Source organism: Acipenser ruthenus, chromosome 10 (assembly GCF_902713425.1).
Source record: "Acipenser ruthenus chromosome 10, fAciRut3.2 maternal haplotype, whole genome shotgun sequence".
NCBI classification, from domain to species: Eukaryota; Metazoa; Chordata; class Actinopteri; order Acipenseriformes; family Acipenseridae; genus Acipenser; species Acipenser ruthenus.
In genome coordinates this window covers 21,583,386-21,705,281 of record NC_081198.1, presented here as the reverse complement: position 1 = coordinate 21,705,281, position 121,896 = coordinate 21,583,386, and the positions used below count along the sequence as shown (strand labels likewise).

Below are 121,896 nucleotides of genomic sequence, written 5' to 3'. Positions count from 1 at the left end.
GGACTAGCCCAAGTAGAAACATGCCCCTATGCAAAGTGCCGCAAGAGAGAAACACCAGCCCATATCTTCTGGGAGTGTGATGTGGCTGGCAGTGTCTGGCTCTCTGTCTCTGTCTTCCTAAACAGGTTTGCTGACACGGCCAAGATGACCGCTGAGACTGTGCTCTATGGGCCTGCGGGAGGAATCGATACCAGCACAGCTAAGTGCGTTTGGCGTGTCATCAATGTTGTCAAGCAGATCCTGTGGGAAGGCCGTAACGTCTGTGTCTATCACAAGCAGGAGCTAGACACTATCACCACGACCAGAAGGGCACAAACTCTTATCAAGGACTTTGTAATTCTGGACATCCGGACCCTCGGGAAGGACAAGGCCTGCGCGGAGTGGAGGATCGCCGGACTTCAGGACGTGAAGATGGAATAAAGGAAAAAACTGGAACCGCTAGCTCCTAGGAGCGGGACTACGGGGCACCGCTAAGCCTTTTATTTATTTTGTCATGCCAGCATTCCGCCCTTTTTAGCTGGCATGACCGTTTTTGAACGGTGCCCTGGTTTTATGTAGTCTTTTTGTTTCAGTTTTATGGACTTTTATTTGATTTATGTTGAATGTTTTATTTGATTTTGTTTTGTTTTGTTTTATGTATCTTTAAGATTTTTAATGTAAACTATTAAAAGTTACATTTTAAGTGTTTTAAAATTTTAGAATTTTAACTCACTGTTCCACACACTGTCCCTTTTCCCCTGTCCCTGTTTTAGTAATATAGTTTTATGTTCACTTTTGAGCTTTTAGAGAGCACTCCCCGGCCCTCACAAGCACTGGTTTTTTATAGATGGTTCTTTTTTTCCAGTCACTTTTAAAACAGCACAGGTTTTTTTCATGTTGATTTTAATCTGTGTCTGTTTTAACCATGTACAAAGCACAATTGTCTTGGTGTTTTTAAATGTGTTTTAAATGCTTTTAAAACAAAATGTATGTCTGTATGCATGAATGTCATCTTTAAAAGAAATGTAAAATGAATGAAAAAACGAATGGGTGTAAATGTAAAAAAATGTAAAATCTCAATAAAAGAGTATTAATATCTGATACGTCCCCTATCATTGGACCATATATTAAATTGATTTTTGGAATCGGGAGATGGAACAGGGGCTTGCTCCGTCCACTCCACGCATCGGCCCGGTATTGCAGTACCTCTGGGAACGGTGCACACATTTCTCTAACGTTGGTCAAAGTCAGATCTGGATCTCTCCTGTGAGCATTTTGTCTACCCCTGCTGGAGGGAGAGTGCCAGTGTTGATGCAAGTTTTCCCAACGTTTTACTTCTTTTTTTTTTCTTTCTCTCTTTCTTTCTTTCTCTTTCTTTCTCTCTTTCTTTCTTGCTGTCTTTCTTTTTTTTATTCACATGTGGTGATGATGTAGACAGCAGCAGTTTGTTTCCTGGGAGCATGCAGCTAACCAGACAAGTGTGGTGTAACATGTCCCTATGCCAGGTCCTTCTTAGCCAGCCATATACTCTGGCTTCTCTTCAGTTCGAATAAATCTTTCTAAGACTAAGGCTTAGAGGGTAGTGGCATTGCCCGCTCCCTCCGAGGGTCTGTGAGAGGTTTGTTCGGGTGAGGAGGAACAGAATTTTTTTTATTTTTGACTGGCTTTCTTCAGCTCGGCAACTTTTTGGAAGACTAATGCTCAGTCTGGTTTTGGCTTGCCCAATCCAGGCCGAGGGTCTTTCAAGATTTTGTTGACTGTTGAGAGCAGTTTTTTCTTTTTCAGGCGGTTCCCGTTTTTTTCTTTTTCAGGCGGTTCCGGCTTTTCCAGACGTTCCTGGAGTTAGAGAGAAGGAGGACCTACCATCCAGACGACCTTTGAGGACCCTTTGATGACCTAGACGACCTCATCCCCAGCCCTTGATTGTAATCGAGATCCAGACCGAGAGAGCAGCAGGCGCCCAGCAGAGGGCGCCATCTGGGAGGAGCAGAGGGCGGCCCCGGACCCCGAGGAGGCGTCACAGCCACGATTCTTCCTACGTGGTCTCGGTGCCAAGCAGCGCCCCCTACTCCGCCAGGGAAGGACACCGTTCACCTGGGGAGGGGGTCCCTCTTGCGAGGCGACCATCTCCTCAGGGACTAAAGTAATAGTTCCTTCAACTGCCCAGATTTGCTGCTTACGTTGTCTCTTTTCCGTAGAGAGAGACAACCCGGACGTCCAGAGGCTTCTCCCACCCCAATCGGAGGAGCCAGCTGAAGGATGGCGTTCCGGCCAACCCAGGAAACCAGGAGGCACAATGCGGTGCGCTTCACAAGAAACAAGCAAGATGAAACGGAACCAGGACTGACGAGACTGGAGTTCAGCCGGACCATTCTTCAGAGGGGTATGGGTTTTTCCCCTTCTGACTTGAATTGTTTGGTGAAATTGCCAGGGCTTAAGGAAGTGTTTGAGGTCAGTTTTAGGAACCCCCAAAAGTTACAAGAAATGTGGTCCTTTTGGGGGGAGAATAAATATCTCGCTCCATACAAAGAATTTTGTGTGGATGCACTGACAGACAGAGAAATGAAAGTTGTTACTGTCCAATTTTTCAATGAGGCTGTTAGCGACTATGATATTACAACATGGCTTAACCGCTATGGGAGGGTGTCATCAGAAGGGAGGAAAATTACAGACGAAGATGGGGTTTGGACAGGAGCCAGAAAGTGGCTGGTACGCCTTAATGTTGATCCATCGGGCATTGGAGGCGTCCGCCACATTCCAAACTCCATAGTGTTAGGGCCCAACAGAGGGCTGGTATTCTATAATGGGATGCCAAAACTCTGCAGGAAATGTGGGGAATTAGGACACCTGGCGGCCGCATGTACTGTAGTCAAGTGCAGGAACTGCGGCGCCCCCCACGAGACCAGCCACTGCAGAGAAGAGAGGCAGTGCAATTTGTGTGGAAAGAAGGGGCACCTGTTTAAGGACTGCCCCTCTTCCTATGCCAACATGGCCAGAGCCAGCAAGGCAAATACGAACAAGCCTAGGCCTGAGCAGGAAGAGGGAACAAATAACAAAGATCAGTCCACATCACCACCAACAGTATCCAAAACCCAGACTCCAGCACCACCATCATCACCAGCACCCCCCTCACCCCCCCGCCCCCGAGACATGTCCCGTTTTACAAGGACCCCTTCCCCCAGCCCAGAGAGAGAGTACAATAGCTACTCCACTAGCTCCTCCAGTAGCTCCTCTGATACAGAACACGAGGCAGGGAGGGAGCCCGGACCCAGCAGCGGCCCCCCCTGAGTAGGGCCCTCTCAGCGCCAGCACTCCCCCTCGGCTCTCGTTATGACGCCATAAGGATTGAGTCCGTGGGGGAGGAAAGCGAAAGCGACAGTGAAAGTGAGAGTGAAAAGGAGGGGAAGGGAATGAAGAACCAGCAGAGGGTGGGGAAAAGAAAGGGTAGAGACGATGGGGGGAAAAGAAAGAAGATCAAGATCAAAGACAGCAAGTTGCAGGTGGCCCCCATAGATCCAAAACCAGATAATGTCCACACAAAGTCCCCAGTCTTGCCCTCGCAGGCAGAGACGGAGGCGAGTGGGACGGCTACACTGCCGTCTAGTGGGCAGGTAGCAGCCAGCCAGGGCATCCCCAGCCAGCCTTCCCAGTCGTTGGCACAAACCCTAGCACACCTCGCAGAAGAGGTGTTCACTAATGCACTGAGGGAGAGGTCGGGGTCAACACCTTCCCTGACCAGCAGTACCTCGGTAGCAATGACCCTCTTCAAGCGAAGGGCCTCCCTTCAAAGCATCCTTGACCCCCTCCCTTGTATGGGCAAAACCAGGGGCCCCCTAGAGGTCCTCCTAGATACAGCACTGGAGGACATGGGAATACCCCTGGACGCGGTAAGCCAGAAGTCTGCTAACAGCTCCAATTCAGCAGACGGTAACAGCCAAAGAATGCTGTCTGTCATAACCCCCCCCCCAGGACAAAGCTGACCCACACGTTCCGAGGGGCCCTGAGCAAGTTCCACCAGACTTACCTTGTGGGGAGTTGAATAGCCCAAACAACTCCACGTACTGTGCATATAAAGATGGTGCCTTCTTGGACGAGGCAGCAGTGAGTACCTTCTCAGGGGTGATGGGAGTTGCAAATAAGCCCAAGCCCCCTCGAAGCAAGCGTAGAGCTAAGAGTAGGAAGAGTGTCCCGACCTCCCAATCATAGTCGCTATGGGGTGGACGCAGCGACTCCTTTTCTTGTTAGCTACCCTGATGGCCCTGATATGTGTGTCTGTTAATGTCAGGAGCATCAGGGAGACACAAAAAAGATTTGATGTACTAAACTATCTAGCTAACTTGAAAGCAGATCTCATCTTTCTGCAGGAGTGTGGTATTTCGTCGAGCCCTGATTATAGGGACCTGAAGGAGAGTTGGACCCTGGGGGACTCCTTCTGGTCGGGCTCCAACATAGCCAGAGCCGACGGAGTAGGTATCCTGTTTAAAAACCCTTTTATTACCTCCCGCAGCAGCAGGGAGGTAGAACCTGGTAGAATTCTGAGCGTGGATGTGACATACAACAACACTCCCCTCAGACTGGTCAATGTCTACGCACCCACTAACCAAAACGAAAGAGTTCAATTTTTTCCACAGCTGCGTCCACTCCTGCTGGGGAACGTACCCGTCATCGTGTCAGGTGACTTCAATTGTGCTCTGAGGGACGTAGACCGGAGCAGGCCACGCAACGACTGCTCTAGTAGAGTTTTGTCCTCCGTAATATCTGATTTCTCCCTGTGTGATGCAGGTAAGGACCTGGTGCCTCCCTTTACCTGGGTGAGCTCATCTGGGACCTCCTTCTCCCGTATAGATCTCGTCCTGCATACCAGCTCCCTTACGAAGACGGCAGTAGACACCCAGGCCGTCTTCTTCTCTGACCATAGGCTCCTGCAGGTAACATTGCAGGTCCCTCAGACCTCCCAGATGGGGTCAGGGGTCTGGAAATTAAACACCTCCTTACTCGATGACCCCTCCATAGCTGCAGCCTATAAGAGCAGGCTTGTTGAGTGGACCACTTTGCGTGACCTATTCAACTCCCCTATAGAGTGGTGGGAGATGGTCAAAATCAGAACTAAGGGTTATTTCATAGCAGCAGGCAAGAGGAAAGCAAAAGAAAGGAGAGCCAAATATAAATACCTGAATGCTGCCCTCCAGCGTCTGAGCCTGCTTCAGCTTCGGGGGTTCCCTGTAAGCGACGAGATAGCCCAGACCAAGCTAGATCTTTCAGTGCTTTGTAGGGAGGAACAACGAAAGGTCATGCACAATGCAAAAGTGCAAAAAATGGAGGAAGACGAAAAGTGTACTCGCTTCTTCTTCCAGAAAACGAGGGAGAAGCGGCACTTGATGTCCTCCATGCTCGACAGCAGGGGGAGGATAGTAGAGGATAGTGAGGGAGTGAAAAAAGTGGTAGAGAACTTCTATAGGGACCTGTATAACATCAAAGCTACAGATGACACCCTGATAGAGTGGTTCCTGAGCCAGTTGGAGCCTGACTCAGTGCGGGACGACGAGGAGGAGGAGAAGGACCCAGAACTCACGCTGGAGGAGCTCACCCAGGCGGTTAAGACCATGAACACCGGTAAGACGCCAGGTCCAGATGGCATCCCGGGTGAGTATTACCATCTTTTTTGGGACACGCTAAAAGTCCATTTAGCGGAGGTCTACAGAGCGGTCTACAGGGAGAAGCGGTTGGGCCCTTCTATGCGGGAGAGTGTAATTACTCTCCTTCATAAGAAAGGGGAAGTTAAAGATCTACGGAATTGGCGCCCAATCAGCCTCCTTTGCGTGGATTACAAGATACTAGCCAAAGCTCTGATGCTCCGGCTACAAGTACACCTCCCTTTGGTCATTGGCCCCGACCAGGCTTGTGGCGTCCCAGGGAGGTCCATCACGGATATTTTAATGTTAACAAGGGACATTCTGGCTTATTCTAGAGAACGGAACCATCCCCTCTGCCTGTTCAACCTTGACCAGGAGAAGGCGTTCGATAGGGTAAGCCATGAATATATGTACAAAGTGATGGACCAGATGAAATTCGCTCCTGGACTTAGGGAGTGGGTTAAAACCATATATACAAACATTAGTACCCGAGTCTTGGTGAACAGGCACCTGACTGGTAAAATATCTATCCAGTCAGGGGTCAGACAGGGTTGCCCACTATCCCCACTGCTATATGTCGTGTGCATTGAACCCCTCCTGCAGGCAATTCGTAGGGATACCAATATAACTGGTTTCCAGCTGCCTGGATCCAACGGGGTCCAGGTCAAAACAACAGCATATATGGACGATGTGTCACTCATTTGCACCAACACATCGTCGGTACCTCGGATTAGTAATATCCTTGAGAAGTACTGCACGGCGACCGGGGCAGTGATTAATAAGTCCAAGAGCGAAGTCTACGTGTCTAAAAATTGGCAGGTAGATAGGGAACTGTCGGACATGTACCCTGTCAAAAAGGACAAAATCAAGATTCTGGGCCTCATTTTCGAGAACAATAGCTCGGGGGCCCAGAGCTGGACGGCGGCCATTAACCAGGTCCGTAAAAAGATTGGCGGATGGAGCACAAGATCCTTAACAATGACGGGTAGAGTATTAATAACCAAGTCTATACTGTTCCCCATCCTCTCTTATGTAGGAAAAATCTTTCCCCCAGACAGGACCACCAAAAAAGTGGTGGACCGCATTATCCACCGCTTTATCTGGGGCAGCAAGATGGAGAGGGTAAAGCGAGCCACCCTGAGTAAAGTCGACAAGAAGGGAGGTAAGGGGGTCCCGGACGTTGTGCAGCTCACCCGAGTGCAGGGGCTCACGCAAACTATCAAGAACATCCAGGCCCTGGACAGGAAGGTATGTTACATGAATCGTTTCTATTTTGCCACCTGTCTCAGGGCCTTGGGCCTCTGCACTATTGATAACACCGTGCCGTACTCCTGGGACCCCCCATTGTATTATAGAACCTTAAGGGACACTATATATAAATTGGGCTTAGATAAAGCAAAATTGGCCTCCTGGGAATACAAGGCTGTAACTAAATATCTTGCCGGTTCCCAGGAAATTGAAAAAGTAGCTACTTTCTCCCTCACCCAAAGCCAAAAAATCTGGGAGAATGTGTCTCACAGCTGCCTCAGTAATGTCCAGAAGGATATAGCATGGAACACCGTCCACAGTGCACTCCCCACTCGAGCGTTCATGTTCAGGAGGGGACTAGCCCAAGTAGAAACATGCCCCTATGCAAAGTGCCGCAAGAGAGAAACACCAGCCCATATCTTCTGGGAGTGTGATGTGGCTGGCAGTGTCTGGCTCTCTGTCTCTGTCTTCCTAAACAGGTTTGCTGACACGGCCAAGATGACCGCTGAGACTGTGCTCTATGGGCCTGCGGGAGGAATCACTACCAGCACAGCTAAGTGCGTTTGGCGTGTCATCAATGTTGTCAAGCAGATCCTGTGGGAAGGCCGTAACGTCTGTGTCTATCACAAGCAGGAGCTAGACACTATCACCACGACCAGAAGGGCACAAACTCTTATCAAGGACTTTGTAATTCTGGACATCCGGACCCTCGGGAAGGACAAGGCCTGCGCGGAGTGGAGGATCGCCGGACTTCAGGACGTGAAGATGGAATAAAGGAAAAAACTGGAACCGCTAGCTCCTAGGAGCGGGACTACGGGGCACCGCTAAGCCTTTTATTTATTTTGTCATGCCAGCATTCCGCCCTTTTTAGCTGGCATGACCGTTTTTCAACGGTGCCCTGGTTTTATGTAGTCTTTTTGTTTCAGTTTTATGGACCTTTGATTTAATTTGAATGTTTTATTTGATTTTGTTTTGTTTTGTTTTATGTATCTTTAAGATTTTTAATGTAAACTATTAAAAGTTACATTTTAAGTGTTTTAAAATTTTAGAATTTTAACTCACTGTTTATACACTGTCCCTTTTCCCCTGTCCCTGTTTTAGATCTAGGTTTATGTTCACTTTTTTAGAGAGCACTCCCCGGCCCTCACAAGCACTGGTTTTTTATAGATGGTTCTTTTTTTCCAGTCACTTTTAAAACAGCACAGGTTTTTTTCATGTTGATTTTAATCTGTGTCTGTTTTAACCATGTACAAAGCACAATTGTCTTGGTGTTTTTAAATGTATTTTAAATGCTTTTAAAACAAAATGTATGTCTGTATGCATGAATGTCATCTTTAAAAGAAATGTAAAATGAATGAAAAAACGAATGGGTGTAAATGTAAAAAATGTAAAATCTCAATAAAAGAGTATTAATATCTGATACGTCCCCTATCAGGGGACCATATATTAAATTGATTTTTGGAATCGGGAGATGGAACAGGGGCTTGCTCCGTCCACTCCACGCATCGGCCCGGTATTGCAGTACCTCCGGGAACGGTGCACACCTTTCTCTAACGTTGGTCAAAGTCAGATCTGGATCTCTCCTGTGAGCATTTTGTCTACCCCTGCTGGAGGGAGAGTGCCAGTGTTGATGCAAGTTTTCCCGCCGTTTTACTTCTTTTTTTTTTCTTTCTCTCTTTCTTTCTTTCTCTCTTTCTTTCTCTCTTTCTCTCTTTCTTTCTCTCTTTCTTTCTTGCTGTCTTTCTTTCTTTTATTCACATGTGGTGATGATGTAGACAGCAGCAGGTTGTTTCCTGGGAGCATGCAGCTAACCAGACAAGTGTGGTGGAACATGTCCCTATGCCAGGACCTTCTTAGCAAGCCAGCCAGCCAGCGAGGCACAGTTGTAGTTACCCAAGGCACCTTGCACAGCATAGCAGCTTGGCATGACTATTTGTAAGACGCACTCCGCCAGTTTATGTTTTGTTTTTGGTGTTATGTGTGTGTTTTTGCTTTGTTTTGTTTTCTCCTGCTTAAATTGCACATTTCCCCTCTGGAAGCAGCAGCCCGTTTTTTTGGGGTCTGCTTGTGCTTGAAATTTTGCACCCACCTTTGAATCCCCCTGTGCCGTCCGGGCTGGGGGGCCCCGGGCAAGGGCCAAGTCGCCATCGCTTCTCGGCCTTTTGGCTAAGATCAAGTGTAGTATCTGTTCTTATCAGTTTAATATCTGATACGTCCCCTATCAGGGGACCATATATTAAATTGATTTTTGGAATCGGGAGATGGAACAGGGGCTTGCTCCGTCCACTCCACGCATCGGCCCGGTATTGCAGTACCTCCGGGAACGGTGCACACCTTTCTCTAACGTTGGTCAAAGTCAGATCTGGATCTCTCCTGTGAGCATTTTGTCTACCCCTGCTGGAGGGAGAGTGCCAGTGTTGATGCAAGTTTTCCCGCCGTTTTACTTCTTTTTTTTTTCTTTCTCTCTTTCTTTCTCTTTCTTTCTCTCTTTCTTTCTTGCTGTCTTTCTTTCTTTTATTCACATGTGATGATGATGTAGACAGCAGCAGTTTGTTTCCTGGGAGCATGCAGCTAACCAGACAAGTGTGGTGGAACATGTCCCTATGCCAGGTCCTTCTTAGCCAGCCATATACTCTGGCTTCTCTTCAGTTCGAATAAATCTTTCTAAGACTAAGGCTTAGAGGGTAGTGGCATTGCCCGCTCCCTCCGAGGGTCTGTGAGAGGTTTGTTCGGGTGAGGAGGAACAGAATTTTTTTTATTTTTGACTGGCTTTCTTCAGCTCGGCAACTTTTTGGAAGACTAATGCTCAGTCTGGTTTTGGCTTGCCCAATCCAGGCCGAGGGTCTTTCAAGATTTTGTTGACTGTTGAGAGCAGTTTTTTCTTTTTCAGGCGGTTCCCGTTTTTTTCTTTTTCAGGCGGTTCCGGCTTTTCCAGACGTTCCTGGAGTTAGAGAGAAGGAGGACCTACCATCCAGACGACCTTTGAGGACCCTTTGATGACCTAGACGACCTCATCCCCAGCCCTTGATTGTAGTCGAGATCCAGACCGAGAGAGCAGCAGGCGCCCAGCAGAGGGCACCATCTGGGAGGAGCAGAGGGCGGCCCCGGACCCCGAGGAGGCGTCACAGCCACGATTCTTCCTACGTGGTCTCGGTGCCAAGCAGCGCCCCCTACTCCGCCAGGGAAGGACACCGTTCACCTGGGGAGGGGGTCCCTCTTGCGAGGCAACCATCTCCTCAGGGACTAAAGTAATAGTTCCTTCAACTGCCCAGATTTGCTGCTTACGTTGTCTCTTTTCCGTAGAGAGAGACAACCCGGACGTCCAGAGGCTTCTCCCACCCCAATCGGAGGAGCCAGCTGAAGGATGGCGTTCCGGCCAACCCAGGAAACCAGGAGGCACAATGCGGTGCGCTTCACAAGAAACAAGCAAGATGAAACGGAACCAGGACTGACGAGACTGGAGTTCAGCCGGACCATTCTTCAGAGGGGTATGGGTTTTTCCCCTTCTGACTTGAATTGTTTGGTGAAATTGCCAGGGCTTAAGGAAGTGTTTGAGGTCAGTTTTAGGAACCCCCAAAAGTTACAAGAAATGTGGTCCTTTTGGGGGGAGAATAAATATCTCGCTCCATACAAAGAATTTTGTGTGGATGCACTGACAGACAGAGAAATGAAAGTTGTTACTGTCCAATTTTTCAATGAGGCTGTTAGCGACTATGATATTACAACATGGCTTAACCGCTATGGGAGGGTGTCATCAGAAGGGAGGAAAATTACAGATGAAGATGGGGTTTGGACAGGAGCCAGAAAGTGGCTGGTACGCCTTAATGTTGATCCATCGGGCATTGGAGGCGTCCGCCACATTCCAAACTCCATAGTGTTAGGGCCCAACAGAGGGCTGGTATTCTATAATGGGATGCCAAAACTCTGCAGGAAATGTGGGGAATTAGGACACCTGGCGGCCGCGTGTACTGTAGTCAAGTGCAGGAACTGCGGCGCCCCCCACGAGACCAGCCACTGCAGAGAAGAGAGGCAGTGCAATTTGTGTGGAAAGAAGGGGCACCTGTTTAAGGACTGCCCCTCTTCCTATGCCAACATGGCCAGAGCCAGCAAGGCAAACATGAACAAGCCTAGGCCTGAGCAGGAAGAGGGAGCAAGTAACAAAGATCAGTCCACATCACCACCAACAGTATCCAAGACCCAGACTCCAGCACCACCATCATCACCAGCACCCCCTCACCCCCCCGCCCCCGAGACATGTCCCGTTTTACGAGGACCCCTTCCCCCAGCCCAGAGAGAGAGTACAACAGCCACTCCACTAGCTCCTCCAGTAGCTCCTCTGATGCAGAACACGAGTCAGGGAGGGAGCCCGGACCCAGCAGCGGCCCCCCCCTGAGTAGGGCCCGTTCAGTGCCAGCACTCCCCCTCGGCTCTCGTTATGACGCCATAAGGATTGAGTCCGTGGGGGAGGAAAGCAAAAGCGACAGTGAAAGTGAGAGTGAGAAGGAGGGGAAGGGAGTGAAGAACCAGCAGAGGGTGGGGAAAAGAAAGGGTAGAGACGAGGGGGGGAAAAGAAAGAAGATCAGGATCAAAGACAGCAAGTTGCAGGTGGCCCCCATAGATCCAAAACCAGCTAATGTCCACACAAAGTCCCCAGTCTTGCCCTCGCAGGCAGAGACGGAGGCGAGTGGGACGGCTACACTGCCGCCTAGTGGGCAGGTAGCAGCCAGCCAGGGCATCCCCAGCCAGCCTTCCCAGTCGTTGGCACAAACCCTAGCACACCTCGCAGAAGAGGTGTTCACTAATGCACCGAGGGAGAGGTCGGGGTCAACACCTTCCCTGACCAGCAGTACCTCTGTAGCAATGACCCTCTTCAAGCGAAGGGCCTCCCTTCAAAGCATCCTTGACCCCCTCCCTTGTATGGGCAAAACCAGGGGCCCCCTAGAGGTCCTCCTAGATACAGCACTGGAGGACATGGGAATACCCCTGGACGCGGTAAGCCAGAAGTCTGCTAACAGCTCCAATTCAACAGACGGTAACAGCCAAAGAATGCTGTCTGTCATAACCCCCCCCCCAGGACAAAGCTGACCCACACGTTCCGAGGGGCCCTGAGCAAGTTCCACCAGACTTACCTTGTGGGGAGTTGAATAGCCCCAACAACTCCACGTACTGTGCATATAAAGACGGTGCCTTCTTGGACGAGGCAGCAGTGAGTACCTTCTCAGGGGTGATGGGAGTTGCAAATAAGCCCAAGCCCCCTCGAAGCAAGCGTAGAGCTAAGAGTAGGAAGAGTGTCCCGACCTCCCAATCATAGTCGCTATGGGTTGGACGCAGCGACTCCTTTTCTTGTTAGCTACCCTGATGGCCCTGATATGTGTGTCTGTTAATGTCAGGAGCATCAGGGAGACACAAAAAAGATTTGATGTACTAAACTATCTAGCTAACTTGAAAGCAGATCTCATCTTTCTGCAGGAGTGTGGTATTTCGTCGAGCCCTGATTATAGGAACCTGAAGGAGAGTTGGACCCTGGGGGACTCCTTCTGGTCGGGCTCCAACATAGCCAGAGCCGACGGAGTAGGTATCCTGTTTAAAAACCCATTTATTACCTCCCGCAGCAGCAGGGAGGTAGAACCTGGTAGAATTCTGAGCGTGGATGTGACATACAACAACACTCCCCTCAGACTGGTCAATGTCTACGCACCCACTAACCAAAACGAAAGAGTTCAATTTTTTCCACAGCTGCGTCCACTCCTGCTGGGGAACGTACCCGTCATCGTGTCAGGTGACTTCAATTGTGCTCTGAGGGACGTAGACCGGAGCAGGCCACGCAACGACCGCTCTAGTAGAGTTTTGTCCTCCGTAATATCTGATTTCTCCCTGTGTGATGCAGGTAAGGACCTGGTGCCTCCCTTTACCTGGGTGAGCTCATCTGGGACCTCCTTCTCCCGTATAGATCTCGTCCTGCATACCAGCTCCCTTACGAAGACGGCAGTAGACACCCAGGCCGTCTTCTTCTCTGACCATAGGCTCCTGCAGGTAACATTGCAGGTCCCTCAGACCTCCCAGATGGGGTCAGGGGTTTGGAAATTAAACACCTCCTTACTCGATGACCCCTCCATAGCTGCAGCCTATAAGAGCAGGCTTGTTGAGTGGACCACTTTGCGTGACCTATTCAACTCCCCTATAGAGTGGTGGGAGATGGTCAAAATCAGAACTAAGGGTTATTTCATAGCAGCAGGCAAGAGGAAAGCAAAAGAAAGGAGGGCCAAATATAAACACCTGAATGCTGCCCTCCAGCATCTGAGCCTGCTTCAGCTTCGGGGGTTCCCTGTAAGCGACGAGATAGCCCAGACCAAGCTAGATCTTTCAGTGCTTTGTAGGGAGGAACAACGAAAGGTCATGCACAATGCAAAAGTGCAAAAAATGGAGGAAGACGAAAAGTGTACTCGCTTCTTCTTCCAGAAAACGAGGGAGAAGCGGCACTTGATGTCCTCCATGCTCGACAGCAGGGGGAGGATAGTAGAGGATAGTGAGGGAGTGAAAAAAGTGGTAGAGAACTTCTATAGGGACCTATATAACATCAAAGCTACAGATGACACCCTGATAGAGTGGTTCCTGAGCCAGTTGGAGCCTGACTCAGTGCGGGACGACGAGGAGGAGGAGAAGGACCCAGAACTCACGCTGGAGGAGCTCACCCAGGCGGTTAAGACCATGAACACCGGTAAGACGCCAGGTCCAGATGGCATCCCGGGTGAGTATTACCATCTTTTTTGGGACATGCTAAAAGTCCATTTAGCGGAGGTCTACAGAGCGGTCTACAGGGAGAAGCGGTTGGGCCCTTCTATGCGGGAGAGTGTAATTACTCTCCTTCATAAGAAAGGGGAAGTTAAAGATCTACGGAATTGGCGCCCAATCAGCCTCCTTTGCGTGGATTACAAGATACTAGCCAAAGCTCTGATGCTCCGGCTACAAGTACACCTCCCTTTGGTCATTGGCCCCGACCAGGCTTGTGGCGTCCCAGGGAGGTCCATCACGGATATTTTAATGTTAACAAGGGACATTCTGGCTTATTCTAGAGAACGGAACCATCCCCTCTGCCTGTTCAACCTTGACCAGGAGAAGGCGTTCGATAGGGTAAGCCATGAATATATGTACAAAGTGATGGACCAGATGAAATTCGCTCCTGGACTTAGGGAGTGGGTTAAAACCATCTATACAAACATTAGTACCCGAGTCTTGGTGAACAGGCACCTGACTGGTAAAATATCTATCCAGTCAGGGGTCAGACAGGGTTGCCCACTATCCCCACTGCTATATGTCGTGTGCATTGAACCCCTCCTGCAGGCAATTCGTAGGGATACCAATATAACTGGTTTCCAGCTGCCTGGATCCAACGGGGTCCAGGTCAAAACAACAGCATATATGGACGATGTGTCACTCATTTGCACCAACACATCGTCGGTACCTCGGATTAGTAATATCCTTGAGAAGTACTGCACGGCGACCGGGGCAGTGATTAATAAGTCCAAGAGCGAAGTCTACGTGTCTAAAAATTGGCAGGTAGATAGGGAACTGTCGGACATGTACCCTGTCAAAAAGGACAAAATCAAGATTCTGGGCCTCATTTTCGAGAACAATAGCTCGGGGGCCCAGAGCTGGACGGCGGCCATTAACCAGGTCCGTAAAAAGATTGGCGGATGGAGCACAAGATCCTTAACAATGACGGGTAGAGTATTAATAACAAAGTCTATACTGTTCCCCATCCTCTCTTATGTAGGAAAAATCTTTCCCCCAGACAGGACCACCAAAAAAGTGGTGGACCGCATTATCCACCGCTTTATCTGGGGCAGCAAGATGGAGAGGGTAAAGCGAGCCACCCTGAGTAAAGCCGACAAGAAGGGAGGTAAGGGGGTCCCGGACGTTGTGCAGCTCACCCGAGTGCAGGGGCTCACGCAAACTATCAAGAACATCCAGGCCCTGGACAGGAAGGTATGTTACATGAATCGTTTCTATTTTGCCACCTGTCTCAGGGCCTTGGGCCTCTGCACTATTGATAACACCGTGCCGTACTCCTGGGACCCCCCATTGTATTATAGAACCTTAAGGGACACTATATATAAATTGGGCTTAGATAAAGCAAAATTGGCCTCCTGGGAATACAAGGCTGTAACTAAATATCTTGCCGCTTCCCAGGAAATTGAAAAAGTAGCTACTTTCTCCCTCACCCAAAGCCAAAAAATCTGGGAGAATGTGTCTCACAGCTGCCTCAGTAATGTCCAGAAGGATATAGCATGGAACACCGTCCACAGTGCATTCCCCACTCGAGCGTTCATGTTCAGGAGGGGACTAGCCCAAGTAGAAACATGCCCCTATGCAATGTGCCGCAAGAGAGAAACACCAGCCCATATCTTCTGGGAGTGTGATGTGGCTGGCAGTGTCTGGCTCTCTGTCTCTGTCTTCCTAAACAGGTTTGCTGACACGGCCAAGATGACCGCTGAGACTGTGCTCTATGGGCCTGCGGGAGGAATCGATACCAGCACAGCTAAGTGCGTTTGGCGTGTCATCAATGTTGTCAAGCAGATCCTGTGGGAAGGCCGTAACGTCTGTGTCTATCACAAGCAGGAGCTAGACACTATCACCACGACCAGAAGGGCACAAACTCTTATCAAGGACTTTGTAATTCTGGACATCCGGACCCTCGGGAAGGACAAGGCCTGCGCGGAGTGGAGGATCGCCGGACTTCAGGACGTGAAGATGGAATAAAGGAAAAAACTGGAACCGCTAGCTCCTAGGAGCGGGACTACGGGGCACCGCTAAGCCTTTTATTTATTTTGTCATGCCAGCATTCCGCCCTTTTTAGCTGGCATGACCGTTTTTTCAACGGTGCCCTGGTTTTATGTAGTCTTTTTGTTTCAGTTTTATGGACTTTTATTTGATTTACGTTGAATGTTTTATTTGATTTTGTTTTGTTTTGTTTTATGTATCTTTAAGATTTTTAATGTAAACTATTAAAAGTTACATTTTAAGTGTTTTAAAATTTTAGAATTTTAACTCACTGTTCTATACACTGTCCCTTTTCCCCTGTCCCTGTTTTAGATCTAGTTTTATGTTCACTTTTGAACTTTTTTAGAGAGCACTCCCCGGCCCTCACAAACACTGGTTTTTTATAGATGGTTCTTTTTTTCCAGTCACTTTTAAAGCAGCACAGGTTTTTTTCATGTTGATTTTAATCTGTGTATGTTTTAACCATGTACAAAGCACAATTGTCTTGGTGTTTTTAAATGTATTTTAAATGCTTTTAAAACAAAATGTATGTCTGTATGCATGAATGTCATCTTTAAAAGAAATGTAAAATGAATGAAAAAAACGAATGGGTGTAAATGTAAAAAATGTAAAATCTCTTTCTCTCTTTCTTTCTCTCTTTCTCGTATCTGTTCTTATCAGTTTAATATCTGATACGTCCCCTATCAGGGGACCATATATTAAATTGATTTTTGGAATCGGGAGATGGAACAGGGGCTTGCTCTGTCCACTCCACGCATCGGCCCGGTATTGCAGTACCTCCGGGAACGGTGCACACCTTTCTCTAACGTTGGTCAAAGTCAGATCTGGATCTCTCCTGTGAGCATTTTGTCTACCCCTGCTGGAGGGAGAGTGCCAGTGTTGATGCAAGTTTTCCCGCCGTTTTACTTCTTTTTTTTTTCTTTCTCTCTTTCTTTCTTTCTCTCTTTCTTTCTCTCTTTCTCTCTTTCTTTCTCTCTTTCTTTCTTGCTGTCTTTCTTTCTTTTATTCACATGTGGTGATGATGTAGACAGCAGCAGGTTGTTTCCTGGGAGCATGCAGCTAACCAGACAAGTGTGGTGGAACATGTCCCTATGCCAGGACCTTCTTAGCAAGCCAGCCAGCCAGCGAGGCACAGTTGTAGTTACCCAAGGCACCTTGCACAGCATAGCAGCTTGGCATGACTATTTGTAAGACGCACTCCGCCAGTTTATGTTTTGTTTTTGGTGTTATGTGTGTGTTTTTGCTTTGTTTTGTTTCCTCCTGCTTAAATTGTACATTTCCCCTCTGGAAGCAGCAGCCCGTTTTTTGGGGGTCTGCTTGTGCTTGGAATTTTGCACCCACCTTTGAATCCCCCTGTGCCGTCCGGGCTGGGGGGCCCCGGGCAAGGGCCAAGTCGCCATCGCTTCTCGGCCTTTTGGCTAAGATCAAGTGTAGTATCTGTTCTTATCAGTTTAATATCTGATACGTCCCCTATCAGGGGACCATATATTAAATTGATTTTTGGAATCGGGAGATGGAACAGGGGCTTGCTCCGTCCACTCCACGCATCGGCCCGGTATTGCAGTACCTCCGGGAACGGTGCACACCTTTCTCTAACGTTGGTCAAAGTCAGATCTGGATCTCTCCTGTGAGCATTTTGTCTACCCCTGCTGGAGGGAGAGTGCCAGTGTTGATGCAAGTTTTCCCGCCGTTTTACTTCTTTTTTTTCTTCTTTCTCTCTTTCTTTCTTTCTCTCTTTCTTTCTCTCTTTCTCTCTTTCTTTCTCTCTTTCTTTCTTGCTGTCTTTCTTTCTTTTATTCACATGTGGTGATGATGTAGACAGCAGCAGGTTGTTTCCTGGGAGCATGCAGCTAACCAGACAAGTGTGGTGGAACATGTCCCTATGCCAGGACCTTCTTAGCAAGCCAGCCAGCCAGCGAGGCACAGTTGTAGTTACCCAAGGCACCTTGCACAGCATAGCAGCTTGGCATGACTATTTGTAAGACGCACTCCGCCAGTTTATGTTTTGTTTTTGGTGTTATGTGTGTGTTTTTGCTTTGTTTTGTTTCCTCCTGCTTAAATTGCACATTTCCCCTCTGGAAGCAGCAGCCCGTTTTTTGGGGGTCTGCTTGTGCTTGGAATTTTGCACCCACCTTTGAATCCCCCTGTGCTGTCCGGGCTGGGGGGCCCCGGGCAAGGGCCAAGTCGCCATCGCTTCTCGGCCTTTTGGCTAAGATCAAGTGTAGTATCTGTTCTTATCAGTTTAATATCTGATACGTCCCCTATCAGGGGACCATATATTAAATTGATTTTTGGAATCGGGAGATGGAACAGGGGCTTGCTCCGTCCACTCCACGCATCGGCCCGGTATTGCAGTACCTCCGGGAACGGTGCACACCTTTCTCTAACGTTGGTCAAAGTCAGATCTGGATCTCTCCTGTGAGCATTTTGTCTACCCCTGCTGGAGGGAGAGTGCCAGTGTTGATGCAAGATTTCCCGCCGTTTTACTTCTTTTTTTTTCTTTCTCTCTTTCTTTCTTTCTCTTTCTTTCTCTCTTTCTTTCTTGCTGTCTTTCTTTCTTTTATTCACATGTGGTGATGATGTAGACAGCAGCAGTTTGTTTCCTGGGAGCATGCAGCTAACCAGACAAGTGTGGTGGAACATGTCCCTATGCCAGGTCCTTCTTAGCCAGCCATATACTCTGGCTTCTCTTCAGTTCGAATAAATCTTTCTAAGACTAAGGTTTAGAGGGTAGTGGCATTGCCCGCTCCCTCCGAGGGTCTGTGAGAGGTTTGTTCGGGTGAGGAGGAACAGAATTTTTTTTATTTTTGACTGGCTTTCTTCAGCTCGGCAACTTTTTGGAAGACTAATGCTCAGTCTGGTTTTGGCTTGCCCAATCCAGGCCGAGGGTCTTTCAAGATTTTGTTGACTGTTGAGAGCAGTTTTTTCTTTTTCAGGCGGTTCCCGTTTTTTTCTTTTTCAGGCGGTTCCGGCTTTTCCAGACGTTCCTGGAGTTAGAGAGAAGGAGGACCTACCATCCAGACGACCTTTGAGGACCCTTTGATGACCTAGACGACCTCATCCCCAGCCCTTGATTGTAATCGAGATCCAGACCGAGAGAGCAGCAGGTGCCCAGCAGAGGGCGCCATCTGGGAGGAGCAGAGGGCGGCCCCGGACCCCGAGGAGGCGTCACAGCCACGATTCTTCCTACGTGGTCTCGGTGCCAAGCAGCGCCCCCTACTCCGCCAGGGAAGGACACCGTTCACCTGGGGAGGGGGTCCCTCTTGCGAGGCGACCATCTCCTCAGGGACTAAAGTAATAGTTCCTTCAACTGCCCAGATTTGCTGCTTACGTTGTCTCTTTTCCGTAGAGAGAGACAACCCGGATGTCCAGAGGCTTCTCCCACCCCAATCGGAGGAGCCAGCTGAAGGATGGCGTTCCGGCCAACCCAGGAAACCAGGAGGCACAATGCGGTGCGCTTCACAAGAAACAAGCAAGATGAAACGGAACCAGGACTGACGAGACTGGAGTTCAGCCGGACCATTCTTCAGAGGGGTATGGGTTTTTCCCCTTCTGACTTGAATTGTTTGGTGAAATTGCCAGGGCTTAAGGAAGTGTTTGAGGTCAGTTTTAGGAACCCCCAAAAGTTACAAGAAATGTGGTCCTTTTGGGGGGAGAATAAATATCTCGCTCCATACAAAGAATTTTGTGTGGATGCACTGACAGACAGAGAAATGAAAGTTGTTACTGTCCAATTTTTCAATGAGGCTGTTAGCGACTATGATATTACAACATGGCTTAACCGCTATGGGAGGGTGTCATCAGAAGGGAGGAAAATTACAGATGAAGATGGGGTTTGGACAGGAGCCAGAAAGTGGCTGGTACGCCTTAATGTTGATCCATCGGGCATTGGAGGCGTCCGCCACATTCCAAACTCCATAGTGTTAGGGCCCAACAGAGGGCTGGTATTCTATAATGGGATGCCAAAACTCTGCAGGAAATGTGGGGAATTAGGACACCTGGCGGCCGCGTGTACTGTAGTCAAGTGCAGGAACTGCGGCGCCCCCCACGAGACCAGCCACTGCAGAGAAGAGAGGCAGTGCAATTTGTGTGGAAAGAAGGGGCACCTGTTTAAGGACTGCCCCTCTTCCTATGCCAACATGGCCAGAGCCAGCAAGGCAAACATGAACAAGCCTAGGCCTGAGCAGGAAGAGGGAGCAAGTAACAAAGATCAGTCCACATCACCACCAACAGTATCCAAGACCCAGACTCCAGCACCACCATCATCACCAGCACCCCCTCACCCCCCCGCCCCCGAGACATGTCCCGTTTTACGAGGACCCCTTCCCCCAGCCCAGAGAGAGAGTACAACAGCCACTCCACTAGCTCCTCCAGTAGCTCCTCTGATGCAGAACACGAGTCAGGGAGGGAGCCCGGACCCAGCAGCGGCCCCCCCCTGAGTAGGGCCCTCTCAGCGCCAGCACTCCCCCTCGGCTCTCGTTATGACGCCATAAGGATTGAGTCCGTGGGGGAGGAAAGCAAAAGCGACAGTGAAAGTGAGAGTGAGAAGGAGGGGAAGGGAGTGAAGAACCAGCAGAGGGTGGGGAAAAGAAAGGGTAGAGACGAGGGGGGAAAGAAAGAAGATCAGGATCAAAGACAGCAAGTTGCAGGTGGCCCCCATAGATCCAAAACCAGCTAATGTCCACACAAAGTCCCCAGTCTTGCCCTCGCAGGCAGAGACGGAGGCGAGTGGGACGGCTACACTGCCACCTAGTGGGCAGGTAGCAGCCAGCCAGGGCATCCCCAGCCAGCCTTCCCAGTCGTTGGCACAAACCCTAGCACACCTCGCAGAAGAGGTGTTCACTAATGCACCGAGGGAGAGGTCGGGGTCAACACCTTCCCTGACCAGCAGTACCTCTGTAGCAATGACCCTCTTCAAGCGAAGGGCCTCCCTTCAAAGCATCCTTGACCCCCTCCCTTGTATGGGCAAAACCAGGGGCCCCCTAGAGGTCCTCCTAGATACAGCAATGGAGGACATGGGAATACCCCTGGACACGGTAAACCAGAAGTCTGCTAACAGCTCCAATTCAACAGACGGTAACAGCCAAAGAATGCTGTCTGTCATAACCCCCCCCCCAGGACAAAGCTGACCCACACGTTCCGAGGGGCCCTGAGCAAGTTCCACCAGACTTACCTTGTGGGGAGTTGAATAGCCCCAACAACTCCACGTACTGTGCATATAAAGACGGTGCCTTCTTGGACGAGGCAGCAGTGAGTACCTTCTCAGGGGTGATGGGAGTTGCAAATAAGCCCAAGCCCCCTCGAAGCAAGCGTAGAGCTAAGAGTAGGAAGAGTGTCCCGACCTCCCAATCATAGTCGCTATGGGGTGGACGCAGCGACTCCTTTTCTTGTTAGCTACCCTGATGGCCCTGATATGTGTGTCTGTTAATGTCAGGAGCATCAGGGAGACACAAAAAAGATTTGATGTACTAAACTATCTAGCTAACTTGAAAGCAGATCTCATCTTTCTGCAGGAGTGTGGTATTTCGTCGAGCCCTGATTATAGGGACCTGAAGGAGAGTTGGACCCTGGGGGACTCCTTCTGGTCGGGCTCCAACATAGCCAGAGCCGACGGAGTAGGTATCCTGTTTAAAAACCCATTTATTACCTCCCGCAGCAGCAGGGAGGTAGAACCTGGTAGAATTCTGAGCGTGGATGTGACATACAACAACACTCCCCTCAGACTGGTCAATGTCTACGCACCCACTAACCAAAACAAAAGAGTTCAATTTTTTCCACAGCTGCGTCCACTCCTGCTGAGGAACGTACCCGTCATCGTGTCAGGTGACTTCAATTGTGCTCTGAGGGACGTAGACCGGAGCAGGCCACGCAACAACCGCTCTAGTAGAGTTTTGTCCTCCGTAATATCTGATTTCTCCCTGTGTGATGCAGGTAAGGACCTGGTGCCTCCCTTTACCTGGGTGAGCTCATCTGGGACCTCCTTCTCCCGTATAGATCTCGTCCTGCATACCAGCTCCCTTACGAAGACGGCAGTAGACACCCAGGCCGTCTTCTTCTCTGACCATAGGCTCCTGCAGGTAACATTGCAGGTCCCTCAGACCTCCCAGATGGGGTCAGGGGTTTGGAAATTAAACACCTCCTTACTCGATGACCCCTCCATAGCTGCAGCCTATAAGAGCAGGCTTGTTGAGTGGACCACTTTGCGTGACCTATTCAACTCCCCTATAGAGTGGTGGGAGATGGTCAAAATCAGAACTAAGGGTTATTTCATAGCAGCAGGCAAGAGGAAAGCAAAAGAAAGGAGGGCCAAATATAAACACCTGAATGCTGCCCTCCAGCATCTGAGCCTGCTTCAGCTTCGGGGGTTCCCTGTAAGCGACGAGATAGCCCAGACCAAGCTAGATCTTTCAGTGCTTTGTAGGGAGGAACAACGAAAGGTCATGCACAATGCAAAAGTGCAAAAAATGGAGGAAGACGAAAAGTGTACTCGCTTCTTCTTCCAGAAAACGAGGGAGAAGCGGCACTTGATGTCCTCCATGCTCGACAGCAGGGGGAGGATAGTAGAGGATAGTGAGGGAGTGAAAAAAGTGGTAGAGAACTTCTATAGGGACCTATATAACATCAAAGCTACAGATGACACCCTGATAGAGTGGTTCCTGAGCCAGTTGGAGCCTGACTCAGTGCGGGACGACGAGGAGGAGGAGAAGGACCCAGAACTCACGCTGGAGGAGCTCACCCAGGCGGTTAAGACCATGAACACCGGTAAGACGCCAGGTCCAGATGGCATCCCGGGTGAGTATTACCATCTTTTTTGGGACATGCTAAAAGTCCATTTAGCGGAGGTCTACAGAGCGGTCTACAGGGAGAAGCGGTTGGGCCCTTCTATGCGGGAGAGTGTAATTACTCTCCTTCATAAGAAAGGGGAAGTTAAAGATCTACGGAATTGGCGCCCAATCAGCCTCCTTTGCGTGGATTACAAGATACTAGCCAAAGCTCTGATGCTCCGGCTACAAGTACACCTCCCTTTGGTCATTGGCCCCGACCAGGCTTGTGGCGTCCCAGGGAGGTCCATCACGGATATTTTAATGTTAACAAGGGACATTCTGGCTTATTCTAGAGAACGGAACCATCCCCTCTGCCTGTTCAACCTTGACCAGGAGAAGGCGTTCGATAGGGTAAGCCATGAATATATGTACAAAGTGATGGACCAGATGAAATTCGCTCCTGGACTTAGGGAGTGGGTTAAAACCATATATACAAACATTAGTACCCGAGTCTTGGTGAACAGGCACCTGACTGGTAAAATATCTATCCAGTCAGGGGTCAGACAGGGTTGCCCACTATCCCCACTGCTATATGTCGTGTGCATTGAACCCCTCCTGCAGGCAATTCGTAGGGATACCAATATAACTGGTTTCCAGCTGCCTGGATCCAACGGGGTCCAGGTCAAAACAACAGCATATATGGACGATGTGTCACTCATTTGCACCAACACATCGTCGGTACCTCGGATTAGTAATATCCTTGAGAAGTACTGCACGGCGACCGGGGCAGTGATTAATAAGTCCAAGAGCGAAGTCTACGTGTCTAAAAATTGGCAGGTAGATAGGGAACTGTCGGACATGTACCCTGTCAAAAAGGACAAAATCAAGATTCTGGGCCTCATTTTCGAGAACAATAGCTCGGGGGCCCAGAGCTGGACGGCGGCCATTAACCAGGTCCGTAAAAAGATTGGCGGATGGAGCACAAGATCCTTAACAATGACGGGTAGAGTATTAATAACCAAGTCTATACTGTTCCCCATCCTCTCTTATGTAGGAAAAATCTTTCCCCCAGACAGGACCACCAAAAAAGTGGTGGACCGCATTATCCACCGCTTTATCTGGGGCAGCAAGATGGAGAGGGTAAAGCGAGCCACCCTGAGTAAAGCCGACAAGAAGGGAGGTAAGGGGGTCCCGGACGTTGTGCAGCTCACCCGAGTGCAGGGGCTCACGCAAACTATCAAGAACATCCAGGCCCTGGACAGGAAGGTATGTTACATGAATCGTTTCTATTTTGCCACCTGTCTCAGGGCCTTGGGCCTCTGCACTATTGATAACACCGTGCCGTACTCCTGGGACCCCCCATTGTATTATAGAACCTTAAGGGACACTATATATAAATTGGGCTTAGATAAAGCAAAATTGGCCTCCTGGGAATACAAGGCTGTAACTAAATATCTTGCCGGTTCCCAGGAAATTGAAAAAGTAGCTACTTTCTCCCTCACCCAAAGCCAAAAAATCTGGGAGAATGTGTCTCACAGCTGCCTCAGTAATGTCCAGAAGGATATAGCATGGAACACCGTCCACAGTGCACTCCCCACTCGAGCGTTCATGTTCAGGAGGGGACTAGCCCAAGTAGAAACATGCCCCTATGCAAAGTGCCGCAAGAGAGAAACACCAGCCCATATCTTCTGGGAGTGTGATGTGGCTGGCAGTGTCTGGCTCTCTGTCTCTGTCTTCCTAAACAGGTTTGCTGACACGGCCAAGATGACCGCTGAGACTGTGCTCTATGGGCCTGCGGGAGGAATCACTACCAGCACAGCTAAGTGCGTTTGGCGTGTCATCAATGTTGTCAAGCAGATCCTGTGGGAAGGCCGTAACGTCTGTGTCTATCACAAGCAGGAGCTAGACACTATCACCACGACCAGAAGGGCACAAACTCTTATCAAGGACTTTGTAATTCTGGACATCCGGACCCTCGGGAAGGACAAGGCCTGCGCGGAGTGGAGGATCGCCGGACTTCAGGACGTGAAGATGGAATAAAGGAAAAAACTGGAACCGCTAGCTCCTAGGAGCGGGACTACGGGGCACCGTTAAGCCATTTATTTATTTTGTCATGCCAGCACTCCGCCCTTTTTAGCTGGCATGACCGTTTTTTGAACGGTGCCCTGGTTTTATGTAGTCTTTTTGTTTCAGTTTTATGGATTTTTATTTGATTTACGTTGAATGTTTTATTTGATTTTGTTTTGTTTTGTTTTATGTGTCTAAAAGATTTTTAATGTTAACTATTAAAAGTTACATTTTAAGTGTTTTAAAATTTTAGAATTTTAACTCACTGTTTCACACACTGTCCCTTTCCCCTGTCCCTGTTTTAGTAATATAGTTTTATGTTCACTTTTGAACCTTTTTTAGAGAGCACTCCCCGGCCCTCACAAGCACTGGTTTTTTATAGATGGTTCTTTTTTTCCAGTCACTTTTAAAACAGCACAGGTTTTTTTCATGTTGATTTTAATCTGTGTCTGTTTTAACCATGTACAAAGCACAATTGTCTTGGTGTTTTTAAATGTATTTTAAATGCTTTTAAAACAAAATGTATGTCTGTATGCATGAATGTCATCTTTAAAAGAAATGTAAAATGAATGAAAAAACGAATGGGTGTAAATGTAAAAAAATGTAAAATCTCAATAAAAGAGTATTAATATCTGATACGTCCCCTATCAGGGGACCATATATTAAATTGATTTTTGGAATCGGGAGATGGAACAGGGGCTTGCTCCGTCCACTCCACGCATCGGCCCGGTATTGCAGTACCTCCGGGAACGGTGCACACCTTTCTCTAACGTTGGTCAAAGTCAGATCTGGATCTCTCCTGTGAGCATTTTGTCTACCCCTGCTGGAGGGAGAGTGCCAGTGTTGATGCAAGTTTTCCCGCCGTTTTACTTCTTTTTTTTTCTTTCTCTCTTTCTTTCTTTCTCTCTTTCTTTCTCTCTTTCTCTCTTTCTTTCTCTCTTTCTTTCTTGCTGTCTTTCTTTCTTTTATTCACATGTGGTGATGATGTAGACAGCAGCAGGTTGTTTCCTGGGAGCATGCAGCTAACCAGACAAGTGTGGTGGAACATGTCCCTATGCCAGGACCTTCTTAGCAAGCCAGCCAGCCAGCGAGGCACAGTTGTAGTTACCCAAGGCACCTTGCACAGCATAGCAGCTTGGCATGACTATTTGTAAGACGCACTCCGCCAGTTTATGTTTTGTTTTTGGTGTTATGTGTGTGTTTTTGCTTTGTTTTGTTTTCTCCTGCTTAAATTGCACATTTCCCCTCTGGAAGCAGCAGCCCGTTTTTTGGGGGTCTGCTTGTGCTTGGAATTTTGCACCCACCTTTGAATCCCCCTGTGCCGTCCGGGCTGGGGGGCCCCGGGCAAGGGCCAAGTCGCCATCGCTTCTCGGCCTTTTGGCTAAGATCAAGTGTAGTATCTGTTCTTATCAGTTTAATATCTGATACGTCCCCTATCAGGGGACCATATATTAAATTGATTTTTGGAATCGGGAGATGGAACAGGGGCTTGCTCCGTCCACTCCACGCATCGGCCCGGTATTGCAGTACCTCCGGGAATGGTGCACACCTTTCTCTAACGTTGGTCAAAGTCAGATCTGGATCTCTCCTGTGAGCATTTTGTCTACCCCTGCTGGAGGGAGAGTGCCAGTGTTGATGCAAGTTTTCCCGCCGTTTTACTTCTTTTTTTTTCTTTCTCTCTTTCTTTCTTTCTCTCTTTCTCTCTTTCTTTCTCTCTTTCTTTCTTGCTGTCTTTCTTTCTTTTATTCACATGTGGTGATGATGTAGACAGCAGCAGGTTGTTTCCTGGGAGCATGCAGCTAACCAGACAAGTGTGGTGGAACATGTCCCTATGCCAGGACCTTCTTAGCAAGCCAGCCAGCCAGCGAGGCACAGTTGTAGTTACCCAAGGCACCTTGCACAGCATAGCAGCTTGGCATGACTATTTGTAAGACGCACTCCACCAGTTTGTTTTGTTTTTGGTGTTATGTGTGTGTTTTTGCTTTGTTTTGTTTTCTCCTGCTTAAATTGCACATTTCCCCTCTGGAAGCAGCAGCCCGTTTTTTGGGGGTCTGCTTGTGCTTGGAATTTTGCACCCACCTTTGAATCCCCCTGTGCCGTCCGGGCTGGGGGGCCCCGGGCAAGGGCCAAGTCGCCATCGCTTCTCGGCCTTTTGGCTAAGATCAAGTGTAGTATCTGTTCTTATCAGTTTAATATCTGATACGTCCCCTATCAGGGGACCATATATTAAATTGATTTTTGGAATCGGGAGATGGAACAGGGGCTTGCTCCGTCCACTCCACGCATCGGCCCGGTATTGCAGTACCTCCGGGAACGGTGCACACCTTTCTCTAACGTTGGTCAAAGTCAGATCTGGATCTCTCCTGTGAGCATTTTGTCTACCCCTGCTGGAGGGAGAGTGCCAGTGTTGATGCAAGTTTTCCCGCCGTTTTACTTCTTTTTTTTTCTTTCTCTCTTTCTTTCTTTCTCTTTCTTTCTCTCTTTCTTTCTTTCTCTCTTTCTTTCTTGCTGTCTTTCTTTCTTTTATTCACATGTGGTGATGATGTAGACAGCAGCAGGTTGTTTCCTGGGAGCATGCAGCTAACCAGACAAGTGTGGTGGAACATGTCCCTATGCCAGGACCTTCTTAGCAAGCCAGCCAGCCAGCGAGGCACAGTTGTAGTTACCCAAGGCACCTTGCACAGCATAGCAGCTTGGCATGACTATTTGTAAGACGCACTCCGCCAGTTTATGTTTTGTTTTTGGTGTTATGTGTGTGTTTTTGCTTTGTTTTGTTTTCTCCTGCTTAAATTGCACATTTCCCCTCTGGAAGCAGCAGCCCGTTTTTTTGGGGTCTGCTTGTGCTTGGAATTTTGCACCCACCTTTGAATCCCCCTGTGCCGTCCGGGCTGGGGGGCCCCGGGCAAGGGCCAAGTCGCCATCGCTTCTCGGCCTTTTGGCTAAGATCAAGTGTAGTATCTGTTCTTATCAGTTTAATATCTGATACGTCCCTTATCAGGGGACCATATATTAAATTGATTTTTGGAATCGGGAGATGGAACAGGGGCTTGCTCCGTCCACTCCATGCATCGGCCCGGTATTGCAGTACCTCCGGGAACGGTGCACACCTTTCTCTAACGTTGGTCAAAGTCAGATCTGGATCTCTCCTGTGAGCATTTTGTCTACCCCTGCTGGAGGGAGAGTGCCAGTGTTGATGCAAGTTTTCCCGCCGTTTTACTTCTTTTTTTTTCTTTCTCTCTTTCTTTCTCTCTTTCTCTCTTTCTTTCTCTCTTTCTTTCTTGCTGTCTTTCTTTCTTTTATTCACATGTGGTGATGATGTAGACAGCAGCAGGTTGTTTCCTGGGAGCATGCAGCTAACCAGACAAGTGTGGTGGAACATGTCCCTATGCCAGGACCTTCTTAGCAAGCCAGCCAGCCAGCGAGGCACAGTTGTAGTTACCCAAGGCACCTTGCACAGCATAGCAGCTTGGCATGACTATTTGTAAGACGCACTCCGCCAGTTTATGTTTTGTTTTTGGTGTTATGTGTGTGTTTTTGCTTTGTTTTGTTTTCTCCTGCTTAAATTGCACATTTCCCCTCTGGAAGCAGCAGCCCGTTTTTTGGGGGTCTGCTTGTGCTTGGAATTTTGCACCCACCTTTGAATCCCCCTGTGCCGTCCGGGCTGGGGGGCCCCGGGCAAGGGCCAAGTCGCCATCGCTTCTCGGCCTTTTGGCTAAGATCAAGTGTAGTATCTGTTCTTATCAGTTTAATATCTGATACGTCCCCTATCAGGGGACCATATATTAAATTGATTTTTGGAATCGGGAGATGGAACAGGGGCTTGCTCCGTCCACTCCACGCATCGGCCCGGTATTGCAGTACCTCCGGGAATGGTGCACACCTTTCTCTAACGTTGGTCAAAGTCAGATCTGGATCTCTCCTGTGAGCATTTTGTCTACCCCTGCTGGAGGGAGAGTGCCAGTGTTGATGCAAGTTTTCCCGCCGTTTTACTTCTTTTTTTTCTTTCTCTCTTTCTTTCTTTCTCTCTTTCTTTCTCTCTTTCTCTCTTTCTTTCTCTCTTTCTTTCTTGCTGTCTTTCTTTCTTTTATTCACATGTGGTGATGATGTAGACAGCAGCAGGTTGTTTCCTGGGAGCATGCAGCTAACCAGACAAGTGTGGTGGAACATGTCCCTATGCCAGGACCTTCTTAGCAAGCCAGCCAGCCAGCGAGGCACAGTTGTAGTTACCCAAGGCACCTTGCACAGCATAGCAGCTTGGCATGACTATTTGTAAGACGCACTCCACCAGTTTGTTTTGTTTTTGGTGTTATGTGTGTGTTTTTGCTTTGTTTTGTTTTCTCCTGCTTAAATTGCACATTTCCCCTCTGGAAGCAGCAGCCCGTTTTTTGGGGGTCTGCTTGTGCTTGGAATTTTGCACCCACCTTTGAATCCCCCTGTGCCGTCCGGGCTGGGGGGCCCCGGGCAAGGGCCAAGTCGCCATCGCTTCTCGGCCTTTTGGCTAAGATCAAGTGTAGTATCTGTTCTTATCAGTTTAATATCTGATACGTCCCCTATCAGGGGACCATATATTAAATTGATTTTTGGAATCGGGAGATGGAACAGGGGCTTGCTCCGTCCACTCCACGCATCGGCCCGGTATTGCAGTACCTCCGGGAATGGTGCACACCTTTCTCTAACGTTGGTCAAAGTCAGATCTGGATCTCTCCTGTGAGCATTTTGTCTACCCCTGCTGGAGGGAGAGTGCCAGTGTTGATGCAAGTTTTCCCGCCGTTTTACTTCTTTTTTTTCTTTCTCTCTTTCTTTCTTTCTCTCTTTCTTTCTCTCTTTCTCTCTTTCTTTCTCTCTTTCTTTCTTGCTGTCTTTCTTTCTTTTATTCACATGTGGTGATGATGTAGACAGCAGCAGGTTGTTTCCTGGGAGCATGCAGCTAACCAGACAAGTGTGGTGGAACATGTCCCTATGCCAGGACCTTCTTAGCAAGCCAGCCAGCCAGCGAGGCACAGTTGTAGTTACCCAAGGCACCTTGCACAGCATAGCAGCTTGGCATGACTATTTGTAAGACGCACTCCACCAGTTTGTTTTGTTTTTGGTGTTATGTGTGTGTTTTTGCTTTGTTTTGTTTTCTCCTGCTTAAATTGCACATTTCCCCTCTGGAAGCAGCAGCCCGTTTTTTGGGGGTCTGCTTGTGCTTGGAATTTTGCACCCACCTTTGAATCCCCCTGTGCCGTCCGGGCTGGGGGGCCCCGGGCAAGGGCCAAGTCGCCATCGCTTCTCGGCCTCTTGGCTCAGATCCAATGTATGTGGCGTGACCGCAGCAGAGGATTGTGTGAAGAAGGAGAAGGCGATGGCAACGGCAGAAGATTCATCGGCCCAAGGGGTGCGATTGCTGAACACGGTGAGGTTTAACCTGAAGAAGAAAGATGGAATGCTGCCGGTGCTGGGAAGGACGGATTTCGCAAGAAAGATCGTGCTGGAAAATCTTAGATGTTCTACTGCTGATATCTACTGCCTCCAGGATGTCACCTCTCGTGGGATTTTTGACGTGACATTTGCAACTGCAAGTACCTGCTCAATAGTATGGAAGCGATGTCTTGAAGGTAAAAACTCTGCTCCTTTGTCGGATTTTGTGATTGAGCCACTGTTTGTGAGGGAAATTAGACCTTTAACTGTTCACATGTACAACCCCTATGTACAAGATGCAGACATTGCCACCTTTTTGAAAAGGTTTTGTGATGTTTTAAGCCCCGGTTCCAAAATTAGAGACACACTGGGGATTTGGAATGCTAAGAGACAGTTCCGTGTAAGGCTACGGCCCTGCAGTACAGTGGAAGGAGGGGTGATACATCCACCAGCCTCTTTCTCAATTGGCGGGAACAGGGGGTATTTATACTATCCGGGTCAGCCGATAAGATGTCGGAAGTGCGGAAGGGAGGGGCACACCGCAGAGGCCTGTGTGGCTGATTTCTGCAGGAAATGCCAGACAGAGGGACACACAGCATCCGGATGTGCGGCTCCTGTGGAGTGTAATCTGTGTGGTTCTCGGGAGCATGTTTTTAAGAACTGTCCATCCAGGGTTCGCAGTTATGCGGAGGCTGCTCGTTCGGCTTCGGAGGTTCCAAAGGCTGCCTGTTCTGGTTTAGCTGTTCGGACTTCCATATCAAGAGAGGTGTCCGATGCTGTGGGCACTGCTCCGGTTGCTAGTCTGTCTACGGGTCCTGCTGCTGCTCCTCCTGCTGCTCCAGTGGCTGGCCCCGTTGCGGTTCCTGTTGCTTCTGCTGCTGCCGTGGTCCCTGTGGTTTCTGTTTCTGTTGCAGATTCCGCTGGCGTCGTGGCTGAGACTGGTCCTGTTGTGTCTGGTAAGGATGTTGATCTCAGCCAGGCTTCCCGTGTCCTTGCAGCTGCTGTTGCTGGAGCACCCCCGGGGGTTGCTGGTGACTGTAGTTCGTGGGGTGAGATCATGGAGACCCAGGAGTCAACGGTGATGTATTCTTCAGTGCTTCGTGATCCCAGAGTGAAGAGTAGGAGGAAGGAGATAGTCTCGGAGGACGAACAGCCTACAAAAATCAGCAGATCTGATTCCAGAGTGTCAGTTTCTGCTGATGTTGTGGGTAATGTGGATATTTCAGACTTTACAGAGTCCTCAGACTCTAGGGGGGTGCCAGGATGTTCCCAGGTTTTTGAGTCCTTCGGGACTTCTGACTCTTCAGTTGGCTCGGGTGGAGGTGCCAGTCCAGGTCTTGAAATTGATGCCTTCTCCCCTGCCTCCGTGGACTCGGAGGACATGTGTTTCGGGAATGTAGAGGTTTTCTGTAGCATCACCGGTATGCCTAAAGATGGCCCGGGTAGGCCAGACTCTTAATATTTTGTGTTTTTGTGGTGTTTTTTGTTTTTTTTCCCCTTTTAATGATCAGCCTACAGTATATGTCCATTAATGTTCGCAGTGTAAAAAGCACTGTTAGGTTGGTCTCTATTCTTTCTTTTTTGGCTTCTCAGAATTGTGATGTCTTTTTTTTACAGGAGTGTTCCATTCCTCATGGGGCTCGGAATCTGTCTAAGTGGTGGTCTTATGGGCCTTCCATCTGGTCTGGGGGGAATGATTGTAAATCCTCGGGGGTGGCAGTTCTTTTTAAGGGGAAAGATTTCAACATTCTGGAAAGGAAAGAAGTGGTACCTGGCCGTCTATTATTAGTTGATATTCTGTACAAGGATTTCCCTTCCAGGCTAATTAATGTATATGCATCCCCCTGTAAAAATGAAAGATATGATTTATTTCAGTTGGTTCCTCCCTATTTGGTGGTTTCTAAGCCTGTTATTCTGGTGGGGGATTTCAATTGTGTAATTGATTCAGATGGTAGATCTGGTTCATCTAGTGTTAAACTGGATAAATCATCCCTTTTTTTAAGTGACATGGTGAAGTCTGCTAGATTGGTGGATGTGGGTAAACAGACTGGGATGTTTACTTGGGCCCGAGCAGACGGGTCTTCAGCGTCACGTATTGATTTCTTTTTTGTTTCTCCTGTGTTTAAGGTTCAGAGCTGTTCTACTTTACCAGTTTTCTTTTCAGATCACAAAGCTTTATGTTTTACAGCTGATATTTCCTCCTCCTGTTCCTTCGGGCTTGGGGTTTGGAAGTTAAACGTGGAACTCTTGACTGAGAGCAATGTTAAAGAACTAAAGGAGTATCTTGTAAATTGGAGGTCACTTAAATGCTGTTTTGACTGTCTGGGGGATTGGTGGGAACATGTGAAGATGAAAATTAAGAGTTTTTTTATTAAAAAAAGTAAACAGTTAAATAAATTAAAAAAGAGAGGCTTTGTTAAAATTCAAGCCCGGTTACAATCTTTGTTTGTTTTGTTGGAGTCTGGTTGGGAGGTGAGGGAAGAAATAGAGGGTGCCAAGGCTGAGTTAAAGAAGTTTTTTCAAGAAGAGGCCAAAAAGATAATGTTTAGATCTAAGGTCGAAATACTAGAAAAAGATGAAATGTGTAGCAGATTTTTCTTTAAAAAGGTCCATGCAAATGTGTCTAGTGTTTCTGAGGTGTATGACTCCCAACAGAATGTGATGAAATCTAAGACCGATATTCTAAATGTTATTGGGGATTTTTATTCATCTTTGTATTCTGAGAAATCATCTAATCCAGATTTATGTGAGTTGTTTTTTTCCAAGATTCCCAACACCTTGGAGGAGGATTCTAAAACTTTTTTGGGCAGGCCACTTTCTCTGTCAGAGTTGGGGGAGGCGATTAAGTCCTGTAAAAAGAATAAGACCCCTGGTGGTGATGGGCTGCCAGTGGAGCTGTACTTGGCTCTGTGGGAGGTAATTGGGCCCGATCTTTTAGAAGTTTATAATGGAATTTTGGATAATGGGAAAATGCCGGTTTCTCTTCGAGAAGGTGTGATTACGCTGATTTATAAAAAGAAAGGGGATAGATTAGACATAAAAAATTGGCGTCCAATCACTTTGTTATGCGTCGATTATAAGCTTTTAGCAAAGGTAATGGCTAATAGATTAAAAACGGTAATTGCTGAAGTGATGGATCCAGACCAGACGTGTGGTATCCCTGGTCGTAAAATTTCAGATACTCTTTGTCTGGTCAGGGATGCTATTAGTTATTTACAGGACCGTAAGGTAGAATCTGTTTTGGTCTCTTTGGACCAGGAGAAAGCTTATGATCGTGTATCGCATGCATTTATGTTTAAAGTCTTAGAACGTTTAGGTTTTGGTGAGCAGTTCTGTAAGTGGGTGAAGTTATTATATAATGATCTTTTTAGCTCTGTGTTGGTAAACGGGTGGAAAACAGACCCTTTTTTAGTTAAATCGGGAGTTCGACAGGGGTGTCCTTTGTCCCCCTTATTGTTTGTGTGCTGTATTGAGATGTTTGCAGGGTTTATAAGGGCTGATAAATGTATTCAAGGCATTGTGATTCCAGGAAGCGGGGGGACTCAGCTTAAATGCGTCCTTTATATGGACGATGTGTCTGTGTTTTGTAGAGATCAGCCTTCAATAGATAAATTAATCCAGGTGTGTGATTGGTTTGGTCAAGCTTCTGGGGCAAGGATTAATTTTGAGAAAAGTGAAGCTATGTTTTTTGGGTTGTGGTCTAGTGGTATTTCAATACCCTTTTCTGTGAAAACAGACTTTATAAAAATTTTGGGGATCTGGTTTGGGGGTGAAGGGGCTATTTTAAAATCATGGGAGGAGAGGTTGTCAAAGGTCAACCAAAAGTTTGGTTTGTGGCAGCAAAGGGTATTGACCTTAGAAGGTAAAGCTCTAGTGCTCAGGAATGAGATTTTACCTGTTTTATTGTATGTTGCACAAGTGTGGCCCTTGCTATATGCCTGTATTAGGGCCATTAATAAGGCAGTGTTTCATTTTATTTGGGGGTCTAAAATGGATAGGCTCAGTCGGGCTATTATGTTTAAGCCTGCAAAGAATGGGGGTAAAAATGTTCCGGACTGTGTATCCATCCTTATGAGCACTTTTGTATGTAATGTTTTGCAGATTTGTTTACTCCCACGTTACAAGTCTACTAAATGTTTCTTCTTTCTGAGGTTTTATATGTATGCTTCTTTGAGAAAGTTTGGCTGGGTTTCTTTGTCATTATCATTACCACACAGTTGGTCGGTTCCTTTTTATTTAAATACAGTGTTGAAGTTTGTCTACAAAAACAAGCTGGAGTCTTTATCATTGGAAGATTGGAAACCCCGGATCGTCACTTCTAAGATTAATAGATATGAGGAAGTAGTTCCGATAGGAGTGTTCATGGAACAGACAGTAGTAAAAATTTGGGAGAATGTGTCCGCTAAAGTTTTGATTAACAGACAGAAAGACATAGCATGGATGTCAGTGCACAGATGTTTGCCTGTTAGAGCTTTTTTTCATGCACGAGGTCTCACTCCTGTAAATGTGTGTCCCCGACAGGAATGTAAATGTGAAGAAACTGTGTTTCATTTATTTATTGAATGTTTTTTTTCTAAACAGGTGCTGTTTAGTGTACAGTGTTTATTTGAAAAGTTTTTACCAAAAGAAGTTTTAACAAGTGATTTCCTTCTTTATGGTATTCTTCAGCAGCCCTATGATGAAATGAATAGAATGTGTGCTTGGATAATAGCTTGCTGTTTGAAAGATGTATTGTGGACTGCTCGCAATGTATTGATAATGAAAAGGAAACGTCTGTCTGTATGGTCATGTAAGAAATTAATAATGTCTTTGTTAAAGGACTATTTGTTAAAAGATGAAAGGAAGTGTGGGTTAGATTTTGTTAAAAAAAAATGGAGAGCAGTTCTTGAATTGTAACATACAGTGTGTTTTTTTCCTGTATTGTGTTTGAGTTGAATTAAAGGTATAAAAAAAAAAAAAAAAAAAAAAAAAAAAAAATCTGTTCTTATCAGTTTAATATCTGATACGTCCCTTATCAGGGGACCATATATTAAATTGATTTTTGGAATCGGGAGATGGAACAGGGGCTTGCTCCGTCCACTCCATGCATCGGCCCGGTATTGCAGTACCTCCGGGAACGGTGCACACCTTTCTCTAACGTTGGTCAAAGTCAGATCTGGATCTCTCCTGTGAGCATTTTGTCTACCCCTGCTGGAGGGAGAGTGCCAGTGTTGATGCAAGTTTTCCCGCCGTTTTACTTCTTTTTTTTTCTTTCTCTCTTTCTTTCTCTCTTTCTCTCTTTCTTTCTCTCTTTCTTTCTTGCTGTCTTTCTTTCTTTTATTCACATGTGGTGATGATGTAGACAGCAGCAGGTTGTTTCCTGGGAGCATGCAGCTAACCAGACAAGTGTGGTGGAACATGTCCCTATGCCAGGACCTTCTTAGCAAGCCAGCCAGCCAGCGAGGCACAGTTGTAGTTACCCAAGGCACCTTGCACAGCATAGCAGCTTGGCATGACTATTTGTAAGACGCACTCCGCCAGTTTATGTTTTGTTTTTGGTGTTATGTGTGTGTTTTTGCTTTGTTTTGTTTTCTCCTGCTTAAATTGCACATTTCCCCTCTGGAAGCAGCAGCCCGTTTTTTGGGGGTCTGCTTGTGCTTGGAATTTTGCACCCACCTTTGAATCCCCCTGTGCCGTCCGGGCTGGGGGGCCCCGGGCAAGGGCCAAGTCGCCATCGCTTCTCGGCCTTTTGGCTAAGATCAAGTGTAGTATCTGTTCTTATCAGTTTAATATCTGATACGTCCCCTATCAGGGGACCATATATTAAATTGATTTTTGGAATCGGGAGATGGAACAGGGGCTTGCTCCGTCCACTCCACGCATCGGCCCGGTATTGCAGTACCTCCGGGAATGGTGCACACCTTTCTCTAACGTTGGTCAAAGTCAGATCTGGATCTCTCCTGTGAGCATTTTGTCTACCCCTGCTGGAGGGAGAGTGCCAGTGTTGATGCAAGTTTTCCCGCCGTTTTACTTCTTTTTTTTTCTTTCTCTCTTTCTTTCTTTCTCTCTTTCTTTCTCTCTTTCTCTCTTTCTTTCTCTCTTTCTTTCTTGCTGTCTTTCTTTCTTTTATTCACATGTGGTGATGATGTAGACAGCAGCAGGTTGTTTCCTGGGAGCATGCAGCTAACCAGACAAGTGTGGTGGAACATGTCCCTATGCCAGGACCTTCTTAGCAAGCCAGCCAGCCAGCGAGGCACAGTTGTAGTTACCCAAGGCACCTTGCACAGCATAGCAGCTTGGCATGACTATTTGTAAGACGCACTCCACCAGTTTGTTTTGTTTTTGGTGTTATGTGTGTGTTTTTGCTTTGTTTTGTTTTCTCCTGCTTAAATTGCACATTTCCCCTCTGGAAGCAGCAGCCCGTTTTTTGGGGGTCTGCTTGTGCTTGGAATTTTGCACCCACCTTTGAATCCCCCTGTGCCGTCCGGGCTGGGGGGCCCCGGGCAAGGGCCAAGTCGCCATCGCTTCTCGGCCTTTTGGCTAAGATCAAGTGTAGTATCTGTTCTTATCAGTTTAATATCTGATACGTCCCCTATCAGGGGACCATATATTAAATTGATTTTTGGAATCGGGAGATGGAACAGGGGCTTGCTCCGTCCACTCCACGCATCGGCCCGGTATTGCAGTACCTCCGGGAACGGTGCACACCTTTCTCTAACGTTGGTCAAAGTCAGATCTGGATCTCTCCTGTGAGCATTTTGTCTACCCCTGCTGGAGGGAGAGTGCCAGTGTTGATGCAAGTTTTCCCGCCGTTTTACTTCTTTTTTTTTCTTTCTCTCTTTCTTTCTTTCTCTCTTTCTTTCTCTCTTTCTCTCTTTCTTTCTCTCTTTCTTTCTTGCTGTCTTTCTTTCTTTTATTCACATGTGGTGATGATGTAGACAGCAGCAGGTTGTTTCCTGGGAGCATGCAGCTAACCAGACAAGTGTGGTGGAACATGTCCCTATGCCAGGACCTTCTTAGCAAGCCAGCCAGCCAGCGAGGCACAGTTGTAGTTACCCAAGGCACCTTGCACAGCATAGCAGCTTGGCATGACTATTTGTAAGACGCACTCCGCCAGTTTATGTTTTGTTTTTGGTGTTATGTGTGTGTTTTTGCTTTGTTTTGTTTTCTCCTGCTTAAATTGCACATTTCCCCTCTGGAAGCAGCAGCCCGTTTTTTGGGGGTCTGCTTGTGCTTGGAATTTTGCACCCACCTTTGAATCCCCCTGTGCCGTCCGGGCTGGGGGGCCCCGGGCAAGGGCCAAGTCGCCATCGCTTCTCGGCCTTTTGGCTAAGATCAAGTGTAGTATCTGTTCTTATCAGTTTAATATCTGATACGTCCCCTATCAGGGGACCATATATTAAATTGATTTTTGGAATCGGGAGATGGAACAGGGGCTTGCTCCGTCCACTCCACGCATCGGCCCGGTATTGCAGTACCTCCGGGAACGGTGCACACCTTTCTCTAACGTTGGTCAAAGTCAGATCTGGATCTCTCCTGTGAGCATTTTGTCTACCCCTGCTGGAGGGAGAGTGCCAGTGTTGATGCAAGTTTTCCCGCCGTTTTACTTCTTTTTTTTTCTTTCTCTCTTTCTTTCTTTCTCTCTTTCTTTCTCTCTTTCTCTCTTTCTTTCTCTCTTTCTTTCTTGCTGTCTTTCTTTCTTTTATTCACATGTGGTGATGATGTAGACAGCAGCAGGTTGTTTCCTGGGAGCATGCAGCTAACCAGACAAGTGTGGTGGAACATGTCCCTATGCCAGGCTTGTGGCGTCCCAGGGAGGTCCATCACGGATATTTTAATGTTAACAAGGGACATTCTGGCTTATTCTAGAGAACGGAACCATCCCCTCTGCCTGTTCAACCTTGACCAGGAGAAGGCGTTCGATAGGGTAAGCCATGAATATATGTACAAAGTGATGGACCAGATGAAATTCGCTCCTGGACTTAGGGAGTGGGTTAAAACCATATATACAAACATTAGTACCCAAGTCTTGGTGAACAGGCACCTGACTGGTAAAATATCTATCCAGTCAGGGGTCAGACAGGGTTGCCCACTATCCCCACTGCTATATGTCGTGTGCATTGAACCCCTCCTGCAGGCAATTCGTAGGGATACCAATATAACTGGTTTCCAGCTACCTGGATCCAACGGGGTCCAGGTCAAAACAACAGCATATATGGACGATGTGTCACTCATTTGCACCAACACATCGTCGGTACCTCGGATTAGTAATATCCTTGAGAAGTACTGCACGGCGACCGGGGCAGTGATTAATAAGTCCAAGAGCGAAGTCTACGTGTCTAAAAATTGGCAGGTAGATAGGGAACTGTCGGACATGTACCCTGTCAAAAAGGACAAAATCAAGATTCTGGGCCTCATTTTCGAGAACAATAGCTCGGGGGCCCAGAGCTGGACGGCGGCCATTAACCAGGTCCGTAAAAAGATTGGCGGATGGAGCACAAGATCCTTAACAATGACGGGTAGAGTATTAATAACCAAGTCTATACTGTTCCCCATCCTCTCTTATGTAGGAAAAATCTTTCCCCCAGACAGGACCACCAAAAAAGTGGTGGACCGCATTATCCACCGCTTTATCTGGGGCAGCAAGATGGAGAGGGTAAAGCGAGCCACCCTGAGTAAAGCCGACAAGAAGGGAGGTAAGGGGGTCCCGGACGTTGTGCAGCTCACCCGAGTGCAGGGGCTCACGCAAACTATCAAGAACATCCAGGCCCTGGACAGGAAGGTATGTTACATGAATCGTTTCTATTTTGCCACCTGTCTCAGGGCCTTGGGCCTCTGCACTATTGATAACACCGTGCCGTACTCCTGGGACCCCCCATTGTATTATAGAACCTTAAGGGACACTATATATAAATTGGGCTTAGATAAAGCAAAATTGGCCTCCTGGGAATACAAGGCTGTAACTAAATATCTTGCCGGTTCCCAGGAAATTGAAAAAGTAGCTACTTTCTCCCTCACCCAAATCCAAAAAATCTGGGAGAATGTGTCTCACAGCTGCCTCAGTAATGTCCAGAAGGATATAGCATGGAACACCGTCCACAGTGCACTCCCCACTCGAGCGTTCATGTTCAGGAGGGGACTAGCCCAAGTAGAAACATGCCCCTATGCAAAGTGCCGCAAGAGAGAAACACCAGCCCATATCTTCTGGGAGTGTGATGTGGCTGGCAGTGTCTGGCTCTCTGTCTCTGTCTTCCTAAACAGGTTTGCTGACACGGCCAAGATGACCGCTGAGACTGTGCTCTATGGGCCTGCGGGAGGAATCACTACCAGCACAGCTAAGTGCGTTTGGCGTGTCATCAATGTTGTCAAGCAGATCCTGTGGGAAGGCCGTAACGTCTGTGTCTATCACAAGCAGGAGCTAGACACTATCACCACGACCAGAAGGGCACAAACTCTTATCAAGGACTTTGTAATTCTGGACATCCGGACCCTCGGGAAGGACAAGGCCTGCGCGGAGTGGAGGATCGCCGGACTTCAGGACGTGAAGATGGAATAAGGGAAAAAACTGGAACCGCTAGCTCCTAGGAGCGGGACTACGGGGCACCGCTAAGCCTTTTATTTATTTTGTCATGCCAGCATTCCGCCCTTTTTAGCTGGCATGACCGTTTTTCAACGGTGCCCTGGTTTTATGTAGTCTTTTGTTTCAGTTTTATGGACTTTTATTTGATTTACGTTGAATGTTTTATTTGATTTTGTTTTGTTTTGTTTTATGTATCTTTAAGATTTTTAATGTAAACTATTAAAAGTTACATTTTAAGTGTTTTAAAATTTTAGAATTTTAACTCACTGTTTTATACACTGTCCCTTTTCCCCTGTCCCTGTTTTAGATCTAGTTTTATGTTCACTTTTGAACCTTTTAGAGAGCACTCCCCGGCCCTCACAAGCACTGGTTTTTTATAGATGGTTCTTTTTTTCCAGTCACTTTTAAAACAGCACAGGTTTTTTTCATGTTGATTTTAATCTGTGTCTGTTTTAACCATGTACAAAGCACAATTGTCTTGGTGTTTTTAAATGTATTTTAAATGCTTTTAAAACAAAATGTATGTCTGTATGCATGAATGTCATCTTTAAAAGAAATGTAAAATGAATGAAAAAAACGAATGGGTGTAAATGTAAAAAATGTAAAATCTCAATAAAAGAGTATTAATATCTGATACGTCCCCTATCAGGGGACCATATATAAAATTGATTTTTGGAATCGGGAGATGGAACAGGGGCTTGCTCCGTCCACTCCACGCATCGGCCCGGTATTGTAGTTCCTCCGGGAACGGTGCACACCTTTCTCTAACGTTGGTCAAAGTCAGATCTGGATCTCTCCTGTGAGCATTTTGTCTACCCCTGCTGGAGGGAGAGTGCCAGTGTTGATGCAAGTTTTCCCGCCGTTTTACTTCTTTTTTTTTCTTTTTCTCTTTCTTTCTTTCTCTTTCTTTCTCTCTTTCTTTCTTGCTGTCTTTCTTTCTTTTATTCACATGTGGTGATGATGTAGACAGCAGCAGTTTGTTTCCTGGGAGCATGCAGCTAACCAGACAAGTGTGGTGGAACATGTCCCTATGCCAGGTCCTTCTTAGCCAGCCATATACTCTGGCTTCTCTACAGTTCGAATAAATCTTTCTAAGACTAAGGCTTAGAGGGTAGTGGCATTGCCCGCTCCCTCCGAGGGTCTGTGAGAGGTTTGTTCGGGTGAGGAGGAACAGAATTTTTTTTATTTTTGACTGGCTTTCTTCAGCTCGGCAACTCTTTGGAAGACTAATGCTCAGTCTGGTTTTGGCTTGCCCAATCCAGGCCGAGGGTATTTCAAGATTTTGTTGACTGTTGAGAGCAGTTTTTTCTTTTTCAGGCGGTTCCCGTTTTTTTCTTTTTCAGGCGGTTCCGGCTTTTCCAGACGTTCCTGGAGTTAGAGAGAAGGAGGACCTACCATCCAGACGACCTTTGAGGACCCTTTGATGACCTAGACGACCTCATCCCCAGCCCTTGATTGTAATCGAGATCCAGACCGAGAGAGCAGCAGGCGCCCAGCAGAGGGCGCCATCTGGGAGGAGCAGAGGGCGGCCCCGGACCCCGAGGAGGCGTCACAGCCACGATTCTTCCTACGTGGTCTCGGTGCCAAGCAGCGCCCCCTACTCCGCCAGGGAAGGACACCGTTCACCTGGGGAGGGGGTCCCTCTTGCGAGGCGACCATCTCCTCAGGGACTAAAGTAATAGTTCCTTCAACTGCCCAGATTTGCTGCTTACGTTGTCTCTTTTCCGTAGAGAGAGACAACCCGGACGTCCAGAGGCTTCTCCCACCCCAATCGGAGGAGCCAGCTGAAGGATGGCGTTCCGGCCAACCCAGGAAACCAGGAGGCACAATGCGGTGCGCTTCACAAGAAACAAGCAAGATGAAACGGAACCAGGACTGACGAGACTGGAGTTCAGCCGGACCATTCTTCAGAGGGGTATGGGTTTTTCCCCTTCTGACTTGAATTGTTTGGTGAAATTGCCAGGGCTTAAGGAAGTGTTTGAGGTCAGTTTTAGGAACCCCCAAAAGTTACAAGAAATGTGGTCCTTTTGGGGGGAGAATAAATATCTCGCTCCATACAAAGAATTTTGTGTGGATGCACTGACAGACAGAGAAATGAAAGTTGTTACTGTCCAATTTTTCAATGAGGCTGTTAGCGACTATGATATTACAACATGGCTTAACCGCTATGGGAGGGTGTCATCAGAAGGGAGGAAAATTACAGACGAAGATGGGGTTTGGACAGGAGCCAGAAAGTGGCTGGTACGCCTTAATGTTGATCCATCGGGCATTGGAGGCGTCCGCCACATTCCAAACTCCATAGTGTTAGGGCCCAACAGAGGGCTGGTATTCTATAATGGGATGCCAAAACTCTGCAGGAAATGTGGGGAATTAGGACACCTGGCGGCCGCGTGTACTGTAGTCAAGTGCAGGAACTGCGGCGCCCCCAACGAGACCAGCCACTGCAGAGAAGAGAGGCAGTGCAATTTGTGTGGAAAGAAGGGGCACCTGTTTAAGGACTGCCCCTCTTCCTATGCCAACATGGCCAGAGCCAGCAAGGCAAACATGAACAAGCCTAGGCCTGAGCAGGAAGAGGGAGCAAGTAACAAAGATCAGTCCACATCACCACCAACAGTATCCAAGACCCAGACTCCAGCACCACCATCATCACCAGCACCCCCCTCACCCCCCCGCCCCCGAGACATGTCCCGTTTTACGAGGACCCCTTCCCCCAGCCCAGAGAGAGAGTACAACAGCCACTCCACTAGCTCCTCCAGTAGCTCCTCTGATGCAGAACACGAGGCAGGGAGGGAGCCCGGACCCAGCAGCGGCCCCCCCCTGAGTAGGGCCCTCTCAGCGCCAGCACTCCCCCTCGGCTCTCGTTATGACGCCATAAGGATTGAGTCCGTGGGGGAGGAAAGCGAAAGCGACAGTGAAAGTGAGAGTGAGAAGGAGGGGAAGGGAGTGAAGAACCAGCAGAGGGTGGGGAAAAGAAAGGGTAGAGACGAGGGGGGGGAAAAGAAAGAAGATCAGGATCAAAGACAGCAAGTTGCAGGTGGCCCCCATAGATCCAAAACCAGCTAATGTCCACACAAAGTCCCCAGTCTTGCCCTCGCAGGCAGAGACGGAGGCGAGTGGGACGGCTACACTGCCGCCTAGTGGGCAGGTAGCAGCCAGCCAGGGCATCCCCAGCCAGCCTTCCCAGTCGTTGGCACAAACCCTAGCACACCTCGCAGAAGAGGTGTTCACTAATGCACCGAGGGAGAGGTCGGGGTCAACACCTTCCCTGACCAGCAGTACCTCGGTAGCAATGACCCTCTTCAAGCGAAGGGCCTCCCTTCAAAGCATCCTTGACCCCCTCCCTTGTATGGGCAAAACCAGGGGCCCCCTAGAGGTCCTCCTAGATACAGCACTGGAGGACATGGGAATACCCCTGGACGCGGTAAGCCAGAAGTCTGCTAACAGCTCCAATTCAACAGACGGTAACAGCCAAAGAATGCTGTCTGTCATAACCCCCCCAGGACAAAGCTGACCCACACGTTCCGAGGGGCCCTGAGCAAGTTCCACCAGACTTACCTTGTGGGGAGTTGAATAGCCCCAACAACTCCACGTACTGTGCATATAAAGACGGTGCCTTCTTGGACGAGGCAGCAGTGAGTACCTTCTCAGGGGTGATGGGAGTTGCAAATAAGCCCAAGCCCCCTCGAAGCAAGCGTAGAGCTAAGAGTAGGAAGAGTGTCCCGACCTCCCAATCATAGTCGCTATGGGGTGGACGCAGCGACTCCTTTTCTTGTTAGCTACCCTGATGGCCCTGATATGTGTGTCTGTTAATGTCAGGAGCATCAGGGAGACACAAAAAAGATTTGATGTACTAAACTATCTAGCTAACTTGAAAGCAGATCTCATCTTTCTGCAGGAGTGTGGTATTTCGTCGAGCCCTGATTATAGGGACCTGAAGGAGAGTTGGACCCTGGGGGACTCCTTCTGGTCGGGCTCCAACATAGCCAGAGCCGACGGAGTAGGTATCCTGTTTAAAAACCCATTTATTACCTCCCGCAGCAGCAGGGAGGTAGAACCTGGTAGAATTCTGAGCGTGGATGTGACATACAACAAAACTCCCCTCAGACTGGTCAATGTCTACGCACCCACTAACCAAAACGAAAGAGTTCAATTTTTTCCACAGCTGCGTCCACTCCTGCTGGGGAACGTACCCGTCATCGTGTCAGGTGACTTCAATTGTGCTCTGAGGGACGTAGACCGGAGCAGGCCACGCAACGACCGCTCTAGTAGAGTTTTGTCCTCCGTAATATCTGATTTCTCCCTGTGTGATGCAGGTAAGGACCTGGTGCCTCCCTTTACCTGGGTGAGCTCATCTGGGACCTCCTTCTCCCGTATAGATCTCGTCCTGCATACCAGCTCCCTTACGAAGACGGCAGTAGACACCCAGGCCGTCTTCTTCTCTGACCATAGGCTCCTGCAGGTAACATTGCAGGTCCCTCAGACCTCCCAGATGGGGTCAGGGGTCTGGAAATTAAACACCTCCTTACTCAATGACCCCTCCATAGCTGCAGCCTATAAGAGCAGGCTTGTTGAGTGGACCACTTTGCGTGACCTATTCAACTCCCCTATAGAGTGGTGGGAGATGGTCAAAATCAGAACTAAGGGTTATTTCATAGCAGCAGGCAAGAGGAAAGCAAAAGAAAGGAGGGCCAAATATAAACACCTGAATGCTGCCCTCCAGTGTCTGAGCCTGCTTCAGCTTCGGGGGTTCCCTGTAAGCGACGAGATAGCCCAGACCAAGCTAGATCTTTCAGTGCTTTGTAGGGAGGAACAACGAAAGGTCATGCACAATGCAAAAGTGCAAAAAATGGAGGAAGACGAAAAGTGTACTCGCTTCTTCTTCCAGAAAACGAGGGAGAAGCGGCACTTGATGTCCTCCATGCTCGACAGCAGGGGGAGGATAGTAGAGGATAGTGAGGGAGTGAAAAAAGTGGTAGAGAACTTCTATAGGGACCTATATAACATCAAAGCTACAGATGACACCCTGATAGAGTGGTTCCTGAGCCAGTTGGAGCCTGACTCAGTGCGGGACGACGAGGAGGAGGAGAAGGACCCAGAACTCACGCTGGAGGAGCTCACCCAGGCGGTTAAGACCATGAACACCGGTAAGACGCCAGGTCCAGATGGCATCCCGGGTGAGTATTACCATCTTTTTTGGGACATGCTAAAAGTCCATTTAGCGGAGGTCTACAGAGCGGTCTACAGGGAGAAGCGGTTGGGCCCTTCTATGCGGGAGAGTGTAATTACTCTCCTTCATAAGAAAGGGGAAGTTAAAGATCTACGGAATTGGCGCCCAATCAGCCTCCTTTGCGTGGATTACAAGATACTAGCCAAAGCTCTGATGCTCCGGCTACAAGTACACCTCCCTTTGGTCATTGGCCCCGACCAGGCTTGTGGCGTCCCAGGGAGGTCCATCACGGATATTTTAATGTTAACAAGGGACATTCTGGCTTATTCTAGAGAACGGAACCATCCCCTCTGCCTGTTCAACCTTGACCAGGAGAAGGCGTTCGATAGGGTAAGCCATGAATATATGTACAAAGTGATGGACCAGATGAAATTCGCTCCTGGACTTAGGGAGTGGGTTAAAACCATATATACAAACATTAGTACCCGAGTCTTGGTGAACAGGCACCTGACTGGTAAAATATCTATCCAGTCAGGGGTCAGACAGGGTTGCCCACTATCCCCACTGCTATATGTCGTGTGCATTGAACCCCTCCTGCAGGCAATTCGTAGGGATACCAATATAACTGGTTTCCAGCTGCCTGGATCCAACGGGGTCCAGGTCAAAACAACAGCATATATGGACGATGTGTCACTCATTTGCACCAACACATCGTCGGTACCTCGGATTAGTAATATCCTTGAGAAGTACTGCACGGCGACCGGGGCAGTGATTAATAAGTCCAAGAGCGAAGTCTACGTGTCTAAAAATTGGCAGGTAGATAGGGAACTGTCGGACATGTACCCTGTCAAAAAGGACAAAATCAAGATTCTGGGCCTCATTTTCGAGAACAATAGCTCGGGGGCCCAGAGCTGGACGGCGGCCATTAACCAGGTCCGTAAAAAGATTGGCGGATGGAGCACAAGATCCTTAACAATGACGGGTAGAGTATTAATAACCAAGTCTATACTGTTCCCCATCCTCTCTTATGTAGGAAAAATCTTTCCCCCAGACAGGACCACCAAAAAAGTGGTGGACCGCATTATCCACCGCTTTATCTGGGGCAGCAAGATGGAGAGGGTAAAGCGAGCCACCCTGAGTAAAGCCGACAAGAAGGGAGGTAAGGGGGTCCCGGACGTTGTGCAGCTCACCCGAGTGCAGGGGCTCACGCAAACTATCAAGAACATCCAGGCCCTGGACAGGAAGGTATGTTACATGAATCGTTTCTATTTTGCCACCTGTCTCAGGGCCTTGGGCCTCTGCACTATTGATAACACCGTGCCGTACTCCTGGGACCCCCCATTGTATTATAGAACCTTAAGGGACACTATATATAAATTGGGCTTAGATAAAGCAAAATTGGCCTCCTGGGAATACAAGGCTGTAACTAAATATCTTGCCGGTTCCCAGGAAATTGAAAAAGTAGCTACTTTCTCCCTCACCCAAAGCCAAAAAATCTGGGAGAATGTGTCTCACAGCTGCCTCAGTAATGTCCAGAAGGATATAGCATGGAACACCGTCCACAGTGCACTCCCCACTCGAGCGTTCATGTTCAGGAGGGGACTAGCCCAAGTAGAAACATGCCCCTATGCAAAGTGCCGCAAGAGAGAAACACCAGCCCATATCTTCTGGGAGTGTGATGTGGCTGGCAGTGTCTGGCTCTCTGTCTCTGTCTTCCTAAACAGGTTTGCTGACACGGCCAAGATGACCGCTGAGACTGTGCTCTATGGGCCTGCGGGAGGAATCGCTACCAGCACAGCTAAGTGCGTTTGGCGTGTCATCAATGTTGTCAAGCAGATCCTGTGGGAAGGCTGTAACGTCTGTGTCTATCACAAGCAGGAGCTAGACACTATCACCACGACCAGAAGGGCACAAACTCTTATCAAGGACTTTGTAATTCTGGACATCCGGACCCTCGGGAAGGACAAGGCCTGCGCGGAGTGGAGGATCGCCGGACTTCAGGACGTGAAGATGGAATAAAGGAAAAAACTGGAACCGCTAGCTCCTAGGAGCGGGACTACGGGGCACCGCTAAGCCTTTTATTTATTTTGTCATGCCAGCATTCCGCCCTTTTTAGCTGGCATGACCGTTTTTTCAACGGTGCCCTGGTTTTATGTAGTCTTTTTGTTTCAGTTTTATTGACTTTTATTTGATTTACGTTGAATGTTTTATTTGATTTTGTTTTGTTTTGTTTTATGTATCTTTAAGATTTTTAATGTAAACTATTAAAAGTTACATTTTAAGTGTTTTAAAATTTTAGAATTTTAACTCACTGTTCTATACACTGTCCCTTTTCCCCTGTCCCTGTTTTAGATCTAGTTTTATGTTCACTTTTGAACTTTTTTAGAGAGCACTCCCCGGCCCTCACAAACACTGGTTTTTTATAGATGGTTCTTTTTTTCCAGTCACTTTTAAAGCAGCACAGGTTTTTTTCATGTTGATTTTAATCTGTGTCTGTTTTAACCATGTACAAAGCACAATTGTCTTGGTGTTTTTAAATGTATTTTAAATGCTTTTAAAACAAAATGTATGTCTGTATGCATGAATGTCATCTTTAAAAGAAATGTAAAATGAATGAAAAAAACGAATGGGTGTAAATGTAAAAAATGTAAAATCTCAATAAAAGAGTATTAATATCTGATACGTCCGCTATCAGGGGACCATATATTAAATTGATTTTTGGAATCGGGAGATGGAACAGGGGCTTGCTCCGTCCACTCCACGCATCGGCCCGGTATTGCAGTACCTCCGGGAACGGTGCACACCTTTCTCTAACGTTGGTCAAAGTCAGATCTGGATCTCTCCTGTGAGCATTTTGTCTACCCCTGCTGGAGGGAGAGTGCCAGTGTTGATGCAAGTTTTCCCGCCGTTTTACTTCTTTTTTTTCTTTCTCTCTTTCTTTCTTTCTCTCTTTCTTTCTCTCTTTCTCTCTTTCTTTCTCTCTTTCTTTCTTGCTGTCTTTCTTTCTTTTATTCACATGTGGTGATGATGTAGACAGCAGCAGGTTGTTTCCTGGGAGCATGCAGCTAACCAGACAAGTGTGGTGGAGCATGTCCCTATGCCAGGACCTTCTTAGCAAGCCAGCCAGCCAGCGAGGCACAGTTGTAGTTACCCAAGGCACCTTGCACAGCATAGCAGCTTGGCATGACTATTTGTAAGACGCACTCCGCCAGTTTATGTTTTGTTTTTGGTGTTATGTGTGTGTTTTTGCTTTGTTTTGTTTTCTCCTGCTTAAATTGCACATTTCCCCTCTGGAAGCAGCAGCCCGTTTTTTGGGGGTCTGCTTGTGCTTGGAATTTTGCACCCACCTTTGAATCCCCCTGTGCCGTCTGGGCTGGGGGGCCCCGGGCAAGGGCCAAGTCGCCATCGCTTCTCGGCCTTTTGGCTAAGATCAAGTGTAGTATCTGTTCTTATCAGTTTAATATCTGATACGTCCCCTATCAGGGGACCATATATTAAATTGATTTTTGGAATCGGGAGATGGAACAGGGGCTTGCTCCGTCCACTCCACGCATCGGCCCGGTATTGCAGTACCTCCGGGAACGGTGCACACCTTTCTCTAACGTTGGTCAAAGTCAGATCTGGATCTCTCCTGTGAGCATTTTGTCTACCCCTGCTGGAGGGAGAGTGCCAGTGTTGATGCAAGTTTTCCCGCCGTTTTACTTCTTTTTTTTTCTTTCTCTCTTTCTTTCTTTCTCTTTCTTTCTCTCTTTCTTTCTTGCTGTCTTTCTTTCTTTTATTCACATGTGATGATGATGTAGACAGCAGCAGTTTGTTTCCTGGGAGCATGCAGCTAACCAGACAAGTGTGGTGGAACATGTCCCTATGCCAGGTCCTTCTTAGCCAGCCATATACTCTGGCTTCTCTTCAGTTCGAATAAATCTTTCTAAGACTAAGGCTTAGAGGGTAGTGGCATTGCCCGCTCCCTCCGAGGGTCTGTGAGAGGTTTGTTCGGGTGAGGAGGAACAGAATTTTTTTTTATTTTTGACTGGCTTTCTTCAGCTCGGCAACTTTTTGGAAGACTAATGCTCAGTCTGGTTTTGGCTTGCCCAATCCAGGCCGAGGGTCTTTCAAGATTTTGTTGACTGTTGAGAGTAGTTTTTTCTTTTTCAGGCGGTTCCCGTTTTTTTCTTTTTCAGGCGGTTCCGGCTTTTCCAGACGTTCCTGGAGTTAGAGAGAAGGAGGACCTACCATCCAGACGACCTTTGAGGACCCTTTGATGACCTAGACGACCTCATCCCCAGCCCTTGATTGTAATCGAGATCCAGACCGAGAGAGCAGCAGGCGCCCAGCAGAGGGCGCCATCTGGGAGGAGCAGAGGGCGGCCCCGGACCCCGAGGAGGTGTCACAGCCACGATTCTTCCTACGTGGTCTCGGTGCCAAGCAGCGCCCCCTACTCCGCCAGGGAAGGACACCGTTCACCTGGGGAGGGGGTCCCTCTTGCGAGGCGACCATCTCCTCAGGGACTAAAGTAATAGTTCCTTCAACTGCCCAGATTTGCTGCTTACGTTGTCTCTTTTCCGTAGAGAGAGACAACCCGGACGTCCAGAGGCTTCTCCCACCCCAATCGGAGGAGCCAGCTGAAGGATGGCGTTCCGGCCAACCCAGGAAACCAGGAGGCACAATGCGGTGCGCTTCACAAGAAACAAGCAAGATGAAACGGAACCAGGACTGACGAGACTGGAGTTCAGCCGGACCATTCTTCAGAGGGGTATGGGTTTTTCCCCTTCTGACTTGAATTGTTTGGTGAAATTGCCAGGGCTTAAGGAAGTGTTTGAGGTCAGTTTTAGGAACCCCCAAAAGTTACAAGAAATGTGGTCCTTTTGGGGGGAGAATAAATATCTCGCTCCATACAAAGAATTTTGTGTGGATGCACTGACAGACAGAGAAATGAAAGTTGTTACTGTCCAATTTTTCAATGAGGCTGTTAGCGACTATGATATTACAACATGGCTTAACCGCTATGGGAGGGTGTCATCAGAAGGGAGGAAAATTACAGATGAAGATGGGGTTTGGACAGGAGCCAGAAAGTGGCTGGTACGCCTTAATGTTGATCCATCGGGCATTGGAGGCGTCCGCCACATTCCAAACTCCATAGTGTTAGGGCCCAACAGAGGGCTGATATTCTATAATGGGATGCCAAAACTCTGCAGGAAATGTGGGGAATTAGGACACCTGACGGCCGCGTGTACTGTAGTCAAGTGCAGGAACTGCGGCGCCCCCCACGAGACCAGCCACTGCAGAGAAGAGAGGCAGTGCAATTTGTGTGGAAAGAAGGGGCACCTGTTTAAGGACTGCCCCTCTTCCTATGCCAACATGGCCAGAGCCAGCAAGGCAAACATGAACAAGCCTAGGCCTGAGCAGGAAGAGGGAGCAAGTAACAAAGATCAGTCCACATCACCACCAACAGTATCCAAGACCCAGACTCCAGCACCACCATCATCACCAGCACCCCCTCACCCCCCCGCCCCCGAGACATGTCCCGTTTTACGAGGACCCCTTCCCCCAGCCCAGAGAGAGAGTACAACAGCCACTCCACTAGCTCCTCCAGTAGCTCCTCTGATGCAGAACACGAGGCAGGGAGGGAGCCCGGACCCAGCAGCGCCCCCCCCCTGAGTAGGGCCCTCTCAGCGCCAGCACTCCCCCTCGGCTCTCGTTATGACGCCATAAGGATTGAGTCCGTGGGGGAGGAAAGCAAAAGCGACAGTGAAAGTGAGAGTGAGAAGGAGGGGAAGGGAGTGAAGAACCAGCAGAGGGTGGGGAAAAGAAAGGGTAGAGACGAGGGGGGGAAAAGAAAGAAGATCAGGATCAAAGACAGCAAGTTGCAGGTGGCCCCCATAGATCCAAAACCAGCTAATGTCCACACAAAGTCCCCAGTCTTGCCCTCGCAGGCAGAGACGGAGGCGAGTGGGACGGCTACACTGCCGCCTAGTGGGCAGGTAGCAGCCAGCCAGGGCATCCCCAGCCAGCCTTCCCAGTCGTTGGCACAAACCCTAGCACACCTCGCAGAAGAGGTGTTCACTAATGCACCGAGGGAGAGGTCGGGGTCAACACCTTCCCTGACCAGCAGTACCTCTGTAGCAATGACCCTCTTCAAGCGAAGGGCCTCCCTTCAAAGCATCCTTGACCCCCTCCCTTGTATGGGCAAAACCAGGGGCCCCCTAGAGGTCCTCCTAGATACAGCACAGGAGGACATGGGAATACCCCTGGACGCGGTAAGCCAGAAGTCTGCTAACAGCTCCAATTCAACAGACGGTAAAAGCCAAAGAATGCTGTCTGTCATAACCCCCCCCAGGACAAAGCTGACCCACACGTTCCGAGGGGCCCTGAGCAAGTTCCACCAGACTTACCTTGTGGGGAGTTGAATAGCCCCAACAACTCCACGTACTGTGCATATAAAGACGGTGCCTTCTTGGACGAGGCAGCAGTGAGTACCTTCTCAGGGGTGATGGGAGTTGCAAATAAGCCCAAGCCCCCTCGAAGCAAGCGTAGAGCTAAGAGTAGGAAGAGTGTCCCGACCTCCCAATCATAGTCGCTATGGGGTGGACGCAGCGACTCCTTTTCTTGTTAGCTACCCTGATGGCCCTGATATGTGTGTCTGTTAATGTCAGGAGCATCAGGGAGACACAAAAAAGATTTGATGTACTAAACTATCTAGCTAACTTGAAAGCAGATCTCATCTTTCTGCAGGAGTGTGGTATTTCGTCGAGCCCTGATTATAGGGACCTGAAGGAGAGTTGGACCCTGGGGGACTCCTTCTGGTCGGGCTCCAACATAGCCAGAGCCGACGGAGTAGGTATCCTGTTTAAAAACCCATTTATTACCTCCCGCAGCAGCAGGGAGGTAGAACCTGGTAGAATTCTGAGCGTGGATGTGACATACAACAACACTCCCCTCAGACTGGTCAATGTCTACGCACCCACTAACCAAAACGAAAGAGTTCAATTTTTTCCACAGCTGCGTCCACTCCTGCTGGGGAACGTACCCGTCATCGTGTCAGGTGACTTCAATTGTGCTCTGAGGGACGTAGACCGGAGCAGGCCACGCAACGACGTGGAACGGTGCACACCTTTCTCTAACGTTGGTCAAAGTCAGATCTGGATCTCTCCTGTGAGCATTTTGTCTTCCCCTGCTGGAGGGAGAGTGCCAGTGTTGATGCAAGTTTTCCCGCCGTTTTACTTCTTTTTTTTTCTTTCTCTCTTTCTTTCTTTCTCTCTTTCTTTCTCTCTTTCTCTCTTTCTTTCTCTCTTTCTTTCTTGCTGTCTTTCTTTCTTTTATTCACATGTGGTGATGATGTAGACAGCAGCAGGTTGTTTCCTGGGAGCATGCAGCTAACCAGACAAGTGTGGTGGAACATGTCCCTATGCCAGGACCTTCTTAGCAAGCCAGCCAGCCAGCGAGGCACAGTTGTAGTTACCCAAGGCACCTTGCACAGCATAGCAGCTTGGCATGACTATTTGTAAGACGCACTCCGCCAGTTTATGTTTTGTTTTTGGTGTTATGTGTGTGTTTTTGCTTTGTTTTGTTTCCTCCTGCTTAAATTGCACATTTCCCCTCTGGAAGCAGCAGCCCGTTTTTTGGGGGTCTGCTTGTGCTTGGAATTTTGCACCCACCTTTGAATCCCCCTGTGCCGTCTGGGCTGGGGGGCCCCGGGCAAGGGCCAAGTCGCCATCGCTTCTCGGCCTTTTGGCTAAGATCAAGTGTAGTATCTGTTCTTATCAGTTTAATATCTGATACGTCCCCTATCAGGGGACCATATATTAAATTGATTTTTGGAATCGGGAGATGGAACAGGGGCTTGCTCCGTCCACTCCACGCATCGGCCCGGTATTGCAGTACCTCCGGGAACGGTGCACACCTTTCTCTAACGTTGGTCAAAGTCACATCTGGATCTCTCCTGTGAGCGTTTTGTCTACCCCTGCTGGAGGGAGAGTGCCAGTGTTGATGCAAGTTTTCCCGCCGTTTTACTTCTTTTTTGTCTTTCTCTCTTTCTTTATTTCTCTTTCTTTCTCTCTTTCTTTCTTGCTGTCTTTCTTTCTTTTATTCACATGTGATGATGATGTAGACAGCAGCAGTTTGTTTCATGGGAGCATGCAGCTAACCAGACAAGTGTGGTGGAACATGTCCCTATGCCAGGTCCTTCTTAGCCAGCCATATACTCTGGCTTCTCTTCAGTTCGAATAAATCTTTCTAAGACTAAGGCTTAGAGGGTAGTGGCATTGCCCGCTCCCTCCGAGGGTCTGTGAGAGGTTTGTTCGGGTGAGGAGGAACAGAATTTTTTTTATTTTTGACTGGCTTTCTTCAGCTCGGCAACTTTTTGGAAGACTAATGCTCAGTCTGGTTTTGGCTTGCCCAATCCAGGCCGAGGGTCTTTCAAGATTTTGTTGACTGTTGAGAGCAGTTTTTTCTTTTTCAGGCGGTTCCCGTTTTTTTCTTTTTCAGGCGGTTCCGGCTTTTCCAGACGTTCCTGGAGTTAGAGAGAAGGAGGACCTACCATCCAGACGACCTTTGAGGACCCTTTGATGACCTAGACGACCTCATCCCCAGCCCTTGATTGTAATCGAGATCCAGACCGAGAGAGCAGCAGGCGCCCAGCAGAGGGCGCCATCTGGGAGGAGCAGAGGGCGGCCCCGGACCCCGAGGAGGCGTCACAGCCACGATTCTTCCTACGTGGTCTCGGTGCCAAGCAGCGCCCCCTACTCCGCCAGGGAAGGACACCGTTCACCTGGGGAGGGGGTCCCTCTTGCGAGGCGACCATCTCCTCAGGGACTAAAGTAATAGTTCCTTCAACTGCCCAGATTTGCTGCTTACGTTGTCTCTTTTCCGTAGAGAGAGACAACCCGGACGTCCAGAGGCTTCTCCCACCCCAATCGGAGGAGCCAGCTGAAGGATGGCGTTCCGGCCAACCCAGGAAACCAGGAGGCACAATGCGGTGCGCTTCACAAGAAACAAGCAAGATGAAACGGAACCAGGACTGACGAGACTGGAGTTCAGCCGGACCATTCTTCAGAGGGGTATGGGTTTTTCCCCTTCTGACTTGAATTGTTTGGTGAAATTGCCAGGGCTTAAGGAAGTGTTTGAGGTCAGTTTTAGGAACCCCCAAAAGTTACAAGAAATGTGGTCCTTTTGGGGGGAGAATAAATATCTCGCTCCATACAAAGAATTTTGTGTGGATGCACTGACAGACAGAGAAATGAAAGTTGTTACTGTCCAATTTTTCAATGAGGCTGTTAGCGACTATGATATTACAACATGGCTTAACCGCTATGGGAGGGTGTCATCAGAAGGGAGGAAAATTACAGATGAAGATGGGGTTTGGACAGGAGCCAGAAAGTGGCTGGTACGCCTTAATGTTGATCCATCGGGCATTGGAGGCGTCCGCCACATTCCAAACTCCATAGTGTTAGGGCCCAACAGAGGGCTGGTATTCTATAATGGGATGCCAAAACTCTGCAGGAAATGTGGGGAATTAGGACACCTGACGGCCGCGTGTACTGTAGTCAAGTGCAGGAACTGCGGCGCCCCCCACGAGACCAGCCACTGCAGAGAAGAGAGGCAGTGCAATTTGTGTGGAAAGAAGGGGCACCTGTTTAAGGACTGCCCCTCTTCCTATGCCAACATGGCAAGAGCCAGCAAGGCAAACATGAACAAGCCTAGGCCTGAGCAGGAAGAGGGAGCAAGTAACAAAGATCAGTCCACATCACCACCAACAGTATCCAAGACCCAGACTCCAGCACCACCATCATCACCAGCACCCCCTCACCCCCCCGCCCCCGAGACATGTCCCGTTTTACGAGGACCCCTTCCCCCAGCCCAGAGAGAGAGTACAACAGCCACTCCACTAGCTCCTCAAGTAGCTCCTCTGATGCAGAACACGAGTCAGGGAGGGAGCCCGGACCCAGCAGCGGCCCCCCCCTGAGTAGGGCCCTCTCAGTGCCAGCACTCCCCCTCGGCTCTCGTTATGACGCCATAAGGATTGAGTCCGTGGGGGAGGAAAGCAAAAGCGACAGTGAAAGTGAGAGTGAGAAGGAGGGGAAGGGAGTGAAGAACCAGCAGAGGGTGGGGAAAAGAAAGGGTAGAGACGAGGGGGGGAAAAGAAAGAAGATCAAGATCAAAGACAGCAAGTTGCAGGTGGCCCCCATAGATCCAAAACCAGATAATGTCCACACAAAGTCCCCAGTCTTGCCCTCGCAGGCAGAGACGGAGGCGAGTGGGACGGCTACACTGCCGCCTAGTGGGCAGGTAGCAGCCAGCCAGGGCATCCCCAGCCAGCCTTCCCAGTCGTTGGCACAAACCCTAGCACACCTCGCAGAAGAGGTGTTCACTAATGCACCGAGGGAGAGGTCGGGGTCAACACCTTCCCTGACCAGCAGTACCTCTGTAGCAATGACCCTCTTCAAGCGAAGGGCCTCCCTTCAAAGCATCCTTGACCCCCTCCCTTGTATGGGCAAAACCAGGGGCCCCCTAGAGGTCCTCCTAGATACAGCACTGGAGGACATGGGAATACCCCTGGACGCGGTAAGCCAGAAGTCTGCTAACAGCTCCAATTCAACAGACAGTAACAGCCAAAGAATGCTGTCTGTCATAACCCCCCCCCCAGGACAAAGCTGACCCACACGTTCCGAGGGGCCCTGAGCAAGTTCCACCAGACTTACCTTGTGGGGAGTTGAATAGCCCCAACAACTCCACGTACTGTGCATATAAAGACGGTGCCTTCTTGGACGAGGCAGCAGTGAGTACCTTCTCAGGGGTGATGGGAGTTGCAAATAAGCCCAAGCCCCCTCGAAGCAAGCGTAGAGCTAAGAGTAGGAAGAGTGTCCCGACCTCCCAATCATAGTCGCTATGGGGTGGACGCAGCGACTCCTTTTCTTGTTAGCTACCCTGATGGCCCTGATATGTGTGTCTGTTAATGTCAGGAGCATCAGGGAGACACAAAAAAGATTTGATGTACTAAACTATCTAGCTAACTTGAAAGCAGATCTCATCTTTCTGCAGGAGTGTGGTATTTCGTCGAGCCCTGATTATAGGGACCTGAAGGAGAGTTGGACCCTGGGGGACTCCTTCTGGTCGGGCTCCAACATAGCCAGAGCCGACGGAGTAGGTATCCTGTTTAAAAACCCATTTATTACCTCCCGCAGCAGCAGGGAGGTAGAACCTGGTAGAATTCTGAGCGTGGATGTGACATACAACAACACTCCCCTCAGACTGGTCAATGTCTACGCACCCACTAACCAAAATGAAAGAGTTCAATTTTTTCCACAGCTGCGTCCACTCCTGCTGGGGAACGTACCCGTCATCGTGTCAGGTGACTTCAATTGTGCTCTGAGGGACGTAGACCGGAGCAGACCACGCAACGACCGCTCTAGTAGAGTTTTGTCCTCCGTAATATCTGATTTCTCCCTGTGTGATGCAGGTAAGGACCTGGTGCCTCCCTTTACCTGGGTGAGCTCATCTGGGACCTCCTTCTCCCGTATAGATCTCGTCCTGCATACCAGCTCCCTTACGAAGACGGCAGTAGACACCCAGGCCGTCTTCTTCTCTGACCATAGGCTCCTGCAGGTAACATTGCAGGTCCCTCAGACCTCCCAGATGGGGTCAGGGGTTTGGAAATTAAACACCTCCTTACTCGATGACCCCTCCATAGCTGCAGCCTATAAGAGCAGGCTTGTTGAGTGGACCACTTTGCGTGACCTATTCAACTCCCCTATAGAGTGGTGGGAGATGGTCAAAATCAGAACTAAGGGTTATTTCATAGCAGCAGGCAAGAGGAAAGCAAAAGAAAGGAGGGCCAAATATAAACACCTGAATGCTGCCCTCCAGCATCTGAGCCTGCTTCAGCTTCGGGGGTTCCCTGTAAGCGACGAGATAGCCCAGACCAAGCTAGATCTTTCAGTGCTTTGTAGGGAGGAACAACGAAAGGTCATGCACAATGCAAAAGTGCAAAAAATGGAGGAAGACGAAAAGTGTACTCGCTTCTTCTTCCAGAAAACGAGGGAGAAGCGGCACTTGATGTCCTCCATGCTCGACAGCAGGGGGAGGATAGTAGAGGATAGTGAGGGAGTGAAAAAAGTGGTAGAGAACTTCTATAGGGACCTATATAACATCAAAGCTACAGATGACACCCTGATAGACTGGTTCCTGAGCCAGTTGGAGCCTGACTCAGTGCGGGACGACGAGGAGGAGGAGAAGGACCCAGAACTCACGCTGGAGGAGCTCACCCAGGCGGTTAAGACCATGAACACCGGTAAGACGCCAGGTCCAGATGGCATCCCGGGTGAGTATTACCATCTTTTTTGGGACATGCTAAAAGTCCATTTAGCGGAGGTCTACAGAGCGGTCTACAGGGAGAAGCGGTTGGGCCCTTCTATGCGGGAGAGTGTAATTACTCTCCTTCATAAGAAAGGGGAAGTTAAAGATCTACGGAATTGGCGCCCAATCAGCCTCCTTTGCGTGGATTACAAGATACTAGCCAAAGCTCTGATGCTCCGGCTACAAGTACACCTCCCTTTGGTCATTGGCCCCGACCAGGCTTGTGGCGTCCCAGGGAGGTCCATCACGGATATTTTAATGTTAACAAGGGACATTCTGGCTTATTCTAGAGAACGGAACCATCCCCTCTGCCTGTTCAACCTTGACCAGGAGAAGGCGTTCGATAGGGTAAGCCATGAATATATGTACAAAGTGATGGACCAGATGAAATTCGCTCCTGGACTTAGGGAGTGGGTTAAAACCATCTATACAAACATTAGTACCCGAGTCTTGGTGAACAGGCACCTGACTGGTAAAATATCTATCCAGTCAGGGGTCAGACAGGGTTGCCCACTATCCCCACTGCTATATGTCGTGTGCATTGAACCCCTCCTGCAGGCAATTCGTAGGGATACCAATATAACTGGTTTCCAGCTGCCTGGATCCAACGGGGTCCAGGTCAAAACAACAGCATATATGGACGATGTGTCACTCATTTGCACCAACACATCGTCGGTACCTCGGATTAGTAATATCCTTGAGAAGTACTGCACGGCGACCGGGGCAGTGATTAATAAGTCCAAGAGCGAAGTCTACGTGTCTAAAAATTGGCAGGTAGATAGGGAACTGTCGGACATGTACCCTGTCAAAAAGGACAAAATCAAGATTCTGGGCCTCATTTTCGAGAACAATAGCTCGGGGGCCCAGAGCTGGACGGCGGCCATTAACCAGGTCCGTAAAAAGATTGGCGGATGGAGCACAAGATCCTTAACAATGACGGGTAGAGTATTAATAACCAAGTCTATACTGTTCCCCATCCTCTCTTATGTAGGAAAAATCTTTCCCCCAGACAGGACCACCAAAAAAGTGGTGGACCGCATTATCCACCGCTTTATCTGGGGCAGCAAGATGGAGAGGGTAAAGCGAGCCACCCTGAGTAAAGCCGACAAGAAGGGAGGTAAGGGGGTCCCGGACGTTGTGCAGCTCACCCGAGTGCAGGGGCTCACGCAAACTATCAAGAACATCCAGGCCCTGGACAGGAAGGTATGTTACATGAATCGTTTCTATTTTGCCACCTGTCTCAGGGCCTTGGGCCTCTGCACTATTGATAACACCGTGCCGTACTCCTGGGACCCCCCATTGTATTATAGAACCTTAAGGGACACTATATATAAATTGGGCTTAGATAAAGCAAAATTGGCCTCCTGGGAATACAAGGCTGTAACTAAATATCTTGCCGGTTCCCAGGAAATTGAAAAAGTAGCTACTTTCTCCCTCACCCAAAGCCAAAAAATCTGGGAGAATGTGTCTCACAGCTGCCTCAGTAATGTCCAGAAGGATATAGCATGGAACACCGTCCACAGTGCACTCCCCACTCGAGCGTTCATGTTCAGGAGGGGACTAGCCCAAGTAGAAACATGCCCCTATGCAAAGTGCCGCAAGAGAGAAACACCAGCCCATATCTTCTGGGAGTGTGATGTGGCTGGCAGTGTCTGGCTCTCTGTCTCTGTCTTCCTAAACAGGTTTGCTGACACGGCCAAGATGACCGCTGAGACTGTGCTCTATGGGCCTGCGGGAGGAATCGATACCAGCACAGCTAAGTGCGTTTGGCGTGTCATCAATGTTGTCAAGCAGATCCTGTGGGAAGGCCGTAACGTCTGTGTCTATCACAAGCAGGAGCTAGACACTATCACCACGACCAGAAGGGCACAAACTCTTATCAAGGACTTTGTAATTCTGGACATCCGGACCCTCGGGAAGGACAAGGCCTGCGCGGAGTGGAGGATCGCCGGACTTCAGGACGTGAAGATGGAATAAAGGAAAAAACTGGAACCGCTAGCTCCTAGGAGCGGGACTACGGGGCACCGCTAAGCCTTTTATTTATTTTGTCATGCCAGCATTCCGCCCTTTTTAGCTGGCATGACCGTTTTTCAACGGTGCCCTGGTTTTATGTAGTCTTTTTGTTTCAGTTTTATGGACCTTTGATTTAATTTGAATGTTTTATTTGATTTTGTTTTGTTTTGTTTTATGTATCTTTAAGATTTTTAATGTAAACTATTAAAAGTTACATTTTAAGTGTTTTAAAATTTTAGAATTTTAACTCACTGTTTATACACTGTCCCTTTTCCCCTGTCCCTGTCTTAGATCTAGTTTTATGTTCACTTTTGAACCTTTTTAGAGAGCACTCCCCGGCCCTCACAAGCACTGGTTTTTTATAGATGGTTCTTTTTTTCCAGTCACTTTTAAAACAGCACAGGTTTTTTTCATGTTGATTTTAATCTGTGTCTGTTTTAACCATGTACAAAGCACAATTGTCTTGGTGTTTTTAAATGTGTTTTAAATGCTTTTAAAACAAAATGTATGTCTGTATGCATGAATGTCATCTTTAAAAGAAATGTAAAATGAATGAAAAAACGAATGGGTGTAAATGTAAAAAAAGGTAAAATCTCAATAAAAGAGTATTAATATCTGATACGTCCCCTATCAGGGGACCATATATTAAATTGATTTTTGGAATCGGGAGATGGAACAGGGGCTTGCTCCGTCCACTCCACGCATCGGCCCGGTATTGCAGTACCTCCGGGAACGGTGCACACCTTTCTCTAACGTTGGTCAAAGTCAGATCTGGATCTCTCCTGTGAGCATTTTGTCTACCCCTGCTGGAGGGAGAGTGCCAGTGTTGATGCAAGATTTCCCGCCGTTTTACTTCTTTTTTTTTTTCTTTCTCTCTTTCTTTCTCTCTTTCTCTCTTTCTTTCTCTCTTTCTTTCTTGCTGTCTTTCTTTCTTTTATTCACATGTGGTGATGATGTAGACAGCAGCAGGTTGTTTCCTGGGAGCATGCAGCTAACCAGACAAGTGTGGTGGAACATGTCCCTATGCCAGGACCTTCTTAGCAAGCCAGCCAGCCAGCGAGGCACAGTTGTAGTTACCCAAGGCACCTTGCACAGCATAGCAGCTTGGCATGACTATTTGTAAGACGCACTCCGCCAGTTTATGTTTTGTTTTTGGTGTTATGTGTGTGTTTTTGCTTTGTTTTGTTTTCTCCTGCTTAAATTGCACATTTCCCCTCTGGAAGCAGCAGCCCGTTTTTTGGGGGTCTGCTTGTGCTTGGAATTTTGCACCCACCTTTGAATCCCCCTGTGCCGTCCGGGCTGGGGGGCCCCGGGCAAGGGCCAAGTCGCCATCGCTTCTCGGCCTTTTGGCTAAGATCAAGTGTAGTATCTGTTCTTATCAGTTTAATATCTGATACGTCCCCTATCAGGGGACCATATATTAAATTGATTTTTGGAATCGGGAGATGGAACAGGGGCTTGCTCCGTCCACTCCACGCATCGGCCTGGTATTGCAGTACCTCTGGGAACGGTGCACACCTTTCTCTAACGTTGGTCAAAGTCAGATCTGGATCTCTCCTGTGAGCATTTTGTCTACCCCTGCTGGAGGGAGAGTGCCAGTGTTGATGCAAGTTTTCCCAACGTTTTACTTCTTTTTTTTTTTCTTTCTCTCTTTCTTTCTTTCTCTTTCTTTCTCTCTTTCTTTCTTGCTGTCTTTCTTTCTTTTATTCACATGTGGTGATGATGTAGACAGCAGCAGTTTGTTTCCTGGGAGCATGCAGCTAACCAGACAAGTGTGGTGGAACATGTCCCTATGCCAGGTCCTTCTTAGCCAGCCATATACTCTGGCTTCTCTTCAGTTCGAATAAATCTTTCTAAGACTAAGGCTTAGAGGGTAGTGGCATTGCCCGCTCCCTCCGAGGGTCTGTGAGAGGTTTGTTCGGGTGAGGAGGAACAGAATTTTTTTTATTTTTGACTGGCTTTCTTCAGCTCGGCAACTTTTTGGAAGACTAATGCTCAGTCTGGTTTTGGCTTGCCCAATCCAGGCCGAGGGTCTTTCAAGATTTTGTTGACTGTTGAGAGCAGTTTTTTCTTTTTCAGGCGGTTCCCGTTTTTTTCTTTTTCAGGCGGTTCCGGCTTTTCCAGACGTTCCTGGAGTTAGAGAGAAGGAGGACCTACCATCCAGACGACCTTTGAGGACCCTTTGATGACCTAGACGACCTCATCCCCAGCCCTTGATTGTAATCGAGATCCAGACCGAGAGAGCAGCAGGCGGCCAGCAGAGGGCGCCATCTGGGAGGAGCAGAGGGCGGCCCCGGACCCCGAGGAGGCGTCACAGCCACGATTCTTCCTACGTGGTCTCGGTGCCAAGCAGCGCCCCCTACTCCGCCAGGGAAGGACACCGTTCACCTGGGGAGGGGGTCCCTCTTGCGAGGCGACCATCTCCTCAGGGACTAAAGTAATAGTTCCTTCAACTGCCCAGATTTGCTGCTTACGTTGTCTCTTTTCCGTAGAGAGAGACAACCCGGACGTCCAGAGGCTTCTCCCACCCCAATCGGAGGAGCCAGCTGAAGGATGGCGTTCCGGCCAACCCAGGAAACCAGGAGGCACAATGCGGTGCGCTTCACAAGAAACAAGCAAGATGAAACAGAACCAGGACTGACGAGACTGGAGTTCAGCCGGACCATTCTTCAGAGGGGTATGGGTTTTTCCCCTTCTGACTTGAATTGTTTGGTGAAATTGCCAGGGCTTAAGGAAGTGTTTGAGGTCAGTTTTAGGAACCCCAAAAAGTTACAAGAAATGTGGTCCTTTTGGGGGGAGAATAAATATCTCGCTCCATACAAATAATTTTGTGTGGATGCACTGACAGACAGAGAAATGAAAGTTGTTACTGTCCAATTTTTCAATGAGGCTGTTAGCGACTATGATATTACAACATGGCTTAACCGCTATGGGAGGGTGTCATCAGAAGGGAGGAAAATTACAGACGAAGATGGGGTTTGGACAGGAGCCAGAAAGTGGCTGGTACGCCTTAATGTTGATCCATCGGGCATTGGAGGCGTCCGCCACATTCCAAACTCCATAGTGTTAGGGCCCAACAGAGGGCTGGTATTCTATAATGGGATGCCAAAACTCTGCAGGAAATGTGGGGAATTAGGACACCTGGCGGCCGCGTGTACTGTAGTCAAGTGCAGGAACTGCGGCGCCCCCAACGAGACCAGCCACTGCAGAGAAGAGAGGCAGTGCAATTTGTGTGGAAATAAGGGGCACCTGTTTAAGGACTGCCCCTCTTCCTATGCCAACATGGCCAGAGCCAGCAAGGCAAACATGAACAAGCCTAGGCCTGAGCAGGAAGAGGGAGCAAGTAACAAAGATCAGTCCACATCACCACCAACAGTATCCAAGACCCAGACTCCAGCACCACCATCATCACCAGCACCCCCCTCACCCCCCCGCCCCCGAGACATGTCCCGTTTTACGAGGACCCCTTCCCCCAGCCCAGAGAGAGAGTACAACAGCCACTCCACTAGCTCCTCCAGTAGCTCCTCTGATGCAGAACACGAGGCAGGGAGGGAGCCCGGACCCAGCAGCGGCCCCCCCCTGAGTAGGGCCCTCTCAGCGCCAGCACTCCCCCTCGGCTCTCGTTATGACGCCATAATGATTGAGTCAGTGGGGGAGGAAAGCAAAAGCGACAGTGAAAGTGAGAGTGAGAAGGAGGGGAAGGGAGTGAAGAACCAGCAGAGGGTGGGGAAAAGAAAGGGTAGAGACGAGGGGGGGAAAAGAAAGAAGATCAGGATCAAAGACAGCAAGTTGCAGGTGGCCCCCATAGATCCAAAACCAGCTAATGTCCACACAAAGTCCCCAGTCTTGCCCTCGCAGGCAGAGACGGAGGCGAGTGGGACGGCTACACTGCCGCCTAGTGGGCAGGTAGCAGCCAGCCAGGGCATCCCCAGCCAGCCTTCCCAGTCGTTGGCACAAACCCTAGCACACCTCGCAGAAGAGGTGTTCACTAATGCACCGAGGGAGAGGTCGGGGTCAACACCTTCCCTGACCAGCAGTACCTTGGTAGCAATGACCCTCTTCAAGCGAAGGGCCTCCCTTCAAAGCATCCTTGACCCCCTCCCTTGTATGGGCAAAACCAGGGGCCCCCTAGAGGTCCTCCTAGATACAGCACTGGAGGACATGGGAATACCCCTGGACGCGGTAAGCCAGAAGTCTGCTAACAGCTCCAATTCAACAGACGGTAACAGCCAAAGAATGCTGTCTGTCATAACCCCCCCCAGGACAAAGCTGACCCACACGTTCCGAGGGGCCCTGAGCAAGTTCCACCAGACTTACCTTGTGGGGAGTTGAATAGCCCCAACAACTCCACGTACTGTGCATATAAAGACGGTGCCTTCTTGGACGAGGCAGCAGTGAGTACCTTCTCAGGGGTGATGGGAGTTGCAAATAAGCCCAAGCCCCCTCGAAGCAAGCGTAGAGCTAAGAGTAGGAAGAGTGTCCCGACCTCCCAATCATAGTCGCTATGGGGTGGACGCAGCGACTCCTTTTCTTGTTAGCTACCCTGATGGCCCTGATATGTGTGTCTGTTAATGTCAGGAGCATCAGGGAGACACAAAAAAGATTTGATGTACTAAACTATCTAGCTAACTTGAAAGCAGATCTCATCTTTCTGCAGGAGTGTGGTATTTCGTCGAGCCATGATTATAGGGACCTGAAGGAGAGTTGGACCCTGGGGGACTCCTTCTGGTCGGGCTCCAACATAGCCAGAGCCGACGGAGTAGGTATCCTGTTTAAAAACCCTTTTATTACCTCCCGCAGCAGCAGGGAGGTAGAACCTGGTAGAATTCTGAGCGTGGATGTGACATACAACAACACTCCCCTCAGACTGGTCAATGTCTACGCACCCACTAACCAAAACGAAAGAGTTCAATTTTTTCCACAGCTGCGTCCACTCCTGCTGGGGAACGTACCCGTCATCGTGTCAGGTGACTTCAATTGTGCTCTGAGGGACGTAGACCGGAGCAGGCCACGCAACGACCGCTCTAGTAGAGTTTTGTCCTCCGTAATATCTGATTTCTCCCTGTGTGATGCAGGTAAGGACCTGGTGCCTCCCTTTACCTGGGTGAGCTCATCTGGGACCTCCTTCTCCCGTATAGATCTCGTCCTGCATACCAGCTCCCTTACGAAGACGGCAGTAGACACCCAGGCCGTCTTCTTCTCTGACCATAGGCTCCTGCAGGTAACATTGTAGGTCCCTCAGACCTCCCAGATGGGGTCAGGGGTCTGGAAATTAAACACCTCCTTACTCGATGACCCCTCCATAGCTGCAGCCTATAAGAGCAGGCTTGTTGAGTGGACCACTTTGCGTGACCTATTCAACTCCCCTATAGAGTGGTGGGAGATGGTCAAAATGAGAACTAAGGGTTATTTCATAGCAGCAGGCAAGAGGAAAGCAAAAGAAAGGAGAGCCAAATATAAATACCTGAATGCTGCCCTCCAGCGTCTGAGCCTGCTTCAGCTTCGGGGGTTCCCTGTAAGCGACGAGATAGCCCAGACCAAGCTAGATCTTTCAGTGCTTTGTAGGGAGGAACAACGAAAGGTCATGCACAATGCAAAAGTGCAAAAAATGGAGGAAGACGAAAAGTGTACTCGCTTCTTCTTCCAGAAAACGAGGGAGAAGCGGCACTTGATGTCCTCCATGCTCGACAGCAGGGGGAGGATAGTAGAGGATAGTGAGGGAGTGAAAAAAGTGGTAGAGAACGTCTATAGGGACCTGTATAACATCAAAGCTACAGATGACACCCTGATAGAGTGGTTCCTGAGCCAGTTGGAGCCTGACTCAGTGCGGGACGACGAGGAGGAGGAGAAGGACCCAGAACTCACGCTGGAGGAGCTCACCCAGGCGGTTAAGACCATGAACACCGGTAAGACGCCAGGTCCAGATGGCATCCCGGGTGAGTATTACCATCTTTTTTGGGACACGCTAAAAGTCCATTTAGCGGAGGTCTACAGAGCGGTCTACAGGGAGAAGCGGTTGGGCCCTTCTATGCGGGAGAGTGTAATTACTCTCCTTCATAAGAAAGGGGAAGTTAAAGATCTACGGAATTGGCGCCCAATCAGCCTCCTTTGCGTGGATTACAAGATACTAGCCAAAGCTCTGATGCTCCGGCTACAAGTACACCTCCCTTTGGTCATTGGCCCCGACCAGGCTTGTGGCGTCCCAGGGAGGTCCATCACGGGTATTTTAATGTTAACAAGGGACATTCTGGCTTATTCTAGAGAACGGAACCATCCCCTCTGCCTGTTCAACCTTGACCAGGAGAAGGCGTTCGATAGGGTAAGCCATGAATATATGTACAAAGTGATGGACCAGATGAAATTCGCTCCTGGACTTAGGGAGTGGGTTAAAACCATATATACAAACATTAGTACCCGAGTCTTGGTGAACAGGCACCTGACTGGTAAAATATCTATCCAGTCAGGGGTCAGACAGGGTTGCCCACTATCCCCACTGCTATATGTCGTGTGCATTGAACCCCTCCTGCAGGCAATTCGTAGGGATACCAATATAACTGGTTTCCAGCTGCCTGGATCCAACGGGGTCCAGGTCAAAACAACAGCATATATGGACGATGTGTCACTCATTTGCACCAACACATCGTCGGTACCTCGGATTAGTAATATCCTTGAGAAGTACTGCACGGCGACCGGGGCAGTGATTAATAAGTCCAAGAGCGAAGTCTACGTGTCTAAAAATTGGCAGGTAGATAGGGAACTGTCGGACATGTACCCTGTCAAAAAGGACAAAATCAAGATTCTGGGCCTCATTTTCGAGAACAATAGCTCGGGGGCCCAGAGCTGGACGGCGGCCATTAACCAGGTCCATAAAAAGATTGGCGGATGGAGCACAAGATCCTTAACAATGACGGGTAGAGTATTAATAACCAAGTCTATACTGTTCCCCATCCTCTCTTATGTAGGAAAAATCTTTCCCCCAGACAGGACCACCAAAAAAGTGGTGGACCGCATTATCCACCGCTTTATCTGGGGCAGCAAGATGGAGAGGGTAAAACGAGCCACCCTGAGTAAAGCCGACAAGAAGGGAGGTAAGGGGGTCCCGGACGTTGTGCAGCTCACCCGAGTGCAGGGGCTCACGCAAACTATCAAGAACATCCAGGCCCTGGACAGGAAGGTATGTTACATGAATCGTTTCTATTTTGCCACCTGTCTCAGGGCCTTGGGCCTCTGCACTATTGATAACACCGTGCCGTACTCCTGGGACCCCCCATTGTATTATAGAACCTTAAGGGACACTATATATAAATTGGGCTTAGATAAAGCAAAATTGGCCTCCTGGGAATACAAGGCTGTAACTAAATATCTTGCCGGTTCCCAGGAAATTGAAAAAGTAGCTACTTTCTCCCTCACCCAAAGCCAAAAAATCTGGGAGAATGTGTCTCACAGCTGCCTCAGTAATGTCCAGAAGGATATAGCATGGAACACCGTCCACAGTGCACTCCCCACTCGAGCGTTCATGTTCAGGAGGGGACTAGCCCAAGTAGAAACATGCCCCTATGCAAAGTGCCGCAAGAGAGAAACACCAGCCCATATCTTCTGGGAGTGTAATGTGGCTGGCAGTGTCTGGCTCTCTGTCTCTGTCTTCCTAAACAGGTTTGCTGACACGGCCAAGATGACCGCTGAGACTGTGCTCTATGGGCCTGCGGGAGGAATCACTACCAGCACAGCTAAGTGCGTTTGGCGTGTCATCAATGTTGTCAAGCAGATCCTGTGGGAAGGCCGTAACGTCTGTGTCTATCACAAGCAGGAGCTAGACACTATCACCACGACCAGAAGGGCACAAACTCTTATCAAGGACTTTGTAATTCTGGACATCCGGACCCTCGGGAAGGACAAGGCCTGCGCGGAGTGGAGGATCGCCGGACTTCAGGACGTGAAGATGGAATAAAGGAAAAAACTGGAACCGCTAGCTCCTAGGAGCGGGACTACGGGGCACCGCTAAGCCTTTTATTTATTTTGTCATGCCAGCATTCCGCCCTTTTTAGCTGGCATGACCGTTTTTTCAACGGTGCCCTGGTTTTATGTAGTCTTTTTGTTTCAGTTTTATTGACTTTTATTTGATTTACGTTGAATGTTTTATTTGATTTTGTTTTGTTTTGTTTTATGTATCTTTAAGATTTTTAATGTAAACTATTAAAAGTTACATTTTAAGTGTTTTAAAATTTTAGAATTTTAACTCACTGTTCTATACACTGTCCCTTTTCCCCTGTCCCTGTTTTAGATCTAGTTTTATGTTCACTTTTGAACTTTTTTAGAGAGCACTCCCCGGCCCTCACAAACACTGGTTTTTTATAGATGGTTCTTTTTTTCCAGTCACTTTTAAAGCAGCACAGGTTTTTTTCATGTTGATTTTAATCTGTGTCTGTTTTAACCATGTACAAAGCACAATTGTCTTGGTGTTTTTAAATGTATTTTAAATAGCAGCCGTTGTGTGTGCTGATGCGCCAGGGAGGCAAAATAAGCTGATCCCTGGAGCCAGCATTACACTTCAGCCATTAACACCAGACAGAAGGATATCTACATCATCATATGGAAGGAAACGTAAATGGATGGAGACACATATGGATCACATTAGTTTACTGTAAAGCTACGTCTTAGTTGGTGCTTATCTTGGCGAGAGCCGAGTTCAAATCAGCATGAAGTTTTAACATCTACTCTCGTGTAATGGAAATCATGAAGATCTGGATACGTCCAGTGACTGCTGTGAATAGTGCAGCTGGCAACAAGGGAAAGACCTTGTGACAGCCTGGAGAGACAGCTGACAGGAGGAAAGAGACCCCATTGGGGCTGGTAAGGGTTAGCTACCCTTGTCGGCAGTATCCAGCTCTGTGTTTACAGGATGCTGGAGACACCCGCCCAAGGCTTCTAAGAAATTAAAGAGAAAAATACCCCTAGAGTCTGCGAGAGCGGGGGCGGAAGATGACTCAACGTTGGACAACACGGTTAACGACTTAGGAACGGAAACGGATATGAGTATGGAGAGTACTTCACAAAAGACTAGTTCAAGATCTGCAGTTAACAAAGACATGGAACTCCAGGTTTGTGTCTGCGGCTGGAGCAAGGCGACAACGGTCAGGGGTTTGAAGATTCATCAAGGGAGAATGAAATGCTTGAGGGAGAAGGGACAAGGGCCTCGCATTGATCAATACTTCTTACGAAGTCAGTCAAGTCAGTCGAATGAAATCCAGCGACAGGAAGCAAACCACAGTTCGCAGGATATCAGCACCCCTGTCATAGATGTGAGGAGGACTTGCATGGACACAGTTAGTGATGAACCTAATGATCCTTGTGAACCCGGTCAGACAAACCAGCATAAGAGAGAAAAGAACCTCAACGGGCACAAGCCTGGAGTTAAATGGCCAAGAGCTTGTGAGAAAACTGCATGGGACACAGTAAACACAGATCTCTGCGTTGCATTGGAAAGATTAAGTGGAACAGTTGAAAAGAAGCTGGATAAATTTGGGGACATCATCTACGCATATGGAAGTGAGAGGTTTGGAGTTGAAAAAAGGAAGGAAAAAGTACAAACTATTCCTGGAAAGTCTAGACGGCAGCAGGAGATTGAACGCTTAGTTAGAGAAAGGAGACAGCTGAGGAACCAATGGAGAAGAGCAGAACAAAGTCAGAAGGAGGGACTCAATCTCTTACAAAGGGTCATAAAAGATAAGCTTGCAACATTGCGCAGAGCTGAGCGCCTACGGAAACGCTACAAAAAGAAGGAGCGTGCGAGAGCTAACTTTTATAAAGACCCATTCAAATTTGTAAAGAAGTTATTCACCAGTGAGAAGAATGGCACACTAAAAGCAACTAAGGTTGAGCTGGAGAGATATTTGGAGGAAACACATACAGATTCAAAAAGGCAGGAGCCTATGTCAATTCCGTCAGACATCCCACCTATCAATCCACCAGAATACCAAATGGAGGACTGTGCACCTAAGTGGAAAGAAATAGAGCAAGCTGTGAAAAAAGCAAGGGCTTCATCATCTCCAGGGCCTAATGGAGTTCCGTACAGAGTGTACAAGAGTGCTTCAGGAGTTCTACGAATTCTGTGGAAATTGATGAAAGTGACATGGGAAAAACAGGTTGTACCAAGAGCATGGCGCCGAGCAGGTGGAGTCTTTATACCTAAAGAAAAAGATTCTACAAGCATCAGTCAGTTTCGTCCCATTTCCCTATTAAACGTAGAAGGCAAGATTTTCTTCAGCATTATTGCTCAGAGATTGTCAGCTTACCTATTAAAGAACTGCTTCATTGACACTTCAATACAAAAAGCGGGCATTCCAGGTTTCCCAGGTTGCTTAGAACACATCAATGTGATCTGGCAACAAATTCAATCAGCTAAAAAGGAGAGGAAGGAGCTCCATGTGACATTCCTGGATTTGGCTAATGCATATGGTTCAGTGCCACATGAACTACTTTGGGCAGCATTTGATTTTTTCAGTGTACCGATGACAATAACAAATTTAGTGAAAGCCTATTTTGGAGATTTACAATTCAGTTTTTCAACTTCAGAATTCAGCACTACATGGCAATGCCTAGAGGTTGGAATAATGGCAGGATGCACCATTTCTCCACTGGCTTTTACCATGGCAATGGAAGTAATCATTAGGGCATCAAAATGGGTAGTAGGAGGAGAGCGCTTGGCTTCTGGAATGCGACTACCACCAATTCGAGCATACATGGATGACATGACAACCATGACTACAACAGTAGCCTGCACTAATCGATTATTGGGCAAATTAACCAATAACATTGAATGGGCACGAATGCAATTCAAGCCCACTAAATCAAGGAGCATCTCTATAATTAAAGGCAAAGTAGTAGATAAAACATTCTTCATTAATGGTGAGGCAATACCAACAGTGTCTGAGAAGCCAGTGAAGAGTCTTGGGAGATGGTACGACGGGGATCTAAAGGACACAGTTCGTGTGGGAGAAGTTAGACAACAAGCAGTGGAAGGGTTGAAGAGCATAGACAGCTGCGCTCTACCAGGTAAACTAAAACTCTGGTGCTTTCAGTTTGGTCTACTGCCGAGGTTGCTGTGGCCACTGACTGTGTACGAGGTTTCTTTGACAACAGTAGAGAAGCTGGAAGCTTTAATCAGTTCATACATCAGGAAATGGTTGGGAGTTCCACGCTGCCTCAGCAGAGTGGGACTTTATGGTAAAGGAATACTGCAGCTACCAGTCTCTGCTCTAACCGAGGAGTTTAAGTGCGCCAAGGTCAGACTGGAAATGACTTTAGTAGAGTCACGCGATAAATGCGTAAGGGAGGCAGCACCTGTGTTGAAAACTGGAAGAAAGTGGGCGGCAAAGAAAGCTGTGGAAGATGCAAAGGCTGCCCTTCGAATTGGTGATATCATGGGGCAAGTTCAGCATGGAAGAGGGGGTCTTGGTTTCAGTTCAACTCCTCCTACATGGCACAAGGCGGCCCCAGCTCAAAGGAGGAAGCTGGTAGTCAACGAGGTGCAAAAGCAGGAGGAGAGGATGAGGTGTATAAAGGCCATTTCCCAGGCCAAACAGGGAGAATGGATGAGATGGGAGAGTGTGGAACAACGCAAGATTGGCTGGCAAGACCTATGGTCAATGGAACAGAGCAGGATCAGTTTCCTCATCAGGTCAACATATGATGTTCTCCCATCACCACAGAACCTAAACCTCTGGGTAGGAGAGGATCCCTCATGTCCTTTGTGTTCAACACCTGCAACATTAAGGCACATTTTGACAGGATGTAAGGTGGCTCTTAGCCAAGGACGGTTTACTTGGCGCCATGACCAGGTGCTGCAATGTTTGGCTTTAGCATTGGAAGACAAGCGTAACATGACCAATAAGTTGCCACCTGTTCCATCAAAACATTACACACAAAAGACAACATTCCTCCGCCCAGGAGAGCAACCACCAAGAAAAGGTGTTAAAACCAATCCTCGCCCAGGACAACTGGAAGCTGCTAGAGACTGGAATATGCTGGCAGATGTTGGTCAACGGCTTATTTTTCCACCTGAGATTGCCACCACTAACCTTCGACCAGATATTGTCTTGTGGTCTGGATCAGCACGCCTTGTTCACCTGGTAGAGTTAACAGTGCCATGGGAGGATGCTGTAGATGAGGCGTATGAGAGGAAGAAACTGCGGTATGCTCAACTAGCCACTGAAGCGGAACAGCGAGGATGGAGAGTTCGGGTTTACCCAGTGGAAGTGGGTTGTCGAGGATTTGTGGCACACTCTACAACCCGGTTTCTCAGAGACGTCGGATTCAGTGGCCAAGAGTTGCGTCGCACAGTGAAGAACTTATCTGAAGCAGCAGAGAGGAGCAGCAACTGGCTGTGGTTGAGACGGAAAGATTCTGGCTGGGGACAGGTAAGTAAGCTGGGCTGAGTTGAGTGGGGGATGGAGGGGGGTGATGCTGGGACGCCAGAATCACCGTCGAGCCCTCTTGAGGTGTCGTGGGCTAGTCGACGAAACACTGAGGATGGAAGGTGCCCACTTGAAAACCCCAGAGATGTACCCTACTTAGCTCAATCCAGACGGTTGTCATGCTGATGCGCTGGGGAGGCCGCACTTTGGTTGATCCCCGGAGCCAGCATCGCAGCCGTTGTGTGTGCTGATGCGCCAGGGAGGCAAAATAAGCTGATCCCTGGAGCCAGCATTACACTTCAGCCATTAACACCAGACAGAAGGATATCTACATCATCATATGGAAGGAAACGTAAATGGATGGAGACACATATGGATCACATTAGTTTACTGTAAAGCTACGTCTTAGTTGGTGCTTATCTTGGCGAGAGCCGAGTTCAAATCAGCATGAAGTTTTAACATCTACTCTCGTGTAATGGAAATCATGAAGATCTGGATACGTCCAGTGACTGCTGTGAATAGTGCAGCTGGCAACAAGGGAAAGACCTTGTGACAGCCTGGAGAGACAGCTGACAGGAGGAAAGAGACCCCATTGGGGCTGGTAAGGGTTAGCTACCCTTGTCGGCAGTATCCAGCTCTGTGTTTACAGGATGCTGGAGACACCCGCCCAAGGCTTCTAAGAAATTAAAGAGAAAAATACCCCTAGAGTCTGCGAGAGCGGGGGCGGAAGATGACTCAACGTTGGACAACACGGTTAACGACTTAGGAACGGAAACGGATATGAGTATGGAGAGTACTTCACAAAAGACTAGTTCAAGATCTGCAGTTAACAAAGACATGGAACTCCAGGTTTGTGTCTGCGGCTGGAGCAAGGCGACAACGGTCAGGGGTTTGAAGATTCATCAAGGGAGAATGAAATGCTTGAGGGAGAAGGGACAAGGGCCTCGCATTGATCAATACTTCTTACGAAGTCAGTCAAGTCAGTCGAATGAAATCCAGCGACAGGAAGCAAACCACAGTTCGCAGGATATCAGCACCCCTGTCATAGATGTGAGGAGGACTTGCATGGACACAGTTAGTGATGAACCTAATGATCCTTGTGAACCCGGTCAGACAAACCAGCATAAGAGAGAAAAGAACCTCAACGGGCACAAGCCTGGAGTTAAATGGCCAAGAGCTTGTGAGAAAACTGCATGGGACACAGTAAACACAGATCTCTGCGTTGCATTGGAAAGATTAAGTGGAACAGTTGAAAAGAAGCTGGATAAATTTGGGGACATCATCTACGCATATGGAAGTGAGAGGTTTGGAGTTGAAAAAAGGAAGGAAAAAGTACAAACTATTCCTGGAAAGTCTAGACGGCAGCAGGAGATTGAACGCTTAGTTAGAGAAAGGAGACAGCTGAGGAACCAATGGAGAAGAGCAGAACAAAGTCAGAAGGAGGGACTCAATCTCTTACAAAGGGTCATAAAAGATAAGCTTGCAACATTGCGCAGAGCTGAGCGCCTACGGAAACGCTACAAAAAGAAGGAGCGTGCGAGAGCTAACTTTTATAAAGACCCATTCAAATTTGTAAAGAAGTTATTCACCAGTGAGAAGAATGGCACACTAAAAGCAACTAAGGTTGAGCTGGAGAGATATTTGGAGGAAACACATACAGATTCAAAAAGGCAGGAGCCTATGTCAATTCCGTCAGACATCCCACCTATCAATCCACCAGAATACCAAATGGAGGACTGTGCACCTAAGTGGAAAGAAATAGAGCAAGCTGTGAAAAAAGCAAGGGCTTCATCATCTCCAGGGCCTAATGGAGTTCCGTACAGAGTGTACAAGAGTGCTTCAGGAGTTCTACGAATTCTGTGGAAATTGATGAAAGTGACATGGGAAAAACAGGTTGTACCAAGAGCATGGCGCCGAGCAGGTGGAGTCTTTATACCTAAAGAAAAAGATTCTACAAGCATCAGTCAGTTTCGTCCCATTTCCCTATTAAACGTAGAAGGCAAGATTTTCTTCAGCATTATTGCTCAGAGATTGTCAGCTTACCTATTAAAGAACTGCTTCATTGACACTTCAATACAAAAAGCGGGCATTCCAGGTTTCCCAGGTTGCTTAGAACACATCAATGTGATCTGGCAACAAATTCAATCAGCTAAAAAGGAGAGGAAGGAGCTCCATGTGACATTCCTGGATTTGGCTAATGCATATGGTTCAGTGCCACATGAACTACTTTGGGCAGCATTTGATTTTTTCAGTGTACCGATGACAATAACAAATTTAGTGAAAGCCTATTTTGGAGATTTACAATTCAGTTTTTCAACTTCAGAATTCAGCACTACATGGCAATGCCTAGAGGTTGGAATAATGGCAGGATGCACCATTTCTCCACTGGCTTTTACCATGGCAATGGAAGTAATCATTAGGGCATCAAAATGGGTAGTAGGAGGAGAGCGCTTGGCTTCTGGAATGCGACTACCACCAATTCGAGCATACATGGATGACATGACAACCATGACTACAACAGTAGCCTGCACTAATCGATTATTGGGCAAATTAACCAATAACATTGAATGGGCACGAATGCAATTCAAGCCCACTAAATCAAGGAGCATCTCTATAATTAAAGGCAAAGTAGTAGATAAAACATTCTTCATTAATGGTGAGGCAATACCAACAGTGTCTGAGAAGCCAGTGAAGAGTCTTGGGAGATGGTACGACGGGGATCTAAAGGACACAGTTCGTGTGGGAGAAGTTAGACAACAAGCAGTGGAAGGGTTGAAGAGCATAGACAGCTGCGCTCTACCAGGTAAACTAAAACTCTGGTGCTTTCAGTTTGGTCTACTGCCGAGGTTGCTGTGGCCACTGACTGTGTACGAGGTTTCTTTGACAACAGTAGAGAAGCTGGAAGCTTTAATCAGTTCATACATCAGGAAATGGTTGGGAGTTCCACGCTGCCTCAGCAGAGTGGGACTTTATGGTAAAGGAATACTGCAGCTACCAGTCTCTGCTCTAACCGAGGAGTTTAAGTGCGCCAAGGTCAGACTGGAAATGACTTTAGTAGAGTCACGCGATAAATGCGTAAGGGAGGCAGCACCTGTGTTGAAAACTGGAAGAAAGTGGGCGGCAAAGAAAGCTGTGGAAGATGCAAAGGCTGCCCTTCGAATTGGTGATATCATGGGGCAAGTTCAGCATGGAAGAGGGGGTCTTGGTTTCAGTTCAACTCCTCCTACATGGCACAAGGCGGCCCCAGCTCAAAGGAGGAAGCTGGTAGTCAACGAGGTGCAAAAGCAGGAGGAGAGGATGAGGTGTATAAAGGCCATTTCCCAGGCCAAACAGGGAGAATGGATGAGATGGGAGAGTGTGGAACAACGCAAGATTGGCTGGCAAGACCTATGGTCAATGGAACAGAGCAGGATCAGTTTCCTCATCAGGTCAACATATGATGTTCTCCCATCACCACAGAACCTAAACCTCTGGGTAGGAGAGGATCCCTCATGTCCTTTGTGTTCAACACCTGCAACATTAAGGCACATTTTGACAGGATGTAAGGTGGCTCTTAGCCAAGGACGGTTTACTTGGCGCCATGACCAGGTGCTGCAATGTTTGGCTTTAGCATTGGAAGACAAGCGTAACATGACCAATAAGTTGCCACCTGTTCCATCAAAACATTACACACAAAAGACAACATTCCTCCGCCCAGGAGAGCAACCACCAAGAAAAGGTGTTAAAACCAATCCTCGCCCAGGACAACTGGAAGCTGCTAGAGACTGGAATATGCTGGCAGATGTTGGTCAACGGCTTATTTTTCCACCTGAGATTGCCACCACTAACCTTCGACCAGATATTGTCTTGTGGTCTGGATCAGCACGCCTTGTTCACCTGGTAGAGTTAACAGTGCCATGGGAGGATGCTGTAGATGAGGCGTATGAGAGGAAGAAACTGCGGTATGCTCAACTAGCCACTGAAGCGGAACAGCGAGGATGGAGAGTTCGGGTTTACCCAGTGGAAGTGGGTTGTCGAGGATTTGTGGCACACTCTACAACCCGGTTTCTCAGAGACGTCGGATTCAGTGGCCAAGAGTTGCGTCGCACAGTGAAGAACTTATCTGAAGCAGCAGAGAGGAGCAGCAACTGGCTGTGGTTGAGACGGAAAGATTCTGGCTGGGGACAGGTAAGTAAGCTGGGCTGAGTTGAGTGGGGGACGGAGGGGGGTGATGCTGGGACGCCAGAATCACCGTCGAGCCCTCTTGAGGTGTCGTGGGCTAGTCGACGAAACACTGAGGATGGAAGGTGCCCACTTGAAAACCCCAGAGATGTACCCTACTTAGCTCAATCCAGACGGTTGTCATGCTGATGCGCTGGGGAGGCCGCACTTTGGTTGATCCCCGGAGCCAGCATCGCAGCCGTTGTGTGTGCTGATGCGCCAGGGAGGCAAAATAAGCTGATCCCTGGAGCCAGCATTACACTTCAGCCATTAACACCAGACAGAAGGATATCTACATCATCATATGGAAGGAAACGTAAATGGATGGAGACACATATGGATCACATTAGTTTACTGTAAAGCTACGTCTTAGTTGGTGCTTATCTTGGCGAGAGCCGAGTTCAAATCAGCATGAAGTTTTAACATCTACTCTCGTGTAATGGAAATCATAAATGCTTTTAAAACAAAATGTATGTCTGTATGCATGAATGTCATCTTTAAAAGAAATGTAAAATGAATGAAAAAAACGAATGGGTGTAAATGTAAAAAATGTAAAATCTCAATAAAAGAGTATTAATATCTGATACGTCCCCTATCAGGGGACCATATATTAAATTGATTTTTGGAATCGGGAGATGGAACAGGGGCTTGCTCCGTCCACTCCACGCATCGGCCCGGTATTGCAGTACCTCCGGGAACGGTGCACACCTTTCTCTAACGTTGGTCAAAGTCAGATCTGGATCTCTCCTGTGAGCATTTTGTCTACCCCTGCTGGAGGGAGAGTGCCAGTGTTGATGCAAGTTTTCCCGCCGTTTTACTTCTTTTTTTTTTCTTTCTCTCTTTCTTTCTTTCTCTCTTTCTTTCTCTCTTTCTCTCTTTCTTTCTCTCTTTCTTTCTTGCTGTCTTTCTTTCTTTTATTCACATGTGGTGATGATGTAGACAGCAGCAGGTTGTTTCCTGGGAGCATGCAGCTAACCAGACAAGTGTGGTGGAACATGTCCCTATGCCAGGACCTTCTTAGCAAGCCAGCCAGCCAGCGAGGCACAGTTGTAGTTACCCAAGGCACCTTGCACAGCATAGCAGCTTGGCATGACTATTTGTAAGACGCACTCCGCCAGTTTATGTTTTGTTTTTGGTGTTATGTGTGTGTTTTTGCTTTGTTTTGTTTCCTCCTGCTTAAATTGCACATTTCCCCTCTGGAAGCAGCAGCCCGTTTTTTGGGGGTCTGCTTGTGCTTGGAATTTTGCACCCACCTTTGAATCCCCCTGTGCCGTCCGGGCTGGGGGGCCCCGGGCAAGGGCCAAGTTGCCATCGCTTCTCGGCCTTTTGGCTAAGATCAAGTGTAGTATCTGTTCTTATCAGTTTAATATCTGATAAGTCCCCTATCAGGGGACCATATATTAAATTGATTTTTGGAATCGGGAGATGGAACAGGGGCTTGCTCCGTCCACTCCACGCATCGGCCCGGTATTGCAGTACCTCCGGGAACGGTGCACACCTTTCTCTAACGTTGGTCAAAGTCAGATCTGGATCTCTCCTGTGAGCATTTTGTCTACCCCTGCTGGAGGGAGAGTGCCAGTGTTGATGCAAGTTTTCCCGCCGTTTTACTTCTTTTTTTTTTTCTTTCTCTCTTTCTTTCTTTCTCTCTTTCTTTCTCTCTTTCTTTCTTGCTGTCTTTCTTTCTTTTATTCACATGTGGTGATGATGTAGACAGCAGCAGGTTGTTTCCTGGGAGCATGCAGCTAACCAGACAAGTGTGGTGGAACATGTCCCTATGCCAGGACCTTCTTAGCAAGCCAGCCAGCCAGCGAGGCACAGTTGTAGTTACCCAAGGCACCTTGCACAGCATAGCAGCTTGCCATGACTATTTGTAAGACGCACTCCGCCAGTTTATGTTTTGTTTTTGGTGTTATGTGTGTGTTTTTGCTTTGTTTTGTTTTCTCCTGCTTAAATTGCACATTTCCCCTCTGGAAGCAGCAGCCCGTTTTTTTGGGGTCTGCTTGTGCTTGAAATTTTGCACCCACCTTTGAATCCCCCTGTGCCGTCCGGGCTGGGGGGCCCCGGGCAAGGGCCAAGTCGCCATCGCTTCTCGGCCTTTTGGCTAAGATCAAGTGTAGTATCTGTTCTTATCAGTTTAATATCTGATACGTCCCCTATCAGGGGACCATATATTAAATTGATTTTTGGAATCGGGAGATGGAACAGGGGCTTGCTCCGTCCACTCCACGCATCGGCCCGGTATTGCAGTACCTCCGGGAACGGTGCACACCTTTCTCTAACGTTGGTCAAAGTCAGATCTGGATCTCTCATGTGAGCATTTTGTCTACCCCTGCTGGAGGGAGAGTGCCAGTGTTGATGCAAGTTTTCCCGCCGTTTTATTTCTTTTTTTTTCTTTCTCTCTTTCTTTCTTTCTCTTTCTTTCTCTCTTTCTTTCTTGCTGTCTTTCTTTCTTTTATTCACATGTGATGATGATGTAGACAGCAGCAGTTTGTTTCCTGGGAGCATGCAGCTAACCAGACAAGTGTGGTGGAACATGTCCCTATGCCAGGTCCTTCTTAGCCAGCCATATACTCTGGCTTCTCTTCAGTTCGAATAAATCTTTCTAAGACTAAGGCTTAGAGGGTAGTGGCATTGCCCGCTCCCTCCGAGGGTCTGTGAGAGGTTTGTTCGGGTGAGGAGGAACAGAATTTTTTTTATTTTTGACTGGCTTTCTTCAGCTCGGCAACTTTTTGGAAGACTAATGCTCAGTCTGGTTTTGGCTTGCCCAATCCAGGCCGAGGGTCTTTCAAGATTTTGTTGACTGTTGAGAGCAGTTTTTTCTTTTTCAGGCGGTTCCCGTTTTTTTCTTTTTCAGGCGGTTCCGGCTTTTCCAGACGTTCCTGGAGTTAGAGAGAAGGAGGACCTACCATCCAGACGACCTTTGAGGACACTTTGATGACCTAGACGACCTCATCCCCAGCCCTTGATTGTAATCGAGATCCAGACCGAGAGAGCAGCAGACGCCCAGCAGAGGGCGCCATCTGGGAGGAGCAGAGGGCGGTCCCGGACCCCGAGGAGGCGTCACAGCCACGATTCTTCCTACGTGGTCTCGGTGCCAAGCAGCGCCCCCTACTCCGCCAGGGAAGGACACCGTTCACCTGGGGAGGGGGTCCCTCTTGCAAGGCGACCATCTCCTCAGGGACTAAAGTAATAGTTCCTTCAACTGCCCAGATTTGCTGCTTACGTTGTCTCTTTTCCGTAGAGAGAGACAACCCGGACGTCCAGAGGCTTCTCCCACCCCAATCGGAGGAGCCAGCTGAAGGATGGCGTTCCGGCCAACCCAGGAAACCAGGAGGCACAATGCGGTGCGCTTCACAAGAAACAAGCAAGATGAAACGGAACCAGGACTGACGAGACTGGAGTTCAGCCGGACCATTCTTCAGAGGGGTATGGGTTTTTCCCCTTCTGACTTGAATTGTTTGGTGAAATTGCCAGGGCTTAAGGAAGTGTTTGAGGTCAGTTTTAGGAACCCCCAAAAGTTACAAGAAATGTGGTCCTTTTGGGGGGAGAATAAATATCTCGCTCCATACAAAGAATTTTGTGTGGCTGCACTGACAGACAGAGAAATGAAAGTTGTTACTGTCCAATTTTTCAATGAGGCTGTTAGCGACTATGATATTACAACATGGCTTAACCGCTATGGGAGGGTGTCATCAGAAGTGAGGAAAATTACAGATGAAGATGGGGTTTGGACAGGAGCCAGAAAGTGGCTGGTACGCCTTAATGTTGATCCATCGGGCATTGGAGGCGTCCGCCACATTCCAAACTCCATAGTGTTAGGGCCCAACAGAGGGCTGGTATTCTATAATGGGATGCCAAAACTCTGCAGGAAATGTGGGGAATTAGGACACCTGACGGCCGCGTGTACTGTAGTCAAGTGCAGGAACTGCGGCGCCCCCCACGAGACCAGCCACTGCAGAGAAGAGAGGCAGTGCAATTTGTGTGGAAAGAAGGGGCACCTGTTTAAGGACTGGCCCTCTTCCTATGCCAACATGGCCAGAGCCAGCAAGGCAAACATGAACAAGCCTAGGCCTGAGCAGGAAGAGGGAGCAAGTAACAAAGATCAGTCCACATCACCACCAACAGTATCCAAGACCCAGACTCCAGCACCACCATCATCACCAGCACCCCCTCACCCCCCCGCCCCCGAGACATGTCCCATTTTACGAGGACCCCTTCCCCCAGCCCAGAGAGAGAGTACAACAGCCACTCCACTAGCTCCTCCAGTAGCTCCTCTGATGCAGAACACGAGTCAGGGAGGGAGCCCGGACCCAGCAGCGCCCCCCCCCCCTGAGTAGGGCCCTCTCAGCGCCAGCACTCCCCCTCGGCTCTCGTTATGACGCCATAAGGATTGAGTCCGTGGGGGAGGAAAGCAAAAGCGACAGTGAAAGTGAGAGTGAGAAGGAGGGGAAGGGAGTGAAGAACCAGCAGAGGGTGGGGAAAAGAAAGGGTAGAGACGAGGGGGGGAAAAGAAAGAAGATCAGGATCAAAGACAGCAAGTTGCAGGTGGCCCCCATAGATCCAAAACCAGCTAATGTCCACACAAAGTCCCCAGTCTTGCCCTCGCAGGCAGAGACGGAGGCGAGTGGGACGGCTACACTGCCGCCTAGTGGGCAGGTAGCAGCCAGCCAGGGCATCCCCAGCCAGCCTTCCCAGTCGTTGGCACAAACCCTAGCACACCTCGCAGAAGAGGTGTTCACTAATGCACCGAGGGAGAGGTCGGGGTCAACACCTTCCCTGACCAGCAGTACCTCTGTAGCAATGACCCTCTTCAAGCGAAGGGCCTCCCTTCAAAGCATCCTTGACCCCCTCCCTTGTATGGGCAAAACCAGGGGCCCCCTAGAGGTCCTCCTAGATACAGCACTGGAGGACATGGGAATACCCCTGGACGCGGTAAGCCAGAAGTCTGCTAACAGCTCCAATTCAACAGACGGTAACAGCCAAAGAATGCTGCCTGTCATAACCCCCCCCAGGACAAAGCTGACCCACACGTTCCGAGGGGCCCTGAGCAAGTTCCACCAGACTTACCTTGTGGGGAGTTGAATAGCCCCAACAACTCCACGTACTGTGCATATAAAGACGGTGCCTTCTTGGACGAGGCAGCAGTGAGTACCTTCTCAGGGGTGATGGGAGTTGCAAATAAGCCCAAGCCCCCTCGAAGCAAGCGTAGAGCTAAGAGTAGGAAGAGTGTCCCGACCTCCCAATCATAGTCGCTATGGGGTGGACGCAGCGACTCCTTTTCTTGTTAGCTACCCTGATGGCCCTGATATGTGTGTCTGTTAATGTCAGGAGCATCAGGGAGACACAAAAAAGATTTGATGTACTAAACTATCTAGCTAACTTGAAAGCAGATCTCATCTTTCTGCAGGAGTGTGGTATTTCGTCGAGCCCTGATTATAGGGACCTGAAGGAGAGTTGGACCCTGGGGGACTCCTTCTGGTCGGGCTCCAACATAGCCAGAGCCGACGGAGTAGGTATCCTGTTTAAAAACCCATTTATTACCTCCCGCAGCAGCAGGGAGGTAGAACCTGGTAGAATTCTGAGCGTGGATGTGACATACAACAACACTCCCCTCAGACTGGTCAATGTCTACGCACCCACTAACCAAAACGAAAGAGTTCAATTTTTTCCACAGCTGCGTCCACTCCTGCTGGGGAACGTACCCGTCATCGTGTCAGGTGACTTCAATTGTGCTCTGAGGGACGTAGACCGGAGCAGGCCACGCAACGACGTGGAACGGTGCAAACCTTTCTCTAACGTTGGTCAAAGTCAGATCTGGATCTCTCCTGTGAGCATTTTGTCTACCCCTGCTGGAGGGAGAGTGCCAGTGTTGATGCAAGTTTTCCCGCCGTTTTACTTCTTTTTTTTTCTTTCTCTCTTTCTTTCTTTCTCTCTTTCTTTCTCTCTTTCTCTCTTTCTTTCTCTCTTTCTTTCTTGCTGTCTTTCTTTCTTTTATTCACATGTGGTGATGATGTAGACAGCAGCAGGTTGTTTCCTGGGAGCATGCAGCTAACCAGACAAGTGTGGTGGAACATGTCCCTATGCCAGGACCTTCTTAGCAAGCCAGCCAGCCAGCGAGGCACAGTTGTAGTTACCCAAGGCACCTTGCACAGCATAGCAGCTTGGCATGACTATTTGTAAGACGCACTCCGCCAGTTTATGTTTTGTTTTTGGTGTTATGTGTGTGTTTTTGCTTTGTTTTGTTTCCTCCTGCTTAAATTGCACATTTCCCCTCTGGAAGCAGCAGCCCGTTTTTTGGGGGTCTGCTTGTGCTTGGAATTTTGCACCCACCTTTGAATCCCCCTGTGCCGTCCGGGCTGGGGGGCCCCGGGCAAGGGCCAAGTCGCCATCGCTTCTCGGCCTTTTGGCTAAGATCAAGTGTAGTATCTGTTCTTATCAGTTTAATATCTGATACGTCCCCTATCAGGGGACCATATATTAAATTGATTTTTGGAATCGGGAGATGGAACAGGGGCTTGCTCCGTCCACTCCACGCATCGGCCCGGTATTGCAGTACCTCCGGGAACGGTGCACACCTTTCTCTAACGTTGGTCAAAGTCAGATCTGGATCTCTCCTGTGAGCATTTTGTCTACCCCTGCTGGAGGGAGAGTGCCAGTGTTGATGCAAGTTTTCCCGCCGTTTTACTTCTTTTTTTTCTTTCTCTCTTTCTTTCTTTCTCTTTCTTTCTCTCTTTCTTTCTTGCTGTCTTTCTTTCTTTTATTCACATGTGATGATGATGTAGACAGCAGCAGTTTGTTTCCTGGGAGCATGCAGCTAACCAGACAAGTGTGGTGGAACATGTCCCTATGCCAGGTCCTTCTTAGCCAGCCATATACTCTGGCTTCTCTTCAGTTCGAATAAATCTTTCTAAGACTAAGGCTTAGAGGGTAGTGGCATTGCCCGCTCCCTCCGAGGGTCTGTGAGAGGTTTGTTCGGGTGAGGAGGAACAGAATTTTTTTATTTTTGACTGGCTTTCTTCAGCTCGGCAACTTTTTGGAAGACTAATGCTCAGTCTGGTTTTGGCTTGCCCAATCCAGGCCGAGGGTCTTTCAAGATTTTGTTGACTGTTGAGAGCAGTTTTTTCTTTTTCAGGCGGTTCCCGTTTTTTTCTTTTTCAGGCGGTTCCGGCTTTTCCAGACGTTCCTGGAGTTAGAGAGAAGGAGGACCTACCATCCAGACGACCTTTGAGGACCCTTTGATGACCTAGACGACCTCATCCCCAGCCCTTGATTGTAATCGAGATCCAGACCGAGAGAGCAGCAGGCGCCCAGCAGAGGGCGCCATCTGGGAGGAGCAGAGGGCGGCCCCGGACCCCGAGGAGGCGTCACAGCCACGATTCTTCCTACGTGGTCTCGGTGCCAAGCAGCGCCCCCTACTCCGCCAGGGAAGGACACCGTTCACCTGGGGAGGGGGTCCCTCTTGCGAGGCGACCATCTCCTCAGGGACTAAAGTAATAGTTCCTTCAACTGCCCAGATTTGCTGCTTACGTTGTCTCTTTTCCGTAGAGAGAGACAACCTGGACGTCCAGAGGCTTCTCCCACCCCAATCGGAGGAGCCAGCTGAAGGATGGCGTTCCGGCCAACCCAGGAAACCAGGAGGCACAATGCGGTGCGCTTCACAAGAAACAAGCAAGATGAAACGGAACCAGGACTGACGAGACTGGAGTTCAGCCGGACCATTCTTCAGAGGGGTATGGGTTTTTCCCCTTCTGACTTGAATTGTTTGGTGAAATTGCCAGGGCTTAAGGAAGTGTTTGAGGTCAGTTTTAGGAACCCCCAAAAGTTACAAGAAATGTGGTCCTTTTGGGGGGAGAATAAATATCTCGCTCCATACAAAGAATTTTGTGTGGATGCACTGACAGACAGAGAAATGAAAGTTGTTACTGTCCAATTTTTCAATGAGGCTGTTAGCGACTATGATATTACAACATGGCTTAACCGCTATGGGAGGGTGTCATCAGAAGGGAGGAAAATTACAGATGAAGATGGGGTTTGGACAGGAGCCAGAAAGTGGCTGGTACGCCTTAATGTTGATCCATCGGGCATTGGAGGCGTCCGCCACATTCCAAACTCCATAGTGTTAGGGCCCAACAGAGGGCTGGTATTCTATAATGGGATGCCAAAACTCTGCAGGAAATGTGGGGAATTAGGACACCTGACGGCCGCGTGTACTGTAGTCAAGTGCAGGAACTGCGGCGCCCCCCACGAGACCAGCCACTGCAGAGAAGAGAGGCAGTGCAATTTGTGTGGAAAGAAGGGGCACCTGTTTAAGGACTGCCCCTCTTCCTATGCCAACATGGCCAGAGCCAGCAAGGCAAACATGAACAAGCCTAGGCCTGAGCAGGAAGAGGGAGCAAGTAACAAAGATCAGTCCACATCACCACCAACAGTATCCAAGACCCAGACTCCAGCACCACCATCATCACCAGCACCCCCTCACCCCCCCGCCCCCGAGACATGTCCCGTTTTACGAGGACCCCTTCCCCCAGCCCAGAGAGAGAGTACAACAGCCACTCCACTAGCTCCTCCAGTAGCTCCTCTGATGCAGAACACGAGTCAGGGAGGGAGCCCGGACCCAGCAGCGGCCCCCCCCTGAGTAGGGCCCTCTCAGCGCCAGCACTCCCCCTCGGCTCTTGTTATGACGCCATAAGGATTGAGTCCGTGGGGGAGGAAAGCAAAAGCGACAGTGAAAGTGAGAGTGAGAAGGAGGGGAAGGGAGTGAAGAACCAGCAGAGGGTGGGGAAAAGAAAGGGTAGAGACGAGGGGGGGAAAAGAAAGAAGATCAGGATCAAAGACAGCAAGTTGCAGGTGGCCCCCATAGATCCAAAACCAGCTAATGTCCACACAAAGTCCCCAGTCTTGCCCTCGCAGGCAGAGACGGAGGCGAGTGGGACGGCTACACTGCCGCCTAGTGGGCAGGTAGCAGCCAGCCAGGGCATCCCCAGCCAGCCTTCCCAGTCGTTGGCACAAACCCTAGCACACCTCGCAGAAGAGGTGTTCACTAATGCACCGAGGGAGAGGTCGGGGTCAACACCTTCCCTGACCAGCAGTACCTCTGTAGCAATGACCCTCTTCAAGCGAAGGGCCTCCCTTCAAAGCATCCTTGACCCCCTCCCTTGTATGGGCAAAACCAGGGGCCCCCTAGAGGTCCTCCTAGATACAGCACTGGAGGACATGGGAATACCCCTGGACGCGGTAAGCCAGAAGTCTGCTAACAGCTCCAATTCAACAGACGGTAACAGCCAAAGAATGCTGTCTGTCATAACCCCCCCCCAGGACAAAGCTGACCCACACGTTCCGAGGGGCCCTGAGCAAGTTCCACCAGACTTACCTTGTGGGGAGTTGAATAGCCCCAACAACTCCACGTACTGTGCATATAAAGACGGTGCTTTCTTGGACGAGGCAGCAGTGAGTACCTTCTCAGGGGTGATGGGAGTTGCAAATAAGCCCAAGCCCCCTCGAAGCAAGCGTAGAGCTAAGAGTAGGAAGAGTGTCCCGACCTCCCAATCATAGTCGCTATGGGGTGGACGCAGCGACTCCTTTTCTTGTTAGCTACCCTGATGGCCCTGATATGTGTGTCTGTTAATGTCAGGAGCATCAGGGAGACACAAAAAAGATTTGATGTACTAAACTATCTAGCTAACTTGAAAGCAGATCTCATCTTTCTGCAGGAGTGTGGTATTTCGTCGAGCCCTGATTATAGGGACCTGAAGGAGAGTTGGACCCTGGGGGACTCCTTCTGGTCGGGCTCCAACATAGCCAGAGCCGACGGAGTAGGTATCCTGTTTAAAAACCCATTTATTACCTCCCGCAGCAGCAGGGAGGTAGAACCTGGTAGAATTCTGAGCGTGGATGTGACATACAACAACACTCCCCTCAGACTGGTCAATGTCTACGCACCCACTAACCAAAACGAAAGAGTTAAATTTTTTCCACAGCTGCGTCCACTCCTGCTGGGGAACGTACCCGTCATCGTGTCAGGTGACTTCAATTGTGCTCTGAGGGACGTAGACCGGAGCAGGCCACGCAACGACCGCTCTAGTAGAGTTTTGTCCTCCGTAATATCTGATTTCTCCCTGTGTGATGCAGGTAAGGACCTGGTGCCTCCCTTTACCTGGGTGAGCTCATCTGGGACCTCCTTCTTCCGTATAGATCTCGTCCTGCATACCAGCTCCCTTACGAAGACAGCAGTAGACACCCAGGCCATCTTCTTCTCTGACCATAGGCTCCTGCAGGTAACATTGCAGGTCCCTCAGACCTCCCAGATGGGGTCAGGGGTTTGGAAATTAAACACCTCCTTACTCGATGACCCCTCCATAGCTGCAGCCTATAAGAGCAGGCTTGTTGAGTGGACCACTTTGCGTGACCTATTCAACTCCCCTATAGAGTGATGGGAGATGGTCAAAATCAGAACTAAGGGTTATTTCATAGCAGCAGGCAAGAGGAAAGCAAAAGAAAGGAGGGCCAAATATAAACACCTGAATGCTGCCCTCCAGCATCTGAGCCTGCTTCAGCTTCGGGGGTTCCCTGTAAGCGACGAGATAGCCCAGACCAAGCTAGATCTTTCAGTGCTTTGTAGGGAGGAACAACGAAAGGTCATGCACAATGCAAAAGTGCAAAAAATGGAGGAAGACGAAAAGTGTACTCGCTTCTTCTTCCAGAAAACGAGGGAGAAGCGGCACTTGATGTCCTCCATGCTCGACAGCAGGGGGAGGATAGTAGAGGATAGTGAGGGAGTGAAAAAAGTGGTAGAGAATTTCTATAGGGACCTATATAACATCAAAGCTACAGATGACACCCTGATAGAGTGGTTCCTGAGCCAGTTGGAGCCTGACTCAGTGCGGGACGACGAGGAGGAGGAGAAGGACCCAGAACTCACGCTGGAGGAGCTCACCCAGGCGGTTAAGACCATGAACACCGGTAAGACGCCAGGTCCAGATGGCATCCCGGGTGAGTATTACCATCTTTTTTGGGACATGCTAAAAGTCCATTTAGCGGAGGTCTACAGAGCGGTCTACAGGGAGAAGCGGTTGGGCCCTTCTATGCGGGAGAGTGTAATTACTCTCCTTCATAAGAAAGGGGAAGTTAAAGATCTACGGAATTGGCGCCCAATCAGCCTCCTTTGCGTGGATTACAAGATACTAGCCAAAGCTCTGATGCTCCGGCTACAAGTACACCTCCCTTTGGTCATTGGCCCCGACCAGGCTTGTGGCGTCCCAGGGAGGTCCATCACGGATATTTTAATGTTAACAAGGGACATTCTGGCTTATTCTAGAGAACGGAAACATCCCCTCTGCCTGTTCAACCTTGACCAGGAGAAGGCGTTCGATAGGGTAAGCCATGAATATATGTACAAAGTGATGGACCAGATGAAATTCGCTCCTGGACTTAGGGAGTGGGTTAAAACCATATATACAAACATTAGTACCCGAGTCTTGGTGAACAGGTACCTGACTGGTAAAATATCTATCCAGTCAGGGGTCAGACAGGGTTGCCCACTATCCCCACTGCTATATGTCGTGTGCATTGAACCCCTCCTGCAGGCAATTCGTAGGGATACCAATATAACTGGTTTCCAGCTGCCTGGATCCAACGGGGTCCAGGTCAAAACAACAGCATATATGGACGATGTGTCACTCATTTGCACCAACACATCGTCGGTACCTCGGATTAGTAATATCCTTGAGAAGTACTGCACGGCGACCGGGGCAGTGATTAATAAGTCCAAGAGCGAAGTCTACGTGTCTAAAAATTGGCAGGTAGATAGGGAACTGTCGGACATGTACCCTGTCAAAAAGGACAAAATCAAGATTCTGGGCCTCATTTTCGAGAACAATAGCTCGGGGGCCCAGAGCTGGACGGCGGCCATTAACCAGGTCCGTAAAAAGATTGGCGGATGGAGCACAAGATCCTTAACAATGACGGGTAGAGTATTAATAACCAAGTCTATACTGTTCCCCATCCTCTCTTATGTAGGAAAAATCTTTCCCCCAGACAGGACCACCAAAAAAGTGGTGGACCGCATTATCCACCGCTTTATCTGGGGCAGCAAGATGGAGAGGGTAAAGCGAGCCACCCTGAGTAAAGCCGACAAGAAGGGAGGTAAGGGGGTCCCGGACGTTGTGCAGCTCACCCGAGTGCAGGGGCTCACGCAAACTATCAAGAACATCCAGGCCCTGGACAGGAAGGTATGTTACATGAATCGTTTCTATTTTGCCACCTGTCTCAGGGCCTTGGGCCTCTGCACTATTGATAACACCGTGCCGTACTCCTGGGACCCCCCATTGTATTATAGAACCTTAAGGGACACTATATATAAATTGGGCTTAGATAAAGCAAAATTGGCCTCCTGGGAATACAAGGCTGTAACTAAATATCTTGCCGCTTCCCAGGAAATTGAAAAAGTAGCTACTTTCTCCCTCACCCAAAGCCAAAAAATCTGGGAGAATGTGTCTCACAGCTGCCTCAGTAATGTCCAGAAGGATATAGCATGGAACACCGTCCACAGTGCATTCCCCACTCGAGCGTTCATGTTCAGGAGGGGACTAGCCCAAGTAGAAACATGCCCCTATGCAAAGTGCCGCAAGAGAGAAACACCAGCCCATATCTTCTGGGAGTGTGATGTGGCTGGCAGTGTCTGGCTCTCTGTCTCTGTCTTCCTAAACAGGTTTGCTGACACGGCCAAGATGACCGCTGAGACTGTGCTCTATGGGCCTGCGGGAGGAATCGATACCAGCACAGCTAAGTGCGTTTGGCGTGTCATCAATGTTGTCAAGCAGATCCTGTGGGAAGGCCGTAACGTCTGTGTCTATCACAAGCAGGAGCTAGACACTATCACCACGACCAGAAGGGCACAAACTCTTATCAAGGACTTTGTAATTCTGGACATCCGGACCCTCGGGAAGGACAAGGCCTGCGCGGAGTGGAGGATCGCCGGACTTCAGGACGTGAAGATGGAATAAAGGAAAAAACTGGAACCGCTAGCTCCTAGGAGCGGGACTACGGGGCACCGCTAAGCCTTTTATTTATTTTGTCATGCCAGCATTCCGCCCTTTTTAGCTGGCATGACCGTTTTTTCAACGGTGCCCTGGTTTTATGTAGTCTTTTTGTTTCAGTTTTATTGACTTTTATTTGATTTACGTTGAATGTTTTATTTGATTTTGTTTTGTTTTGTTTTATGTATCTTTAAGATTTTTAATGTAAACTATTAAAAGTTACATTTTAAGTGTTTTAAAATTTTAGAATTTTAACTCACTGTTCTATACACTGTCCCTTTTCCCCTGTCCCTGTTTTAGATCTAGGTTTATGTTCACTTTTTTAGAGAGCACTCCCCGGCCCTCACAAGCACTGGTTTTTTATAGATGGTTCTTTTTTTCCAGTCACTTTTAAAACAGCACAGGTTTTTTTCATGTTGATTTTAATCTGTGTCTGTTTTAACCATGTACAAAGCACAATTGTCTTGGTGTTTTTAAATGTGTTTTAAATGCTTTTAAAACAAAATGTATGTCTGTATGCATGAATGTCATCTTTAAAAGAAATGTAAAATGAATGAAAAAACGAATGGGTGTAAATGTAAAAAATGTAAAATCTCAATAAAAGAGTATTAATATCTGATACGTCCGCTATCAGGGGACCATATATTAAATTGATTTTTGGAATCGGGAGATGGAACAGGGGCTTGCTCCGTCCACTCCACGCATCGGCCCGGTATTGCAGTACCTCCGGGAACGGTGCACACCTTTCTCTAACGTTGGTCAAAGTCAGATCTGGATCTCTCCTGTGAGCATTTTGTCTACCCCTGCTGGAGGGAGAGTGCCAGTGTTGATGCAAGTTTTCCCGCCGTTTTACTTCTTTTTTTTTCTTTCTCTCTTTCTTTCTTTCTCTCTTTCTTTCTCTCTTTCTCTCTTTCTTTCTCTCTTTCTTTCTTGCTGTCTTTCTTTCTTTTATTCACATGTGGTGATGATGTAGACAGCAGCAGGTTGTTTCCTGGGAGCATGCAGCTAACCAGACAAGTGTGGTGGAACATGTCCCTATGCCAGGACCTTCTTAGCAAGCCAGCCAGCCAGCGAGGCACAGTTGTAGTTACCCAAGGCACCTTGCACAGCATAGCAGCTTGGCATGACTATTTGTAAGACGCACTCCGCCAGTTTATGTTTTGTTTTTGGTGTTATGTGTGTGTTTTTGCTTTGTTTTGTTTCCTCCTGCTTAAATTGCACATTTCCCCTCTGGAAGCAGCAGCCCGTTTTTTGGGGGTCTGCTTGTGCTTGGAATTTTGCACCCACCAATGAATCCCCCTGTGCCGTCCGGGCTGGGGGGCCCCGGGCAAGGGCCAAGTCGCCATCGCTTCTCGGCCTTTTGGCTAAGATCAAGTGTAGTATCTGTTCTTATCAGTTTAATATCTGATACGTCCCCTATCAGGGGACCATATATTAAATTGATTTTTGGAATCGGGAGATGGAACAGGGGCTTGCTCCGTCCACTCCACGCATCGGCCCGGTATTGCAGTACCTCTGGGAACGGTGCACACCTTTCTCTAACGTTGGTCAAAGTCAGATCTGGATCTCTCCTGTGAGCATTTTGTCTACCCCTGCTGGAGGGAGAGTGCCAGTGTTGATGCAAGTTTTCCCGCCGTTTTACTTCTTTTTTTTTCTTTCTCTCTTTCTTTCTTTCTCTTTCTTTCTCTCTTTCTTTCTTGCTGTCTTTCTTTCTTTTATTCACATGTGGTGATGATGTAGACAGCAGCAGTTTGTTTCCTGGGAGCATGCAGCTAACCAGACAAGTGTGGTGGAACATGTCCCTATGCCAGGTCCTTCTTAGCCAGCCATATACTCTGGCTTCTCTTCAGTTCGAATAAATCTTTCTAAGACTAAGGCTTAGAGGGTAGTGGCATTGCCCGCTCCCTCCGAGGGTCTGTGAGAGGTTTGTTCGGGTGAGGAGGAACAGAATTTTTTTTATTTTTGACTGGCTTTCTTCAGCTCGGCAACTTTTTGGAAGACTAATGCTCAGTCTGGTTTTGGCTTGCCCAATCCAGGCCGAGGGTCTTTCAAGATTTTGTTGACTGTTGAGAGCAGTTTTTTCTTTTTCAGGCGGTTCCCGTTTTTTTCTTTTTCAGGCGGTTCCGGCTTTTCCAGACGTTCCTGGAGTTAGAGAGAAGGAGGACCTACCATCCAGACGACCTTTGAGGACCCTTTGATGACCTAGACGACCTCATCCCCAGCCCTTGATTGTAATCGAGATCCAGACCGAGAGAGCAGCAGGCGCCCAGCAGAGGGCGCCATCTGGGAGGAGCAGAGGGCGGCCCCGGACCCCGAGGAGGCGTCACAGCCACGATTCTTCCTACGTGGTCTCGGTGCCAAGCAGCGCCCCCTACTCCGCCAGGGAAGGACACCGTTCACCTGGGGAGGGGGTCCCTCTTGCGAGGCGACCATCTCCTCAGGGACTAAAGTAATAGTTCCTTCAACTGCCCAGATTTGCTGCTTACGTTGTCTCTTTTCCGTAGAGAGAGACAACCCGGACGTCCAGAGGCTTCTCCCACCCCAATCGGAGGAGCCAGCTGAAGGATGGCGTTCCGGCCAACCCAGGAAACCAGGAGGCACAATGCGGTGCGCTTCACAAGAAACAAGCAAGATGAAACGGAACCAGGACTGACGAGACTGGAGTTCAGCCGGACCATTCTTCAGAGGGGTATGGGTTTTTCCCCTTCTGACTTGAATTGTTTGGTGAAATTGCCAGGGCTTAAGGAAGTGTTTGAGGTCAGTTTTAGGAACCCCCAAAAGTTACAAGAAATGTGGTCCTTTTGGGGGGAGAATAAATATCTCGCTCCATACAAAGAATTTTGTGTGGATGCACTGACAGACAGAGAAATGAAAGTTGTTACTGTCCAATTTTTCAATGAGGCTGTTAGCGACTATGATATTACAACATGGCTTAACCGCTATGGGAGGGTGTCATCAGAAGGGAGGAAAATTACAGACGAAGATGGGGTTTGGACAGGAGCCAGAAAGTGGCTGGTACGCCTTAATGTTGATCCATCGGGCATTGGAGGCGTCCGCCACATTCCAAACTCCATAGTGTTAGGGCCCAACAGAGGGCTGGTATTCTATAATGGGATGCCAAAACTCTGCAGGAAATGTGGGGAATTAGGACACCTGGCGGCCGCGTGTACTGTAGTCAAGTGCAGGAACTGCGGCGCCCCCCACGAGACCAGCCACTGCAGAGAAGAGAGGCAGTGCAATTTGTGTGGAAAGAAGGGGCACCTGTTTAAGGACTGCCCCTCTTCCTATGCCAACATGGCCAGAGCCAGCAAGGCAAATACGAACAAGCCTAGGCCTGAGCAGGAAGAGGGAGCAAGTAACAAAGATCAGTCCACATCACCACCAACAGTATCCAAGACCCAGACTCCAGCACCACCATCATCACCAGCACCCCCCTCACCCCCCCGCCCCCGAGACATGTCCCGTTTTACGAGGACCCCTTCCCCCAGCCCAGGGAGAGAGTACAACAGCCACTCCACTAGCTCCTCCAGTAGCTCCTCTGATGCAGAACACGAGGCAGGGAGGGAGCCCGGATCCAGCAGCGGCCCCCCCCTGAGTAGGGCCCTCTCAGCGCCAGCACTCCCCCTCGGCTCTCGTTATGACGCCATAAGGATTGAGTCCGTGGGGGAGGAAAGCGAAAGCGACAGTGAAAGTGAGAGTGAGAAGGAGGGGAAGGAAGTGAAGAACCAGCAGAGGGTGGGGAAAAGAAAGGGTAGAGACGAGGGGGGGAAAAGAAAGAAGATCAGGATCAAAGACGGCAAGTTGCAGGTGGCCCCCATAGATCCAAAACCAGCTAATGTCCACACAAAGTCCCCAGTCTTGCCCTCGCAGGCAGAGACGGAGGCGAGTGGGACGGCTACACTGCCGCCTAGTGGGCAGGTAGCAGCCAGCCAGGGCATCCCCAGCCAGCCTTCCGAGTCGTTGGCACAAACCCTAGCACACCTCGCAGAAGAGGTGTTCACTAATGCACCGAGGGAGAGGTCGGGGTCAACACCTTCCCTGACCAGCAGTACCTCGGTAGCAATGACCCTCTTCAAGCGAAGGGCCTCCCTCCAAAGCATCCTTGACCCCCTCCCTTGTATGGGCAAAACCAGGGGCCCCCTAGAGGTCCTCCTAGATACAGCACTGGAGGACATGGGAATACCCCTGGACGCGGTAAGCCAGAAGTCTGCTAACAGCTCCAATTCAACAGACGGTAACAGCCAAAGAATGCTGTCTGTCATAACCCCCCCCCAGGACAAAGCTGACCCACACGTTCCGAGGGGCCCTGAGCAAGTTCCACCAGACTTACCTTGTGGGGAGTTGAATAGCCCCAACAACTCCACGTACTGTGCATATAAAGACGGTGCCTTCTTGGACGAGGCAGCAGTGAGTACCTTCTCAGGGGTGATGGGAGTTGCAAATAAGCCCAAGCCCCCTCGAAGCAAGCGTAGAGCTAAGAGTAGGAAGAGTGTCCCGACCTCCCAATCATAGTCGCTATGGGGTGGACGCAGCGACTCCTTTTCTTGTTAGCTACCCTGATGGCCCTGATATGTGTGTCTGTTAATGTCAGGAGCATCAGGGAGACACAAAAAAGATTTGATGTACTAAACTATCTAGCTAACTTGAAAGCAGATCTCATCTTTCTGCAGGAGTGTGGTATTTCGTCAAGCCCTGATTATAGGGACCTGAAGGAGAGTTGGACCCTGGGGGACTCCTTCTGGTCGGGCTCCAACATAGCCAGAGCCGACGGAGTAGGTATCCTGTTTAAAAACCCATTTATTACCTCCCGCAGCAGCAGGGAGGTAGAACCTGGTAGAATTCTGAGCGTGGATGTGACATACAACAACACTCCCCTCAGACTGGTCAATGTCTACGCACCCACTAACCAAAACGAAAGAGTTCAATTTTTTCCACAGCTGCGTCCACTCCTGCTGGGGAACGTACCCGTCATCGTGTCAGGTGACTTCAATTGTGCTCTGAGGGACGTAGACCGGAGCAGGCCACGCAACGACCGCTCTAGTAGAGTTTTGTCCTCCGTAATATCTGATTTCTCCCTGTGTGATGCAGGTAAGGACCTGGTGCCTCCCTTTACCTGGGTGAGCTCATCTGGGACCTCCTTCTTCCGTATAGATCTCGTCCTGCATACCAGCTCCCTTACGAAGACGGCAGTAGACACCCAGGCCGTCTTCTTCTCTGACCATAGGCTCCTGCAGGTAACATTGCAGGTCCCTCAGACCTCCCAGATGGGGTCAGGGGTCTGGAAATTAAACACCTCCTTACTCGATGACCCCTCCATAGCTGCAGCCTATAAGAGCAGGCTTGTTGAGTGGACCACTTTGCGTGACCTATTCAACTCCCCTATAGAGTGGTGGGAGATGGTCAAAATGAGAACTAAGGGTTATTTCATAGCAGCAGGCAAGAGGAAAGCAAAAGAAAGGAGGGCCAAATATAAACACCTGAATGCTGCCCTCCAGCGTCTGAGCCTGCTTCAGCTTCGGGGGTTCCCTGTAAGCGACGAGATAGCCCAGACCAAGCTAGATCTTTCAGTGCTTTGTAGGGAGGAACAACGAAAGGTCATGCACAATGCAAAAGTGCAAAAAATGGAGGAAGACGAAAAGTGTACTCGCTTCTTCTTCCAGAAAACGAGGGAGAAGCGGCACTTGATGTCCTCCATGCTCGACAGCAGGGGGAGGATAGTAGAGGATAGTGAGGGAGTGAAAAAAGTGGTAGAGAACTTCTATAGGGACCTGTATAACATCAAAGCTACAGATGACACCCTGATAGAGTGGTTCCTGAGCCAGTTGGAGCCTGACTCAGTGCGGGACGAGGAGGAGGAGGAGAAGGACCCAGAACTCACGCTGGAGGAGCTCACCCAGGCGGTTAAGACCATGAACACCGGTAAGACGCCAGGTCCAGATGGCATCCCGGGTGAGTATTACCATCTTTTTTGGGACACGCTAAAAGTCCATTTAGCGGAGGTCTACAGAGCGGTCTACAGGGAGAAGCGGTTGGGCCCTTCTATGCGGGAGAGTGTAATTACTCTCCTTCATAAGAAAGGGGAAGTTAAAGATCTACGGAATTGGCGCCCAATCAGCCTCCTTTGCGTGGATTACAAGATACTAGCCAAAGCTCTGATGCTCCGGCTACAAGTACACCTCCCTTTGGTCATTGGCCCCGACCAGGCTTGTGGCGTCCCAGGGAGGTCCATCACGGATATTTTAATGTTAACAAGGGACATTCTGGCTTATTCTAGAGAACGGAACCATCCCCTCTGCCTGTTCAACCTTGACCAGGAGAAGGCGTTCGATAGGGTAAGCCATGAATATATGTACAAAGTGATGGACCAGATGAAATTCGCTCCTGGACTTAGGGGGTGGGTTAAAACCATCTATACAAACATTAGTACCCGAGTCTTGGTGAACAGGCACCTGACTGGTAAAATATCTATCCAGTCAGGGGTCAGACAGGGTTGCCCACTATCCCCACTGCTATATGTCGTGTGCATTGAACCCCTCCTGCAGGCAATTCGTAGGGATACCAATATAACTGGTTTCCAGCTGCCTGGATCCAACGGGGTCCAGGTCAAAACAACAGCATATATGGACGATGTGTCACTCATTTGCACCAACACATCGTCGGTACCTCGGATTAGTAATATCCTTGAGAAGTACTGCACGGCGACCGGGGCAGTGATTAACAAGTCCAAGAGCGAAGTCTACGTGTCTAAAAATTGGCAGGTAGATAGGGAACTGTCGGACATGTACCCTGTCAAAAAGGACAAAATCAAGATTCTGGGCCTCATTTTCGAGAACAATAGCTCGGGGGCCCAGAGCTGGACGGCGGCCATTAACCAGGTCCGTAAAAAGATTGGCGGATGGAGCACAAGATCCTTAACAATGACGGGTAGAGTATTAATAACCAAGTCTATACTGTTCCCCATCCTCTCTTATGTAGGAAAAATCTTTCCCCCAGACAGGACCACCAAAAAAGTGGTGGACCACATTATCCACCACTTTATCTGGGGAAGCAAGATGGAGAGGGTAAAGCGAGCCACCCTGAGTAAAGCCGACAAGAAGGGAGGTAAGGGGGTCCCGGACGTTGTGCAGCTCACCCGAGTGCAGGGGCTCACGCAAACTATCAAGAACATCCAGGCCCTGGACAGGAAGGTATGTTACATGAATCGTTTCTATTTTGCCACCTGTCTCAGGGCCTTGGGCCTCTGCACTATTGATAACACCGTGCCGTACTCCTGGGACCCCCCATTGTATTATAGAACCTTAAGGGACACTATATATAAATTGGGCTTAGATAAAGCAAAATTGGCCTCCTGGGAATACAAGGCTGTAACTAAATATCTTGCCGGTTCCCAGGAAATTGAAAAAGTAGCTACTTTCTCCCTCACCCAAAGCCAAAAAATCTGGGAGAATGTGTCTCACAGCTGCCTCAGTAATGTCCAGAAGGATATAGCATGGAACACCGTCCACAGTGCACTCCCCACTCGAGCGTTCATGTTCAGGAGGGGACTAGCCCAAGTAGAAACATGCCCCTATGCAAAGTGCCGCAAGAGAGAAACACCAGCCCATATCTTCTGGGAGTGTGATGTGGCTGGCAGTGTCTGGCTCTCTGTCTCTGTCTTCCTAAACAGGTTTGCTGACACGGCCAAGATGACCGCTGAGACTGTGCTCTATGGGCCTGCGGGAGGAATCACTACCAGCACAGCTAAGTGCGTTTGGCGTGTCATCAATGTTGTCAAGCAGATCCTGTGGGAAGGCCGTAACGTCTGTGTCTATCACAAGCAGGAGCTAGACACTATCACCACGACCAGAAGGGCACAAACTCTTATCAAGGACTTTGTAATTCTGGACATCCGGACCCTCGGGAAGGACAAGGCCTGCGCGGAGTGGAGGATCGCCAGACTTCAGGACGTGAAGATGGAATGAAGGAAAAAACTGGAACCGCTAGCTCCTAGGAGCGGGACTACGGGGCACCGCTAAGCCTTTTATTTATTTTGTCATGCCAGCATTCCGCCCTTTTTAGCTGGCATGACCGTTTTTCAACGGTGCCCTGGTTTTATGTAGTCTTTTGTTTCAGTTTTATGGACTTTTATTTGATTTACGTTGAATGTTTTATTTGATTTTGTTTTGTTTTGTTTTATGTATCTTTAAGATTTTTAATGTAAACTATTAAAAGTTACATTTTAAGTGTTTTAAAATTTTAGAATTTTAACTCACTGTTTTATACACTGTCCCTTTTCCCCTGTCCCTGTTTTAGATCTAGTTTTATGTTCACTTTTGAACCTTTTAGAGAGCACTCCCCGGCCCTCACAAGCACTGGTTTTTTATAGATGGTTCTTTTTTTCCAGTCACTTTTAAAACAGCACAGGTTTTTTTCATGTTGATTTTAATCTGTGTCTGTTTTAACCATGTACAAAGCACAATTGTCTTGGTGTTTTTAAATGTATTTTAAATGCTTTTAAAACAAAATGTATGTCTGTATGCATGAATGTCATCTTTAAAAGAAATGTAAAATGAATGAAAAAACGAATGGGTGTAAATGTAAAAAAATGTAAAATCTCAATAAAAGAGTATTAATATCTGATACGTCCCCTATCAGGGGACCATATATTAAATTGATTTTTGGAATCGGGAGATGGAACAGGGGCTTGCTCCGTCCACTCCACGCATCGGCCCGGTATTGCAGTACCTCCGGGAACGGTGCACACCTTTCTCTAACGTTGGTCAAAGTCAGATCTGGATCTCTCCTGTGAGCATTTTGTCTACCCCTGCTGGAGGGAGAGTGCCAGTGTTGATGCAAGTTTTCCCGCCGTTTTACTTCTTTTTTTTTTTCTTTCTCTCTTTCTTTCTTTCTCTCTTTCTTTCTCTCTTTCTCTCTTTCTTTCTCTCTTTCTTTCTTGCTGTCTTTCTTTCTTTTATTCACATGTGGTGATGATGTAGACAGCAGCAGTTTGTTTCCTGGGAGCATGCAGCTAACCAGACAAGTGTGGTGGAACATGTCCCTATGCCAGGACCTTCTTAGCAAGCCAGCCAGCCAGCGAGGCACAGTTGTAGTTACCCAAGGCACCTTGCACAGCATAGCAGCTTGGCATGACTATTTGTAAGACGCACTCCGCCAGTTTATGTTTTGTTTTTGGTGTTATGTGTGTGTTTTTGCTTTGTTTTGTTTTCTCCTGCTTAAATTGCACATTTCCCCTCTGGAAGCAGCAGCCCGTTTTTTGGGGGTCTGCTTGTGCTTGGAATTTTGCACCCACCTTTGAATCCCCCTGTGCCGTCTGGGCTAAGGGGCCCCGGGCAAGGGCCAAGTCGCCATCGCTTCTCGGCCTTTTGGCTAAGATCAAGTGTAGTATCTGTTCTTATCAGTTTAATATCTGATACGTCCCCTATCAGGGGACCATATATTAAATTGATTTTTGGAATCGGGAGATGGAACAGGGGCTTGCTCCGTCCACTCCACGCATCGGCCCGGTATTGCAGTACCTCCGGGAACGGTGCACACCTTTCTCTAACGTTGGTCAAAGTCAGATCTGGATCTCTCCTGTGAGCATTTTGTCTACCCCTGCTGGAGGGAGAGTGCCAGTGTTGATGCAAGTTTTCCCGCCGTTTTACTTCTTTTTTTTTCTTTCTCTCTTTCTTTCTTTCTCTCTTTCTTTCTCTCTTTCTTTCTTGCTGTCTTTCTTTCTTTTATTCACATGTGTTGATGATGTAGACAGCAGCAGGTTGTTTCCTGGGAGCATGCAGCTAACCAGACAAGTGTGGTGGAACATGTCCCTATGCCAGGACCTTCTTAGCAAGCCAGCCAGCCAGCGAGGCACAGTTGTAGTTACCCAAGGCACCTTGCACAGCATAGCAGCTTGGCATGACTATTTGTAAGACGCACTCCGCCAGTTTATGTTTTGTTTTTGGTGTTATGTGTGTGTTTTTGCTGTTTTGTTTTCTCCTGCTTAAATTGCACATTTCCCCTCTGGAAGCAGCAGCCCGTTTTTTGGGGGTCTGCTTGTGCTTGGAATTTTGCACCCACCTTTGAATCCCCCTGTGCCGTCCGGGCTGGGGGGCCCCGGGCAAGGGCCAAGTCGCCATCGCTTCTCGGCCTTTTGGCTAAGATCAAGTGTAGTATCTGTTCTTATCAGTTTAATATCTGATACGTCCCCTATCAGGGGACCATATATTAAATTGATTTTTGGAATCGGGAGATGGAATAGGGGCTTGCTCCGTCCACTCCACGCATCGGCCCGGTATTGCAGTACCTCCGGGAACGGTGCACACCTTTCTCTAACGTTGGTCAAAGTCAGATCTGGATCTCTCCTGTGAGCATTTTGTCTACCCCTGCTGGAGGGAGAGTGCCAGTGTTGATGCAAGTTTTCCCGCCGTTTTACTTCTTTTTTTTTCTTTCTCTCTTTCTTTCTTTCTCTCTTTCTTTCTCTCTTTCTCTCTTTCTTTCTCTCTTTCTTTCTTGCTGTCTTTCTTTCTTTTATTCACATATGGTGATGATGTAGACAGCAGCAGGTTGTTTCCTGGGAGCATGCAGCTAACCAGACAAGTGTGGTGGAACATGTCCCTATGCCAGGTCCTTCTTAGCCAGCCAGCCAGCCAGCCAGCGAGGCACAGTTGTAGGTTACCCAAGGCACCTTGCACAGCATAGCAGCTTGGCATGACTATTTGTAAGACGCACTCCTCCAGTTTATGTTTTGTTTTTGGTGTTATGTGTGTGTTTTTGATTTGTTTTGTTTCCTCCTGCTTAAATTGCACATTTCCCCTCTGGAAGCAGCAGCCCGTTTTTTGGGGGTCTGCTTGTGCTTGGAATTTTGCACCCACCTTTGAATCCCCCTGTGCCGTCCGGGCTGGGGGGCCCCGGGCAAGGGCCAAGTCGCCATCGCTTCTCGGCCTCTTGGCTCCGATCAAGTGAGTTCGGGAAGGCGATTGTAGCAGTGGGAGTACAACCAGCTATCAGAGAGAGAGCATGGAGTACAAGTCGGCTACAAATACTCTCCGGTTTCTTTTGAAGAATCCGGAGGAGCAGTGGACTCGGAAGAAGTTCGTTCATGAGGTGATGTTCGGGTTGCTGGGACTGAGTTTGGAAGAGATCCTGTGCTTGGAGGACCACCAGAAGAAGGGTATGTTTGATCTGACCCTGAGGACGGAAGATTTGTGTTGGGAGAAGAAGGTGGTGTATGAGGAGGCAGTAACAGAGCTGAAGGAGAAGTTTGAGTTTGAGCCGATTTTTCTGCTGGAATGGAGGATCTTTTTTGTGAAGATGAACAGTGCTCAGGTTCCCATGGATGATATCAAGCGTGTACTGGAGGAACGACTCATCCTGAAGGGTGAGTTAGTGAAAACCTGTGACTCTGATGGAGTATGGAATAAATGGAGAAAGGTTTATGGAAGATTTAAGAAGATAAGAGCAAGGGGAGAAGAATTGTTTTTAAAACCTGTTATCTTTGTGGGACCGAACAAGGGAATTGTGAGGTACGCCGGCCAGCACATTTCCCCTCTGGAAGCAGCAGCCCGTTTTTTGGGGGTCTGCTTGTGCTTGGAATTTTGCACCCACCTTTGAATCCCCTTGTGCCGTCCGGGCTGGGGGGCCCCGGGCAAGGGCCAAGTCGCCATCGCTTCTCGGCCTTTTGGCTAAGATCAAGTGTAGTATCTGTTCTTATCAGTTTAACCCTTTGCGGTCCATTGTCGGACTGGGTCCGACATTGCAATTATTCCTCACAGGTCCTTTGTCGGACTGGGTCCGACATCATTATAGCAACGCAATAAACAGGTGTTTAGTCGTTTTTTCTCCGGAAAAAGCCGAGAAAACCATTCAATTGCCGAGTGGTAGCGACAGGAGCCGAGACAAGTCGGAAAAAAAAAAAAAAAAAAAAAAAAAGGCGTATTTCATGAATAGTCATACATGGTATCAGGTATCAGATAATGGGCGTCCATAATAAACAAGCTGGCTAAGTGCGTCAGCGCACTGAGACTATCATGGACATTTGCAGAGCTTTTTTCAGATGTTATAGTAATAAAATAATGACTTTGATCGCATTATTGAGGAGTTTGGTGATAAAACGAATGATCTGGAGATGATCGATCGGTATGTACGACTATTATTATTATTATTATTTATTTCTTACACAGCTGAACGCTATAGCAAACAAAAGGCTGGGGAGGGGCTGGAGATGCCTAGTGTGTGCTTTGTTGATATGCAGGGCCATTTAAACCCGTTTGACTGTGAAAAAAAATACTTTTAAACAGCGCGTATAAAATTAACTGCGCGTGTGAAAATTAATTATTCCTGGCGTGCCTGACGCGCGATTAATAAATGGACCGCAAAGGGTTAATATCTGATACGTCCCCTATCAGGGGACCATATATTAAATTGATTTTTGGAATCGGGAGATGGAACAGGGGCTTGCTCCGTCCACTCCACGCATCGGCCCGGTATTGCAGTACCTCCGGGAACGGTGCACACCTTTCTCTAACGTTGGTCAAAGTCAGATCTGGATCTCTCCTGTGAGCATTTTGTCTACCCCTGCTGGAGGGAGAGTGCCAGTGTTGATGCAAGTTTTCCCGCCGTTTTACTTCTTTTTTTTTTTCTTTCTCTCTTTCTTTCTTTCTCTCTTTCTTTCTCTCTTTCTCTCTTTCTTTCTCTCTTTCTTTCTTGCTGTCTTTTTTTCTTTTATTCACATGTGGTGATGATGTAGACAGCAGCAAGTTGTTTCCTGGGAGCATGCAGCTAACCAGACAAGTGTGGTGGAACATGTCCCTATGCCAGGACCTTCTTAGCAAGCCAGCCAGCCAGCGAGGCACAGTTGTAGTTACCCAAGGCACCTTGCACAGCATAGCAGCTTGGCATGACTATTTGTAAGACGCACTCCGCCAGTTTATGTTTTGTTTTTGGTGTTATGTGTGTGTTTTTGCTTTGTTTTGTTTCCTCCTGCTTAAATTGCACATTTCCCCTCTGGAAGCAGCAGCCCGTTTTTTGGGGGTCTGCTTGTGCTTGGAATTTTGCACCCACCTTTGAATCCCCCTGTGCCGTCCGGGCTGGGGGGGCCTGGGCAAGGGCCAAGTCGCCATCGCTTCTCGGCCTTTTGGCTAAGATCAAGTGTAGTATCTGTTCTTATCAGTTTAATATCTGATACGTCCCCTATCAGGGGACCATATATTAAATTGATTTTTGGAATCGGGAGATGGAACAGGGGCTTGCTCCGTCCACTCCACGCATCGGCCCGGTATTGCAGTACCTCCGGGAACGGTGCACACCTTTCTCTAACGTTGGTCAAAGTCAGATCTGGATCTCTCCTGTGAGCATTTTGTCTACCCCTGCTGGAGGGAGAGTGCCAGTGTTGATGCAAGTTTTCCCGCCGTTTTACTTCTTTTTTTTTTCTTTCTCTCTTTCTTTCTTTCTCTCTTTCTTTCTCTCTTTCTCTCTTTCTTTCTCTCTTTCTTTCTTGCTGTCTTTCTTTCTTTTATTCACATGTGGTGATGATGTAGACAGCAGCAAGTTGTTTCCTGGGAGCATGCAGCTAACCAGACAAGTGTGGTGGAACATGTCCCTATGCCAGGACCTTCTTAGCAAGCCAGCCAGCCAGCGAGGCACAGTTGTAGTTACCCAAGGCACCTTGCACAGCATAGCAGCTTGGCATGACTATTTGTAAGACGCACTCCGCCAGTTTATGTTTTGTTTTTGGTGTTATGTGTGTGTTTTTGCTTTGTTTTGTTTTCTCCTGCTTAAATTGCACATTTCCCCTCTGGAAGCAGCAGCCCGTTTTTTGGGGGTCTGCTTGTGCTTGGAATTTTGCACCCACCTTTGAATCCCCCTGTGCCGTCCGGGCTGGGGGGCCCCGGGCAAGGGCCAAGTCGCCATCGCTTCTCGGCCTTTTGGCTAAGATCAAGTGTAGTATCTGTTCTTATCAGTTTAATATCTGTTCTTATCAGTTTAATATCCCAGCAGAGGGTGCCATCTGGGAGGAGCAGAGGGCGGCCCCGGACCCCGAGGAGGCGTCACAGCCACGATTCTTCCTACGTGGTCTCGGTGCCAAGCAGCACCCCCTACTCCGCCAGGGAAGGACACCGTTCACCTGGGGAGGGGGTCCCTCTTGCGAGGCGACTATCTCCTCAGGGACTAAAGTAATAGTTCCTTCAACTGCCCAGATTTGCTGCTTACGTTGTCTCTTTTCCATAGAGAGAGACAACCCGGACGTCCAGAGGCTTCTCCCACCCCAATCGGAGGAGCCAGCTGAAGGATGGCTTTCCGGCCAACCCAGGAGACCAGGAGGCACAATGCGGTGCGCTTCACAAGGACCCAGCAAGAGGAAACGGAACCAGGACTGACGAGACTGGAGTTCAGCCAGACCATTCTTCAGAGGGGTATGGGTTTTTCCCCTTCTGACTTGAATTGTTTGGTGAAATTGCCAGGGCTTAAGGAAGTGTTTGAGGTCAGTTTTAGGAACCCCCAAAAGTTACAAGAAATGTGGTCCTTTTGGGGGGAGAATAAATATCTCGCTCCATACAAAGAATTTTGTGTGGATGCACTGACAGACAGAGAAATGAAAGTTGTTACTGTCCAATTTTTCAATGAGGCTGTTAGCGACTATGATATTACAACATGGCTTAACCGCTATGGGAGGGTGTCATCAGAAGTGAGGAAAATTACAGATGAAGATGGGGTTTGGACAGGAGCCAGAAAGTGGCTGGTACGCCTTAATGTTGATCCAGCGGGCATTGGAGGCGTCCGCCACATTCCAAACTCCATAGTGTTAGGGCCCAACAGAGGGCTGGTATTCTATAATGGGATGCCAAAACTCTGCAGGAAATGTGGGGAATTAGGACACCTGGCGGCCGCGTGTACTGTAGTCAAGTGCAGGAACTGCGGCGCCCCCCACGAGACCAGCCACTGCAGAGAAGAGAGGCAGTGCAATTTGTGTGGAAAGAAGGGGCACCTGTTTAAGGACTGCCCCTCTTCCTATGCAAACATGGCCAGAGCCAGCAAGGCAAACACGAACAAGCCTAGGCCTGAGCAGGAAGAGGGAGCAAGTAACAAAGATCAGTCCACATCACCACCAACAGTATCCAAGACCCAGACTCCAGCACCACCATCATCACCAGCACCCCCCTCACCCCCCCGCCCCCGAGACATGTCCCGTTTTACGAGGACCCCTTCCCCCAGCCCAGAGAGAGAGTACAACAGCTACTCCACTAGCTCCTCCAGTAGCTCCTCTGATGCAGAACACGAGGCAGGGAGGGAGCCCGGACCCAGCAGCGGCCCCCCCCTGAGTAGGGCCCTCTCAGCGCCAGCACTCCCCCTCGGCTCTCGTTATGACGCCATAAGGATTGAGTCCGTGGGGGAGGAAAGCGAAAGCGACAGTGAAAGTGAGAGTGAGAAGGAGGGGAAGGGAGTGAAGAACCAGCAGAGGGTGGGGAAAAGAAAGGGTAGAGACGAGGGGGGGAAAAGAAAGAAGATCAGGATCAAAGACAGCAAGTTGCAGGTGGCCCCCATAGATCCAAAACCAGCTAATGTCCACACAAAGTCCCCAGTCTTGCCCTCGCAGGCAGAGACGGAGGCGAGTGGGACGGCTACACTGCCGCCTAGTGGACAGGTAGCAGCCAGCCAGGGCATCCCAGCCAGCCTTCCCAGTCGTTGGCACAAACCCTAGCACACCTCGCAGAAGAGGTGTTCACTAATGCACCGAGGGAGAGGTCGGGGTCAACACCTTCCCTGACCAGCAGTACCTCGGTAGCAATGACCCTCTTCAAGCGAAGGGCCTCCCTTCAAAGCATCCTTGACCCCCTCCCTTGTATGGGCAAAACCAGGGGCCCCCTAGAGGTCCTCCTAGATACAGCACTGGAGGACATGGGAATACCCCTGGACGCGGTAAGCCAGAAGTCTGCTAACAGCTCCAATTCAACAGACGGTAACAGCCAAAGAATGCTGTCTGTCATAACCCCCCCCAGGACAAAGCTGACCCACACGTTCCGAGGGGCCCTGAGCAAGTTCCACCAGACTTACCTTGTGGGGAGTTGAATAGCCCAAACAACTCCACGTACTGTGCATACAAAGACGGTGCCTTCTTGGACGAGGCAGCAGTGAGTACCTTCTCAGGGGTGATGGGAGTTGCAAATAAGCCCAAGCCCCCTCGAAGCAAGCGTAGAGCTAAGAGTAGGAAGAGTGTCCCGACCTCCCAATCATAGTCGCTATGGGGTGGACGCAGCGACTCCTTTTCTTGTTAGCTACCCTGATGGCCCTGATATGTGTGTCTGTTAATGTCAGGAGCATCAGGGAGACACAAAAAAGATTTGATGTACTAAACTATCTAGCTAACTTGAAAGCAGATCTCATCTTTCTGCAGGAGTGTGGTATTTCGTCGAGCCCTGATTATAGGGACCTGAAGGAGAGTTGAACCCTGGGGGACTCCTTCTGGTCGGGCTCCAACATAGCCAGAGCCGACGGAGTAGGTATCCTGTTTAAAAACCCATTTATTACCTCCCGCAGCAGCAGGGAGGTAGAACCTGGTAGAATTCTGAGCGTGGATGTGACATACAACAACACTCCCCTCAGACTGGTCAATGTCTACGCACCCACTAACCAAAACGAAAGAGTTCAATTTTTTCCACAGCTGCGTCCACTCCTGCTGGGGAACGTACCCGTCATCGTGTCAGGTGACTTCAATTGTGCTCTGAGGGACGTAGACCGGAGCAGGCCACGCAACGACCGCTCTAGTAGAGTTTTGTCCTCTGTAATATCTGATTTCTCCCTGTGTGATGCAGGTAAGGACCTGGTGCCTCCCTTTACCTGGGTGAGCTCATCTGGGACCTCCTTCTCCCGTATAGATCTCGTCCTGCATACCAGCTCCCTTACGAAGACGGCAGTAGACACCCAGGCCGTCTTCTTCTCTGACCATAGGCTCCTGCAGGTAACATTGCAGGTCCCTCAGACCTCCCAGATGGGGTCAGGGGTCTGGAAATTAAACACCTCCTTACTCGATGACCCCTCCATAGCTGCAGCCTATAAGAGCAGGCTTGTTGAGTGGACCACTTTGCGTGACCTATTCAACTCCCCTATAGAGTGGTGGGAGATGGTCAAAATGAGAACTAAGGGTTATTTCATAGCAGCAGGCAAGAGGAAAGCAAAAGAAAGGAGGGCCAAATATAAATACCTGAATGCTGCCCTCCAGCGTCTGAGCCTGCTTCAGCTTCGGGGGTTCCCTGTAAGCGACGAGATAGCCCAGACCAAGCTAGATCTTTCAGTGCTTTGTAGGGAGGAACAACGAAAGGTCATGCACAATGCAAAAGTGCAAAAAATGGAGGAAGACGAAAAGTGTACTCGCTTCTTCTTCCAGAAAACGAGGGAGAAGCGGCACTTGATGTCCTCCATGCTCGACAGCAGGGGGAGGATAGTAGAGGATAGTGAGGGAGTGAAAAAAGTGGTAGAGAACTTCTATAGGGACCTGTATAACATCAAAGCTACAGATGACACCCTGATAGAGTGGTTCCTGAGCCAGTTGGAGCCTGACTCAGTGCGGGACGAGGAGGAGGAGGAGGAGAAGGACCCAGAACTCACGCTGGAGGAGCTCACCCAGGCGGTTAAGACCATGAACACCGGTAAGACGCCAGGTCCAGATGGCATCCCGGGTGAGTATTACCATCTTTTTTGGGACACGCTAAAAGTCCATTTAGCGGAGGTCTACAGAGCGGTCTACAGGGAGAAGCGGTTGGGCCCTTCTATGCGGGAGAGTGTAATTACTCTCCTTCATAAGAAAGGGGAAGTTAAAGATCTACGGAATTGGCGCCCAATCAGCCTCCTTTGCGTGGATTACAAGATACTAGCCAAAGCTCTGATGCTCCGGCTACAAGTACACCTCCCTTTGGTCATTGGCCCCGACCAGGCTTGTGGCGTCCCAGGGAGGTCCATCACGGATATTTTAATGTTAACAAGGGACATTCTGGCTTATTCTAGAGAACGGAACCATCCCCTCTGCCTGTTCAACCTTGACCAGGAGAAGGCGTTCGATAGGGTAAGCCATGAATATATGTACAAAGTGATGGACCAGATGAAATTCGCTCCTGGACTTAGGGAGTGGGTTAAAACCATCTATACAAACATTAGTACCCGAGTCTTGGTGAACAGGCACCTGACTGGTAAAATATCTATCCAGTCAGGGGTCAGACAGGGTTGCCCACTATCCCCACTGCTATATGTCGTGTGCATTGAACCCCTCCTGCAGGCAATTCGTAGGGATACCAATATAACTGGTTTCCAGCTGCCTGGATCCAACGGGGTCCAGGTCAAAACAACAGCATATATGGACGATGTGTCACTCATTTGCACCAACACATCGTCGGTACCTCGGATTAGTAATATCCTTGAGAAGTACTGCACGGCGACCGGGGCAGTGATTAATAAGTCCAAGAGCGAAGTCTACGTGTCTAAAAATTGGCAGGTAGATAGGGAACTGTCGGACATGTACCCTGTCAAAAAGGACAAAATCAAGATTCTGGGCCTCATTTTCGAGAACAATAGCTCGGGGGCCCAGAGCTGGACGGCGGCCATTAACCAGGTCCGTAAAAAGATTGGCGGATGGAGCACAAGATCCTTAACAATGACGGGTAGAGTATTAATAACCAAGTCTATACTGTTCCCCATCCTCTCTTATGTAGGAAAAATCTTTCCCCCAGACAGGACCACCAAAAAAGTGGTGGACCGCATTATCCACCGCTTTATCTGGGGCAGCAAGATGGAGAGGGTAAAGCGAGCCACCCTGAGTAAAGCCGACAAGAAGGGAGGTAAGGGGGTCCCGGACGTTGTGCAGCTCACCCGAGTGCAGGGGCTCACGCAAACTATCAAGAACATCCAGGCCCTGGACAGGAAGGTATGTTACATGAATCGTTTCTATTTTGCCACCTGTCTCAGGGCCTTGGGCCTCTGCACTATTGATAACACCGTGCCGTACTCCTGGGACCCCCCATTGTATTATAGAACCTTAAGGGACACTATATATAAATTGGGCTTAGATAAAGCAAAATTGGCCTCCTGGGAATACAAGGCTGTAACTAAATATCTTGCCGGTTCCCAGGAAATTGAAAAAGTAGCTACTTTCTCCCTCACCCAAAGCCAAAAAATCTGGGAGAATGTGTCTCACAGCTGCCTCAGTAATGTCCAGAAGGATATAGCATGGAACACCGTCCACAGTGCACTCCCCACTCGAGCGTTCATGTTCAGGAGGGGACTAGCCCAAGTAGAAACATGCCCCTATGCAAAGTGCCGCAAGAGAGAAACACCAGCCCATATCTTCTGGGAGTGTGATGTGGCTGGCAGTGTCTGGCTCTCTGTCTCTGTCTTCCTAAACAGGTTTGCTGACACGGCCAAGATGACCGCTGAGACTGTGCTCTATGGGCCTGCGGGAGGAATCGCTACCAGCACAGCTAAGTGCGTTTGGCGTGTCATCAATGTTGTCAAGCAGATCCTGTGGGAAGGCTGTAACGTCTGTGTCTATCACAAGCAGGAGCTAGACACTATCACCACGACCAGAAGGGCACAAACTCTTATCAAGGACTTTGTAATTCTGGACATCCGGACCCTCGGGAAGGACAAGGCCTGCGCGGAGTGGAGGATCGCCGGACTTCAGGACGTGAAGATGGAATAAAGGAAAAAACTGGAACCGCTAGCTCCTAGGAGCGGGACTACGGGGCACCGCTAAGCCTTTTATTTATTTTGTCATGCCAGCATTCCGCCCTTTTTAGCTGGCATGACCGTTTTTCAACGGTGCCCTGGTTTTATGTAGTCTTTTTGTTTCAGTTTTATTGACTTTTATTTGATTTACGTTGAATGTTTTATTTGATTTTGTTTTGTTTTGTTTTATGTATCTTTAAGATTTTTAATGTAAACTATTAAAAGTTACATTTTAAGTGTTTTAAAATTTTAGAATTTTAACTCACTGTTCTATACACTGTCCCTTTTCCCCTGTCCCTGTTTTAGATCTAGTTTTATGTTCACTTTTGAACTTTTTTAGAGAGCACTCCCCGGCCCTCACAAACACTGGTTTTTTATAGATGGTTCTTTTTTTCCAGTCACTTTTAAAGCAGCACAGGTTTTTTTCATGTTGATTTTAATCTGTGTCTGTTTTAACCATGTACAAAGCACAATTGTCTTGGTGTTTTTAAATGTATTTTAAATGCTTTTAAAACAAAATGTATGTCTGTATGCATGAATGTCATCTTTAAAAGAAATGTAAAATGAATGAAAAAAACGAATGGGTGTAAATGTAAAAAATGTAAAATCTCAATAAAAGAGTATTAATATCTGATACGTCCCCTATCAGGGGACCATATATTAAATTGATTTTTGGAATCGGGAGATGGAACAGGGGCTTGCTCCGTCCACTCCACGCATCGGCCCGGTATTGCAGTACCTCCGGGAACGGTGCACACCTTTCTCTAACGTTGGTCAAAGTCAGATCTGGATCTCTCCTGTGAGCATTTTGTCTACCCCTGCTGGAGGGAGAGTGCCAGTGTTGATGCAAGTTTTCCCGCCGTTTTACTTCTTTTTTTTTTCTTTCTCTCTTTCTTTCTTTCTTTCTCTCTTTCTTTCTCTCTTTCTTTCTTGCTGTCTTTCTTTCTTTCTTGCTGTCTTTCTTTCTTTTATTCACATATGGTGATGATGTAGACAGCAGCAGGTTGTTTCCTGGGAGCATGCAGCTAACCAGACAAGTGTGGTGGAACATGTCCCTATGCCAGGACCTTCTTAGCAAGCCAGCCAGCCAGCGAGGCACAGTTGTAGTTACCCAAGGCACCTTGCACAGCATAGCAGCTTGGCATGACTATTTGTAAGACGCACTCCGCCAGTTTATGTTTTGTTTTTGGTGTTATGTGTGTGTTTTTGCTTTGTTTTGTTTCCTCCTGCTTAAATTGCACATTTCCCCTCTGGAAGCAGCAGCCCGTTTTTTGGGGGTCTGCTTGTGCTTGGAATTTTGCAACCACCTTTGAATCCCCCTGTGCCGTCCGGGCTGGGGGGCCCTGGGCAAGGGCCAAGTCGCCATCGCTTCTCGGCCTTTTGGCTAAGATCAAGTGTAGTATCTGTTCTTATCAGTTTAATATCTGATATGTCCCCTATCAGGGGACCATATATTAAATTGATTTTTGGAATCGGGAGATGGAACAGGGGCTTGCTCCGTCCACTCCACGCATCGGCCCGGTATTGCAGTACCTTTTTTTTTTTTTTAACTGGCTTTCTTCAGCTCGGCAACTTTTTGGAAGACTAGTGCTCAGTCTGGTTTTGGCTTGCCCAATCCAGGCCGAGGGTCTTTCAAGATTTTGTTGACTGTTGAGAGCAGTTTTTTCTTTTTCAGGCGGTTCCAGTTTTTTTCTTTTTCAGGCGGTTCCGGCTTTTCCAGACGTTCCTGGAGTTAGAGAGAAGGAGGACCTACCATCCAGACGACCTTTGAGGACCCTTTGATGACCTAGACGACCTCATCCCCAGCCCTTGATTGTAATCGAGATCCAGACCGAGAGAGCAGCAGGCGCCCAGCAGAGGGCGCCATCTGGGAGGAGCAGAGGGCGGCCCCGGACCCCGAGGAGGCGTCACAGCCACGATTCTTCCTACGTGGTCTCGGTGCCAAGCAGCGCCCCCTACTCCGCCAGGGAAGGACACCGTTCACCTGGGGAGGGGGTCCCTCTTGCGAGGCGACCATCTCCTCAGGGACTAAAGTAATAGTTCCTTCAACTGCCCAGATTTGCTGCTTACGTTGTTTCTTTTCCGTAGAGAGAGACAACCCGGACGTCCAGAGGCTTCTCCCACCCTAATCGGAGGAGCCAGCTGAAGGATGGCGTTCCGGCCAACCCAGGAGACTAGGAGGCACAATGCGGTGCGCTTCACAAGGACCCAGCAAGAGGAAACGGAACCAGGACTGACGAGACTGGAGTTCAGCCGGACCATTCTTCAGAGGGGTATGGGTTTTTCCCCTTCTGACTTGAATTGTTTGGTGAAATTGCCAGGGCTTAAGGAAGTGTTTGAGGTCAGTTTTAGGAACCCCCAAAAGTTACAAGAAATGTGGTCCTTTTGGGGGGAGAATAAATATCTCGCTCCATACAAAGAATTTTGTGTGGATGCACTGACAGACAGAGAAATGAAAGTTGTTACTGTCCAATTTTTCAATGAGGCTGTTAGCGACTATGATATTACAACATGGCTTAACCGCTATGGGAGGGTGTCATCAGAAGGGAGGAAAATTACAGATGAAGATGGGGTTTGGACAGGAGCCAGAAAGTGGCTGGTACGCCTTAATGTTGATCCATCGGGCATTGGAGGCGTCCGCCACATTCCAAACTCCATAGTGTTAGGGCCCAACAGAGGGCTGGTATTCTATAATGGGATGCCAAAACTCTGCAGGAAATGTGGGGAATTAGGACACCTGGCGGCCGCATGTACTGTAGTCAAGTGCAGGAACTGCGGCGCCCCCCACGAGACCAGCCACTGCAGAGAAGAGAGGCAGTGCAATTTGTGTGGAAAGAAGGGGCACCTGTTTAAGGACTGCCCCTCTTCCTATGCCAACATGGCCAGAGCCAGCAAGGCAAATACGAACAAGCCTAGGCCTGAGCAGGAAGAGGGAGCAAGTAACAAAGATCAGTCCACATCACCACCAACAGTATCCAAGACCCAGACTCCAGCACCACCATCATCACCAGCACCCCCCTCACCCCCCCGCCCCCGAGACATGTCCCGTTTTACGAGGACCCCTTCCCCCAGCCCAGAGAGAGAGTACAACAGCTACTCCACTAGCTCCTCCAGTAGCTCCTCTGATGCAGAACACGAGGCAGGGAGGGAGCCCGGACCCAGCAGCGGCCCCCCCCTGAGTAGGGCCCTCTCAGCGCCAGCACTCCCCCTCGGCTCTCGTTATGACGCCATAAGGATTGAGTCCGTGGGGGAGGAAAGCGAATGCGACAGTGAAAGTGAGAGTGAGAAGGAGGGGAAGGGAGTGAAGAACCAGCAGAGGGTGGGGAAAAGAAAGGGTAGAGACGAGGGGGGGAAAAGAAAGAAGATCAGGATCAAAGACAGCAAGTTGCAGGTGGCCCCCATAGATCCAAAACCAGCTAATGTCCACACAAAGTCCCCAGTCTTGCCCTCGCAGGCAGAGACGGAGGCGAGTGGGACGGCTACACTGCCGCCTAGTGGGCAGGTAGCAGCCAGCCAGGGCATCCCCAGCCAGCCTTCCCAGTCGTTGGCACAAACCCTAGCACACCTCGCAGAAGAGGTGTTCACTAATGCACCGAGGGAGAGGTCTGGGTCAACACCTTCCCTGACCAGCAGTACCTCGGTAGCAATGACCCTCTTCAAGCGAAGGGCCTCCCTTCAAAGCATCCTTGACCCCCTCCCTTGTATGGGCAAAACCAGGGGCCCCCTAGAGGTCCTCCTAGATACAGCACTGGAGGACATGGGAATACCCCTGGACGCGGTAAGCCAGAAGTCTGCTAACAGCTCCAATTCAACAGACGGTAACAGCCAAAGAATGCTGTCTGTCATAACCCCCCCCCCCAGGACAAAGCTGACCCACACGTTCCGAGGGGCCCTGAGCAAGTTCCACCAGACTTACCTTGTGGGGAGTTGAATAGCCCCAACAACTCCACGTACTGTGCATATAAAGACGGTGCCTTCTTGGACAAGGCAGCAGTGAGTACCTTCTCAGGGGTGATGGGAGTTGCAAATAAGCCCAAGCCCCCTCGAAGCAAGCGTAGAGCTAAGAGTAGGAAGAGTGTCCCGACCTCCCAATCATAGTCGCTATGGGGTGGACGCAGCGACTCCTTTTCTTGTTAGCTACCCTGATGGCCCTGATATGTGTGTCTGTTAATGTCAGGAGCATCAGGGAGACACAAAAAAGATTTGATGTACTAAACTATCTAGCTAACTTGAAAGCAGATCTCATCTTTCTGCAGGAGTGTGGTATTTCGTCGAGCCCTGATTATAGGGACCTGAAGGAGAGTTGGACCCTGGGGGACTCCTTCTGGTCGGGCTCCAACATAGCCAGAGCCGACGGAGTAGGTATCCTGTTTAAAAACCCATTTATTACCTCCCGCAGCAGCAGGGAGGTAGAACCTGGTAGAATTCTGAGCGTGGATGTGACATACAACAACACTCCCCTCAGACTGGTCAATGTCTACGCACCCACTAACCAAAACGAAAGAGTTCAATTTTTTCCACAGCTGCGTCCACTCCTGCTGGGGAACGTACCCGTCATCGTGTCAGGTGACTTCAATTGTGCTCTGAGGGACGTAGACCGGAGCAGGCCACGCAACGACCGCTCTAGTAGAGTTTTGTCCTCCGTAATATCTGATTTCTCCCTGTGTGATGCAGGTAAGGACCTGGTGCCTCCCTTTACCTGGGTGAGCTCATCTGGGACCTCCTTCTCCCGTATAGATCTCGTCCTGCATACCAGCTCCCTTACGAAGACGGCAGTAGACACCCAGGCCGTCTTCTTCTCTGACCATAGGCTCCTGCAGGTAACATTGCAGGTCCCTCAGACCTCCCAGATGGGGTCAGGGGTCTGGAAATTAAACACCTCCTTACTCGATGACCCCTCCATAGCTGCAGCCTATAAGAGCAGGCTTGTTGAGTGGACCACTTTGCGTGACCTATTCAACTCCCCTATAGAGTGGTGGGAGATGGTCAAAATGAGAACTAAGGGTTATTTCATAGCAGCAGGCAAGAGGAAAGCAAAAGAAAGGAGGGCCAAATATAAATACCTGAATGCTGCCCTCCAGCGTCTGAGCCTGCTTCAGCTTCGGGGGTTCCCTGTAAGCGACGAGATAGCCCAGACCAAGCTAGATCTTTCAGTGCTTTGTAGGGAGGAACAACGAAAGGTCATGCACAATGCAAAAGTGCAAAAAATGGAGGAAGACGAAAAGTGTACTCGCTTCTTCTTCCAGAAAACGAGGGAGAAGCGGCACTTGATGTCCTCCATGCTCGACAGCAGGGGGAGGATAGTAGAGGATAGTGAGGGAGTGAAAAAAGTGGTAGAGAACTTCTATAGGGACCTGTATAACATCAAAGCTACAGATGACACCCTGATAGAGTGGTTCCTGAGCCAGTTGGAGCCTGACTCAGTGCGGGACGACGAGGAGGAGGAGAAGGACCCAGAACTCACGCTGGAGGAGCTCACCCAGGCGGTTAAGACCATGAACACCGGTAAGACGCCAGGTCCAGATGGCATCCCGGGTGAGTATTACCATCTTTTTTGGGACACGCTAAAAGTCCATTTAGCGGAGGTCTACAGAGCGGTCTACAGGGAGAAGCGGTTGGGCCCTTCTATGCGGGAGAGTGTAATTACTCTCCTTCATAAGAAAGGGGAAGTTAAAGATCTACGGAATTGGCGCCCAATCAGCCTCCTTTGCGTGGATTACAAGATACTAGCCAAAGCTCTGATGCTCCGGCTACAAGTACACCTCCCTTTGGTCATTGGCCCTGACCAGGCTTGTGGCGTCCCAGGGAGGTCCATCACGGATATTTTAATGTTAACAAGGGACATTCTGGCTTATTCTAGAGAACGGAACCATCCCCTCTGCCTGTTCAACCTTGACCAGGAGAAGGCGTTCGATAGGGTAAGCCATGAATATATGTACAAAGTGATGGACCAGATGAAATTCGCTCCTGGACTTAGGGAGTGGGTTAAAACCATATATACAAACATTAGTACCCGAGTCTTGGTGAACAGGCACCTGACTGGTAAAATATCTATCCAGTCAGGGGTCAGACAGGGTTGCCCACTATCCCCACTGCTATATGTCGTGTGCATTGAACCCCTCCTGCAGGCAATTCGTAGGGATACCAATATAACTGGTTTCCAGCTGCCTGGATCCAACGGGGTCCAGGTCAAAACAACAGCATATATGGACGATGTGTCACTCATTTGCACCAACACATCGTCGGTACCTCGGATTAGTAATATCCTTGAGAAGTACTGCACGGCGACCGGGGCAGTGATTAATAAGTCCAAGAGCGAAGTCTACGTGTCTAAAAATTGGCAGGTAGATAGGGAACTGTCGGACATGTACCCTGTCAAAAAGGACAAAATCAAGATTCTGGGCCTCATTTTCGAGAACAATAGCTCGGGGGCCCAGAGCTGGACGGCGGCCATTAACCAGGTCCGTAAAAAGATTGGCGGATGGAGCACAAGATCCTTAACAATGACGGGTAGAGTATTAATAACCAAGTCTATACTGTTCCCCATCCTCTCTTATGTAGGAAAAATCTTTCCCCCAGACAGGACCACCAAAAAAGTGGTGGACCGCATTATCCACCGCTTTATCTGGGGCAGCAAGATGGAGAGGGTAAAGCGAGCCACTCTGAGTAAAGCCGACAAGAAGGGAGGTAAGGGGGTCCCGGACGTTGTGCAGCTCACCCGAGTGCAGGGGCTCACGCAAACTATCAAGAACATCCAGGCCCTGGACAGGAAGGTATGTTACATGAATCGTTTCTATTTTGCCACCTGTCTCAGGGCCTTGGGCCTCTGCACTATTGATAACACCGTGCCGTACTCCTGGGACCCCCCATTGTATTATAGAACCTTAAGGGACACTATATATAAATTGGGCTTAGATAAAGCAAAATTGGCCTCCTGGGAATACAAGGCTGTAACTAAATATCTTGCCGGTTCCCAGGAAATTGAAAAAGTAGCTACTTTCTCCCTCACCCAAAGCCAAAAAATCTGGGAGAATGTGTCTCACAGCTGCCTCAGTAATGTCCAGAAGGATATAGCATGGAACACCGTCCACAGTGCACTCCCCACTCGAGCGTTCATGTTCAGGAGGGGACTAGCCCAAGCAGAAACATGCCCCTATGCAAAGTGCCGCAAGAGAGAAACACCAGCCCATATCTTCTGGGAGTGTGATGTGGCTGGCAGTGTCTGGCTCTCTGTCTCTGTCTTCCTAAACAGGTTTGCTGACACGGCCAAGATGACCGCTGAGACTGTGCTCTATGGGCCTGCGGGAGGAATCACTACCAGCACAGCTAAGTGCGTTTGGCGTGTCATCAATGTTGTCAAGCAGATCCTGTGGGAAGGCCGTAACGTCTGTGTCTATCACAAGCAGGAGCTAGACACTATCACCACGACCAGAAGGGCACAAACTCTTATCAAGGACTTTGTAATTCTGGACATCCGGACCCTCGGGAAGGACAAGGCCTGCGCGGAGTGGAGGATCGCCAGACTTCAGGACGTGAAGATGGAATGAAGGAAAAAACTGGAACCGCTAGCTCCTAGGAGCGGGACTACGGGGCACCGCTAAGCCTTTTATTTATTTTGTCATGCCAGCATTCCGCCCTTTTTCGCTGGCATGACCGTTTTTCAACGGTGCCCTGGTTTTATGTAGTCTTTTGTTTCAGTTTTATGGACTTTTATTTGATTTACGTTGAATGTTTTATTTGATTTTGTTTTGTTTTGTTTTATGTATCTTTAAGATTTTTAATGTAAACTATTAAAAGTTACATTTTAAGTGTTTTAAAATTTTAGAATTTTAACTCACTGTTTTATACACTGTCCCTTTTCCCCTGTCCCTGTTTTAGATCTAGTTTTATGTTCACTTTTGAACCTTTTAGAGAGCACTCCCCGGCCCTCACAAGCACTGGTTTTTTATAGATGGTTCTTTTTTTCCAGTCACTTTTAAAACAGCACAGGTTTTTTTCATGTTGATTTTAATCTGTGTCTGTTTTAACCATGTACAAAGCACAATTGTCTTGGTGTTTTTAAATGTATTTTAAATGCTTTTAAAACAAAATGTATGTCTGTATGCATGAATGTCATCTTTAAAAGAAATGTAAAATGAATGAAAAAACGAATGGGTGTAAATGTAAAAAAATGTAAAATCTCAATAAAAGAGTATTAATATCTGATACGTCCCCTATCAGGGGACCATATATTAAATTGATTTTTGGAATCGGGAGATGGAACAGGGGCTTGCTCCGTCCACTCCACGCATCGGCCCGGTATTGCAGTACCTCCGGGAACGGTGCACACCTTTCTCTAACGTTGGTCAAAGTCAGATCTGGATCTCTCCTGTGAGCATTTTGTCTACCCCTGCTGGAGGGAGAGTGCCAGTGTTGATGCAAGTTTTCCCGCCGTTTTACTTCTTTTTTTTTCTTTCTCTCTTTCTTTCTTTCTCTCTTTCTCTCTTTCTCTCTTTCTTTCTCTCTTTCTTTCTTGCTGTCTTTCTTTCTTTTATTCACATGTGGTGATGATGTAGACAGCAGCAGTTTGTTTCCTGGGAGCATGCAGCTAACCAGACAAGTGTGGTGGAACATGTCCCTATGCCAGGTCCTTCTTAGCCAGCCATATACTCTGGCTTCTCTTCAGTTCGAATAAATCTTTCTAAGACTAAGGCTTAGAGGGTAGTGGCATTGCCCGCTCCCTCCGAGGGTCTGTGAGAGGTTTGTTCGGGTGAGGAGGAACAGAATTTGTTTTATTTTTGACTGGCTTTCTTCAGCTCGGCAACTTTTTGGAAGACTAATGCTCAGTCTGGTTTTGGCTTGCCCAATCCAGGCCGAGGGTCTTTCAAGATTTTGTTGACTGTTGAGAGCAGTTTTTTCTTTTTCAGGCGGTTCCCGTTTTTTTCTTTTTCAGGCGGTTCCGGCTTTTCCAGACCTTCCTGGAGTTAGAGAGAAGGAGGACCTACCATCCAGACGACCTTTGAGGACCCTTTGATGACCTAGACGACCTCATCCCCAGCCCTTGATTGTAATCGAGATCCAGACCGAGAGAGCAGCAGGCGCCCAGCAGAGGGCGCCATCTGGGAGGAGCAGAGGGCGGCCCCGGACCCCGAAGAGGCGTCACAGCCACGATTCTTCCTACGTGGTCTCGGTGCCAAGCAGCGCCCCCTACTCCGCCAGGGAAGGACACCGTTCACCTGGGGAGGGGGTCCCTCTTGCGAGGCGACCATCTCCTCAGGGACTAAAGTAATAGTTCCTTCAACTGCTCAGATTTGCTGCTTACGTTGTCTCTTTTCCGTAGAGAGAGACAACCCGGACGTCCAGAGGCTTCTCCCACCCCAATCGGAGGAGCCAGCTGAAGGATGGCGTTCCGGCCAACCCAGGAGACCAGGAGGCACAATGCGGTGCGCTTCACAAGAAACAAGCAAGATGAAACGGAACCAGGACTGACGAGACTGGAGTTCAGCCGGACCATTCTTCAGAGGGGTATGGGTTTTTCCCCTTCTGACTTGAATTGTTTGGTGAAATTGCCAGGGCTTAAGGAAGTGTTTGAGGTCAGTTTTAGGAACCCCCAAAAGTTACAAGAAATGTGGTCCTTTTGGGGGGAGAATAAATATCTCGCTCCATACAAAGAATTTTGTGTGGATGCACTGACAGACAGAGAAATGAAAGTTGTTACTGTCCAATTTTTCAATGAGGCTGTTAGCGACTATGATATTACAACATGGCTTAACCGCTATGGGAGGGTGTCATCAGAAGGGAGGAAAATTACAGACGAAGATGGGGTTTGGACAGGAGCCAGAAAGTGGCTGGTACGCCTCAATGTTGATCCATCGGGCATTGGAGGCGTCCGCCACATTCCAAACTCCATAGTGTTAGGGCCCAACAGAGGGCTGGTATTCTATAATGGGATGCCAAAACTCTGCAGGAAATGTGGGGAATTAGGACACCTGGCGGCCGCATGTACTGTAGTCAAGTGCAGGAACTGCGGCGCCCCCCACGAGACCAGCCACTGCAGAGAAGAGAGGCAGTGCAATTTGTGTGGAAAGAAGGGGCACCTGTTTAAGGACTGCCCCTCTTCCTATGCCAACATGGCCAGAGCCAGCAAGGCAAATACGAACAAGCCTAGGCCTGAGCAGGAAGAGGGAGCAAGTAACAAAGATCAGTCCACATCACCACCAACAGTATCCAAAACCCAGACTCCAGCACCACCATCATCACCAGCACCCCCCTCACCCCCCCGCCCCCGAGACATGTCCCGTTTTACGAGGACCCCTTCCCCCAGCCCAGAGAGAGAGTACAACAGCTACTCCACTAGCTCCTCCAGTAGCTCCTCTGATACAGAACACGAGGCAGGGAGGGAGCCCGGACCCAGCAGCGCCCCCCCCTGAGTAGGGCCCTCTCAGCGTGTCACGTTTTCACTTTTCACGTTCTCTTTTATTATATTATTCGCTCTGCACACACTCTTAACTCAGGGGAGACGTTAAGGAGGACAGAGATGTTTAAAACTCCTAGTGGTTTATGTTCGAGCACTGGACGAGCGGTGTGTCCTTAAAACCTTTTTATTTAATCAAGAAAATCACTCAGACTCATTTATTCAAAGTTTTACGAATCAGAGCAACATCAGCGCTCCTTCGTTTTATTAAAATGCCTTTAATATTGGTTTAGTAGTTTGCGCATACTACCAAGACCCGAAAACATGTAACAATAATTAGCAATGCTAAGTTGATTACAAGCTTCAGCATTTAGTACTTCAATAACATAATACAATTATATGTATTCAGTGCAGCCCTCAGGCTGGTTAAGCACAAAGCCTACAAGCACCCACTGCTATGTTTTAGCACATTCAATATAACACTCTTAATACTAAAACATTGTTTCAAAACCTCATAGCAATATAACCAATAAACGCGAGATACAATAATACCATTAATATGCTTACCTCCTATTATAAGGAAGAGTAGCGTGAACAAAAGAGAAGGACTGTTCTGTAGAGATCTGCAAAGGATGGACCACGTGGCTCTGCCAAGCTTGAGTGTGGTGGTCTCAGTGTGATCGGCCCAGGGTTTTTATACAATTTTCGTCCCATTGAAAGCAATGGGAAGCCCCAATTAGATCCAGTCATCAATCTATATGGACACTCCTTATCTCTTGGCAAACAGTAATCTCTAAAGAATTCAACCAACTCCTCAGACTCAATTAAAGTCATATGCCAACAAATCAACACTAGCCCATGTTCTCATCCACTCATTCTTGGCCCCCCTCCTTCATCTGAAAAGTTAGGTGAAGCAGAGTTCACAAAATCCCTGCAAACTTGATTCACTACTTAATATGGGTGCATTATAAAAAGAGTGGTGTTTGAATATATGTAACACCAATAGTTATATCATAATATAGCAGTTATAGTTATAATGATTATAATTGATTACATGAACTTGGCTTTCAAAAATATATTCCCTCATGTCATCTCACTCTCAAATTAATTTCCTTCTTTCCTTACAGGTGTGTGTTTAGCAGGTATTATAGGGAACTTCCATCTTATATCTTTTTAATGTAGAGTTTTCTCCTTATGGAAAACCTAACTATTTTACTGAGCTGTAAAGCTGTAATGTTTTCTCCTATGGGCCCCTGGTAGCTTGAACTTAATTGACACTCAGATGACCCTGTATGTTTCAGCTATACACATACTGGCTAAAACCAGCTTGCTGAAGACACCTCTTTTCTTGCCAAGTTTAATAGTGATTAATGTTCCCTAGAACTTTCCTTACACCTGTATCTTACGTGCTTGTTCCGCCCGGCAACTAACTATCTTAGGTGCTAAGACCATCCGTTCTAACTCCCTATTTTTGCAGTCCGGCCTGATACTATAAGCCTTCTGATAAAAAAATTCCGGCTTCTTCCCACCAAAGAGGCCTTCCAGCAGCTAATATTAATTTCTCCAAGGGCAGGCTGATAGAGAGCTCAAGAAGACAGGTCACATAGAGTTTACTCTCCTAAAATCTCCTGCTTTTATTCTTCATTATTTATTCAATCCTTTTATTTTGTATTTTAAACACAACATCTTTCTATGCTGCGTCTTTTAACTTCAGAGTCAAACTAGTACATTACTTCTTATAGCGTATGGCTGCTAACCTTATTACTTTCTGCTAGCAGCAGTATATCCGCAATATTACAATAGGATTTTATTCAATTTTTCTGCTCTCTATTTGTGGTGTATCTTCTGACAATGCTTATTTGTCTTAAGTTATAGTCTGCTTTTACTCTAGGTTGTTCTTACTCACCTACTTATTTTAAAACTGAATTACAAACAGAAACCTACTCAAAGCGAGGTCTTTTAATCCTTTTCTGTTTTTTTCTTTCCCTTAAGAATACTCCTAACTCCTTTTCCCTTTATATTCAGAAGTTATAATTCTTGAATGTAAGCACACAGTAATTCTTTTCATTGAATTAGGACTCCGTTTTTAACTATGCTCATCTTGATAGAAAACAGCTTCAGGTATGCTATCATATTAAGCAAAGTGAATCATATGATCTTATACATAAAAATTGTTCATAGTATTTCATACTAACAATAATTATCACTACCTATGATTATATGTTACCACAGCAATCTATACCATTTAAAACAAGCATATTAACATACATCTATTAGTACAGCATTATTCTGTAGTCAAGCTGAAAAGTCTTAACAGAGATTTCAGCACTAAATTCTGGGAATCGTGCCAATTTTAATAAGAGACTGCTCAAGGCCGGCCAGTGTATCAAGTTGTACCAGATTCTGTTATACGGTCTTACAGAGAGAGTACTTTACAGTATTTGTTACAGACTAAAGATTATTCAAACATTACAAATGGTTACAGCACATATCATCTCATTAATACATTTCATTTTTAAATCGTCTAGTCCATGTCCAATGTTTCAGCTCGTTCCCAGCAGGACTCCACTTCTGTCTTGGGTTCAGCTCGGGTCGGCTCTGCAAACACCACAATACCTATTTTGCTCTACATTATTAGTGGGCAGACTTAATACAACTGAATCTGAATCAATCGAGGAGCCGTGAACTCTAGCCACTGAAATTCTCCATGCAAAGGAATCCAATTTCTTACTACACATAATAACTGGTTCGGGGTCAGCCGTGACAAGCGCCAGCACTCCCCCTCGGCTCTCGTTATGATGCCATAAGGATTGAGTCCGTGGGGGAGGAAAGCGAAAGCGACAGTGAAAGTGAGAGTGAGAAGGAGGGGAAGGGAGTGAAGAACCAGCAGAGGGTGGGGAAAAGAAAGGGTAGAGACGAGGGGGGGAAAAGAAAGAAGATCAAGATCAAAGACAGCAAGTTGCAGGTGGCCCCCATAGATCCAAAACCAGCTAATGTCCACACAAAGTCCCCAGTCTTGCCCTCGCAGGCAGAGACGGAGGCGAGTGGGACGGCTACACTGCCGCCTAGTGGGCAGGTAGCAGCCAGCCAGGGCATCCCCAGCCAGCCTTCCCAGTCATTGGCACAAACCCTAGCACACCTCGCAGAAGAGGTGTTCACTAATGCACCGAGGGAGAGGTCGGGGTCAACACCTTCCCTGACCAGCAGT

General features: G+C 48.6%; 24 non-coding genes and 14 pseudogenes across 24 annotated transcripts; all 38 read left to right on the top strand.

Moving 5' to 3' along the window:
- Nucleotides 1-1,072: 1,072 nt before the first annotated feature.
- LOC131738860 (U2 spliceosomal RNA) lies at nucleotides 1,073-1,207 on the top strand (annotated as a pseudogene).
- Nucleotides 1,208-8,252: 7,045 nt separating this feature from the next.
- LOC131738652 (U2 spliceosomal RNA) lies at nucleotides 8,253-8,407 on the top strand (annotated as a pseudogene).
- Nucleotides 8,408-9,006: 599 nt separating this feature from the next.
- Nucleotides 9,007-9,197, top strand: LOC131738958 (U2 spliceosomal RNA). Its single transcript, XR_009330126.1, has one exon. It is a non-coding gene; the product is annotated as a U2 spliceosomal RNA (small nuclear RNA).
- A 7,056-nt stretch (nucleotides 9,198-16,253) lies between these two features.
- LOC131738437 (U2 spliceosomal RNA) lies at nucleotides 16,254-16,440 on the top strand. Its single transcript, XR_009329964.1, has one exon. It is a non-coding gene; the product is annotated as a U2 spliceosomal RNA (small nuclear RNA).
- A 599-nt stretch (nucleotides 16,441-17,039) lies between these two features.
- On the top strand, nucleotides 17,040-17,230 carry LOC131738957 (U2 spliceosomal RNA). Its single transcript, XR_009330125.1, has one exon. It is a non-coding gene; the product is annotated as a U2 spliceosomal RNA (small nuclear RNA).
- Nucleotides 17,231-17,830: 600 nt separating this feature from the next.
- LOC131738956 (U2 spliceosomal RNA) lies at nucleotides 17,831-18,021 on the top strand. Its single transcript, XR_009330124.1, has one exon. It is a non-coding gene; the product is annotated as a U2 spliceosomal RNA (small nuclear RNA).
- A 7,059-nt stretch (nucleotides 18,022-25,080) lies between these two features.
- Nucleotides 25,081-25,235, top strand: LOC131738722 (U2 spliceosomal RNA; annotated as a pseudogene).
- A 598-nt stretch (nucleotides 25,236-25,833) lies between these two features.
- On the top strand, nucleotides 25,834-26,024 carry LOC131739276 (U2 spliceosomal RNA). Its single transcript, XR_009330444.1, has one exon. It is a non-coding gene; the product is annotated as a U2 spliceosomal RNA (small nuclear RNA).
- A 584-nt stretch (nucleotides 26,025-26,608) lies between these two features.
- Nucleotides 26,609-26,799, top strand: LOC131738955 (U2 spliceosomal RNA). Its single transcript, XR_009330123.1, has one exon. It is a non-coding gene; the product is annotated as a U2 spliceosomal RNA (small nuclear RNA).
- Nucleotides 26,800-27,391: 592 nt separating this feature from the next.
- LOC131738211 (U2 spliceosomal RNA) lies at nucleotides 27,392-27,582 on the top strand. The gene has a single exon (XR_009329775.1). It is a non-coding gene; the product is annotated as a U2 spliceosomal RNA (small nuclear RNA).
- Nucleotides 27,583-28,164: 582 nt separating this feature from the next.
- Nucleotides 28,165-28,355, top strand: LOC131739275 (U2 spliceosomal RNA). Its single transcript, XR_009330443.1, has one exon. It is a non-coding gene; the product is annotated as a U2 spliceosomal RNA (small nuclear RNA).
- Nucleotides 28,356-28,950: 595 nt separating this feature from the next.
- Nucleotides 28,951-29,141, top strand: LOC131739274 (U2 spliceosomal RNA). Its single transcript, XR_009330442.1, has one exon. It is a non-coding gene; the product is annotated as a U2 spliceosomal RNA (small nuclear RNA).
- A 5,650-nt stretch (nucleotides 29,142-34,791) lies between these two features.
- On the top strand, nucleotides 34,792-35,002 carry LOC131738516 (U2 spliceosomal RNA; annotated as a pseudogene).
- A 582-nt stretch (nucleotides 35,003-35,584) lies between these two features.
- LOC131739273 (U2 spliceosomal RNA) lies at nucleotides 35,585-35,775 on the top strand. Its single transcript, XR_009330441.1, has one exon. It is a non-coding gene; the product is annotated as a U2 spliceosomal RNA (small nuclear RNA).
- Nucleotides 35,776-36,371: 596 nt separating this feature from the next.
- On the top strand, nucleotides 36,372-36,562 carry LOC131738954 (U2 spliceosomal RNA). The gene has a single exon (XR_009330122.1). It is a non-coding gene; the product is annotated as a U2 spliceosomal RNA (small nuclear RNA).
- Nucleotides 36,563-37,160: 598 nt separating this feature from the next.
- Nucleotides 37,161-37,351, top strand: LOC131738953 (U2 spliceosomal RNA). The gene has a single exon (XR_009330121.1). It is a non-coding gene; the product is annotated as a U2 spliceosomal RNA (small nuclear RNA).
- Nucleotides 37,352-40,037: 2,686 nt separating this feature from the next.
- Nucleotides 40,038-40,192, top strand: LOC131738780 (U2 spliceosomal RNA; annotated as a pseudogene).
- Nucleotides 40,193-47,250: 7,058 nt separating this feature from the next.
- On the top strand, nucleotides 47,251-47,405 carry LOC131738787 (U2 spliceosomal RNA; annotated as a pseudogene).
- A 597-nt stretch (nucleotides 47,406-48,002) lies between these two features.
- Nucleotides 48,003-48,193, top strand: LOC131738952 (U2 spliceosomal RNA). Its single transcript, XR_009330120.1, has one exon. It is a non-coding gene; the product is annotated as a U2 spliceosomal RNA (small nuclear RNA).
- A 4,114-nt stretch (nucleotides 48,194-52,307) lies between these two features.
- On the top strand, nucleotides 52,308-52,498 carry LOC131738950 (U2 spliceosomal RNA). The gene has a single exon (XR_009330118.1). It is a non-coding gene; the product is annotated as a U2 spliceosomal RNA (small nuclear RNA).
- A 7,052-nt stretch (nucleotides 52,499-59,550) lies between these two features.
- On the top strand, nucleotides 59,551-59,705 carry LOC131738737 (U2 spliceosomal RNA; annotated as a pseudogene).
- A 584-nt stretch (nucleotides 59,706-60,289) lies between these two features.
- Nucleotides 60,290-60,480, top strand: LOC131738265 (U2 spliceosomal RNA). Its single transcript, XR_009329829.1, has one exon. It is a non-coding gene; the product is annotated as a U2 spliceosomal RNA (small nuclear RNA).
- A 15,648-nt stretch (nucleotides 60,481-76,128) lies between these two features.
- LOC131738682 (U2 spliceosomal RNA) lies at nucleotides 76,129-76,283 on the top strand (annotated as a pseudogene).
- Nucleotides 76,284-76,882: 599 nt separating this feature from the next.
- Nucleotides 76,883-77,073, top strand: LOC131739235 (U2 spliceosomal RNA). The gene has a single exon (XR_009330402.1). It is a non-coding gene; the product is annotated as a U2 spliceosomal RNA (small nuclear RNA).
- A 580-nt stretch (nucleotides 77,074-77,653) lies between these two features.
- LOC131738949 (U2 spliceosomal RNA) lies at nucleotides 77,654-77,844 on the top strand. Its single transcript, XR_009330117.1, has one exon. It is a non-coding gene; the product is annotated as a U2 spliceosomal RNA (small nuclear RNA).
- A 4,115-nt stretch (nucleotides 77,845-81,959) lies between these two features.
- LOC131738948 (U2 spliceosomal RNA) lies at nucleotides 81,960-82,150 on the top strand. The gene has a single exon (XR_009330116.1). It is a non-coding gene; the product is annotated as a U2 spliceosomal RNA (small nuclear RNA).
- A 7,047-nt stretch (nucleotides 82,151-89,197) lies between these two features.
- LOC131738786 (U2 spliceosomal RNA) lies at nucleotides 89,198-89,352 on the top strand (annotated as a pseudogene).
- A 598-nt stretch (nucleotides 89,353-89,950) lies between these two features.
- LOC131738204 (U2 spliceosomal RNA) lies at nucleotides 89,951-90,141 on the top strand. The gene has a single exon (XR_009329768.1). It is a non-coding gene; the product is annotated as a U2 spliceosomal RNA (small nuclear RNA).
- Nucleotides 90,142-97,197: 7,056 nt separating this feature from the next.
- Nucleotides 97,198-97,352, top strand: LOC131738721 (U2 spliceosomal RNA; annotated as a pseudogene).
- Nucleotides 97,353-97,952: 600 nt separating this feature from the next.
- LOC131738947 (U2 spliceosomal RNA) lies at nucleotides 97,953-98,143 on the top strand. The gene has a single exon (XR_009330115.1). It is a non-coding gene; the product is annotated as a U2 spliceosomal RNA (small nuclear RNA).
- A 576-nt stretch (nucleotides 98,144-98,719) lies between these two features.
- On the top strand, nucleotides 98,720-98,910 carry LOC131738885 (U2 spliceosomal RNA). The gene has a single exon (XR_009330053.1). It is a non-coding gene; the product is annotated as a U2 spliceosomal RNA (small nuclear RNA).
- Nucleotides 98,911-100,246: 1,336 nt separating this feature from the next.
- LOC131738856 (U2 spliceosomal RNA) lies at nucleotides 100,247-100,363 on the top strand (annotated as a pseudogene).
- A 554-nt stretch (nucleotides 100,364-100,917) lies between these two features.
- LOC131738759 (U2 spliceosomal RNA) lies at nucleotides 100,918-101,101 on the top strand. Its single transcript, XR_009330037.1, has one exon. It is a non-coding gene; the product is annotated as a U2 spliceosomal RNA (small nuclear RNA).
- A 600-nt stretch (nucleotides 101,102-101,701) lies between these two features.
- LOC131738946 (U2 spliceosomal RNA) lies at nucleotides 101,702-101,892 on the top strand. Its single transcript, XR_009330114.1, has one exon. It is a non-coding gene; the product is annotated as a U2 spliceosomal RNA (small nuclear RNA).
- Nucleotides 101,893-102,491: 599 nt separating this feature from the next.
- On the top strand, nucleotides 102,492-102,592 carry LOC131738613 (U2 spliceosomal RNA; annotated as a pseudogene).
- A 6,309-nt stretch (nucleotides 102,593-108,901) lies between these two features.
- On the top strand, nucleotides 108,902-109,056 carry LOC131738681 (U2 spliceosomal RNA; annotated as a pseudogene).
- Nucleotides 109,057-109,659: 603 nt separating this feature from the next.
- LOC131738368 (U2 spliceosomal RNA) lies at nucleotides 109,660-109,850 on the top strand. Its single transcript, XR_009329929.1, has one exon. It is a non-coding gene; the product is annotated as a U2 spliceosomal RNA (small nuclear RNA).
- A 6,622-nt stretch (nucleotides 109,851-116,472) lies between these two features.
- Nucleotides 116,473-116,627, top strand: LOC131738720 (U2 spliceosomal RNA; annotated as a pseudogene).
- Nucleotides 116,628-121,896: the final 5,269 nt, after the last annotated feature.